This window comes from Microcebus murinus, chromosome 16, assembly GCF_040939455.1.
Source record: "Microcebus murinus isolate Inina chromosome 16, M.murinus_Inina_mat1.0, whole genome shotgun sequence".
In the NCBI taxonomy this organism is placed as follows: domain Eukaryota; kingdom Metazoa; phylum Chordata; class Mammalia; order Primates; family Cheirogaleidae; genus Microcebus; species Microcebus murinus.
In genome coordinates, this window is record NC_134119.1 from 3,789,988 (window position 1) to 3,934,166 (window position 144,179).

At 46.7% G+C, this 144,179-nt stretch overlaps 1 protein-coding gene across 1 annotated transcript; it reads right to left on the bottom strand.

The window, feature by feature from the left end:
- Positions 1-15,108: 15,108 nt before the first annotated feature.
- ZNF831 (zinc finger protein 831) lies at positions 15,109-121,584 on the bottom strand. Its single transcript, XM_075993391.1, has 6 exons — positions 121,461-121,584; positions 78,789-82,313; positions 77,595-77,734; positions 64,951-65,078; positions 21,663-21,823; positions 15,109-20,939 (listed from the first exon to the last, which is right to left on the bottom strand). The coding sequence occupies exons 2-6, from the start codon at positions 82,275-82,277 to the stop codon at positions 20,103-20,105; spliced, it is 4,755 nt and encodes a 1,584-aa protein (XP_075849506.1). The 5' UTR covers positions 82,278-82,313; positions 121,461-121,584; the 3' UTR covers positions 15,109-20,102.
- Positions 121,585-144,179: the final 22,595 nt, after the last annotated feature.

Genomic DNA, 144,179 nt, shown 5'->3' on the forward strand with positions numbered 1-144,179 from the left:
GCAGGAGAATCTTTAGGTAGCAAGAGACAAAACTCCACTCAAATAAGCTCAGACAGAATGGGGAATCCATTGCTGTAGTATTAAAACTAATAGCATGGCAGGAACTTTGAATGAGGTAAGTATACCTGGGCCTCAGGTGAACTTTGCTCACATGGGCCAACGTGTCTGCCGATGGAAACTCGAGTGTGCGTAATGTTAGTGTCTTATGCTTCCGGGGCATCCACCTTAACCAGCAGGACTTGTGTTTCTCATCAATGGAGGGGAGGACAAAAGAGCTTGGAGCCCTTGAGTTTTCTATTGTCTTGTGGATTTGCTCTAGGACTGGTTACTATTCCTCTGGGATTTGAACTTTTGTTTGGAAAACAGTGGCTGCAATAAATGCAATTTATACATGGCATAAATTTAAAACTCCCAGAGCTTAAGCACATACACTGTGCAATATGGTGCCACTTGTAGCTCTGTTGGCCAGCACATGCTGAGAAGGTGTCTGCTAAGCTTTGGAGTTTCCAGAAGTCCTAAGAGACTGGGCTGAGTGTAGTGCTAAGCTAGCATCTTCCTCTGTCCTGAAAAATAAAAAAATAAGTGGTTTTCCCCCGTGTCTGTTTCTCAGTTGTGATCCTAAATATGCTGTGAGGTTTTTACCGGTTTAGAAGGTTGTGACTAAAAATGTTCCAATAATTGCAAAGAGCACAAGGCAGATCGGCACACACACACATGACTGCTTCTTCCTCAGCCAAAAAATTAAAAACTCATTTGCGTTCAAGCGGATGTTCTCTGGAACGAAAGAACCCAGGAAAACAAATACCAGAAACTTTTTAGATGCCCCTTTTAAAACCGTAAGGGTTCGCTGAATTGAAACAAGTTGCTGAGCTGTTTCTTAAGAGATTTCATCAGGGACCAGTGAGGATGGGTTGCTTCTTGGGTGGGAGCCTGTCATTTAAAATTCACCTGTTTCTTACAAAAAAAATGAAGGCGATTTTGCCTCATTCTGCATAGCCAGCCACTCAGAGGCAGTGAAACTTCCGCGGTGGTGTTTTGTGCCTTTTGAGCCTTTCCATATTCTAAGACTGTGAGCTTCTTGAGGCCTAGGTCTTTGTCACTGTGCCCAGGTCCAGACCCTCAAAATAACCCTATACGATCAAGGCCAAACTCATCATTGACAGCACGATGACCTTCACTAGGCTGCTGCCGTGAGACGGGCTCTTCACCTCTGCCGTCTTCCTCTCCAAAGCCCATGACCCCAGTCTAATACCAGGAAAACATCAGACAAACCCACATGGAGGGACATTCCTCAAAATACCTGACTATACCCTTCAAAACTGTCAAGGTCATCAAAACCAAGGAAAACACGAAACTGTCACAGACCAGAGAAGCCTAAGGAGATGGGACAACTGAGTGCAATGTGGTGTCATGGATGGGATCCCGGGCCAGAAAAGGGATGTCTGGAGAAAACCAGTGAAATTGGAATAAGCTATGGAGTTTAATTCATAGTAACGTACCAGAGTTAGCCCTGCAGCTGTGACAAATGTACTACAGAAATGCAAGATGTTGATGACACAGGACACTGGGTACAAGGTTTATGGGAACACTCTGCACTGTCTTTGCAACTTTTCTGTATACCTGACATTATTTTAAAATTAAAAAATATATATATTTAAGTAAAAACACTTTCTGAAAACCATTACCTTCTAAGGTTGGTACTACTGTTTTTCTAACTTGAAGGGTGAGGGACATGCCCGCAGTCATCCCAAATCATTGTCTCCTAACCCAATTACCGTTCTAGCAATTTCTGAGGCACACATACACATCCCTGCTCGAAGGCTCCTGTTTATAGCAGGGCTCCTGAGAATTAGATCACGAAAGATCTCAAAGGGATAATTTCTCCGCTGGGAAGCATGAGTGGCCTGACTTGCTCTGAGGGGAAGAGAGTCTGCAAGGCCTTCACGCTGTGAGTCTCACGCAATAATTGAATCGTTCAAGCACTTCCAGGGGAAAAACATCTCGGGATTGATTTAGAGGGATGATCAGAGACCTCTTCCGAACCCCTGTGAGTCCTGGATGTCTGGGTGGGTTGAAAAATGGTTCCAATTCAGTGGGGCCCGGGTGGCAGGAAATCGTCTGGAGTAACCTCTAACACCATAAAGACACCAAATTTTCTGCTCCTCTAAAGAGCCAAAGGCCCACAGCTGCTTCCAATCAGGGAGAGCAAACTTTCCATGCAGAGCACCACATTCTCACTCGTTCCCGTCCCGGCTCTTCAAACACAACCCGCTTGCCCGGTGCAAGGAAGAGAACACAAACCCTTCCACCGTCCCGACCCCATTGCGCTGGGGCGCGTTCCAGCCATACATGCGTCCTCCTCTTCGCCAGCGCCCGCCCGTGCTTTTCTGAAGGGGGTGGGGGCTCGAGCATCATTCACAGGGCTCTCGCTAAAGGTACCCTTTGTCCTGCCATTGCATCCGCCAACTAGACTTCCCCCATAACGCTCAGCCTCATAAACCATCAGGGCCGCCGGGCCCGTGGGACTGTGTGGCACCTGTCACGTCTGCCTTTCCCGCACCCAGCCTCTCTTCCTCCCGGAGTAGCGTGGGCAGCACTCCGTCCCCGAGACCCGCTCTCATGCCCCCATCCAGCCTTGGCTGAATCACAGTCCCAGGGAACGAAGGACTCAGGGAAAGGAGATGTGACTTGGATTTGTCACCAGCAGAGTCCTGAGTGCTCTGCGACAAAAGGGTAAGTCTCCTGGGACGCGTCCTAGCTCGCTTGCGCGGCCCCTGCTCGACGCTGTGGTACGGGTTTCGGAAAGTATCCTGCCTCATTCGTTCTCAAAAGGGTCCCACCCGGCCAGTTAGATGACCATCTTTCCCGTGATACCACCTTCCCCTAAAAAATCACTGTCAGGGGAACTGTTTGATAAACATTCTTCTCACTGTTTTCTTCTATACTCAACTCGAACACACTATTGCTTCTTCTTTATTTCTACAAAAAGGCAAGCATCTGACAAATACCGCTCTATTCTTCCAGGACTCAGTCGCCTTTCCCTGCCGTACTTGTGAATCTACTCACGCTTTTGAACACGGCAGAATGCCCCACTGAATGGATGTACTGTGGTTTATTTGACATTGACCTCTGGGTGGACGTTTAGGTTGCTTCCGCTCTGTCGCTGTTACAGACAGTGCTGCATGCTCCTAAAAATGCCCGAGCATGCTCGTTTCTGTAGGAACAATGTCTAGAAGTAGACGTGTTATTGGAAAGAGAAAATGTGCAACAAACTCGCCATGGAAAGACCTCAATGGCTCCAATATTGTCCACCTTGGCCCAGGGCCTCCTTGGCCATTGCCCGGTGGAAGCTTGCAGCTTGTTCCGTGAAAACATAGCAAAGAGCTCACATGCAGTGAGCACCTTGGTGTGCTAGGTTCCTCTGTGCCTCTTAGCATCTGGAACTTGCTGGGGGGTTAACTCTGTGAGGCAGGTGCCATTATGCCCCCCATTTTACAGATGAGAAAACTGAATACCAAGGAAGGGAAGTAATTTTCCCCAAATCATGTAACTGATACATGGAAAAATATAGATTTGGCTCCAAGCCTGTGGGACGCTGGAGCCTGGGCCTGTCCCCGCCACTCTCCCTCCCAGCAGCTGTGTGCCTGGGCACTGGGGACACCGTCACAGCCCACTCTGCCTCCATGAACTCTGCTAATGCCACTTCCACAATAATTGATTAGACATCAGAGGAATTGGTGCGGGAGGCTGGGTATGAAGCTCTCTTCATCTGGTTTGAATTATTATGAAATCAGGGTTATGTTGATATTTTTCATGCTGTACTCAGAGGACAGTGATTATTTTCTTTTATTCATTTATTTTCTTTTTCTATCAACTTCGGCTACTAAATCCTCCTCCGTATAACCTTCCTGATCTTCCTAAAATTGCACAGGATGAGGAGGATTTGCTGTTTCCTAAGCAAGCTGGCTCTGTAAGGGTGGGGTCTTTGGGCCTCCCAGACAGAGAGACACTTCCTCGATCTTTGTCTTTTTGGCCTATTTTGTCCATAAACTTTTGGCTCCTCGGGGAAATCAAATTTTATGACACCCGTGAATCTTTCACAAACTAGATGCATCTGAGGCCAAATAGCAAGCCGAGCCCTCCGGGGCCGCAGCCACCGTGTTCCCTAGCCGCTGGTTCTGACAGTAACACTTAGTGGGAAAAAAATAAGAGACTTTATAACCAAACTTGGCTTTCTTCTCCTTTTTGTTTCCTTCCTGTGGCTTCCTGTAAAGACTTTCCTTAGAGTTTCTGGGCAAGTGGGAAGTGGGATAGACAGCCCCTCGTGGGAATGACGGACACACACCCCTGAGGCGTCCCTGCTTTCCCCAAAGGGCTCGTTGCAACCACCTAGAGCGCGTCTAAAAGCAAGTGGGAGGAAGGGTCTACCTCCAGAAAGCACGGCCACACCACCAGTCCTTTGCCCAGGAGGGACTGACAGATCTAGCAAAGGTATCAAGGACATAGTACACACAAAAGGCTCACCTGGTGACACCCTCCCTCCCTCTGCCCCTCACAGGTTTAAACCTTGATCTTCTAAACGATCAGAAAACTGAGAGATCCAGCAGATGACTGTGAGGGAGCGCTCTGGAGACATTCTGAGGCCATCGTCAGCAGGCAAGGCAGCCTGGGGGTAGACAGGTGTGGGCAGGTAGGGAAAGAACAAAGCTCACAGAACCTCTGACAGTATTATTCCCCCACACTGGGCCCAGACCTTTTCATTCTCCAAGGCGAGTTCTGAAAAAGTTTGATTGAGTTTGGGAATGCAATAAAAAAAATGTTAAATATTAATAACTTCTTTTCCCAGGCGATTCTGATTGAATCTGGAGTGTTTATCCAGATTCGGGGCATAGCGGTAATGAAGTCAAATTCCCGCACTTTCCAGCTGGTTCCACCCGGGGCACAAACTCCATTCCACGCGGTTATCAGAGTCCAATCCCCCAGGATATGACAAGGCCTTGCATGCTGCCAAGCGCTATGCAAATGTAAGTAAGATATTAGCATCATCCTGGTTTGCAAAGGTCTCTTGAGGTATTGATGATTTTTTATATGACAAAGATCTATTTTCTTTGTGCTGAATTAATAATTCGCTTATGCTAATAAAACAAAGAAATCCAGTTGCCGTGTCTGAAAAACAATCTCATTTCTTCCTATGCATTCTAATTTGGCTCTCTTCTCCTCCTTTTTTTTCCTTTTTAATTGGCAAATGGAGGAGGTCTGTCGCCAAGTCTGTGTAGTATTTTGAGCTGCAAAGAGTCACTGGCCTATGGATTAAAAAAAACAGTGTGAGAGTGACAAGTGTGCCTCTACTTTGCGTGGCCTCATTGTGCACCCCCAGGTGCAAGTCATTTGAATCAACCACCCACTTTTCTGGTCACACGGGGAGAAGTGGGAGAGATCTGACCCGAAGCCACATTCTCCGGGCTCTCCCTCTGCTCTCCGCACACGCGCGGGGGTCGGCCCGCCGCAGGCCGCGCCCAGGAGGGGCAACTGCAGAGACGGCCGCGAGATTCCAAACCTTCCCAGCGCTCGCACAGGCCCTTCCTCTGCGCCGGCGTCTAGCCCTGGAGAAGTCCAGGGTGAGCATTCAGGTGACTAAACAGAAGTTCAGCATCTGAATGATTTTCCAAAGCCCCCGAGTGGGCTCCTAAGGGCGCGTCAGAGCGCTGGGTGGAAATGAGCCGCCCCGGGAGGGCGCGGAGGGACGTCTCATGATAGAAGGCTCTCACACTGGCCCAGCGCCGCCTCCTTTGCACACCGCTCTGGGTTCTCTGCCTGAACCAGACGCGGGCCGCACAGACCCTGACTGAGGGTGGACGGCTGGGTTGCCTCGCCAGCTCTGCTACTTTCATTGTATGGCTTCAGGCAAGTCCCTTAAACTGTTGTGCCTCAATTTCCTCATCTGTCAAACGAGAGTGAAAATAGTACTTACCCTGGAGGGTTGCAGTGAAGATCAAGGACTTAGCACAGTGGTTTTCAAAGTGTGATCTGGGGCCCCCAGGCCCTTTCGTGGAGTTCGACACACCATTGTCACAGCAATACCAGATGTAATTGGCCTTTTGTACTCAGCTTCTCTTAGGAGCACACAGTGGAGTCTTCCAGAGACTGCACGGTGTGTGACTTTACAACAGACATTAAAAGAGATGTGCAAACAACAGAAAACAATGCCCCCTTTTCTCTAAATTCTTGTTTTAAAAATGTTGTTTTCTATTTAAAAATGTGAAATGAGCTTGTTATTGTTATTTTAAAATGAATTAATGCCAGGCATGCTGGTTCATCATGCCTGTAATCCTAGCACTCTGGGAGTCCAAGGTGAGAGGATCACAGGGGTCAGGGGTATAAGACCAGCCTGAGCAAGAACAAGAACCTGTCTCTACCAAAAATAGAAAAAATCAGCCGGGCAAGGTGGTGCTCACCTGCAGTCCCAGCCTGCAGTCCCAGGCTGAGGCAGAAGGATCACTTGAGCCCAGGAGTTTGCAGTTGCAGTGAGCTATGGTGACACAACCCCACTCTACTCAGGGTAACAGAGTGAGACTCTGTGTCAAAATAAAAAAAAGAAAGAAATTAAGAAATAATTTAAATGTTTCAGTTTTAATTTATAATACAGTATATATGGGTAATTATTTTATAATAGGGATTTTGTAATAAGAGCTGTTTGGGGTTCTCAATCATTTTTAAGGTACCCAGGGCCATATGCAAAGCATTCTAGAACAATACTAAATGCTGGCTGTCAGTATTTCACTTAAGCAATAAATCCAGAAGGTGGTCCTTATTGTCCCCGATTTACAGAAGGAGAAACTGAGGCATAAGAAGATGCAAAGCTAGACAGATTCAGAGCAGAGCCAGACTCGGGTCCAGGTCTGTCTGGGTCAAAGCCTGGGTGCTTTGTCACACACTGAATTTATTCTCACTCAAGCCCTTGTTTTATCTAGTGGCCAGTCGATTATTAGTCTGCATATGTTAGGCACTCTGAAAAGGCTTGCCGAATGACTCAGTGGATGAACGAGAGTTTCAGCTCATGCAGCATAATTCAGCAGGCCGTATTTTGCGCTGCCATGAAGCAGGCCCCATTGTGCTGGGCTGAAATACACTTGCTGAGAGCAGGGACTCGTGCGGACTGACTTCTGAGTCTCCGGCGGCCAGCACGGGCTAGACTCACAGTAGCCACTCAGTGTGCAAATAAGCAAGCCCAGGCCAGTTCCGGGGTTCCTTTTTGGTGGGGGAGTTCTTCTCCATGAAAACAAAAGTATTTCTTATTAAAGAAGACCCTCAGTTCTTATAATCAACCTCATCCCCAAAATCTTGTCTTTTGTCTGAACACTAGGGGCAAACTCTGGAAGTTTATCACAGGGGGATCTCCAAACACTGGATGCTAAGGAATTTTTGTTAATTAGGAAAAGCCTTCCTATGTGACCTGTAATCTTATCTTGACATTTAGTAAACCCCTGAAATATCATTAAAGGCCAGAAACAATCCACCTTTTGTCCCTCCGACTTTCAGGGTAGAAAATGGCTGAATGCGTCCAGAGGTATTTCATATTCAAGGCATATCTGAATTCTGTTCGGGCCAGAGCTATGGCGAGGGCTTTGCAGGAAGGAAAATAACAAGAGCTGCAACAGAGAGCGGACCGAGTGGGGCCCTGCCAGACCGGGGCTTCACACCCCCACGGCGCCCACGCCCACGCTCTCTGATTGCGTCTTTTCCAGGGCGGTGTGGCTCTGCCCAGGCGCCTGCACACGTGGGCTGCACCTCCTGGCCTGCCCGCTTTCTCCTCTCTGGTACACCAGGTAGTCATTTGAAATTCATATGTATGTAATTGAAAGCTACATTCCTCTCGCCGCACGTGAAACCACCAAGCAGTGACCACAGTGGTGATTAATAATATAGCTCCCCTCACCCCCAGCTTCTAAAGTCAATTAAATTTCCACCTTTAAGTTCCCTGCTGCTCCAAAGTATATTATTTTATTCAATCTGTCAGTAATTTCCAACAATCTGATTATAAAATCAGAGTACAATCTGTGTTTTTTTTTTTTTTTTTCTGCTCCATCCTCCTATAGGCTCTTTCTCCCCCAGATGAAATGGTGATGAAATCTGCACAATGAGGTTCTGATCCTTTAGCGTTCCTTGCATGTCCCGCGTCTAAGGGTCTCTCCGGGCAGAGGACGGCTTCTTCTCCAGCTCTGTTAATGCACTGTGGCAGATGGTCCCACGGGAGGGGACTGCAGCTTGACTTTCTTTGCAGCTTGTGAAAATTGAGTTGTCACAGCACAGGGAGTCAAAGATCATTTATAATCCCCCTGTTGGGGAGCATTTAGCTATGAGTCAGCCCCATAGGCCAAGGCAGGTACCAGGACAGCTGTGACAACAGGCCCATCTTTGTTACCCACGGGCTCACGCTGCCTTCAAGCTGCTGGTGGTTTAAGATGTTAGATGTTCCTCTTTTGCAACAGTTTCCTTAATTAAAGACCAGTGTGCATCTTCTGTTCCCAGGCTCCGAGCCCTGAAGACACTTTGAAGACAGCACATGTCGAAGTACCAAATAAAAGACGACTCAGGACACTGACACTGACCCGGGAATTGGGGTTTTAATTGGATGATCTCGGTAGGGGAGAGCTCCGCTGGTAATTGAAAAGGTTAAGCTTTTCAAACTTTAAACCTCTGTTAAACAGGGACCGGGACTGCAGAACAAAATGAAGATGCCCCAGCAGGTGAGGGTCTGGGCTCTGAGTGAATCGGGGCAAGACCCCAAATCCATGAACCATCACGGCCTGTTCTTCCTCAAGACAAAACTTAGTGTTTTTCCAATGCTCCTCCACCAGTCTCTGCAAACGGCGTGGCATTGTGCAGGGCTGACGTCCAATAGGAAGAGAAGCTTCTGGAATTTTGTCAGACCCTAATTCATTTAAATTCTGTTCTTGAACAAGTCAGGGGAGAAACTTCTCATACCACAAGTCCGCTAAGACACAGCAGTGGACGCAGACACTTGGAACCCTCTAGGTGTTACGGCAACTCTTTCATCTCCTTATCCAGACGAAGGCAAAAGTTACAAGGCGATTCCATTATCAGGGGGGTTATGGACTGCAGTGCTCAAACCTCGTGGTCGTCTGGCCTGCAAGCGTTTCATTTCACAGCTTGCATTAGTCCACGGAGACGGGCTGTGTGAAGAGCGCAGGAGCAAAGGGGTCTGTGGAACTGTGTGCAGCTCCGAACCGCCGCCCCGGAGCCACACTGAACGGGGCTGTTTCAATCTTAGTAATCTCCGATTTTCTGAAAGAATACAAACCTTGTAGGCAAGTGTGTACATTTAAATTTTCAGCCAATTTCTACCTTTCTAGTCCCAAAAGAGCTCGTTCCTAGATCCCCGGACAAGATGCGAGTTTCTTGGCCATAGTGTTCAGGGTGAAACTCACAAAGCTCCCAGGCCTGGCCCTGGCCCCGAAGCCCACCCACTCGCCCGCCAGCTCCCCCAGCTCCCAGCGCCCTCCCTGGAAGCCCCCCCCCCTGCATCCCGCGTGCTCCAGGGTTCAGCCTGAAGGTCCCCACTCCTTGGGTGGCCCCCGTTGTTTTCGCTCAAATCCCCTAATGTGGTCCCTTCATAGCATTTATCAGGTTGTAAATAAATAACAGGTAATATCTTGTTTACTGCTATTTTCTCTCTCAGGTTGTGCCTGGCGGATGGCAGATGCATAGTAAATATTTTTTGAATAGATGGAAGGAGGGAAGGAAAGAAGGAAAGAAAGAAGACTAAAAGGAAGGAAGGAGGAAATGAAGGAAGGAAGAGAAAAATGAAAGAAAAAAGAGGGAAGGAGAGAAGGAAAGATGAAAAGAAGAAAGGAGGGAAGGAAAGAAGAAAAGAAGAGTAAAGGAAGGAAGGAAGAGAAAGAATGAAAGAAAAAAGAGGGAAGGAGAGAAGGAAGGAAGAGAGGGAGGAAGGTAGGAAGGAAGGAAAGAGGAAGGGAGGGAGGGAAGGAGGGAGGGAGGAAGAGAGGGAGGGAGGGAGGGAGGAAGGAAGGAAGGAAGGAAGGAAGGAAGGAAGGAAGGAAGGAAGGAAGAAAGGAAGGAAGGAAGGAAAGAGGAAGGGAGGGAGGGAAGGAGGAAGGAAGGAAGGGAGGGAGGGAGGAAGGGAGGGAGGGAGGGAGGGAGGGAGGGAGGAAGGAAGGAAGGAAGGAAGGAAGGAAGGAAGGAAGGAAGAAAAGAAAGAAGACTAAAAGGAAGGAAGAGAAAGAATGAAAGAAAAAAAGAGGGAAGGAGAGAAGGAAGGAAGGAAGGAAAGAAGAATGAAAAGAAAGAGGGAGGGAAGGAAAGAAGAAAAGTAAGAAGACTAAAAGGAAGGAAGGAGGAAACGAAGGAAGGAAGAGAAAGAATGAAAGAAAAAAGAGGGAAGGAGAGAAGGAAGGAAGGAAGGAAGGAAGGAAGGAAGGAAGGAAGGAAGGAAGGAAGGAAGGAAGGAAGGAAGGAAAGAGAGAAGGGAGGGAGGGAGGAAAGGAAAGGAAAGGAAAGGAAAGGAAAGGAAAGGAAAGGAAAGGAAAGGAAAGAGGAAGGAAGGAAGGAAGGAAGGAAGGAAGGAAGGAAGGAAGGAAGGAAGGAAGGAAGGAAGGAAGGAAGGAAGGAAGGAAGGAAGGAGAGAAGGGAGGGAGGGAGGGAGGGAGGGAGGGAGGGAGGGAGGGAGGGAGGGAGGGAGGGAGAGAGAAAGGGACTCAGTGGAGTTTCGCTGTAGCGGATGCCATGATGTGCCACCCAGACCCCCTCAGTGGAGGGCTGCAGCTGGGGTGCTGCCAGCAAGCAGCTTCAGCCCTCTGTCTCTTTGGGGATTGTTTTGGCTCTAAGGAGGGGGCTCCCCCAAGGTCACTCCCTTCGTAGGTAGCCCTGGGCAGCCCACACTAAATGCTGACGGATGCAGGCGTCTGGAGTCTGGGCGAGAGCCATCCTAGCTCCAGAGCAGCGGTGTGCTGGCCGAGGCTGCCGTAGCCCGTATCAGCTCCCTCCTTGCACCCTGTTTTCCTCCTTTGCCCGGGTGAGGGTGCCAGTGGTGACTCCCGGATAAACCTCTGGCATACCGAGCTCCACCTCATAGTCTGCTTCCTGGAGAACTCAACCTGAACAGTTATAAACCCTACTAATCCAAGGCCCTCTCCTTGCAAATGGTTGCCCAGCAAAGCAAGGATAGACCCATTCCCCCAAACCCGGGTTCCCAGGAGAGAAAACACCAAGTGATACTCGCAGCTGTACTCCTAATGGAACCATAACAGTTTTGGCAAAAACCTTAGAGGAAATGGCCTTTCTGGAACCACTTTTGAAATCAGTGATGAGGCATCTAGAAGTTTCTTTCATGTGACTGAAAATAATTTTAAAAGTAGAAAATGTCACAGGAAGTATAGCCTGGTGCCTGGCAACCTACTCAATATCCAATAAATGTTTGTTGAAACAATGAAAGCTTCTTTTTTCTTGTTCTCTGCTTCTCCCCTAAGAATTTAAAACCAGAAAAAAGATAATAAGACTAACACATTCAGCCCCATGCAGTTATTTTCTCCAAATCACTTGTTTTTAGCACAAAAGGGATAACTACTTGTGATGTACTTTTCCATTATTTTCTTTGTGCTGGAGGTTTTTAAATTAATTTATTCTCTTTCTGCATCAGGTTGTCTTATAATTGAGGATGTGAAGTGTTTGTCTTCCAAAGGCTTTCTGGTGATGTCTTTTTTGCTGTTAACATCTTCTTTGTCTATGCCTGTAATCCCTGCCAAATTGCCCACGGAACAGCAACTCAAGTGCATAAATTATGAGACCACATAGGCACTGGGCACATCTTAGGAGAGAAGTTTTCTCTTTGCAAATCAAACACAATCAAACCTTGATTAACTAGAACATTCGGGGGATGGGCAGTTCAGATAATTTGATTTTCTGGATAATTTCTAAGTTAACCAGAAATCCATTGATATTTTCAAACCCTGATGCAGAAAATCTTTATGAAATGTGTTTTTCTTCCATCTACTCCCAGTAGAGAAAGTAGTACATAATGGAAAATTTTAGAGGCAGAATGCGGTCTTGTCATGGCAAAAATGTTGGGCTTCAGGGTTGATGCCCTGGTGGTAGTCACCGCTCCGCCTCTGATTCAAGCCGAGGCAAAACCCTGCAGTCCTCGGCTTTGCCTAAGAGGAAAGACATGAAAGCCAACACACTGGGTTGTCCTGACCGGGTGCCCAGCACCAGTGTTCGTTCTTTCGCATCCCATTTGGCTATAGAGATTTGTAGGAAGTTTGGGTTGCATTTGCCCTCACAGCAAAATGCCTTCCTTCCCTCCATAAATATTTCCCAAATGCCCCTCCGTGTCCACGTGTGCATGGTGGTGGTAAAGCGATGAGCCACGGCTGTTCCAGGGACTCGCCTTCCTTTCTCCTGGTTCTTTCTCCTCAAGGTGGAATGGAGAGTGCGGAAAAATGAGATTGGGGGATTAACTGAAATATCGCCAGCAGATGCTCTGCCGCGAGTCGGCTCTAGAAGCAAGTCCTGATGCAACTGTGAAAGGTCCGTGAGGGCATGATAGGAAAACTATGGACCCTGGGCTTGGCTTCTGGTCCTGCCAAGGGCAGCCCTTCTCCCCACTCTGGTCTCACTGTCCATCTGTCGGATCCGAGAGACATTCCTTCCCTACGTACCTGGAAATGAACATGTTGGCAAAGGTAGCCCCAAGTTACCGTGCTCAGGTGGAGGAAATGCTTATGGACACTAACCGAAGCTACGAGGAGGGTAAGAAGAATTATAAGCACGAGACCAGTGAGACATGATCCTGCAACCTTCTCTGCTTCACGAAAGAAGAAATGAGGTTGTTGGCATGAAGCAGAGGAGAAGATAGATCTTCATGCACAGTATGATTTCTTCTTCTCCACCGTGGAAAAGAAAACTGAAAATGCTTATTTGCATTAAATGTTTTGAATTAGGATAAAGATACACTTGCTAACATCCCCTTCACTTTCTTCACCCGCAGTGCCATCTGGTATGATGTCGTCTGCGTACTTGTTTGCCTGGTTCATGAACCAACACTCCCTCCCCCCACATAAGAGCTCAGGAGCTTGTATGTATTTTTCACCCCTATATCCTCATGTGCCTGCTACAGACTCAAGCACTCAACAAACACTGGCCGAATGGACAAATGAAGTAATGGAAAATAGTTGCTAAATTCTGAAATTGGCGAATAGACACTTCTCTAGATAGCTTTGTTGATCTCTGATAATGCAATGACTCTTCACAAAGAAAGGAATCGGGCCATAGTATTTATCTTAGAATCGTTTTTCCTCCCCCTGACTCCCAGTGAGCCATCTCCATTTGGTTATCTAGCAAACGTGCATGAATGCCTGCCAGGAGCCAGCCCGGTCACAGAAGCAAAGAACAGTGAAGGTGATTTCTTTGGGACCGTATATGTACCCGTCCCATTTCCTAGCTCATTGGCCCTACTCCACCCAGTTCTTTATTTTAACACGAGGAGGACTTTTTGAGTAGTTCTTCCACGTATCCTTGGCGTGTGTGAGCGCGTGCGCACACAAGGAGGCTTCCTTAGAGCAAATAAGTCTAACTACAGTACTAGCGTTTGTGGTTTGCCCATCATACGTACAGAACAAGCCTATCTGGCCTTCCACTTATGACGGAGGCTGGAGGCCTCGATCCTACTGAGTTATACCTTGTTGCACACAATGTACACCTAGAAGGTGCCAGATCTCTGTGGCCAGAGACAGGCTGGGTCACTCTGTCCCAGATGCTGCAGGCACAAAACTGCTGGTTTTCTGCAGGAATCCATTCACTCACACACTTCCACGGAAAAATAGTTCACCTACTTCTGGGCTGAAAAAGCCATGGACTAAGCCCAGGCTGCTCAGTCATAAAGGCCATTGAATTTGGCCCTGGCAGAAACTGAGGAAAACTGCAAACAGACGTCCGTCACAGCTGGAGACAAAGTCCCAGACACCAGCAAGGGAGTCTTTCTGCATTCGCAGCCCAAAGTTCAACATGCTGTCACCAAGCAGGGGACTTGGAAGGTGCTCTCCACGGTTGTTAGGGCAGCCAAATCCACTTGCTTCACACTTAGAAGTGTGGAAGCAGGTCTCTCAGCAGAACCGGCGGCAATGCTAGGGCTTTGGCCTGAATCCCTAACTGTGCTGTCCTGTACATCATTTCACACTCGTCAGCCAACCAACAAAAACACATGTTTACGCAAGACATTATATGATTATTCCTTTGAGACTAGAGGATGCAATCATCTTTTGATCTGAAACGCTAATTATTCAACTATAAAGTTGGACTGAAGTAACTTATCTGATGAACCTACAGCTCAGCTTGTGGTCACCAGTTCTAGTGTCTTGGAGAAAAAATGCGGACAGAGCTATGCTTAACAGGGACTAGAACAACTAGGGAACCCAACAACACATGACCTTTTAGCTAAGTTCAATGTTTCCCCAAGTGCAGTGGGTTTACCACCAGTGGTAAGAAGATGATATTTAAGTGGTACATGGATGAACAATTTTTAATAATCTTACCGTATTTTAATGCATATTAGAATATATACTTAACTAGAAAATTCAACTTGACATTTCACAGATAATATTGCGTAGGGCAATAAGCACTTCTCTAACATAGAGATGATTTAAAGTATTAAGTAAGTAATATACTCACATGTGGCATGTTGATGCATACAGCAAAAAGCATTAAAATGGTTCTCAAATGACTGAAGTTTGAAAGTAATGGATTAATTTATTACTACAGAGTTTCATAGGAAATAAGCTACTAAGAGCCATCAATTAGTGTATGTGTTCCTTCTGTGTTCTATTCCTGCTTTTTCTCCCAATGCATTGGGTTCCCGTTGGCTTCAAATGTCTTCAAGAGGTATATACATAGAAGAATAATATTGTGTTGGGCTATAAAATAAGTCTACTTATTCTTGCAAGCTTCGTAAGGAGGTGTCATTTTCTTTTCTTTTTTCTTTTTTTTTTTTTTTTGAGACAGAGTCTCGCTTTGTTGCCCAGGCTAGAGTGAGTGCCGTGGCATCAGCCTAGCTCACAGCAACCTCAAACTCCTGGACTCAAGCAATCCTCCTGCCTTAGCCTCCCGAGTAGCTGGGACTACAGGCATGCACCACCATGCCTGGCTAATTTTTTCTATATATATTAGTTGGCCAATTAATTTTTTTCTATTTATAGTAGAGACGGGGTCTCGCTCTTGCTCAGGCTGGTTTTGAACTCCTGACCTCAAGCAATCCACCCGCCTCGGCCTCCCACAGTGCTAGGATTACAGGCGTGAGCCACCGCGCCCGGCCAGGAGGTATCATTTTGATTGAAGGAGGTTTTCTCTGTTAATGAATATTAAATATGCAAGAAATGTCAATTCCCAGGTAGAAAGTTCTGGAATATTGCCCTGTGGATGGTGTTCTCCTGTGGCTTCAAAGTTCAGCTACATTTAAGAATTTAAAAACACATTCTTAAGTTTTGAACTATAAAACATGGCAGATTATGACACACAAGACATGTGGGGAAAGGACACAGCACAAGAAAATGTGACAATCTGCTGTTCCCTAATCCTTTTGTTGAGTAGACAGGGATACCAATATGGCGGACAGTGAGTCTAGTCAACTGGTTGGAAATTATCCCATGTTCAATTCATACAGGATATTGTTTGTGGTGGTTTGGGTTAAAATGTTGACAAGTCACACAAGACATTTTCATCTAGTTTTATTTTTATCAAAACCAAATAATTTAAGTATATAAAGAAGGAAATAAATTTCAACAAACAACCAAGAAGCCAATCGCTTCCCTGATTATGAACAATCATTAAGTCCTGAACAGTTGACTGCATATATAAGATTTTTGAGTCTGCCTCTAGGGCTCCAAGGGGCAGTGTGGCTGATGATTGTCCCTGGCTCCTATTCTTCCAGTAGCGAAGTAATGTGCTCAAATGCCCCTGTACTTCTTCCCTGTACCAAATTATGTATATTACCACGTAAGTACCAAGCATGGGTGAGAAGAATCATACAGGGTAGAAATCTAGCACACAAGATTTTCTAGGTCCTGACACCTGTATTTAACGAGTCTTGAAAGATAAGGACAAGAAATTGTGCTTAAGTATAGAGAAATGTAGTGTTTCAAAAGCCAAAGAGTCTTCCACACACAAACTATGGGAATAACAACTGAAGTGAAGAAAAACACACAGGCCCTGCTTGCTGCAGTCGTAGAAATATGATCACCCATAGAGCCAGCCAGCCAGGCCATTTTCTCCTCGCCATATTAAATTATGTCTGGGGAGTTGAGCAGCAGCACATTCCGATAATGATGACAGTTTCCATAACTATAAAAATCTGCTGCACCAGGCAAATTTTGTGCAAAATGCAAATTTCTATGCTGGGGAAAAAAAATGAATAATGTGATCATTCTAAGTAATGAATGGAAATGCAAGGAAATACTTCTTGGCATGAAACTGCAAATCCTTTATCTTTCATGCCAGGGACTGTGGTCACAATGCACATCTGCCAGGCTACTCTCCCAATCTCAGCTTTAGAAGAGAGATTTTTCAGAAGGGAAAGTCTAATTTGACCTAGGTCACCCCTCGGGCTATTGGCAGTGTTGTGATTAGAATTCAGAGATACCCCTCCACCTTTTTTTTATCTCTTGGCAAATGAACTATATATTCTTCTGGTTACTGTAAGGTGTGAAGCAAAGGGGTAATAGCTTTGTCTAGAATCCCAAAGGTCACACCTAATAGAGGGACGAGCCTTTCTCCATCACTGAGCCTTACCACGAGGCGGAGTCAGGCTATCCGCCAAACACCACGGACTTTAAGAATTATTTAACAGTATAGGCTGCCAAGGAGGGAGGTAAAATCTCTTCCCCCCCCCTCAATACATTTTTCCGCAGCGAGATCTGGCTGGGAGTAGGTACCCCTGGAGAGAGGATTTTGCAGGTGAGCCTTGAGCATCATGGGCCGTGGCATTTGTCTGCCTTGCCCTGGGAGAATGGCAGAGAATTCAAGGTGGCCTTTTGCCTTAGTCCAGGCCAGCATCGCTGGAGCTCTCCTTAGAAGCTGAGGTACCAGTTGGTTCACTTACCTAAAGATACGATAAAATTAACAGCACTGGGGAAAGAGGGATGTCTCTGATCTTTAAACTCTGGTTTACCTTGTTCTAAAATAAATTTGTTTTCCCTTAACCATTATGCAGTATGTACCCATAGAGTAAAAAACTGCAGCAATCACCAACTGATAACACTGAAATTTTATTTTCAATAACCCAAACTAAGTTCTAGTTGCTGATGCTATCCTTAAAATGTTTTCCTATAACTGCATTTCACTTTAAGAAAACCCATGGGAAAATTAAGATTTATGAGATCAGAGGTTGTTCCTTGCTTTATAAAAGGATTCTTCATTAAAAAAAAAAAAGCTTTACTTTAGGTTGCATTTCAATAGGCAGCTCTCTAACAGTCATGCAAATTACATTTTCAATTTTAAAAAAATCCATCACAGTATAATTTTTCACAAATTCATGTTGCTATAAAGGTGCACTTGTAAACACTGCCACCTGCTAGCTAAATGACCAGCTGAGGGAGGTCAGGTTGGCAACCTGCTCACCTTTGCAAGAGACACAATGAGTTAAAGAGATAGAAGCAACATTTCGCCATATTGGCCCTATGTTGGGATATGGCAACCAGCAACGGTGGCTCATAGAATGACACAGCCTCCATCACGATCCCAAGGTGGGTGCTCCTTGGAACTATGACTTACTGATTTAGGACCAGTGGTCCCATTGACACCTGAGCAGCCACCCAGAAAGCAAGGATCTGGAATAAGGTTTTTCCCTTTGGCCAGTACCTCCCAAGACAAAGGAACCAATTAAGCCTTGACAGATGTTATTTTCCACTCATGCAGTAGTGCTCTGTTTTTGCTTTTAATCTTTGAATTATTAGCCAACAGTTATAAACTGAATGATTGTACCCCCAAATCTGGAACTCTAGGAAAAAACTTAGATGGAGCTTCCCTGAGCTCGTATTGTTCATAGCAAGGACTGGCTGCTTGTGTTTCAGCTCCTCATTATCCCACCCACACTCCTTGCCCGTGGGGCCCGGGACGTCTCCAGAGAGGAGCCTCTCCAAGCCACCGACTCCACGTGTGAAGGAGGGGGCAGCTTCTTCATCATTCCCTCTCACCAGAATTGGAACTCATCTTGCCCAACTCTCTCATTCTCATTTGGGGAAACTGAGGTGCAGACAGGGTCTCAACCAAGACTTCGCAGCTAAAGATCAAGTCGGGACTTCACTCTCTCACTCCAGCCAGCCGTAGGCCACCTTCCCGCACTGCCGCTCTTGTTACAGTGGCGTGGGTAACTCGAAAGCCCAGATAGATAATCACCACATCACTTTTGTTTGGTTTAGAAAGTACACGGAGTGAATGTCTAACACCCGTTTGACTTCCCTTCCTATGTTTTTCTTGGCTGGGCTTGAAATCACTTGGAGAGCGATGAGTGCACAGGACATGACCACAGACATACACTACGGAACCAGGGGGAGTGGTCTCACGCTGAAGTTTACTATGAATAACACCAAAATGGGAAAATTCACATGAAGATACTCGATATTTGACCATACTTAGTCACAGGCAAGGACTTTCTGAAGCGTGTTCATGTGTGTGAGCTGTCTTGCTTGGCTGCCTTGCCTTTGAAGTACAGGTTGTCATGTGAACGTCATTACGTCAAAGTTAAGCCAAAAGAGCTCGCCTACAAATTTCAAGTTGTACAAAATCATACCAAAAGCAAGTATAAAATTTTATTGAAATGCAGCAGTGTAAACCTCTTTAAGTTTGTCCTCTCCCATTTAAGGAGAAGGAGAGGAAGGCAGTGAATCCGAGGCTTTGCTCGCTGGGTTGGCTGACGTACATCTGCTATTTTCTTCTGCACAGGGGCGCACTGGCTTGGAATACTGGAGAATTTTATCTGTGCTGTTCTGACTTGCACAATACAGAGGCTGATTTAATTTGACAGGAAAGTAACACCAAGCCCCCAAAATAAAATTACTGAGATGTAAAACAGCGTCAAAACTCCAATTAGTTTTGTATCCTTGAAGCTTCTGGAGGAAATCTAAAAGGCTCCCGTCACGATGAGCAGGCATCAATTTAAGCTGTACAGATTACTAAAATGTAACCCTCTAATTGAAATTGCTCAGAGCACAATATGACAAAAAGAATCAGAGGAAAATAAGTGAATTTTTCCCCCTCAAAAAATGACTCATTACTGAGAGACTGTTCTATTAACTTTTAACACAATGTACCTTTGCATAAGCTAGAAAAACCAACGGTCTCAAAGGTCTCAACAGAAAAGACCCCAAGCACAAGAACAGTAGGTGCTTGTGTCACCTGACTATAAATGAGCATTGACCATTTGTGCAACATTTAAAAATAATCAGCATTTCACCAGATCATAGGCAGAGGAGAAAGTATATTTACAATCTCCATGGAGGAGAATTACTCCAACCAAACTTCAGTTTTTCAATGTATCTGAATTTTGTTTCCCAAATGAACACAAGTATCTGGATGCCCAATTCTCAGCCCATCTCCTTTTCAAGCTACCCCAATTATCCCAAGCAATGTTGCCACCCTCAAAGCAAACCCTCAGCTTACTAATGGGGAAAGTCAGTTGCCTTGACTTTGTGGGGTCCACGAGTAAACATGCCAATGGTGGCTCTCTGGTTCTTGCCATTTTACTGGAGGGAGGCAGTGAGGGACTGACACAGAGGATTAAGACTGGGTGTCAAGGCCTCGTCACTGCCCACGTTGAGCATTCTTAGACTTTGGTTCATTGCCACTTCTGCCTGGCTAGACGCAGGAGACCATGAGTGGTATGTGCCCAAGGGGAGCTGGGAAGGGTGTGGCTGGTGGGGCTTTGGAGTTGGTTGGAGTTGGCTTGGAAGGAACTCATAACGGTTTTCCTGATCTGTAGGCATTTCATAAACAGAGTTTAGTTCTTCTGCCAGCCTGATGACATTTATTTGTGAAGCATCAACAGTCTTTGACCACAGATACCATCCTTCTCGGAAGCTTCATATTTCTATAACCAATCGGTCTTCGTCGTCACTGCTGGTGTCACTGAACTCCACTCGAGTTTGCTTTCTCATTCCTTCCAAACTCCTCTTCCTGATGGATTTAGAAGGGGCTTCAGGGATTTCTGGGGGCTGCCCTGGGTGAGAAGGATCCACAGAACTCTTCAGAGCGATTAATCCAGATACTTGACACTTCCCACCATCACTTCCTAAAGGGGAGCAGGGAATGGCTATTTCCCCACATCCAGATTGGCCCCTGGAAGGAAGAAATGCCTTGTGTCTCCCTTCCTCTTGGTGTGAACTCATTGAACTTGGTCCTGAAGCTGGTATTTCAAGACGAGTCTTTCCAGTTGGCCCCAGTGGAACCACACCTGAAATTCTTTGTCCAGATGAAGGATTCCCCGGCAGGAGTGTCTGTGACGTGCTCTCTGCCATAGCTTTGTTGTCTGGGAAGCTTTGTGCCCGAGTGTCCCCTACAGCCCAGCTGTGGTCTGAGCTGTGAATTCCTAGGGCTGTGTGACCTTCCCTGGCACCCAGAGATGTGCTAATGGCAATCGCAGAGGTAGCAATGTCATGGTGGGGAAAACTTCCTTTGGACCCAAAGGAAGAAGGCTCTCGAGCCTCTGAGAAAATGCATGGTTTAGGATCTGTTGAGACTTGATCGTAGGGGGGCCGTGGCGGAGTCTCCAGCAATCCAACTTCAAGGCCTTTGCCATGGGATGGGGTGTTGTCACTAGCCACCACCAAGCCCGAGTTGGCTGGCAGAGGTGACCCTGACACGGTGGCAGTGTTGTGGGGAGAACAGCCACCATGCTCGCCCGCAGATGGAGAAATACCCTGCAACAAAGTGCAAAGGAAAAGAAATGAGGGGGAAAAGGTTAATTGGTACAAAGAAAAATGTGGTCGGAAACGTGGTCCTCAATGAAACAAGGTCTGAGGCCTTAATGATTCTTTACCAAGCGTGACCTTCAATAGGATGACCTCAATAAGTTTCCATTAATAACTAATTGGTGCATTTACTTGAATAAAGCTCCTTATTGATACAAAATAAGTTACTGAGATTCTATGTGTTTTTTATCTGACTTTGTTAAAAACAAAACAGCTCAATTATCTAACTAGTTCTGAGCTTCCTGTTTGAAGTAACTGCTGCTCAGGAAGCATATGTCCTATTTTATAGTACCGTGCATTGCAGTTTTTTCCAGATTGGCATTTCTCAAAGTGTGGTCTGGATTAGTATTTTAGTGGTCTCAACACCAGGTCCCACAGTCCGCCTCGGGGTGGTTTCACGTTGCAGCAACTCTGTGCTATTCAGGTGTGAACTAATAACATACGTAGGATTTTTACTAAACCATCAGAAATAATGCCAGTGGTTTCACAACCACAGTTGCCTGTTCCTTCAGTGCAGATTGTGTGCAGGTATTTATATGCTTCATGGGCTTTTTGTGTAATCTTCATGGGTAATCCGAGCAAGTTTTGCCCCACTAAACAACAACAAGAAAAAGGTGAGCTATAAATCTAGGCAACGAATAGGTAGAGACAGGTCGAAATCGCAATTCCCACCTTCACAGCCAATTTCTCGACGTGCCCAACAGTCCTTGAACTCGCCCTGGGAGAGAAGGGTCCTGAAATTCGTCCACAGTCATCTTCCTTCTCCTCTTTGTTGCCCCCACAAAGAGACGGTTCCAAGGTGGCACAAGATGGCCCCTCCTGCGGATTTGGACCTGTAGGGGGGAGGCACATCTGTACGCATCTGGAATTGTTAAGATTAGCAGAACAATTTCCCAGGAGGTTGTTCATGTCTTCATGACCACCTCTGAGCTCACTAACCCACATCCCACACGGTGTGTGCAAGGACTCAACCTATCTCCCAGTGATTCACACCTGGTCAAAGTAGAAAAATCCCTAGATTACATACACTGTTGACATACATATATATATATATATATATATATATATATATATATATATATATATAGTTCATGTGGCTTTTGTTTTCCATCAGAGTCATCTTCTTGGTCATGTTTGTTTAGGTTGATTTAATTTAATTTTTTTAACTTTTTAACTTACCTGTATTTGTTATAAGTTTCAAGTGGATTGTGACTCGGGCACTACATTTCTATTCACAAGCCTCACTTTTCAAAACAGTTTTACAACACATATGGGTAGGGCTTATGATTTTGCTCCTCCAAACAATACTTCTTCAGAAAACAAGCCCTGTGTAGGGTTTCAAGTTGCTTTACTTTAAACATACTTATTTCTAGAGGACTAGTAGTACATGCAAAGTTTAGGTTAATTTTAGATTAAACATGAATTCTCTGGCCATACTACCAGGTGGCCAGAGTAGAAGTTTCACTCCACGTGTCACGGAAACCGGAGAGATACTCATGTCTCCACCCCCGTTAGTGCGCCGAGCAGCAGGGGAAGAGGCCGGCTTGTGTGGTGCTGTCGTCGTGCTGTGTTGGTGGCTGTTGTGGCTGTGGGGACGGAGGGCCTTGGCAACATACCCACAAAACAGCCTCTCTGGCGACTGCCTTCCCCAGGCCCCTCACGCTGACTCTCTCCTCTGTTTCCACGTGGTGACCTGGCACACATGTCAGAAGGACACGAATTCCAGAGAAGGTAGATTTCATCATGGTATGAGATCAGAAACACATTCTAGAAGGACTGAGAAGACACACTGGACCCACTTTCAAATGTGCTTTTACTTGGATTGCAGTTAAACATGCACAGAGTTTGAAAAAGTCAAACCTTTTTACTTATTAAGAAAAACAGCAACTCCTGCCAACCCACCCATTTCTTCCCCATCTTGGATTCTTTTCAGATTTATCTCCTTCACTTCTAGTAACATGCCTATGGCACTATTTCTTGATTTTTTTTGTTTTAGTTTGGAGTATAACCTATGCCTTCTTGGGGGGTGGGGTGGGGGAGATTTATCTTCTCTTCTATCAACCCTTCCTCTCACAATCTTCACGACCCTACACATAAACACACTTCTCAGCCCTCTATCCTCTCAACAGCTACAGAACTCATTGATGTCCTACTTTGATTAGAGGAAAATTCCACGTTTACATTATTATAAGAACATGCCTTTCACCACTGAGCCATGTAGTATACTATGATCATGTTACCTTTCTTGCCAAAATTGTTTTCCCTAGAGTTAATAATTATTTTGTTTTTTAAAACGTTTTGCTTAGTTTTTTATGGACTGATTATTAAAATCCTTTCCCAACCTCTTCTCCAATCATCCAAATGAAACCTCTCCAAGGTTTCATTTCATTTCCCTAGAAATATCTCTCTTGAAACTTTCTGACTTGCTCCAAATGCTCTCCAGGCTGTGCTCCTGGGTCTCTCTTCCCCACCACTGTGGGAGGGAATAAATAGCATAAATAAAAGTTCATGATCTGGAATATAAAGTTGAGGGGATTCCTCCAAAAGTTAAAAAGGAAGACATGGAAACAGAAAATAGGAGATAAAAGATTAAAAAAAGAGAGGGAGAGAAGATTATATCATGAAGTCCAGTAACCTAATAAAAGCACCTCTTTCTTCACTCTTAGGCCTCCACAACTTCTTTTTCCTTGGATTACTTCTTTGTCTCTTGGATTCTTCTCTTGCTTTCCCAACACAAAACTTCTGGTAGCCTCATGAGAAAGGGTGTGAAGCAAAATTGTTTAAATGGATTTGGCAGCTTGTCTGGGTACAACATTCTAAATTGGAAATCATTTCCCTTCAGAATTAAAGATGTTGCTCTTCTGAGTTCTAGCTGTTGAGAAGTCTGTAGACAATATGATTTATGATTCATGATTCTTTGTATGAATTCTTTTTTTGTTTTTTCCTCCCAGGAAGCTCCAAGGCTTTTCTTTATTTTCAGTATTACCACAGTCCTGGGTCTATTTTCATTCAATGTCTGGGCATTTAATGGATCCTTTAGCTCTGAATCATGGCCTTCAGTTTTAGAAAAGCATGGTTCTGTTTTTCTTTTTTTTTTTCTTCACATACAATACATTGTTTTAAAATATGAAGACATTGTGGAATTGCTAAATTAAGCTAATTAATGTATGCACTACCTTACATACTTATCTTTTTTGTGTGTGCAGTAAGAATACTTAAAATCTACTTTCAGCAATTTTCAAGAATATATTTAATAATACATTGTTATTAATATTAATTATAGTCATCATGATGTACAATAGATCCTTTGAAATTATGTTATTTTTCAATTTTTTCCCCCTTCTGTTTTGTCTTTTTTCTCTTTCTAGAACTGTTCTTATTAGGTTTTTGGACCTCCTGGTATGATCTTCTTTTTTTCATATCTTACTGGACCTCATGGTATAATCTTCTCTCTCTCTCTTTTTTTTTTTTTATCTTTTATCTCCTATTTTCTATTTCTTTGTCTTCTTTTTTCACTTCTGGAGGAATTCCCTCAACTTTATATTCCAGATCATGAATTTTCATTTATGTTACCATGTTTTTAATTCCTAAGAGCCCTTTCCTATGTTCCTTTTTGATAGCACCCTGATCTTATTTCATGGCTCCAACATTTTCTCTTTTATCTCTGGCAATATTAATAATAATTTGTCGTTGTTGTTGTCGAAATCTGCCTCTCCCTCCATAGTCCCCCTTCCAAGTTTGTTTGTTTTTATCTCGCTCTATGTTAGAGGCTTTCCTAAGATATACAGCAATCTTAAATATCTGTTTAGGACATAGGCACTTAAAAGCTGATTGAGTGCTGTTTGCAAGTACAGTCTGTCAACTATGGGCTTCACTGCAGGGTCATTGGTTTGCCCTGTTTAAGTGGGAACCCTGCAGTGATGATCTCTAGGACTTCCACCATGCACTGCTCAGCTGCTACAAGAACAGTCCTCACTTCCTGCCTGGAAAGCACAGCCAGGCTGCCAGCATGCTAGAGTGGAACTTGGGAAGAGATTTGGGGGCTCAATATGCAGCATTTGGTTAAACCCTCTTTTCAACGTAGCCCCCTCACTTGCTCCCCTGCTGAGTGACTTGTCTGGGTGTCCCCACCACGCTGTGTGCTCTCCAGAGACAGAACACCTGATCTTCTGTGGAGGGAGGGACGGTACCACACTCTGCAAAGTGGGGTGGGCTGGGGATCCCAGCTCTGATTGCTACTTAGAAGTGGGGGGCAGGGAGTAATACAATCATGGTAGATGCGGGTATTGCAAAAAGTGAGGATAAGAGAGGGTATTATTTTGGAGAGTAATAGGGGGTAACTTTTATATAGTTGAAGGTCTCTCTGGAAAGGCAACATCAGATATGAGACCTTCAGGATGAGAAAGAACCAGTCCACAAAGGATGTTCCAGACAAAGGAAGGACAAACACGAAGACACTCAGGAGGACAGGAGCTTGGGGGGTTGCAGGACCTGTGAGAGGCGAGCATGGGAGGAGGGTGGGAGTGAGGTGCAGAGGCACAATGAAGGTAGGAAAGTCAGCAAGGACTCAGACTGTAGTGGGTAAAAGTGGCTGTGGTAAGAAGTTTACATTTTATTCCACATTAATTGTGAAGAGGCCAATGTTTGCTGTAAGGGGCTTTTTCAGAGATGCATGTTGCTACTATGTGGAGACTAAGTTGGAGGAAGAGGGGAGCAGAGGTGGGAAAACCAGTTGCAAGGGTGGTCTTAGGGGGCAGGTGACAAGGCTTGACCAGGGCAACGGAGAAAATAGATAGCTTCAAGATGAGTTTTCATTCTCACCCATGAAAAATTTTACCAGAAATTAATAATAAGGATATACATTTCTTTAGCCCCATAGTTTACCAAGCACAAGCACTCACTCTAAGTGGATTAAGCTCTGTCCTCACAGTGACAAAACAACCAGACAATTCATTCAATTCAATGAAGAAGTAAAATCAATTAGTACAGAGAAAATAATCAGATTGGCCAAATGTCTTCCCAACAGGTTGTTTGGGTTTTCAAGCTGAAGCAGAAAGGTCATGTGCACATTTGACCAATAACTTCTGACTCATATGAGAAAGTGAAGGAAGAAAATCCATTGATTTAATTTTCTTTTGACCCTACAGCCTAGAGAGAAAAGTGAGTTATCTTTAATAATTGTGAAAAATGCCCAAATAATGTCACTGAAGTGTGTTAAACTAATTTGGATTATTGAAGAAGGAGGCTAACTTGCTTTTAAATGAATGGCCCTTTTCAAAAAGTAAGTAGTGCCCTGGTCAAATTTTAAGGCACAGAATATGATCCTGTTTAGGTTTCAGCATCACACTCACTCTATGAATCACTTCCTACATCTTCAGAAATTACAAATTCCACCGTCTTAATGCAATCTTCAGAAGCTCGATTGCTCTTACACAATTATGTGAATCTTATTAGAGAAACCATCTCTCAGCACAGCTCTCTGTGGCATTCTGTTCTCCCCCTGATTAAGGGCTGCATTTTTAATAATTTCCCTCAGAAATAATTGCCAAACCACGTTTAGAGGAAGAGACTGCTTAAAGTGTTATAGCAATGTTAAATTTAGCCATCTTGAAAAGGCTATAGGAAACTGTAAAATAATTAGAAAGAAAATGAAGTGAAAAAACAACATGATGAAACTTAACTGGAGACATCTCTAATGCCAAACCTTCTTCTGGCTGTCTAATTTCTAGGCCTTATTAAAATGCTAATGAACATATTATTTAAATATCATTACATAAAAATGTAAGTAATTTGACACATTTTTGTTTGTCCCAATACACTGAAAACTCCATTAATTTGGATTCCACGACTCTAAATTATAAGGGATAAAAACAAGAGTCTACAACACTGGCCTTTGAAGCGAGCTGCAAGTATAAATGAGAGTGTAGGCGTAATCTCCTAGACTTAATTGATCTGAGATTAAATTGTTTCGAAGCATCCCTGCCATGAAAGGATGCACAATTTGCCAGCAATTAAAATATGCAATTACTTAAAGAATGCTAGGCAGATCTCTAAAAGTAATCACTTTGTATACAGTTATTTGTTCATTTATTCAAATATTTTAAGCCCATTTTTAGAGCCTGTATTTTTGAGTCCATTTCTGAGCCCACATTATTGAGCCTGAGTATCTATTGAGCATTGAACACGACGAGCATTCTTTGCCGAGAACTGTGTTAACCACAGGGAATTTGTTCACTGGAAAATGAGGCAGACAAGCCTTCCTGGAAATTATAGTCTAATGGGGGAGAAAGCCATTAAGCAAATAATTACACAAAAAATTCACCAAGCAAATATAGTAAATACTATGAAAGAAAAAGCAAAAAGGTGCTATGAGATGGTGATGGGAACTTGACCCAACCTATATCTATAGAAAAGAGTAAGGTCACATATACATCTGATGTCGCCTGTCCTAGGCAATTTTCTAAGGCTGAATCATTCATTCATGTAATTATTCAACCACATTTCTTTAAATCTCTATTGCATACCTGACATTATACTAAAGGTTTTTTGACAGTAAATGTATTTGTTTTTGCAATCCTATTACAATTTTTGTTTATAAAGCCTATTTAGAAAAAATATATATAGGGCTGAAAATGAAGGAAAGAAAAAGGCTTTATTCCTCTTAGGCAAAGAGAATGGGAGACGTCACATGTCGATGCCAATCAGAAAATAATCAGAAGTCGGTGGGTGGTGAGCAGTGAGTAGCAGCCTCAGACTTTACTTCCGCAGGCAGAAAGGACCAGAAAAATATATTTATCAAGTGTAGCCTCGGGTATTTCTGTGCTATCCTAATGCAATCTTTTGAAAGTTTGCCTCTGAGTAATCATAAACGAATCTTTTATTTCAGCAGCCACTTTTCGTAGTGATTCTCATCTCTTTTCTATTTCTTTGATGGAAAGAAATTAGGAGAACACCCACCCCTCACAGAAATCCTTTTCCTAAACGATGTTCAGTGCAAACTGATGTCTAAAATCTTGCTTTACATTAGAAATTTTATCATGTCCAGGCAACAAGAGTGTGCCCTTAATATGTAGAGTCAAAATAGGATTATGAAATCGTGGAAGGAAAAAAGAAGATGATAAAAGAAATGTCATTTGAAAGATTGAATGCCAAGACGGAACCTGGCCAATCTACTTTATGTATCATTATTTTAAAAGTTTCTGGTTGCTAAATGAAAATTGTCTGTGTCTCTTCCCTGGGACGTAATCAATACACCTGAAACAGCTTCTCATCGTTCCTCAAGATTTATGCCCTGGAATGAAGGAGAAATCATTCTGTTTCAGCAATTTCGGAGCACTATGAGTTAACTAATAGCTTTGGGGGAAGAATTAATACTTCTCCATTAATTCTAATGAGAAAAGATGTAGGAAGGTCATTAGAAAAGATGGAAGAAGTCCTGTCAGAGGAGGAAAGGGAAGGTAATGAGGGAAAGGCAGCCATGGAGAGACCCTCCCGGACCTCTGTTTGCTCCATACACCTTAGAAATCCCTTCTGAGGAGAATTCTCCCGGAGGCAGAGGTGAGACCAAAGAAACCACTTAAAGAAAACCGGAGTGAACCAAGGCAATGTCTACCTTTCTGCCAGGGATTTATCCAACCTTCTTGGTACAGCATTTAGAAATTTTATCTGTTACGTGTGTGCAATTAGGTAAAGTAATTAGGTAAAACCTCAGAAACCACCTGTAATCACCGCCGTCTCTGCACTTCCATTTCCGAGATGAAAGGAAAGTGTTTTGGTCACTTTCTCCTCTCAGATATCTTCTCCAAACTTGGTGAACGGGGATGGTGTGGAAAATTTTAGGGACTTTAAAGCTTGGTTGTGTACAGCATTCAACAATGTTCCTTCAGAAAGTGAAATAATAAAACTGCCCAGGAATGGTCTTTGAAACGTTTACCTCAGAATTTACTGAGGAAAATGTGTTTGGTGAGTTTATTTTGACGAGTAGTTCTCAACCGGAGCTGATGTCTGGGGACGTTTTTTGGTGGTCCCAACTTGGAGCGGGAGAGGGAGATGCTCCCAGCCCCTCATGAACAAAGATCAGGGATGCAGCTGAACATCCCAAATGCAACAAAGACTTATTCGGCTCCAAATGTCAGCAGTGCCATGGTTGAGAAACCCTGGTTTAAATGAAAGATCGCAAACTCAAATGGTACAAGAGCCAGACAAGTCACATAACTGAGGGAGGCTGCCAGGGATGACTGAGACCCTGGTGAACAAGCGCATGCCCAGCCTCAAGGAGCAGCTGCCCTCGGCTCCAGCCGACCAAGACAGTGAAAGACTGACAGTCCAACTCACCAGATCTAGCCAATTTTCAAGAGACACATGTATTTCATGTGTTTTTAAACATTGATAACTAATTAATTTTCAAAACAACATTATGCTGATGAGAGGTCAGTTGGGTGACCCCTTGTTGTTTAAGAAACTCCCATACACCAACTATAACACCAAAGCTTCATCCTGGGTTTGTTCTTCGGCTGAAGCAAACTTTGTTTTTAAAAATATTGTTAAAGAATATTTCTGTGACAGTAAACCTGTTTTTGAAAGGTAATTTGGTAGTATCTTATACAATGAAATAAATAATTATGAAACCATTGATTCAGTAATTGCTCTTTGGGAAACTGAGCAAGAATGTTAACTGCAGCAATAGTTGAAGGAAAAATCATGAACATCCATCAACAGAGGAAGGGTTGAATAAATAAATGACAGTACATTCATACTAAAGGATTTTATGCCACTATTAAACATATATATATATATATATATATATATATTTTTTTTTTTTTCCTAGAATTATGTACAGGATATATTAAGAAGAAAAGAATTGCTAATTACTACATACGGTATTAGACTTTTGTCTAAAAAAATATGTCTGTCATATTTGTATGTACATAGAGAAAGGTGTAGAAGGATGTGCACCAACATAACTCTGGTGGCCTCAGGGAGCAATGAGACTGGGAATTGTCAGGCTTTCCTTAGATATGTCAATGTTGCTTTATTGTAACAAGCATGGTATTGCTTTATTAGCTAGAAAGAAAAACAAAGAGACAAATAATGATAGTGGCTCTAAAATTCAGAGTGAAAATAATGAGAAAAATCCACAGAATGTTCTTGAATATGCTCAGGCAAAGCTAAAAGTCAAGTGAGTCCTCTTAACCAGATTCTGCTGGTAGAGAGAGATAAATCCTTGCACACTAATAACTAAAGTTTAGTTTCTCAGGCAGAAAAAAGCTGAGAGACTAATGGAAGAAATAGAAAAATGTATTTTTCCATCTCTAACCAAACCTAGAGTATTTCTGTACTATCCTATTTTTTTTTGAAACTTTACCTCTTCTAAGTAATCATTTTGAATTTTTTTTTTCCAGAAACCACTTTTCTCTATGGTTCTCATTTGTCTTCTCTTTCTTTGATGAAAGGCAATGGGTTTAAAAACACTTCACTTACCATTTTCTCCAAAAAACCATTTTTCGTGGAAAAGTATTCTTAAAATCCTTTGGTAAGTCAAAACTTTAATCATGCCCACACAAAAAGGGAATGCTCTAAAATAAAGAGAAGACAAATTGCAAGAAAGAAGAAAAACTAAATGAAGGGAAAAAATTACTAATATTATTTGAATTCTTTAGTGTCAATTAAATCAAGAGAATCTACTTTATGGATCATTAATTTCAAACTTTTTTAACTCTAAATGAAAACTGTAGAGAAAAAATTTCAGGCTTTGGAACATAATTGATGTGTTTAAGCAATTGCCTCATCCTTTCTTAAGATTTACACCCTGGAGAAGGTGTTATCCTGTTTCAGCAATTCTGTAAGCAATATTACTTAACTAATGGCTTTAGGAAAAGAATATCTCCCTATTAATTCTGACAGGAAAAATAATGGTACAGGGCCATTAGTTCTAGTCAGAGAAACAGGGAGGCACTGGATGAGGAAGCCCTAGAGTTCAGGCCGCCATTTTGTTTCTTCTCCTTGGGAAAACATTTTGAGGTGATTTGTGACAGATAGATCAGGGCACAAGAAACACTGAGGGAGCCTCTCCCGACTGCCTCCCCCAGTCTACTCAGGGCAGATTAACACAAGCACAAAGGCTTAAAAAGAAGAAATAATTCTTATCTACTTGATTTCAGAGAATTACATTACCATCCTCATATAATACTTAGCTATTCCACCTCTTAAACATGATCAGGTAAACATTTTACCTCAAAAAGTACCTATCAGAACAGTTCTCTTTGCTTTTCCATGTTTTCAATGAAAGACAGCTGTTTTGATACCTTTCAGCCTCAGAAGAATTTTCCCTAAACTATGTCAGTGAAAAAAATAATACAGTTAAAATATTTTGGTCACTTAAAAGCGTAGTTATGTGCAGAATTCAAAAGAAGAGATTCCAGTGAGAAGGAAAGTAAATGAGACAAGGAAAAAGAATAGAAGTTTCCCCATCCCCACCCTGCCCTTCCTTGTGCTAGAATGAAATACAGGTTTATTGCTAATAATTTAAGGAGCTCAATTCTACATAGTTGATGTAGTGTACACGTAGCTGAAGAGAAGAAAATTAGGACATAATTATACAATGATTAGTATTGTGGTAAATGCCACAGAGAAGATGGGTTATGAATCATATACTGCAAGGACACCTAATTTGGTTTGACAGTCAGAAGTGGCCAGCCCCAGGAATCGCTGAAAGGACTCGCAGAGCTGTCTGAGAAGGGCCACTGTAGCAATTAAGCCTCAGCCCAGGTTTCTTGGAGAGATGTGGCTGAAGGACCCATCCTTGGAGCAGAAAAATGCATTTATCAAAATCTAGCTATATGCCAGGGTATTTTTTTGTCCTAATGCAATTTTCTGAAAGTTTGCCTCTTCTAAGTAATCATACATTTTATTTCAGAAACTAGTTTTCTTAGTGGTACTCATTTCTTTTATATTTCTTTGATGAAGGCAATCAATTTAAGATTTCCCTCTCAGAGACTTCTTTTTTCATTTCCTGAAAGATGTTTAGTAGAAAGTCGTATCTAAAACTAATCCTTAAGTTAAAGTTTATGCCCAGACCACAAGCAAGTACCTAAAATTTAGAGAGCAAAGGAAGACATGAGTTGAAGAGAAAAATATATATAATTATCGAAAATATCATTTGAAATATATAATGCCAAGATTTAAATCAAGAGTACCTACTCTTTGAATGATTATTTTTAATGTTTCTCAATACTAAATGAGTTCGTAAACGACAGCCCATTTCTCCAAATATAATTGAGGTATTTGAGAGAGCTCATTTTTCCTCAAGATTTGCATCTTTAAAAAGGAGAAATTGATCCATTTCAATGATAATAGCAGGGAAGAAAGATCTTTCCTTCTATACCTCATTAATCCTGGGGTGGGGGGGATGGGCTCCTGTCAAATGAGGAATGGAGACAAGAAAGAAAATACTGGAGTTGGCCTCATCAATTTTGGTTTTCCAATCACCTTAAGAAAGAAAATACTCTAAGTCCAGTCTCTTTTTAAAAAGATGAATGTTGAGGGAGAATTTAGGTTTTTGTTCAAACCAAAATTTCAGTCTAGTAAAACTTAATTTGACAAGAAAAAAGCCGGGAAAAGATGATGGAATAGTGTTCTGTTTTCAGAACACGTTTAGATATTCTGTCTCAGGTAGTACTTGGGGTGATTTTATTTTTCTTTCTTCAGAACTCCTGCCATCGCAATACTTTTTAGTTTTTTGTGTGTGTGTCCTAGAGGAAAAGCAAGTGTTTGGAAAGCATAAAACTTTCCTTGACCCAAATATTTCTTCTAAACAACATGAGTGGAAGAGCCAGTTTGAAATATTTCGGTAATGTGAAATCTCATACAGCTACAGAATTCCATACGCATTTCTTAAATACTATTGAAGAGCAAAAGGACTGAGATAAAGGGAAAAGAAGAAAAGTTGCCCAAAATCCTCTTTAAAAACTTTCATACAAAAACAATTTGCTCAAGAATGTGCACTTTCTGACTTATTTTTATAAGTGTGGTTTTCTTAATAATAAGCGAAACTTAACTGAGCGGACTATAGGGTAATTGAAATACTCTCATTTTGGTTTCATATTTTCTCAAGATTTTCACCACAAAAGAAAGAGTACTACAGTCCTGTAGCAATGCAACTCAAGTAGTGTTTTTCCAGCAAAAGTGTCTACGTGATTTCTACGGATTCCAATAAAAAATAAAGAGGGACTGTCATGAGTTCTTTCAGACCAAATCAGGGACCAAAATATCAAGAGTGAGCTCTGCTCTGCTATGAAGAGATCACGGAGACTTGAACTCCAAAGTCACAGGTAAGTTGGGAGCTGAGATGTAACAAAGGGGAGAGAAGGAATGACAGGAAACAAGTTCTGACAGAATTCTATGAAGCCCGACATCGAGGTGGCTCACGCCTGTAACCCTAGCACTCTGGGAGGCCGAGGCCGAGGCGGCGCTATTGCTCAAGGTAAGGAGTTCAAAACCAGCCTGAGCAAGAGCAAGACCCCATCTCTACTATAAATAGAAATTAATTGGCCAACTAATATATGTAGAAAAAATTAGCCAGACATTGTGGTACATGCCTGTAGTCCCAGCTACTCAGGAGGCTGAGGCAGTAGGATCGCTTGAGCCCAGGAGATTGAGGTTGCTGTGAGCTAGGCTGACGCCATGGCACTCATGCTAGCCTGGGCAATAAAGTGAGACTCTGTCTCAAAAAAAAAAAAAAGGAATTCTACGAAGCCGCCCTTTTGTCCTCACACCAACTTTAGAAATCCTATCTTTTATGACAGAAACTTGAATTATAGGACTTTTTTTTACTTCAGAAAGTTATCTCCTACGCTCCTTATCTTCTCCAAATTTCATCAATCTCGTTAAAATGTACTAAAAATGTAAAAGCTCAGTTAAACACAAACCCAGAAGCTTCCCTGAAAATCCAGGAAGGACTACAGAAGCAATATTAAGGAAAAAGAAAGAATGCTACCTTAGAAATAATTTTTAACCCTACCAAACTAATCAGGATATCTGATTTCTAATTTTTTTTTTTTTTTTTAAGGAACAGCAATTAACATATTAGAACCACCCAGAAAGCCCACCCTTTGGGGCATGTGAAAAAATCTTTATGCTTTTCCTAAAGATTTCTACTCGACCATTCACAAAAGGACTCTGTTTTGCAATTCTAAAGCAACATAGGGGAGTCCACTTGCTCAAGGCTCCTTGGGCGTGGCTCCAGGTAAAAAAAGAAATTAAAAAACAAATACAGCAATATAGGAAAGGAAACCCATGATCTGACGACGTCAGGGTGTTCCACCAAAACCTGCCTGTTTCACTTATCCCGCTCCTAAATTGAGCAGTTACTAATACTCACAGCTGATGAGGTGATTTGGGGTCATACTTCTGATTGGCTGACTACCATGTAAATGAAGTAACTTTTGGGACATACTTCTGATTGCTGACTACTGTGTAAATGAGGTGACTTTTGTGAAAACTTGCCATTGGCTAACTGTAACCCTCAAAAAAGTATAAAACTAAAAGAAAAATAAGAGTTTGGTGGCAGATAAGCCTCTCTGAGCCTGCCGGCGAAATAAAGCTGACTCTCCAACTCTGCGTGTGCTGCTGGGGTTTTTCTTCGGCCAAGAGCTGTTCACACAACAGAGAATAGAACAACAGATAATGGGAGGCAGGCTTTAACTCTTATCTGAAGAAGAGTATAAACAACATCAGGCACCCCGAAAATTCCAAAAATTACACCTGGAGCAGGTGTAGAGGACGGTGAGGGAGATGAACCTTGTGGAGGACACACAAGTCCTCACAGATGACTTACGGAAGCTCAGGTGGGTGTGGAAAGAACAGAATAAAAAAATATGTAGACCTTCCTTGAGGGCAGAGAAGATCACCTTTAGAAACTCTTCCACACCTTTATGCAATGTCTTGAATGCCCTCCGGGTGGTGGTCTGGGGCAACGGCTCACCTGAAACACCTGCGTAGATAAGGTCACCTTCCCAGTGTCTCAGGGTCTACTTAAAATACTTACAGAAAGAAATGAAACTAAATCAATTATGTAAAACTTAGGTTCAACAGGAAGCTATCGAAGGGGAAATCTTAACCATAAGCAGCTGTCATCAAAAATTTATTCAAGAAATCTTCTTGACTTATCTTTAAAAATATGTTATTACTAAACTCAAATCAGAAAAGGAATACACAGCTTAAATGATCATGGAGTAAACTAACATAATAGTTTTGAAATAAAGTAGTTTACACTGTTACTATGAACGCTGACAGAAAAATAATGAGAAAATTGCATGAACATCCATCAAAGGAGGGCTGAGAGCTCCCAGAGTGGGTTCTGTGTGGTTTTCTCACTTGGGTCCCTCACGAAAATCTAAAAAAAAAAAAAAAGTCAGTCTGTAGAAAGGGGGAGAAAAATGGAAAGTGGGCTCAAACCCCAAAGGGTGCTGGTTTATCGGGGAGAGAAAACCGACCGCCTGGCAGGGAACAAAAGAATCATAATTATAATATCCACATGCTTTTCATCACTTCAGGGAGTTTTCAACTTCTCTATGCAAAAGCAACCTTTAAAACTTCTGTGTTGAGAAATTATAAGCCTATTTTACCTCAAATATTTCTCTCCTACAGAGGAAAACAAGGTTATTTTCCTTGTCGAACATTTCCCACCCTGCGTTCACTCTGAGCCACTATCAACTATACCTCATTCTTATGAACGTTTTCTCAGGGAAGGAAACCTGTACCCGGGCTCTAATAAATACAAGGGGAGAGAATGACAGAAGATGAAATAGCAGGAACGAGATAATAAAATTTAAAACAGGTGTTAGTGTAGCAATGTGCCCTGTATGTAAAAGGTCAGGCTTGTTGTTGGTTACGGCTTCTGAGCGTATTTTCTAAGGCAGAAGGGTATAGCTTCGATGCACTCTCACTCACGAATTTCAAAGAGAAAAGAAAAGTAACCCTTTTTCTTCTGCCATTTAGCTTTGAAAACAAAAAGAGTGAAGTTGGCCAGTTCATTATTGGCGGAGTTGAGGTTGAAGACCCTGGACAACTCTCCCCCCTCCTCTGGCCATTGCCTGGCGGAGATGCCTCAGGCCCTGAAAAGGCAATGCCTTATCTAGACCCAGCAGCCCAGTTGGACTGGCAGAGACACCAAGAGAAATTGAGAGAAAGAGAGAGAGAAGTCAACATGGACTGATTCCAGGGAAAATTGGGGGGTCTGGATGCTTGGTGCATGGGAACCAGCTTCCTCCATATTAAGAGGTAATCATTTAAGTGTTTGAAACCCAGCTGTACAAAGGGCCCCAGGCAGACTGGGCAAGGATGGGCAGGAACCTCCAAACTGATCAGGATTAAGAAGGAAAATCAGACTTGAAATTTTCAGGCATATGAAGTCCTCCTAAGAGGACCCTGCTTGAAAGGACAGCCATCAGAGGCCTCTACTGTTTTGCCTTGGGGAAGGGTTGCCAGATAAAATATGGATACCTAGTTAAATTTGAGTTCCAGGTAAACAACAAAGCATTTTTAGCATGTCTTATGAAATATTGGGGGTATACTTATGCTTAAAAGAAAATGTGTTCTGGGTATCCTGTATTTTTATTTGCAAAACCTTGCCACCTTCCCTTACGGTAGAGAGAAGGGGAAGCTGGTTTGGGACTCGCTGTGCTTGGAAAAGTCTGTCTGAAGATGTCAAGCTGGCCAGTCGCTCCCCACCGCCCCCAATCTCCAGGCACCATGTCACGGAAGGCTGCCGATCCAGGCCATGGGATGCTGGGTTGACTTGGGCTGAATAATTATTATCAATAAAGACATCTTCATGGGGGATGGCACCTCACAAATATCACAAGCTTGGTGATGGCCCTGACAGCCTTAGGAGAGCAAGTTATGGGGTTCCAAAAGACCCAGGAGACAGAGCTCGCAGGCAGGGGGCAAGGCAGGGACAGGTACGGGGACAGAACGCACCACCTGGGGCCCTTTCTATCCTTTTAACAATTTTTTAGGACAACCATGAAAAACAACCTTTGCAAAGTCTATTTTGAAAAATTACTAGTCTATCTGATCTCAAAAATACTTCTCCCATTCTATCCATTTTTGAGAACCCAAGGCCATTTTCTACCCCGAATGGTTCCCTAACCACTAGAAAAGACTATTATGTTTGGTTCATTATGATGAAGGTTCTTTCTGGGTGAGAAACCTCAGCCAGCCTCTCACAAATGGGAGCGGGAAAAGCTGAGAGGAGCAGAGATGGCATGATGTCGATAATAACCTTTAAAAGGGGCATTATGTGGAAATGCGTCCTAGAGCTTCCAGCCAGGCAGCCATACTCCAGTAATTGCAGGTTCGGGGACATTTTCTAGATGAGAGTTTTGTTATGCTCATAACTTCTCCCTCAAGAATTTTAAAATGTAAAGGGGGAAAAAGAACCCTTTTCTTCTCTTTTCAAGCTGGGAGGGGGAAGAAAGAACTCAAACTTTGGCCTTTATTGTTCGACTGGTCGATAGCATGTACTCCAGAGAAGGACAAGAGTTACTTTTTCTTTTTTTCCACCAGGAACATCTCTACCACTCACTTGAGGGCAAAGGGCTCCTACAGAAATTGTCCCCCACGCAAGGAAGAGAAAGCTCCTTGAAGGGAGGAATCAAGCAACCCAGGAAGACCCTTCCACGCCCATTTCTCCTACCTGGTGGGGCAGAGGGAAGAACCAAGAGGGCAGAATGGAGCATGGGGCCCAAGTGGCTCCTGGGTTGGGCCGGGGACAGACTGCCTGACACACTTGACTCTACGTCCCTCACGTGGCTGCACGTGGGCAGAAAGAGGTACAGCCACGTGGTGGAAGCCGCTCGACTTCACAGGGGTCCTGGACAGGCCCAGGAGGAGGAATGACTTCACAAGGTCGCCAGACGGACTCAGAAGGTCACACCACACAGATGAAGGCAAGGGACTGACGGATGGCCAGGGTGGAAAAAAATCTCTATCTTTCATCCTTCACGTCAGTTCGAGACACTTTTAACCTCCCTATGCAAAAACAACCTTCAAAAACACTATCTTAAAAAATTATTAGTCTGTTTACCTCAGAAATATGTCTCCTCTATATACGAGGACCCAGGGCTATCCATCTTTCTGCGCAGCTGGCCTCGTGACTGCAGGAGGAGAACATGTCTCGCGCCCCCCCTCCATGACGGTTCTCCGGCGGGGAGAAAGCTGTGCCCACCCACTAATAAACACCAGGAGAGGAGATGGGGTGGATGAAAGAGTGCAGAGTAAATGGTAAGATTTAAAATAGGTTTCAGTGCAGAAATGCATCTGATGGTTTTTTGTTTTTTTTATAGGTAACATCTCTGATTATGGGTTCAGGGTATATTTTCTCAGTGAGGATTCTAATGCAGTTCATGTCAAATACTTTCAAGGAAAATAAAAGTAATTTACTTTTCCAATAACGTTTGGTTCCAGTAAAGACGGTAGTGAACTTGGTCTCGAAGAGCAGCTCTGATAAAGGCCCGGGTTAACGTCGTTCTGGAAATACTAATTGCGCCATGCATCACAGGGGACGTGGATGGGGCAGAGGGCAGAGCTACGGCCGAGGGAACCTGTGGAACAGCAGAGGCATGAGGCAGGCCCTGGGCACTTCCAGGAGAGAAAAGCAGGATCCCTGTGGGCCAAGAGTCAGGTCGTAGGAGCAGAACACGACCTGGCCAGGTGCTCATGGCCAACAGCATGGACCCTGGATATGATAGGATGAAAACAGTTCTTCACCTCTGTGGTCTTCCTCCTCCACACGCACACCCCCTGCCTCATGACAAAGAAAGCCTCAGACCAACACCTCAGAGGGGTCCCGAGCAGGGCTCCTCCCAGCTGTCAACTGTCTGAGAAAAACAGTCGGGGCCAAGGAGCCCAGGGAGACGTGATGATTAAATGCCACATGGGATCCCAAATGGCATCCTGGGACAAGAAAAGGACATTAGGACAAACTGGGTGAAATCTGGATAAACTGACATTTAGTGAACAACAATGTGTCAATAGTTAACGGATCATTAATTATAAAAAAGCGCCCCGCTAACGTAAGCTGTCACTAACAGGGGAGACTGGGTACGGAGTCCCTGGGAACTCTCTGTTCTACCTTTACAAATTTTCTCTAAATTTGAAACTGTTATAACATAAAAAATTCATTTTAAAAAAAAGAAAAAAACAACTAAAGTCCTGGGTGCTCTTTGAAAGACTGTGAAACTCCTTTTTCCTGGGGGAAAGGTTTATGCATCTTCAGGGCTGGGTGTCTTTCACATCTGTTGCTTCCAGTGCCTCAAAACTTCAACTGCATCTAAAAACCTTCCAGAAGTCCACACTCTCTCCCTTAGTCTCTAGGATGTGAACATGAGGGTATTGTTTCTTCCCTTGAAATAAACATTTTTTTTTTCAATTCTCACGTTTCAAACCACTTTCTTTGACAGTATTTGGGGCGTTGTACTCTCAGGACAAACTGTCCAGTTGGCAGGGTCTAGTGCACATGAAAACACAGGGCTGTTACTGAAAAATTAAGAATTTCATGTCAGGAACAGCCAAGTATCAAAGCGAGCGTGGGGCCACCCACCCAGGAGGACAGCCCCGGGTACTCTTCTGAATTCCAGCTTAGGAGACATTTAGTGCTTATTATAAAACAGCTCTTCATACCAACAACAACCAGCCAAACAATTGGAAAGGGCAGAAAGAGCAGAGGAACGAAGCTCTTGAGAAAGTGCATGGAATGCAGTGAGTCCTTGGAGATGGGCATGGCCCCTGACAGGACAGGAGCTGCACACCTCTGTGTCCTGTGGCTCCCTGGGGCCCCCTCTTTTCTCAGAAAGGAACCCAAAAGCTCGGGGTAGAAAAAGCTGCTTGCAACCAGAGGCAGAGTAAGCAGTCAGGAAGGGGAGGCAGCTGAGGTTGTTTTCTCTTATTCCTTTTCAGAACGTGGGGTGAGGGACACGTGTGTGTGCGCGGGCACACGCGCACACACACACACACACACACCCTGGGATTAACTCGTCAGCGATGGACACGCAATGAGCACAGTTGTCAGTTCTGATCCTCAAGAAAATTGGAAAGGGCTTGAGAGGATTCTTTAAAGTTCTCTCTCTGATCCCTGTCATCTGTTGGAGCCAGGCAGAGACACTCAGGCCTGATAAATAAAACTCCCCTCTGCCTGCAGCCCCCTCAGGGGCACATGATGCTTCCTGCGATGCTTTGGTGCTTATTGAAATCAAGGTACTTTGGATGGGGAGGAAGTTGGAGGGCTTGTTTCCTCTTCTGCCACTGAAATCAGCATTTATTAAAGCTTTGGCTTTGGTACTGGTAGAATTAAAATTCTTGGCTATTTCCTGATCAGCTTGAGGTTTTGCATTTGTGTGTTTGTTTGTTTGCTGTTTGTTTTGTGCTTGGGCTCTCCTATTGTGGGGGAAGCGACCAGCTAAGTGCTCTGTAATTCTCAGGAGGCCACCTGTATCCTTGCCACTCAAGTGCCCACCCCCTACCAGGCGGGGCTGAAAGACAAATGATGGGAGAGGAACTTGGCCAGAATGGTGGCTTTGTGAGGCTTGAAGCCAATCATCTGGGTGAGCTTGCTTGAAAGCAAGTCCTGTACCTCAGGGTTGTAGAGACAATGGTCGAATCTCACCTTCCTACAGAGGCAGAATGATGGGACAGTTCCAAAGTTGGCCTTTAGAGCCAAATCACTGGGTTTAAATCCTGCCTCTGCCACCAGCAAGCCCTGTGACCTGTGGCAGGTCACTCCCTCTCTAGGCCTCAACATCCTTATCTATAAAAGGGAAGGAATCTCAGCAGTTCCTGCAAGGGAGGTTGAGAAAATTAAATGAATTGATATCCCAAGTACCCAGCTTAGGATCTGGGTCCTAGTCCTCCAAAACTGTGGGACTACCTATATCCTTATGCTGTTAAATAATGCACTTGTGGCTGGTGGCCCCTTTCCCTTCAGTGGGATCCATGAGTGGTCTATCTGGATCACTACAGTTCTTCCAACACCTAAAACACTATGTGTGGTATGCAATATGTGCTCATTAAACATCTGTGAAATGAACGTAATGAATGACAACTACTCTGACTCCAACACTGACACCATAGGACACTTTTCCACTTCGTGCCTCAAAATCCCAAATACAGCCCCTGCACAGAGACGCACCCTCCTCCCACACGATCGCAGATCTTGGGGAGGGGGGAACCAAAGGGATCAACTAAGTGCCCAGCATCTCAGGGGTCCCAGGGCTGAAATCACAGAGAAACAGGCTTCCCAGAAAATCTCCTTTCTTCATTATTTCACAGCAGCTCTTCCCTCCCGCCCCAGGAGTGAGATCCGTAATGATTCCACTCTGCTCCACTCTTCTCACTGATTATAATCATATTTAAAAACCCTGATCGTTTTTTTAAACTCCATTTAATGTCAATTTGCATTCATCAAGGATTTTTTTTCTTCTTTAAAGGGGTAGCTCTCTTTAAAGGCTAAATATGAATTTTGAAGCTATTTCCATGAAGAAAAGAATTAAAGGTGTTTGCAGCTGTCAGCAGGGAGCCTCACCACAGTCAGAAGTGAGCGCCCCACCCGGTGGTGTGTGCATGCCCCCTGTGCCGGGGTCTCTCCTCTCTGCGTTACACACGGCAGTACTTTTCTTGAGGGGGTAGTACAGGCATTTCCATGCGCTCTCCCTGAGCAGCTAGTGAGGTGCACTGGGAAGGAACAGCAAAATGCACACAAAAAATGGGAAACTCTCATGGCGTTGTGAGGGAGTCCCAGCCTTGTTCTGTGTACACAATAGCAAGGTGTTCTCACTACTGTTGTTACTGTAGCTCACCGGAAAACTTGAGAATTCTTTGGTGGGCAACAATGGAAAAGCGGCAATGACTGAACGAAAGTGACAAGGATGAAAACCAGCTGCCACAGGTGCAAAGCCTGGGACCACGAGGACAAAGCAGACTCTTGTCCCTTGTTTTACAATGGGGAGGGGCCACACGCAGACAGGTTTAAAATAAAAGCCTTGGAAAGTGGAAGAACTTAGGAGAGAAATGTGCATCTCCAGTCTTGTAAACAGGAACATGGGGGCTGAGTAATAAGACTCTTGAAGTGGTATCATTTGCTTTTTTCAGATAAACAACAACAAAAAAAATCCCCATGTTTTTCGCTAACTAGAATTTCAAAATTCCATCATGCTTTTAACTTGGTTTTTTACACTGTGCACAAGGATGAATATGATCTCACTGCTGCCTGGAGAGACTCATGGTCAGGGCACAAAGGGAAATCTTAGCATGTAAACAGTACCTGGAAAATAGCATTACTAGCATGAAAGTAACTGAAATTATTCACTATGAAGAAAACAATTTTAGAACTTTAACCTTGTCTATATCTCTAGCTCATGTGGCAGAGCATGTGAGTTGCCTATATTTGATCCTTTTTCTTAGTAATAAGAACCTACTCTCTAGATGGGGTACCTTGCTGCTCTGCGAAGAACTACATCTCCCAGTTTTCCTTGCAGCCAATTATGACCAGGTAACGAGAGGAAGTGATACAGGCAATATCCAAGGCATGGCCTAAAAGGAAAAGTGGATACCCTCTACTTCCTCTTTTCTTCTTTTTTTTTGGCTAGAATGCAGATCTAATGGCAAGAGCTAGGGCAGCCACCCTTAACCATAAAAAAAGGAGAAACCTATGGTGAAGACAGCAGAGCAATAAGATGGAAGGAACCTGGGTCCCCAGTAATTTGCTTGGTGAATTTGCTGTGTCTGCTGAAAACTAAGTATTAAGCTTTCACCATTATGTCAAAACCGCAAACTTATAGTCTGCAGGCCAAATCTCCCCCTCCTTCTATTCTTGTAAATAGAGTTATACTGAAGAACAGTCATGGTCTGTTTGTTTGCACATTTTTCTGTGGCTGTTTTCTCCCTATGATGGTAAAGTAGTTGCAACAGAAACTGTATGGCTACCAAAGACAAAAAAATTTAACTATCTGACCTTTTGCAGGAAAAGTTTACTGACCACCCCTGATTTAGACTATTCATTACATTAAAGTGTTTAATTAATTTTTCACTTAAATACGAAGATTTTTAAAAACAAATTAATTATATTACTGCCTCAAATGGGAAACTGGTATTACTTGCTGGGGCAGACACTGTGAGAAGTTTACACACTCTCATTCTCCCCCTTCTTTCTTACAGATGGAGCCCAGTGCTGTTTAGCGTGCCTCTAAGATACTTTTCTCCAGGGTCCCCTGCAGCAGGGTAGCCTTGTGACCCAGTTCCAGACAATAAGATAGGAGAGGGGACAGCTGGAAGCCCTCCAGAAAGCTCTGTAAAGGCAGGTCCCTTGGGGCCTTGGGCTCTTCTCCTTTTCCCTGCCTGAAACCCAAGCATAATTTCTCATGTTTATAATTATAGTTATAGATGCCTTGTGGTGCCCAAAGAATTAATGGCACAGAGTAGAGGCAGGGGCAGGAAAGTAGAAGAATGGTGGGTCACTGAGATCCTGGACCAACTGTACTATCCCAGACTACCTACCCCAAGATTCCTTGTTGTATGGTAAAATGAACCACTTGTTTATTAAAAGCTCCTAGCAAATTTGTTCTAAATTGCAACACATGGCCCAAATAGAAGGTGTGGTTGACTGACTGCAAAAACAAAAAACTCCACTGTCCACCGCTTTTTGTATCCGTGCCCAGTTATGTGATTTTCAGGCTCTCCAATCAGGAGTGAAGTCACTTTCCCCACTCCCCAAATCAGACTGGTCTTCTGACTCTCCTTGGCCGGCGGAATGCAGCAGCAGTGATGCCATGCCCATTTCAAACCTAGGTCTCAAAAGGCCTGTATTGCTGGGTATACATCCACAACAAAGGGGTCTTTATGTCAAAGAGAAGTCTGCACCCCCATGCTGGCTGCAGCACTATCACAGTAGCCAAGCTACGGAATCAGCCTGAGTGCCCACCACTAGATGGATGGATAAAGAAAATGTGGCATATATACACAATGAAATATCATTCAGCCATGAAAAAGAATGAAATCCTGCCATTTGGAATACGGATGGAACTGGAGGCCATTATGCTAAGTAAATAAGCCAAGCATGGAAAGACAAATATGGCATGTTCTCATGCATGTGGGAGCTGAAAAAGTGGATCCCATGTAGGAAGAGAACAGAATGGAGGAGGAGTGGGAAGGCAGAAGAGAAATTGATTAACGGGTACAGAAATACAGTTAAGTAGAAGGAATAAGATCTAGTATTTGATAGCACAGTAGGAAATTATAGTTAACAATAATTTATTGTCCATCTCTCCTGCATTTCCCCAGAGCACCCATCTGATTGGAAGATTCGTGAGTAATAACGAACACTCACTGTGATGCAACACTGAGTGGGGGTTGTTTTGTTGCACAGCAGTAGCTCACTTATATGACATGTAAGCATAAAAGTTACACAGAAAGTAGTTACTGCAGTGTAACAAATTTATATATATGTGTATATATATATATATATATACACAGTACCTCTGATATATATGCATATATATGTATATATTTAATTAAAATTCTTTCAGAATATTTATTTACAAATTATTAGTGGTAAGCATACTATACTTTGGGGCTTCCAACTCTAGCCTATGTGGTTTGAAATGGAAAGCACGGCATTTATTCACAAGGGTCTGGGTGCAGTCTGCCTGCACTCCATAGCTTTTACCTGTTCTGTCACCCCCAGTAAGTCACATAACTTCTTTATGCATATTTCCTCATTTTCAGACTGACTATCATTATGGCACAAGAATTTTTATCAAAAAGTTTAAAAGACATGACAAAAGGGCTCAGAATAGTGATTGATCCACAGTAAACACCCCATTGATGTTAGCTAAAATTATTCTTACTATTATTTTATTAGACAATATAAGACAATAGAAACCAATTATAATATAGTCAAGCAATTAATATAACTGAAGTTGGAGAATACAGATGTTCATAATAAAGTTAAAATGAATGACTATTGAAAATAGTGCATGGGAAAATATAGCTGCTCCCAAATACCCCTGCATGATTGGATCATTGTTTAGATATCAGGGCTTTTTCTACTTCTCTTTGTATTAAAATAAAGAAAGCATTCCTTCTCCACGTCCAGCCAAATTTCGTTTTATTTTCAGAATGTTGCATCTGCGTCAAGCAGGAGCAGTTGCTCCCATTTTAGCCCCTCTGCTGAGTGCTCAGAGCATACATCATACTGAGGGGTAGATATGTCTGAGGGTAAGAGAAGTTTTTTCCTCCAAAATTTATCCCTCTGAAAAAGAGAGAGTTACTTTGTAATCAAAGTCTCCCATTTTGTGGGTACCTTTCTCAATTACTTCACTTTGAATTACAATATACCATTTAGGAAGACACATTAGCCTGAAATGATGCCAATCTGCCTGCTTTGTGTCCCTCATAGACATCAACTAAAAAAAATTGGTTCAGAAAAAGGTGATGGGAGGGCGAATGTTCTACCACAAATTTCATCATTATTCCTGAACATTGAGGATACAATTATAAGCACCGGATATTGCTGTAAACAAATCTCTTAAAGACTTCTTTGAAAAGCAAAATAAAAAGCAAAATAGAACATGCTTTAGTGGAACTTGCAGATAGGCACCTACTGACGAGAAGAAAGGGCTGGCCTAATGCTATGTGGATGGTGCTTATGGCTGCGGATGCGTCTGCACCACGGTATTGTGCTCAGATTCTGAAAGTACTTAATCTCAAAGAGCTGGGATGAAAGCGAAATGCTATGCTCTGAAAACCCCATTAGATGACTCAAACAAGTGGCTCTAGGGATGACAAAGACATTATCAAAGATGCAAGCTACAAGTACAGCTAGAATTGCTTCATGAAATGTGAGCAGAAAACATAATATTGCCAAATTCATATTTTATGTAATGTACGATTTAAAGGGACATAGGCAACTAGATTAAAAAATTAAATCTTACAGATAGAAATCTGCCTATTCCATCTACATCTTTATATTTCCGGTTGGCCCCAAAACTCCTTTCAATCTTCGTGTTGAGAAAAGAGAGGGTAGCCTTATATTGGGGTCTAAGTAGGAACAGTGGGCAGGAGGTAAGAACAGTGGGGCACAGCGTGCCTAGGGATGAAGGCAACTCACAGGAAAGCTGGTACACAGACCCTGGTGACATTGTTGACGTCCCTGCATTCAGCCAAGGCTACCCTGGGCTTCCTCATCACATGCACCAACAAATTTCCTTTTGTGCTTAAACCTCTTTGAGTTGGATTTTCATCCCTTGCTACCAAGAATTATGATTCTCCTAACTCTTACAGACATTGCACAGTTGCCTTTTGTCCCAGAGAATGAGACAGGTGGGCCCCAGGGATGCCTGCCGAGCCCCACCGCCTTCCTAAACGTATTAAATGAGGGATTAAAGATTTACCTAATGTCATCTAATGACAGACTTAAAATTCAAAGCTTGATTGTGTGCTCCTCTCCCTGGAAAACCACATAATGCGTCTGCACAGGAGACACAAATCATGACTTTGATGAAAAAAGCCAGTCTTTTCTATAAAGAGGCATCTCCAACAGACATTGATGAATCTAGTTCCCCATTCTTCTAAGCAAAATAATAGAGAAATTATCATTTTCTTCCTTATCTAACTACACAGATGACTGCTCTGTGACTCCTCAAATTTATTGAGTGGTAAAACTGGAAGCAGAGAGGAAAAATGCCCTGTGTCCTCAGAAGCATTAGAAGACTCCAGCTGCCCGGCCCAAGCAAGTCTTGCTAAACCAGCTGTGGAAAATCCAAGGAGATACTGGGAAAGGGCCAACACAAAACCAAACAAAGTAAAAAGGAACCTCTTCCTCTTCAAGGAAACTTTCAGAGCAAACCAGGTTGAATGAATTTTCTTAGCTTTAATGCAGAGTTACTTAAAATTGACTAAAAATGTTGCCCATTTCTTAATTAAAAAAAAAAAACAATATTTAAGCATTGAGTCTTTAATGGAATATTACTTAAGTGAACCAAAATTAATTGAAATTAAACACAAGAGATAGAGACAAATAAGTGAAATAAAGAACTTCTCCCCCCTCCACTTAGCAGAGCTCAGTATTCTCCCCTACAGGGTGAAAAAGAAAACTAAACAAAACAACGAAACACACAAAAATAAAAAGCCCTGTAAATCCAAGAAGGAATGTTAAGAGAAAAAAATTGTTTTCATATTAAAACATACAAAACCAATTTCTTTTGAACCATTAATGTGTGGATTCAAAAAAAATCAATAGCATTCTATTTAATCCATTTGAACAAGGATAAATGGGAATACATGTCTTGGTTCTCAGTAGCCTTCACTGTAATGGTTTTTGGAATCATTGTAGCAAGTAATTTCTGTTGTTTTCTCTATTAAACTTGGAGACGCTTTAAAGTTTCAATGTTTTAGGAGACAATGGGAATTCAGAGAAATGTCCTTGATCTGCCCTTCAAGAAACAACGTCTAAGGCCCAGTAGATGCCCAGCAAATAGCCATTGAATGCATGGATGCCTGAATGAGGGAAGCCATTTTGCCAGGCTGGGCCACATGAAAAGAGCAATCAGGTTTGTCAAAGCAATGGGGAAATGAGTAGATAAGAAGTCACATTATCATGACATCACGGCAAGCCACCAGGAAGGGTCAAAGGAAGCTCAGGATGGGAGTAGGCAGAAGAGGCAGTCCCCCAATACTCTCCTGCTTCTGGGTGCAGTAGAATGCTGGCCTCTAGGAAGAGGATGCTACCAAACCACAGATGAGAAGCCCTTGGGCACCTGGAGACACAGAGCTGGCAAGCCCTGTACCTGGGCTGGTAAGCTGAACAGTCAGAGCACATGCTTGTCATGCAACAAGAGGAAGTTCTGCCCCACTGCCCCAACACACACACACACACACACACACACACACACACACACGCCATCACATTTCCAATGTGACTTCTGAAGACCTCCTGGTTGAGAGGACTAAAGTGAGTACCCTCCTATATTCTCCCAGGAGAGGAAAATAAGGACTTGTTTTCCCAAAATCCATCCACCCCCCCAAAAAGGTATGGCCAAACTGGTTTCAGCATTTGGCTCAAGTGGCCTGAACATGGAGGTGGCAGATGACAGGAAGAGATAGCAGTCACTCCCTCTTTCCTTCTCTCTCCTTCCCCATGGCCTCCCGGCAGCCTGCTAAGTAAAGGTCTCAAACTCACCGACTGTGTTGGGGATCAGATGGGGGGGGCGTAGGGGGGAGTACGCGCGCGCGCCCGTGTGTGTGTGTGTGTGTGTGTGTGTGTGTGTGTGTTTGAATTACCATCACGTAAAAATTGAGAGATTTTGCTTAATGTAAAATCCTGGGTTTCTGGCTTCCTTACAGAGGTAGATTAACAACAATGACTTGGCATTTTCACCGTACTAAAGCTAAGACTTATGGGAGGCTAAGCATTGTTTAAAATTTATGTATTTTGGGGGTTCTGTTGTTATCACCCACCTTTTACAGATGGGGAAACTGAGGCATAGGAGAGCTGAGACCCTTCCCCGAGGCAACTGCAGGTGCTAGATGCTCAGACTTGAACCTGAGCATCTTCAGACCCGACCACAGCTGCCTCTGCCCGGCAGGCTGTCTCCTCTCCTGCAGCTCTGTTCTAGAACATTTGCTTGTTAATATTTCCCCATGTACTTTTTAAAACATGGCTGGTTCTGAAAGAGCATCAGTGGGTTTCCCAGTTGGGGAGGATGGAAGCATCTCACATACTGGACAACAGAAAGGCTCCGAAGTCCTGCTCCTCGTGCTGGAACTGGGAGCCCCCACTTCGGAACAGAATCCCAGTTCGGCCACACATCCCTTGGTCAGGGGCCCCCCGAGGTCCCTCAATGCCCCGTTCTGTCCTTTCCTTTCCTCTCATCTCTCACCCTGGTGCTCGGAAAGCCAAACAGTCCCCCTCCCGCGGCCCCCAAGCAGCCCCCTTCCCGCCTGCCTGTCCTCGGAGGGGGCTCCTGCTCCCCTCTGCCGGGAGTCGCTCGCACTCTCGCCTATGCGGGTGGCGTTTATGTGACAGCAACGAAAATGTTGTTACAGATGGGCCGGGGTCGTGACAAGAACAGCATGTTCGGCAGGGGTCCGAGACTCGGAGAGCGCCACGGCTCTCAGACCCAAAGCCACTGACTGTCCCCTTCTGCAGCCGCAGCCCGCGCTAGAGCGCGGCCACCTGGGCCCCAGAGCACGAACCACGGGGGGGGGGGGGGGGGGGGGGGGGGGGGCGAATGCACGGTGAGGGGGGCCGGTGGACCCCCGGGCAGACCCCCGGGCAAGACCCCGCAGCCGGACAGGACCCCGGTGCGGACTCCCAGGCAGAATCCCCCAGCTGGGCAGCCCTCTCCCCCGCGGGAACCCAGGGCAAGACACCGCATCCAGGCAGGACCCCCCCCCCCCCGGGCGGACCCCCAGGGAGGACCCCCAGGCAGAACCCCGCAGCTGCACAGGCAGCCGGGCAGGACCTTGCAGCCGGGGAAGACCCCCGGGCGAATCCTCGGGCAGATCCCCACGCAGGACCCCCGGGCAGGACCCTGCAGCTGGGCAGGACCCTCAGGCAGGACCCCTGGGCAGACCCCAGGGGAAGGACCCCAGACAGGACCCCCGGACGGACCCGCGGGCAGGACCCCGCAGCCGGGCAGGACCCCTGGGCAGACCCCCGTGCAGGACCCCCACGCAGGACCCCCGGGCGGACCCCCAGGCGACCCCCGGGCAGGACCCTGCAGCCGGGCAGGCAGCCGGGCTGGCGGCGCAGCCCTTCCGCGCGCGGCGCTAGGGGGAGCTCTTGACGTTCGCAAGAGCCTTTCGCATCAATTCAGAGTCGTGCTTCGCTTTTTTCCGGGTAATAAATTCACAGGACTTGTTTTTTAACCCCCACCAGAGGTTAAAATAGTTTCATAAAAAGTTTTGGTAAATTCATGGGCAACTTTTGAGGTTATGTGAGGCTGTTTTCAAAAAAATAAAAAGGAAAGAAGAAGGAAAAAAACAAGCCTTTTTCTCCGCTCATGCAAGACCCGGAGCCCGCAAGGGCGGGGGTGTGGGGGGGCGCTTCTAGAACAGTCTGCGGGGACGCGGAGGCTCGCGTTTGAGCCCCAGGCCCTCGGTTGCCGAGCCAGGAGGGGTCGGGGGGCGTCCGGGGACCCCCGGCAAGGGGTTTGAGCCTAGGCTTCAGCACCGCCTGCGTAGACGCTGCGGGTGCAGGCTGCCTGGTGCCTTCCCGAATGTTCCATGTCCGCAGCCCGCAGCCCGGGGCGAGTGCGGGCCGGGGGGCTTCTGCACCCATCTCTCCCGGGCACGCAGGCGACAATAAAGCAAAGGTTTTGGGTTTCCAAGTTGGTGTTAAACAGATCGGGAACTTTATGGGGTCGATAAGACATGGAAGGGGCGAGTGCGGGCGGGGGGCTTCTGCACCCATCTCCCCCATCTGCCCCGGGCACGCAGGCGACAATAAAGCAAAGGTTTTGGGTTTTCAAGCAGGGGTTAAACAGATCGGGAACTTTATGGGGTGGATAGGACACGGAGGGGGCGAGTGCGGGCGGGGGCTTCTGCACCCATCTCCCCCCGGCACGTAGGCGACAATAAAGCAGAGGTTTTGGGTTTCCAAGCAGGGGTTAAACAGATCGGGAACTTTATGGGGTGGATAGGACACGGAGGGGGCGAGTGCGGGCCGGGGGCTTCTGCACCCATCTCCCCCCCGGGCACGTAGGCGACAATAATGCAAAGGTTTTGGGTTTCCAAGCAGGGGTTAAACAGATCGGGAACTTTATCGGGTCGGTAAGACACGGAAGGGGCGAGTGCGGGCCGGGGGCTTCTGCACCCATCTCCCCCATCTGCCCCGGGCACGCAGGCGACAATAAAGCAAAGGTTTTGGGTTTCCAAGCAGGGGTTAAACAGATCGGGAACTTTATGGGGTGGATAGGACACGGAGGGGGCGAGTGCGGGCCGGGGGCTTCTGCACCCATCTCCCCCCCCCCCCCGGGCACGCAGGCGACAATAAAGCAAAGGTTTTGGGTTTCCAGGCAGGGGTTAAACAGATCGGGAACTTTATGGGGTGGATAGGACACGGAGGGGGCGAGTGCGGGCCGGGGGGCTTCTGCACCCATCTCCCCCATCTCCCCCGGGCACGCAGGCGACAATAAAGCAAAGGTTTTGGGTTTCCAAGCAGGGGTTAAACAGATCGGGAACTTTATGGGGTCGAAAAGACGCGGAGGGGGCGAGTGCGGGCGGGGGGCTTCTGCACCCATCTCCCCTATCTGCCCCGGGCACGCAGGCGACAATAAAGCAAAGGTTTTGGGTTTCCAAGCAGGGGTTAAACAGATCGGGAACTTCGCCGGGTCGACAGGACTCGGAGGGGGCGAGTGCGGGCGGGGGGCTTCTGCACCCATCTCCCCCATCTCCCCCGGGCACGCAGGCGACAATAAAGCAAAGGTTTGGGTTTCCAGGCAGGGGTTAAACAGATCGGGAACTTGATCCGGTCGGTAAGACTCAGAGGGGGCGAGTGCGGGCTGGGGGCTTCTGCACCCATCTCCCCCGGGCACGTAGGCGACAATAAAGCAAAAGTTTTGAGTTTCCAGGCAGGGGTTAAACAAAAACGAGAACTTTATCGGGTTGATAAGACACGGAGGAGGCAGAAAGAAAACAGCGCAGTTAAGGGAGGGGGCGTCGCGCATTAACTATGATTCAGACTCAAATGTACCGAGTTCATTTTTCAATCTGCCTTTAGCTAGGGGAAAAAAACAAGGAAATTATGGAAAATTGGGAAACAAACATCTCTGAGAGTGCTTTGCACCCGGGGGTGCTTAATGAACACTTAATAATTTCGAACGCTGGTATTTAGAAAAATGGCTTTTGTCCATTCCCGGCACACCAGGTGCCTCGTGGCAAAACCGGAAAGCTGAAAATGACTGAAAATGATCGCTAATGTCTGTGCGGAGGGTGGAACAAAAAAAAAAAAATCGCTTTTTCTTGTTTCTGAAAGTTTAAAAGAAATAATCAAGCCAAATTTAAAAAAAAAAAAAAGTTCTAGCAAAGAAAAAACCTTGGAACTGAGGTTTTTTTCTTTTCTTTTCCTCCGCGCAGAACTTTGGGCAAGACTCCTAATGAGAGTGGGGAACGGTCACGACGCCCACTCCCTGACCCCGCGGGCCGGGCTGAAAATTAGATGAGGAAACGGCTCGAAATGCTCGGGCAGGAAGCAGCGCTTGTTTTTGAGCAGATCCTCCAGGCTCCCTGCCGGCATCCGACGTCGGGGTGCGGGCTGGGGCTGCATTTCCTGGAGGAGGGTGGGGTCGCCGGGCAGAGCACGGCGTTGCCGGGGGCGGGGGGCGGCGGCGCCGGGGCGGGGGGCTGAGTCCGGCTGGATCACGGGGTGTCGGGGGATCACTCGGGTTCCACCGACTTCTCTGCCTTTGGGGCCAGGCTCACCTACACGGGGACAGCTGCATTCGCATCCGTGGGGCCCAAACCCAAGGGCCCCCATTAGCCTCCCAAATACCAACCAACTGCCCCTCTCTCTGAGCAGTATGAAACTACCTCCTTGCTCTGGTTTGAAGAGGTCTCCTCTAGACCCGGGGTGAACTTTAGCGCACTCAGCTCTTCCCCCCACCTCGTGCTCCCCCACTGTCAGCCCTGAAGACCACCCACTGCAAAGACCTTTATGGTTCCCAGGGCACTTTCACTTTCTTTGTCTCATGTAACTTGAGCCCCTCAGCAATCCCAGGGGGTGGGCGAATGAGGCAGGTATTGCTAGGCAGGCTTCATGGAGTTTTCAGGGTCCAGATTAAATGAACTATGGACTCACAAACCTCAGCCCCATTTTACAGATGAGGACCTGAGTCAAAGAGAAGGAACGTCCCTTGCTCAAGGAAGTCAGGTCTCAAACGAATTCTTCTCAATCGAAAAAGCAAAAGAATTCTGCTGAATCCAGAAAGTAAAGTTCCTTGCTCTCTACTCTACCACTCTTCCAAGGAGGCTGAGAGAGAAAGGGAATATTTGGCTTTCCTAGCTCGGCTGGGAAAAATAGATGGTTGAGAAGGCTTTGAGATGTCTGGCATCAGAAGGAGCAGATTCTTCTGCAGAAATAACTACATTCAAAGCAGAATTATGCCCTCAGATTCTAGCTAGATGTTGAGACCTAACCTCTCTCTATTTAAAAGGGAGATTAGGAAAGGGTTAAACAGGTGATAATGACATAGCATGCAAACAAGACTTTCTCCATACATAATCAAGGAAGTTAAAAGGGAATTGAGAAGAAAATTACTTTCTCATCATGAGTCAATGTCACTCAAGGTTGGTCTCTGTATCACCTGAAGTTACTTCTCCTCTAGGCTAACCATTGATGAGACCATTCTGCCTTACCTGGCCACTAACACCTCAGTTAGAATTAACCCTAAAGGCTCACCTGCCTCCAAAACCAAAAGGGTCTTGAAGACCAGGGATCAGGTAGAGGTTGGGGGGAGAGACGCAACAAGGGGAGCCCTGCACCCCATCTGTAGGCTTGTTGGACTCCATACTTGAGATCCTCCATTTTCAACCTGCCTCAACCTCTGATTCCATTTGGCTACTGGTTTCAGCACTTCAAATAGAAAAATTCTAGAACAAAACTCAGGCTTCATTTGTGGGGCTCTGCTGAAAAGGGGCTCTCCCAACTCAAAGGTGAGAACAGTTTTCAGAAAGTCTTTCAAAAGTAGAACTGTCCCCTTTTCAGGTTTGGGATTGAAAGTATGGGGGTCTCTCTCTCTCTCTCTTTTCCCTCTCTCTGTCAGCATAAATACACATTTACCTTTAAAATAGCCTATTTCAACCTTTCTTTTAATGACTGTAAGGTCCTGCCCTCCCACCTCCCCAGATGAAAAACTCATTAGCGCACTACCCATTTTCGCCTTCCCACCTCTGTTGGCGCAGAAATCAGAATTCTGAACATGTCGCTCTGTTCTACAGGAATCTATTAGCGATTGCCAAGGGGAACACTTAGCATTTTAGATAAATAAGTAAATAGTAGTTAAGTGCTGTGCGCTCCGTTTCCAGCAGTTTAGTGTATATAACAAAAACTCCAAGGAGGGAAGAAGGGATGATAAAGAATGACAGCCTGAGTCTCCTGAACGCCCTGAGACACCCCCCCTTCTGCAGCGGGGGCCGGGATGGAGGGGCCTGGGGGGATGAGCAACGGAAGTGCGGCGGCCCCCCCCTGGCTGCGTCCCTGTTTATGCTAGCCCACTCTCCCCTCTCCGCTCCAGCCGGCTTGTCAGGAGCCCTCGTTTGGAAGCTTAATCATATCAGGGAGCTTACCGCATTGCATTTGTAATGACTTGTTTACCAGTCTGAGCCGGCTCTCCGTGCCAGACTGGGCTCTCCCTAAGGACAGGGGCCATGTCATGTTCTTATTTGCCTCTCTTCCTGCTCCCACACACTGCCTGGCACAGAGCAGGCCCCAGTAATTAAGTGTGAACCTCAGGCTGTGTGACTCTAATCTATTTCACAAAGGTGTCTCGGTCCACCAGCCAGTCCCTAAGCTCCTTGAGAAGAGGGATCGTGCTATCTCCTCACTCCTCCCAGGAGGCTTAAGGGGGCTCAACTGCTCATAAACGCACACTTAATTGCATCAAACCATGAGTAAGAGATGATGTGTCATGTTTGTATAGAGAATGAGTGGACAGCTGTTAAGTCTACCTGCCTGGCCCCCTCTTCTTTTGGGGAAAACTCTCTCCTTTACTCTTTATAGCTGTAACCTCAACCCATGTGCATGGCCTAGGCCTGGCCACTCAGCATCCCCAGTACCTGGTTCAAGTAGAGCCATATGAGCAGACCAGCCCAGTGAGGTTTAGTTTGGGGACTGGGGGCTATGAAAGTGGTCAAGCTGACATAAACACAGGCAGAACCAGAGTTGCCAGGAGATGGAGAGAAACTGAGCTCCGGTGATCTCCATGGAGCCTCGGCATCCAGCTGAGCTGGAAGCATGTCTCTCTGCCACATGAGATAATGAATTGGGGGGTTTTTTGCTTGTTTGTTTTTTGGTTTGTTTGTTTTTTGTCTAGGCCAATTTGAATTGAGTTTCTTTTCCTCACAACCCAGAGAATGCTTCCTCATACAGACAAACAGTTTAAATTTCTGCCTCCAGTGGCAACATTTCAAAGTAAGATAACCGGCGTATCTGTTTGGGAATAATAAAAGCTTGAGAACAGAACACTGCTATCATATTGGCAGTCATAGCCTTGTGAGCTGTCTCATTTCATCCTGGGAGTCTGGACTGTGGCCCCAAATCCCACCCTAAACCAGAGAAGGCTGAGAAACTCATCTCCCTGGCTGCTGTCTGTAATGAGGAATGAGGGCTCTGCTCAGCCTCTGACTAAAGCCTCACATATTACTGTTTGCTCTCTCCAGTTCCCGGGAGGCCTGAGCTTCTCTGAGCTTTCTGGAGGGGGCTGAGTAACACTGAGGGCCCAGCAGCCTGAAAATCAATTAATCTCTTTTTGTAAATTGCCAACCGGGTCTAATGAATTGGCGAGGCTCAGAGGAAGTCCTGCGTGGCTTTGTGTCCTCTGCAGTGACAGAACTCTCCCGGAGCAGGCTGAGACATCGTGCCTCTGCTGAGGAACAAATCTATTAATATTTGGTGAGAACATCAAATTGTACCCAGTGGACATAAAGTTTGGTCAAGAGAAACTCACTTCTCTGTAATTTAAAAAAAAAGTCTTATCATTGCTCCATGTTCTTTTCTCTACTGGCTGGTGCCAGCCTTCAGCAGACAGAATGGATTACAGGCCCCGAGTAGCAAGTTGGGCTGGAAAGGCCCTCCCGTGCTCGGCATTAAGGGTAGCATTGTTTACCCATCTAAGGGGTAAAAGAAAAAAGTTTGATAAGATCAAGGAAAGGAAAGATGTTCCAGTATGCTACTGGAAGGAGTATAAATTAGGAAGCAATTTGGAAATATCTATTTTAAATGTGCAACACAATGCTCAAAGACCCAGCAATTCCTCCTTTTGAGTCCTCCCTAGAGAAATCCTCTGCTTGGGCCAAGGAGATATGAACAATGTTCCCAAGGAGCATCATGCAATAGTGAAATACTGGAGATGCCCAAACTCTCCATTACCTGAAGAGCATTCCCACCCAGAGGGGCTCTGTCCCTGCTCAGAATGTTGAGAGAGATCTCTATGCATTAATGACATGGAAGGACAAAATATGGTTGAGTAGAAAGATCAAGTTACACAATGAGAAGTACAGTGTGATGCCACAGGTGTTGCACACGCACACGCCCACACGCACGTATGCATGCCCAGAGATAAAGATCTGTCAGATTCCCTCTAGACGGGGACTAGTTTTATCTGAGGATGGTACCAGAATGGGAGCAGTGGTCACACTGAACGTTAGCCGTAGCTGCTGTATTTGAATATGTTCAAAGAAGTATTATCCATGATTATACATATAATTAAAAACCAATAATTAACTTTTTTGTTCCTCTAGGTGGAACATCACTTTTTCTAAGTTTTCTTTAAGTGTACATGTGCCTGGCCTGTGTCAGTGGTCTTCGCTCAGTCCCTTCATACTTACTCTGTCCACCCACATCCTTGTTTCACCATGTCTGGAGGGATCTCTTTAAAACATAAATGGAATGCTCTGCACCCTGCCCTCTTCCCCTGCCCTAAATCCTTCAATGGCTCCCTATTGTCCTCAGGAGAAAGATCAACCCTCTCCCACCAATACCACCAGGGCCCGCAAAGCCCTGCAGGTGTGCCCAGTCCCTCTTGGCCCTACAGAGCCTGTGCCTTTCTCTCCACACACCCTGGGGACACTGGTTATCCCACTGTTCGGTATGTACCATCTCCTCCCTCAGATGCCATGCCTACAGTGGGCTCCCAGTCCATGTCTCAGCATCTTAGAAATTCAGTTTGAAGCTGCCTGGAACCAATCCCTACCCCCTCCCTGCCCTGCCTCGCCCCATGAGGCAGAGATCGTAGGGCTATTCAAAAAGGGTCTGTGAGGAATGTCGCCTGTGGCCTCTGCAGCCAATTCTGTTGAACTTAGGTTTAAATCTGTTCAGCTCAAGGCCTTGCAAGAGTTGAGGCAATACTAGATTGGAGATACAAGCCCACGAGGCTCCTACTGGCCGAGGAGAAGGTCCGTGGCACAGCTGGCGGCCTGAGGGGGGAGTCTGCACCGCAGGGAAGGGGCATGATTTGAGAGGATTCACATGCATAGTGTTAAATAAAACTGAACTGCACCATGAGAAAGCTATTCTCTTTTCTAGTCCCTTTTAATCCTCTGATTAAAGAATAAAGATAGTCCAGGCTAGGTGCTAATGTATCTGCAATGCCTCCCTACCACTTCCAGGTCTCTTTTTTAGCAGAGGCAGTACCCCTAGAGCTTCATGGACTTCAGCTCACAACAGTCTGGCTAGAATTTGTTTACCAAAAACACATTGTAGTGCTCTTATTTTTGTAATGTCCCCTTAATGGCACATGCTATTGGCTCTTTATTTTCACTAGCAATAAAGAATTTCTCTTTAAAATAAATGTATTTAAGGTTTTTGTAAGTGAGCCTAAAGGAAAACGTAAGTAAAGAATCCCATAGGTGACACGCAGATATGGAATTTCTGAAGATGGATCATGATTTGAATTTAGGAACCACTGTTGACCACCAGATTAATCATCTGGGTGGCTCCAGCAAGTCATCTCTTGGACATCTCTCTAAGCCTCAGTTTCTCCATCCGCAAAAGGAGGATAAGAGCCACTCATCAAAAGTTTGTTCAGGGAATTAAATGTGGATGAGCTTCCTAAACTGAAAGTGCCTCCTGAGTTTAGTTATTGAGAGAGTTTTCTAAAATCTCCCTTGGAAATGCAGCTCCGAACCTCTCCGTGTTTACTGTTATAAGCTGTGCCAGCCGCAGGAAATTGCAAAACCATAAACTCAATGTAGTTCTTATCGTTCAATAAAACATCTCCCTCAATCAATATGACTTCAGATGTGTCATCCGGGCACAGGGCCACGCTCCGTTCCTATTCAGTGTTCCAATTTTAGTCTGTGTACCAGGAGAAGCGGCATAACTTCCAATGTACCCAGCAAAAGCCCAAATAATTAACCTCAACCACATCAATGTTCTCTATTCAGTTCCAAAAAATGCGTTTCTAAGGAAATATATAAGAGCACTCTTTCTACCACAGACTGTTTTAATGTATCCAAGCATTGGAGTAAATAGAACAGGTCTCTGCTAATGGATCAGGTCCTTTTAGCACAAGGGATTTCAATAATAATAATACTAATAAAAAGTGGATATGTCGTCAGCTGGAAAGAGATGTGCACATAAACACAAAAACAGGGCAAACCTAATTATGAGATTCTTTTTGCAGCCCAGGGTCAATCACTGTGATATTAGTAGAATGATAATAAGGCTGTACATTGATGGGTTTTAAGCTCACGGAGAATAGAATGTCCCACTTGAAATATAAACAACATTCTATGATGTTGCGTTCAACCCCGCAGCTCCCCGAGTTCTGAAAAGAAAAGTATTCATTTCAGCAGTGACCTCATCAGGAAAAATGTATCGGAAATTGTGTGACCAGAACAAAAGAGAATCCTTAGCAGCTTTTTCTCAGGGGGTGGCACCTTTGCATGGATGTGTAGGTTCTTCAATTGCTTTTTCTAATGGAAAAACAACACAAGAGTGTTAGAGTGCACGCACTTGTCAGTCTACACATGCACACACACATGCTAAGCTTCTCTTCTTAAGTGAGACCCTCACTTGACAATAAACAGTAGAAAGAGCATCTTCATGGCAAAATTTGCTGGTGAACTTCCCCTCGGGCTGGAAGTGATCATCTTTGGCTGACTAGCACCAGCTGGCTCAAGCTGGCATGGAGTAACTGGCCAGTATAAAATGTCCCCTTGTTCCTGAGCTGGTGCGAGAAAGACTTAGGTGTTCCAGGTGAGATGAGAACTCAACAGAGTCCCATCACATGGGCATCTAACCTGCACTGTGACGCTTGAAGCTCACCCTCCCCTGACCTAGGAAGACACAGCTCCGTGATCTCATTTAATCCCCACTGCAACAAACAGATCCATGGAGATGTCATAGCAGTTCTAGAGGCTTAATGCTAACGCCAAACGGCGCACCCCGCACAGTGAGGCAGGGACACTTGAGGATCCTCACACCCCTCTTCAGTGGGAGGATTTGCTGTTTATCTGCAAAGCAGCCTGCATGGATGGATGGTCTTTTTTCTTTCCTTCTTTCATCTCAGCAGTCTTCAAACATATTGTGCGTGAGAATTTCTGTTCGGAGTTGTATACACAAATTGTACCCTTATGATGGATTTGCAGAATTTTCCAAGATAATTTTGACTACAGGCAATTCTGCCTTAGGTGCTGGCTTTGGCAATGAGCCTCACCTTTAAAACGCCGTCTGATTATAGTGTAGGAGAGGACTTCAGGTTAAAAGACATCAAAGTGGCATCCTCAGGTTCTCAGTCACCACCTTTCTCTCCCCCGGGCTTTCCTCTGTAACACTGAGGTGACGTTAGACGATCCTTAAGGTTGAAGATGGCAATTCCATAAACTGAATTATGCTGGTTACAGTCCACTGCCATCCAATCTGGACACCCACTGGAGTCTCCCACTGTTGACACAACTTGAAAGTACAATCAGAAACCTAACCTCCAGGTTGCATGCTCTTCCTTGTTCATTCTCAAAGAGGATCTGGAAGCTGGCTTTTGACTGCCCTTTTAGCTGAGACTGAGCTTCAAGAAAGCTCAAGGTAAAGAAATGTGTGCTAGGCACCTGATGCAAAGATAGAGGAAGACCTATCAGCTTGGTAAACAGTGTCTTAATTAACTGAGACCACTGCTACTGAGGAAAGCCCACCTAAGATGAATTCATTCACAATGGGGACCAAAATTTCACAGTAAATAGTCAAGTATTAAGGACTTTGAGAATTTATCTTGAAAAATGATGAAAATAAAAGTTGTGAAAATAAGGTGATAAACCTATAAAGATGAATCTTCTTAGAGTGGCAAACCATGAGATAATTGTTAAAATCAATGGAAGTTAATCAAGTACTGATGAAGACAAAACATTTTTACCCAAAATTGATGAGCAGATCAACAGGTATTCTTCACTTTTGCATTCAGTTTCATAGCAAGATCACCAAGGGGCATTCTCCCCCTAGCAAAGATTATAGGGATTTATCCATGTTTCCAAAGGCTTCTCTTAAGCCTCTGATATTCAAGTCACTCAGAGTTATCATCCTTGTCAGTTTCTCTTGTTCATCCATCACCTCGTCTGACTTTGCCCATGGAAGTGAACAAAGCAGGTCTCTCTAATGGTCATTTTCATCAACTTCAGGAAATGCAACATTTTGAGCATGATTTCACCTGGCAATCAATTTACATTGTGTTGTGAAAATTAACCTGAATGGCATGGATGAATGCTACAGTAAGCTGAGAGAGAGAGAGAGAGAGTGAGTTGCAGGGTCTAAATTCATCAGCTGTCAGTTTTGTAGAAAAGGTTCTCATGCTCCCAGCCAACAAGCCAACTTTAGGACTGGAGTGTCCCAGAAAGGACATTTGGATTATAAGGTAGATGCTTGCTTTACATGGGATAGTCTATGACCTGGTATCTAAAAACTCTCTTTTTACCAATCCCTTCAATGAGGCAGCTCAAGTCTAGGAAGTTCAATTCACCTAACCACCCTTCAGCCCTGACCCTAAAGTGAGTGTGGATGAAGGAGGGTGTTCTTTGAAAGAGTGACACTCCTGCACATGCCTAGTCATGTCTAGCCTGGGGTGCCTGGTACATCCACCCCATTTAGCATCTAAATAGAAACTTCTAGTTTCCCCCTTGCCCTAGCCAGAAACTTCAATAGGAGGGACTACTGGATTTAGGTTTCAGAAAAAAACACTCAGTTGTCAGGAGAGTCTCACAGATTCTAATCAATGTAAAATCTTATAAATTAGGTCTTTATCCTTCATAACTCCTCTGGCCTTCTGTTTGCAGATGACTTCACTGCCAAGCCATCTGGTAATTCGAATGATTAGTACCGAGTTATTAGAATAGTTTAGAAGAGAGGGAAATTAAACATCTTTTAAAAAAATTGTTTTTAAAAAACATCCTTTCTCTCTCATCCCCCTAAGTAATTGACAGGAAGTATCTCCAAAACATAAAGACAAAAAATTATTATAACATCTTATTTCAGCTCCCGGACAAATAAGTACTCTCAACTACTTATTTTTAAATGTTTTACTAACTCTAGTTGGCCTACAAGGATTAGGACCGAAGGTTTTCCCTACCTTAACATTGAGAAATCCCCCCCAACACACACACACACACAAACGTCATTCTCAATTTCCTTGTTATATTCCAGCAAGTTCCCTCAAATTATGGTCCCCCAGGTGACTCAAAACAGCAGATCACCTCTTCGTTGTCTTGCCAGGAAAACAACCCTCCCCCAAAATATAACACACAGGCACACTCATACTCATGTGCACACACACAGGCACACTCATACTCATGTGCACACACACAGGCACACTCATACTCATGTGCACACACACAGGCACACTCATACTCATGTGCACACACACAGGCACACTCATACTCATGTGCACACACACAGGCACACTCATACTCATGTGCACACACACAGGCACACTCATACTTATGTGCACACACACACAGGTACACTCATACTTACGTGCACACACACATGCAGGCACACTCATACTCATGTGCACACACACACAGGCACACTCATACTCATGCACACACACAGGCACACTCATACTCATGCACACACACAGGCACACTCATACTCATGCACACACACAGGCACACTCATACTCATGCACACACACAGGCACACCCATACTCATGTGCACACACACACACAGGCACACCCATACTCATGTGCACATACACAGGTACACTCATACTCATGTGCAGACACACAGGCACACTCATACTCATGTGCAGACACACAGGCACACTCATACTCATGTGCAGACACACAGGCACACTCATACTCATGTGCACATACACAGGTACACTCATACTCATGTGCAGACACACACACAGGCACACCCATACTCATGTGCACATACACAGGTACACTCATACTCATGTGCAGACACACAGGCACACTCATACTCATGTGCACACACACAGGCACACTCATACTCATGTGCAGACACACAGGCACACTCATACTCATGTGCACACACACAGGCACACCCATACTCATGTGCACATACACAGGTACACTCATACTCATGTGCAGACACACAGGCACACCCATACTCATGTGCACATACACAGGTACACTCATACTCATGTGCACATACACAGGTACACTCATACTCATGTGCAGACACACAGGCACACTCATACTCATGTGCACACACACAGGCACACTCATACTCATGTGCACACACACAGGCACACTCATACTCATGTGCACACACACAGGCACACTCATACTCATGTGCACACACACAGGCACACTCATACTCATGTGCACACACACAGGCACACTCATACTCATGTGCACATACACAGGTACACCCATACTCATGTGCACACACACAGGCACACCCATACTCATGTGCACATACACAGGCACACCCATACTCATGTGCACACACACAGGCACACCCATACTCATGTGCACATACACAGCTACACTCATACTCATGTGCAGACACACAGGCACACTCATACTCATGTGCACACACACAGGCACACTCATACTCATGTGCACACACACAGGCACACTCATACTCATGTGCACACACACAGGCACACTCGTACTCATGTGCACACACACAGGCACACTCATACTCATGTGCACACACACAGGCACACTCATACTCATGTACACACACAGGCACATTCATACTCATGTGCGTACACACACAGACAAGGGCAGCTCTCTCACTGAGTACCCGGCTCTGATCTCTCTGCCCAGGACCTTCCAGGTCAAAGGAGATTCAAAAAAGTAGTTTGTAAATGGTAGATGGTCAAGCTCTGCTGTAGGTTCCTTTGAAGTCACAGCACTTTGTCTTCAAACACCTAATGCCCTCAGAGTGCCTGTCACTGCATGGTGAAATATTGATATTGGCAAGTGTGGTGATAAAATCCCATACCCCTTTGATTTCCAGGTGGCATTTATTACAATGCACTCTCTCCCCCTCCACCTGGATGGTGTCCATCATGACCTGTCAAGCCCAGCTTGTTCGTCTGCCCTACCACCCTTCCCTGTTCCCTCTCTGACACTTCAATAAGCAACAGGCAGTGATTGATATTCACTGGGCCAGTGCTTCTCCTGCATCCTGCAGGCTCACACCTGCCCCACAGTGGACACCCTCCATGGTCCCCCTAATTGCTGGAGAGGGAGGCCTTTGAAAATGGACCCCAGGGACCCAGGCTTCTGGCCCAACTTGCTGCTCCAATAATAAACATGAAAGCACAGACATCTGTCACCACCGCGGGCTGTTGCTGGGCATCATTACCTACATGGGGGCAGCTATGTTCCCTGCAAGAATTCTAATGAGGGATGGCCTCTTGATTCTTAGCTCTATATTCAGGTTTTGTTTCTGGGTTTTTTTTTTCCTCTGGGGTCTGGTTTTATTGACCATCCACTGGTGCCCCCAGTTTTCTCTTGGGATTTGGGTGTGAACAAAGCTATGAAATGCTGATGTGGAGATAAGACTCCACATCTAGGAGTAGGTTTCTCCTACATGGAAGGAAGCCTTGTGATCTCCAGGGCTCCTCCACTAGTCCGCAGCGTGGGTGCAGGACCCTTCCCTGAGGCTGAGAGAAGCTTTCAAAGGGAAGAAGGGTGCAAAGAACAGTGAAAAGGCACAGGCTTTTCCGTCAGTCTCTCTGCTGGGGCCGGGGCCGGGGCCCAGGGTGGACGTGAGCACCCTGGGAAGAGGCACCTTTGCCTCCCCACCTCTCCCACGGGGAGCTTGGCCCTTGACGTTTCGGGGGTGGCCTGGAAACAATCTCTTCTCTACACTGGCCACACAGTTGCAAGTGCAGCCACCTACCTTGACTTGCATCCTCTCTGAGGGACCAGGCTACTCCTGCACTGCCTACTGACCCTAGAGGGCTCTGGGGGGTGGGGAGGGCATGGGGAAGCTGTCACACACAGCTGGAGTAGGCGGTGCCTAGCACATGTCCTATGAAAGACCTCTTGCATCAGACAGAGCCCAAGCTCAGCCCATGAGCCAAATAGCCAACAATCATCCACAAAAGGATGGTAATTCAGTCCCCGCTGGATGGGGCCCCACAGTCTCTCACCGAAGGCTCTATTTTCCCCAGCCAATGCTCTGCAAGCAAGGCTAGGGCTGGGGAGGGGTAGAAAGGCAGGGGAAACTGAGGTCCAGATAAGGTCAGCAATTTGCCCTGGCTGCCCAGTGATCGCAGCTTAAAATAGGCATTTTCCCAGGAAGGAGCCCCCACGAGTTCATCCTTTACCTATTTCTGAGCGTGGCAAGGAGTACGCCTCTCACTGCTTCCCAGGGAAGCAGTGTACTCTGCTGCGTCACGTGCCTGCCATGCTTCCATTCCACATTGGCTCTCAAGCCTGTCCCTCGACCCCTTTAGCCTCACAACGACCCTGCGAAGGAACCAAGTGAACTTCCTCTTTAGAGAGAGGTCAAGGTGGAGGCACCAGGAATTCTGAGTCATGTTTCCCCAGGTCCTGGAGGGAATCCACACCCAGGACAGGGCTGGCACACGTGGCCAGTACCCAAGGATGTCTGTTGACTTCCCAAGGCTGAATTCTTGATCTTCTCACCCCATGCCCTCCCCGCTGGTTTAGGGTCACTTTGATTGTCTCTCAGATGTCACACGTTAGTCATTATCCCTCATGTTGGCGCCTGCTCACCGTACAGCCTGGGGCCTTCACCTCCAAGGAGAGCATTACCTGTCATTACTGAAGAGGCCTGCCCCTCAAGCGGGGGACGGGGGCAGCTTCTCCTCGGCACCCACGTTGGCTTGCGCAGTCTGCCGGCTCTCAGCTGAACATGGCTCTGCAAGAAATTCCCTTTGTACCTGTGGGACAGAGAAGCACACTTGCAGCAACCACCCTCGAGAGCACATGCCCAGAAAAATCTGAAAAGTCCCGCTGGGGCACCTGGTAGAACACAGGGCTGGACCTCTAACTAGCTGGTCAGCTCTGAGTGATTCCTGATCCTCTAACCCTCACCCCCAACCCCCACCCCCATGACTTGGCAACAATAATAGCACCTCACTCAGGGGTGGCTGGAGGGACTAAATGAGACCATGCTTATAAAATGTTTCTCATGATGCTGAACACATAGCAGGTGCTTAGTTAGTAAAGGTTCATTGCAATTAAATATTGAATTATATGGTCTTGACTACTTGCTAAACAGATTGTCCAATAGAACTCTCTGCAATGATGGAAATGTCTTACAATTTGCATTGACCTATACAGCCACTAACCCCATGTGGCTATTGAGCATTTGAAATGCAGTTAGTGTGTTTGAGAAACTGAGTTTTAAATTTTATTTCATTTTAATGAATTTAAGTAGCCACATGGGGCTAGGGACCACCACACTAGACAGTGTTCTTTGCCAACTTTCCATCCTGAGAAGCCCTACTGGGTCATCTGCTCTGCTGTTTTCCAAATTAAGTATTCACCTCCTAGAGAGAAGGCATGACAGAGGTTGAAAATAAAAAAACTAGAGCTTCTGCTTATATGTATTTTCGTTTAGGCTTCCTTATTTCTGTTGTTGCATGTCCTTTGCAAAGTGCATAATACATTAGTAGAGTCTAACATATGCATAATTGGTAAATGAACAAATACACAGGTATAAGAGTGCAGGCTCAACATATTTTACTGATAGGAATATGCAACCAACAGAAGACCATGGATCTAGTCTAGCACCACCATTATGCAGGGGAAAGAACTGAAATGAAAAGCCCTGCAAAATGCCTTAAGCCCTTTTAAAAGATCTTTCCACTGCTTCTAGCTGCCTGTTTGAGCCACAAGTAATCCCCTCCGTCTACAAAGCTCAGTTTACAATAAATCTCCTGCAAGATGCTCCTCAGAACCAGCAAGGGAGGAAGGTGAGGCGACCTGCCTGGCCATTTTCCTTTCTCATTTGTCTGAGCCGCCGCCAAGATCCAGCCGCAGTCCCCTAATCACCAGGGCTGCTTGCAGAATTTTAAATAAGATCTGCAGAATGCAGTATCCTCTTGGGCGCTGGTTTTTCCTGGCAGCAACAATGAGAAAGTGACTTTTTGTTCATCTTTCCTGCCCTCTGTGTTTGGGGGCAGCTCCCTTCAGCCAGGCACTATAGCCTCCCATGCCTGAGGCAGGAGCTGTCACTCCCCAGGGGGCCTGGCTGGCTCTTTGAAGCAATCTTCCCTTCTTGTCAAGACCACAGGTTCCTGAAAGAGCTGTCTGAGCCAGGGTGGGGAGCGACAGGCTGCTGTTTCCTAATCACAACCCCCTGAACCAGTGGGGCTCCTGCAGGGCCTGGGTGGAGAATGATTTCAAAGTGCAGAGACAAGTGGAGGAAGGGAGGCAGGGGCAGGAGAAGAGAACCATTCTACATGCTGCAGGTCACCTTTGCCCCCAAGTCAGTGGGTGACTGCCACACACTTGCAGGTGTTAAGACTGGCACACTGTGAACTGCCAGGAGGCTTCACTTTTGGAAAATGGACAAGCAAAGGACTCTGCTCAATCACAACACCTGGGAGACCCCAGCCCCTGAATTCAGAGCCCATTGAAGTGGCATTTGAACACTTTCACCCTTCGCAAGAGCCCAGGTGGACCTCGGCAATGTCTGCAAAGCAATATTGTGCTTTGTCATGGGCAAGGTTGTTTCTTTCCCTCCTGGGTCCCCGAGATGTTCTGTATGAAGCCCTCCTAGAGCAGCAGCATCCTGGAAACACAGCAGCTGGGCAGACTCTGCAAGCCTGTCCCTGTCACCTGTCACACAGGGCCCCTCCAGGTTGGCAGATACCGTGGGGCCCTGTCCAGAGCCCTTCACCAGCAGCACATCTGTGCACCCACTGTGAGGGGGCCGCACTTACTCCCCCACTGCCCTGTTTTCAGCCAGCATATAGGAGGGCAGACAGCGCCGAGGAGAGGGTCTTACAGGTTTGTACAGCCTGCTTCACACATACTCATGCTGGGGAGGGACTATGGGGACTGTTCCCCTCACTGCCTCTTGACCCCAAAGGGAAGAACAGAGCAAAAAGCCATGCAGTAGAGCTGGGGGATGCAGAGCCTCCGTAACCCTCTAAGCAAGACTCAGGACTGCAGTCCCAGCTCCTATGCTGGGGCCAACGTGACAAAGGGTCTCAGCCACGTGTAGCCAAGGCCACGTGAACTCAGGGCCACATCTGTAGGTCTGTGTCTCTGCCTCAAAGAGTGTGCTCTCATTAACCGAGAGTGCCATCCCATTGAATAAGTAAATTGTGTCGTGACTAAAGTGAGCAGACACACAGCTCAGACAGATAAACATCGGCTCCCGAAGGAAAACAGCTATCTACTAATACAATTACCTTTTCAGGGCCCAGGCTCTTTCTCTTCTGCTCCCCCTTCAATGACTAATGTATATTTTAGGGTTTACAGAGTGCCCCTCTCCCCTGCACCCTCCAATCTCCATCCACTGGGGGCTTCACAATTCATTGTTCCGTTTGTTGGAAGCTTCCTGGAACAAGTCTCTGAGTGTTTCATGCTTCATACGGCTCTGTACACAGTTACAAATTAATCAATAAAATCCAATTCCATGGTCCAGCGCTTGCTTTGGGCAAGGCAGAGACGTATTTTATGAGCACTCTGAGTCTCTGTGCCTCTAGTTAACGTCAGGGCAATTAGGCTTCTGAGTACGAATTTTCTCTATTTTTCCATTTCCCCTCTGAAAATGGATCCTGCATTTCCTAATCCCTCTCCTTTAACTCGTGTAGTTTTGTTAATGAAAACAGCCGTTTTCATTACAATGTGGTATTTGGAGTTGGCAAAAAAAATAAAGAGATGAATGAAACAGAATGAAAGGCCCTGAAATAAACTTCAGGTATAAATGGGAGGCTGAAATATGGCAAATAAGTGGGGGAAAGTAGATTAATACCAGCTTTTTATATAAGACCCAGACAACAAAATTTTAGGCTTTGCAGGCCACATATAATCTCTGTCACATCTTCTTCTGATATATACATACACATAGAACCTGTTAAAAAAATATAAAAACCAAGCCAGCCATGGTGGCACATGCTTGTAGTCCCAGGTGCTTGGGAAGCTAAGGCAGGATGATTGCTTGAGTCCCGGAGCTGGAGGCTGCAGGGCACTATGATCACACCTGTGAATAGCCACTGTACTCCAGCCTGGACAACATAGCGAGACCCTGTGTCTAAAAAAACAAAAAGCAAATACACACACACACACACACACACACACACACACACACACTCCATGCCTTGCTCATAAGGGCATATTAAAACAGGTCAAAATCTATATATTATCCATGATCCATTGTTGTCTATATAAACAAAAATAAAAAATGAATCCTTCTATATATATGAATATATACTCACATAAGAAGAAAACATAAAAGAAAATATGTGTGTATTTATGACATAGGGAGATTGAGAGTAAGGAAAGATTTCTTAGAAAAGGCCAAAAAGCACTAATTATAAAGGAAAAGATAGCTCCATTTGACTACATCAAAATATACAGATATATAATACGTCTTCTTAATGACAAAAGAATCAGTTTTTCAGGTTGAAAAACAAGAATTCCATTTCCAATGGTACAGTGAACTAAATTCTCTGATTATCTCCATACTCACACTAAAAACAGCTACAAATGCATATTAAAACATAAATATTTTTAAAACTTAACATGTAAATGAATGGATGGTCTAATTAAAAGGTAAGAAATAGTTAAAAGTCAAGAACCAAGTGAAAACTGAAACCTGGCAAGGTGAGACTACTTTCACTTTGAAGGCATTTGCTAAACCAGAGGAGCTCGACCTTCCATGTTCATGCTCTGGTGGGCTGCGGGGTGCAAGACTCAAAGTCCAGAATGTATCTCGTTGAGAGTCAAATGGAAGATGCGACCTCCATATCTGCGTAAAATTCAGACCTCAGAAGGTCATGCCTCAGGACGTGGGAGAATTAGAAATAAATACTCCCCACCCCCACCACCTGCCCAGAGGACATTAAAAAAAAAAAAAAAAAAACTAAAAACTAACTCCCAAATCAAATTTTATCACTAAGGAGGAAAATGTCTCTCCTGTTAATGTCATAACACTAAGACAGCTTTCTCATGGGTTTACAACCTGAATTCACACTACGTGGGTACCCAGAAAGAACCCCAAAGCCAAGAATTTCATTTAATGTGGTGTCCAGCAGGCGCCCCCAGGCACCTAGCAGAAGCAAAACAAATATTTACTGAAGAAATCCACCATCAAGCCAAGTCTCAAAGTTCCAAAAATATCAACTCGCAGTCAAAAATTTCAACACAAACAAGGAAATGAGTTGCCATAAGTTAGAGCTAACACATAAAACAGAGTCAAATGTGCCGGAACTTCATGTGTTGGCGTTATCAGATGCAAAATATTAAGTGTGTTTTGTAAAAAAAAAAAAAAAAGATTGAAAATAAGAGTAAAGTGGCAAGAGACTATAAACATTATCAAGCAGATTTGAAAGATAATTCAACGGAGCTTTTTGGAAATAAAACATGATACACATTACCAATTAAATTTAAAACTTATTAGACCAATGAAAGTGGTAGGTGGGGGTCACTTGAGAAGCCACTGCAATAGGCCAAGGGTTTCTTCTGGACAAGATAGTATAATAAATAATAACCAGATTTGCCATCCCAAATCGAACACTGGACAGATGTACAAAACAATGGTTTTTAGGACATTGGATATCAAGCAATGACCACAGTGGTGGCTAAGAGAAGAGGCACAGATGAGGTGAGTCTGATGATGTCTCAGCTCGTGGATGGAGAAGTTTTCTACCTCTGGCACCTTTTGTTGGAAAGGCTATACTTTCTCTGATGGATTTCCTTTGAACCTTCATCAGAAGTCAATTGACCACATATGTGTGGTCATTTCTGTACCCTCTATTCTGTTCCATTGACCTTTTTGTCTATTTCAGTGCAAATACCACACTGTCCGGAATACTTTAGCTTTATAGTAAGTCTTAAAGTCATGTGTGTCATCAAGTTAGTGTGATATTTGCACTGAAATAGACAAATAGATCAATAAATGGTGCTGGAAAAACCAGATATCCACATGCATGCATTTGGATATTTATAGTCATTTATCCATACATCATGCCAAACATCATGCCATACATAAAAATTAAGTGAAAATAGACTATGGACCTAAATATAAAACCTAAAAGTAGAAAATTTTAGAGAAAAACTTAGGAGAAAATCTTTGCAGCTGTGGTGAGGCACAGATTTTTTTAGTTATGACACTAAAAACATAATCAACAAAAGAAAAAAAAAACGATAAATTGAATTTCATCAAAATTAAAGACATCTGCTCTTTAAAAGATGCTGCTAGGAGAATAAAAAGGCAAGCCACAAACTGAAAGAAAATATTTGCAAATCACATACCCAAGAAAGGGGTTATAACCAGAATATATAAAGAATTCTCAAAATTCAATAATAAGAAAACAAACAACCCAATTTTTTTTAACAGGCAAAAAATCTAAACAGACACTTCACCAAAGGTGACGTAGAAATCGTGAATAAGCAGATAAAAAGATGCTCAATATCATCAGTTATTAGGGAAAAGCAAATCCAAATTATAATGAGATGCCAGTACATACCTACTAAAATGACTAAAATGAAAAAGAATGACCATACCAAGTGTCAGCAAGGATGTAGTGAAACTGAAACTCTCATATACTGCTAGTGGAGATGTAAAATGCTATAACCACTCAGGACAACAGTTCGGCAGCTTCTTACAAAGTTAATACATCTCCCATATGATCTAGCCGTTCCACTCCTAAGTATTTAAAGCATATGTCCATACAAAGACTTGCATATGGATATTTATAGTCATTTTATTTGTAATAGCCCAAAACCAAAACAAAACAAATGTCTACCAACAAATGAACACAAACAAATTGTGACATATCCACTCAATGACATCCTATTTAGCAATAAAAAAGAATGAATTCTGGATACACACAAAAACCATGAATGAACCTCAAAACAGTAATGCTTCCAGAAAAAAAAAAGCCAAATTCAAAGGGGAAAAAAAGCATATATACTTCTATAGTGCAAGCACATCAGTGGTTACCTGAGGATACAAAGGAGTCAGAATGGGCAGGATAGAGGAAATGAGGAAACTTTGGGGGGTGATGGGTATGTTCATGGTCTTGATTATACTGCTGCTTTTCACAGGTATATATATATATATAATAAGTCAAAACTTATTAAATTGTATACTTTAAATATGTGCAGTTTATTAAAATTCAATTATACTTCAATAAAGCTTTACAAAACACCTCAGTGGATTAAAAAAAAACTAGTAAAATTTTAAAGATAGATCTGAACAAGGTATCCAGATTATAGCATGGATAAACAAAGTTATTAAAAGTAGGAGTTAGAAATGAAAGATAGAGATGGTCTAGCATACATTATTTCAGCGTTTCAGAAAGACAGGAGAGAGAACAAGATAGAGGCAATGTTTGAAGAACAATGGCTGTCAATTTTCTAGGGAGACGTCAGTCCACAAATCATGAAAGCCAGATGGATTCCTAGTAGAATAAATAAAAAGTAACATATGCCTATATACATTAAAGTAAAACTATAGAACACCAAAGAAAAACAGAAGATCTTAAAGGTAGCCAGAGATAAAAGACTTTCAAAAGATAGATGAGCAGCCAAATGGCTGACCTCACCACAATATGAGGCAACAGGATGGTGCAATGATAGCTCTGATGCACTGAGAGAAAAATCACTGTCAACCTAGAATTGTGTACCTAGCAAAAACAATTTTCAACAACCAGGATGAAATAAATATATTTTCAGGGTAATAAAATATGAGAGAGTTCTCATCCCTAAAGGGAATTCTAAAGACTATGCTTTAGGCAGAAGAAAATAATCCCAGAAAGAAGATATAATAACACGCAGAAAAGAACGAAAAGACAAGATATGGGTGATTATGTGGGTACATATAAATAAATGGGCTTAAAAAAGACATAATACACTTTGAAAGATATTTTTAGTATATGTAACAAGCAAAGAATATATACAAATCTAGGATATATATAGAATCCTATAAATTATATTTGTCATTAAATAATCTGATAACAACAAACATTAGTAAGTGTATGGGGAAAAGGTAAACTCTCGCTCATGGGATGAAACAGTCTACAGCAATTAACAGGAATAAATTTGACCAATATGTACTGACATGATGAGATCTCCAAAAACATAATGTTGACCTTAAAAATCAAACTGCAGAATGATAAATTCAGTATGATATTTATATACCTAACTTTAAAGACACAACACAATATTATATATTATCAATGGAGACATTGATTTGCAATCAAGGTAGGAGCATAAATTGAAATGATTTGTGCCAAAAGCATAAAACTATGTAATTACTGTTTTAATTTTTATTTTCTATATAATATAAATATGACATATAAGGTAATATTGTATTAAGACAACTGAAGCAAAAATGGGAAAATGAATCAAGAAGTAGGCTTCTTTTTTGAGGAAAGGACACAAGAGTTAGATGATACATAGATACATAGGTGGGTGGGTGTATGAATGGATAAATATCTACATACATAACATATGAGGGTGGGTGGGTGGATGGATAGTGTGGAAGGCAGAATAAAGACCTCCCCCCGAAAGATGTCCATGTCCAAATCCCCAGAACCTTTGAATATATTACTTTATATGGCAAAAGGGCGTTTGAAGATGTGATTAGGGCTGCTGACCTCCAGATGGTGAGATTACCCCAGACTCACCAGGTGAGCCCAATCTAATCACATCAGTCCTTAAAAATGAAAGAAGAGGCAGAAGATTGGGTCAGAGAGATGAGAATGAAGAGGAAGGAGAGAAGGTCTTAGACAAGGTAGCATGAAGAAAAGAAAATACATAAATAAAGAAAGAAAGTGTGAGAGCTCTCAACCTAACCTCAGTGGTTTGGGATACGGAGGGAGGGGAGCTACGAGCTAAGGAACTGAATTCTGCCCATGGCCCGAATGTGCAGGAACCTGAGTCTCCCCTGGACCCTCCAGAAAGGAATGCAGCCCTTGGCACTTTGATTTTAGTCCAGTGAGACCCATGATGGACTTTTAACCTACAGAACTGTAAAGTGATAAATGTGTGCCATTTAAAACAGCACACAAAGTTTGGTGATTTGCTACAGCAGCAACAGAAAACTAATACAGACAGGCAGGCAGGCAGGCAAACGATCTCTTACTTCAACATATAGAAGTTTTTCTGTCTGGTTATCTGCAAAGTAAATATTTGTAAAATATTTGATCATAAATTGCCATGTGAAAAATAAGATGGATTTCAATATGTGTAGTCCTTTTGAAGAGAAAAAAACAAGTTCTATGTATAGCCTCCTGAACAGTGAATTGGAAGCACTTTTAGAATTAGGGGTCACCTCCCAGTATTTTCCCAACACCAGCACTCAGAACTGGACACGGACTCCACGTCTCTGAAGATTAGCCAGACGTGAAGGAGAATGGGAGGGGATATTTCTTCAAGAAGCTCTATCATCTAACCATGTGACTTCATCACCAGAAAATTAATTAAATTTGAGACTTTATGTGGATCAAACAAACTGGTAGTCTCCTTTATTAAATCTTTGCAGGCCAAATGCTGTCCAACCAATGGCTTATTAAGAAATTTCTCTTTAAAGAGAACCCTTTCCCTGTACGTCCGGTAGCATACTCTCTTATAAAACACCTCCCCAGTCAAAGATGTGCCCCACACATTAAAAGCGCAAGTCTTAGCAACTGCTAAAAACTTTCTTGTATGATGATGGGAGCTGATGATGGAAAATACTGAATCTGAAACTCAGAATCCTAATTCTACTAGCCAGGTTAGCCTAGGAAAGCCCTTTGTTGCAGACACACCCTGGGGTGACCCCCATGAGTCACACCCTTCCTTCGGTATGCATAGAACCTGTAACTTCCTTCTAACAGAATATGGCAACAGTAAGGGTACTTTGCTGATGCAATTAAAGTCCCTAATCAGAAGGTAGATTGTCCTGGGTGGGCCTTACCTAATCAGGTGAACCCTTTAGAAATGGGTTCTGAGGTCAGAGACACTGTCTCCATTGTTAGCTTTTAAGAAGTAAGCTGCCATGAATTCCATGCCTCAGAAACGAATCCTGCCAACAGTCTGAGGGGTCTTGAGGGCAGATCCTTCCCTGGTCGAGCCTCCAGAGGAGAGTGCAGCCCAGCTGACACCTTGAAATCAGCCTTGTGAGGCCTTAGCAGAGGTTGCACCTGAACTATGCCCAGACTTCTGACCTGCAGAACCTCTGAGATAAGAAATGGGTGTCGTTTCATCCCATGATATGGTAATTTGTTACATTTCATAGAAAATGGATACACATTTAAGTTCTTTAAACCACTGTTCCCTTATCTATAAGATGGATAATAAAAACCTGCACCTCGGAGAATCCTTTTAAGGATCTGATGAGATCACAGACAAGAAATCATTCTTAAAATCTTGTCCAAATGGTAAAAGGTGTTGAAAGAAAGACATTGGAATTGGACCCACTTCAAGATAAGCAAAGTGGGGCCTCCGTTCCCTTGAGGAGGCCCCACTCCCATCCTGATGGGCATGGCCTGGACAGACCAGCGTTCCTGCAAATTCAGGCCTTCGCTGGCATGCCCACGTGATTCTGTGCCTGTGTGAGGGCTCTGACCTTGCCTGGGAGCCAGCTGGCAGCCTGTGTGTCAATGGAAGTCGCTCTTACCCAGCTGAACTGAGAGGACACTGCTGCTGCCCCCAAGGCCTCACCTCCCTGCTGGTGTCGGGGCTGCAAAGGCACCTGCTTCAGAAACAGCAGTTCTGCAGTGAGGCCCAGTGCCTCAGGCTCAGGGTCACTGCATGACCTCAGGCAAGCCCATCCTAAGCCCATCCGTTTTCCCATCTGGACAACAAGTGCATTGGCCTGGATCTATGATTCCATCTTCTAAGCACAAGAATAATAAGCAGCATTTATGGGGAGCCCTTACCATTTGCCAAGCACGTGCTTAGGACTTCTCATGCCTGACCTCATGGAAGCCTCAGGATAATCCTCTGAGTGCCAGCTCAGCTCTGCCCTAAATAGCTATGTGGCCTTAGCTGATTTACTTCCATGTTTTGGGTCTTCATTTCCCAATCTTTAAAATGGGTACTCTGGTGGTATACATCTGTATTGGTTCCTGTGCTGCACAGCACATCGCCACTAATTCAGCAGCTTAACCACGACAGAGGTCAGACACCCAGGTGTGGCCTGACTGGCTGATCTGCCCAGCATCTCACAGGCTAAAATCAACAGCTGGCCAGGCTGGCTGTTGGAGGAACTCCTTTCCCTGTGGGTGAAGGAATGGAGTCCCTAATGCTGGCCTCATGAGCGAGGTTCTTGAACAGACTATGTTGGCCCAAGAACTGCGGGTGGGTTCGCAAGGGATCCCAGAGAGACATCTCAAGGCATGCTGGAGACCCTCCGGGAGCCCCGGCCTTGCTTGAGAAATTGTCCCCAATAGCCTCCATGTGTGGGCGCCTGGCACACAGCAGGTACACAGGAATGTTTGTCAAAGTCTTGGGAAGGCGAGAGCTGTTAATGAGGCACCCCGCCCTTCCTCTCCCCAAGTCCTCAGGCTCCACAGTTGTCATTTGGAGTAATTTGGTGTTTCCTCGTTAGTCAGATGCTCAGGGAGTAACAATCAAGTGCCAACATCCCTGTGCTCAAAGAGCCCCAGGCAGCTACTCTTTGGTCTGGATGGCATGCATCCCCCTTCCTCTGAAGTTTCCCTTGGGGGACTGTCCCTCCCCACTCCACCAGGTCTGTCGGGGTTAGGGCTGATGGCTTAGGCCTAGAAGTCCCTGTTATACAGGCAGTGTTCCTTCTTTTGTTCAGGCTACTTTGAGTTGGGCTTCTGTCCCAAGGGTCCAGAATGACCCATGAAATAAAGCATGTGTCAAAAAAATGATGGGCATTGGGAAAGACAAGTGGTTTGAGCAGCATGAACCTTCACCTCTGCAAGCGTGCTCACGGGCCGGTGCCAGCAGCTCACCGGCGCGTGCTGGAAACGCAGAGTCCCAGGCCCCACCCCAGACCTGCTGAATCCGACTGCAGGAAACTCCAGGCCACTAGAATGCCTAGTCTCAGCTGGGGAATGACACTTGTTGGTTCAAATCTGGGTCCTTGGGGAGGTGGTCTGATCTCTCCATGTCAGTACCCTCATGAGAACAACGGGGCTAATAACGCCATCGGCGTCATGCAGTCCCTGTAGGATCTAACGAGGCAATGCACACAACACCACAATGAGTACTGTGCCTGGCACATAGCAAGCGCTCAGATCGGCAATGTCACTTCTGGATGTGTAGTCCCAGCAGAGAGGGGGACTTAAGAGGAGAGGTCATCTCCAGCCACCAGGTTCTGAGCAGCTGCAGGGGAGGGCTAGGAATGTGTGTTGCCCCTTGAAGGATATCTGGGCTTTGGATAAAATATCGACAGCAGGGAGGGAAGGCTACACCCATCCCAGGAAGGGCAGAATGTTGACAGCCTGAATGTGGGGGACGGATCGCATTGCCAGAGATCTAGGTTCAGAGTATGGCGTAGGGACTGGGGTGAGGGCAAAGGCGGCACCAAATCACACTGAGTGGGAGGGAGGAGATTGTGGGCAAATGAGACCAAAAACTTTCTGGGGGACAGAAAGCGGGTAGGGGCTAGTTAAAGAATCTATTTTTTAATTTATACGTAATGGGCAGCCTAAAGGGTTTTGGGCAAAGGAGCAAGATAATCCAACAGTGACGTCATGAAAGAATGGTATTAAAATCCACGTGTCCCTCCATTTGTTGTTGGTAGATACGTGCATGTGCATGTTGCAAAGAAAAGTCTGGAAAGGTGTACCCTTAAATGTTAACGGTCCTTATCTCTGAGTGGCCAGGTGACTACGATGTTTTATTGTCTTCTCTTTGCTCATCTGTATTGTCTATTTTTCTGCAAAGGACATACATTGCTTGCATAATTTAAAAAGCGATGAAAGCTGTAAATAATTAACATGTTCTCTCTTCAGGACTTAAATTGGACGGATGTGTTTTCGACCCAGTTATTTCAAATATTTGCTAGATCCCTAGCCTCAGAAAGGCACCACTGAGAAAGGTACCGGCGGGAGGGCTCTGCAGGCGGACTGATGGGAAACAGACTCAGTCCTTTTCTCTGAAACTCCAGACCCTGCAAAACAGGAACTCTTCCTCTAGAGCACAGAGGTGTCTTTCAAATCCCATGCTAAGTTCATCTGGGGGGTTTAGCCAAATTGTGACTCGCAGTTCCTAACACTGGCCCGTGTGGAAATGACAGAGGTAGCCTCACACCCTACCTTTTGGGGTTGATCTTTAGTTTTCTCTGCTTGCCGCTCTGATGAGGCGTCTTGGCCCTCTGAGGAGGTGGTCCTTTCTTCCGCTCTGGCTCAGACACGGGGTCCTGGGACATCACCCCTGAGACTGTGGGGTGGGAGAGCTGAAAATACCAGGCACATTGGCATCATGTTGCTCAAGGCCCTCACCAAGGGAAGGGCTCTCTGTCCGCAGACAGGAAGCATCTACAGAAATCAGGGCATGGCCGTGCTGCGTGGACAGACAGCCTGGGCCCCTAAGAGGTGCCCAGCAGGCACCTGCAGAGCATCCTGAACAAAACCTTCTAAAACTTCTCCTGGGCGGGGTCTGCAGAGGGAGGCCTGGGAAACACCAGAGCCAGCTGCCTTTCCCTCCCACCAGGAGGACTGCACTGGACCTGGGGCCCCCATCTTAGACTCAACCTGCTCTGGACTAACCTGCCACTCTGGGCATGACGAAAGCACTGCCTCCACCTTCAGGCTCCGCCCAGAGAAAGCAGACCAGGATTCTGGACCCCAGGCCTGGGTCGTCCGATAGGGTTAAATTAGAGCTGGGGGCCCGGGACCCCTCTCAGCAGCCCTGGCCCAGGCCACCCCAGAGCAGGACTAAGCCCTGTTACTAAATCCAATGTGCAGACTCACTCTGGGATGGAACTACACACACTGACCACCTAATCACCCAGTGAAAACACCCTTGGGCATCGCTGTTCCCAGGAACCTCCAAGGTAGGTTTGGGTCCACTCATAGGGATTATTTCTCCAGAGCCTCTGGTATAATGACTCTCTCCTTCTAGGAGTTTGTTGTTTTGTTTTGTTTCTTTTTGCCTAGAGTCTATCTCTCAATAAAAGTTTCTGTTTTATGCTCTTGGATTACCCAGAGAGCTCTCCTCCGTGGTGCAGTGCTTCCTTTTACTTTTTTGCCTCTGTTCCCAGGAAGCTCAGTTAAATGTTATGTCTAGTTATGAACAATATCTCACCTAGAGTCTCGGGTATAATAATTCTTTCCTTGGAAAGTTATTTCTTTCCAAGACTTTGTTTTGCTTGGTTTGCACTTTTGCCCTTTATCCTTTCCCCATCCTTCCTTGGGAACCAGCACGTGCTGCAGGGGACGGCTTCACACTCCTTTCCTGCCCACCAAGCATCTGTCAGCCCCTGGGGCCTGGGCAAAGCTGGGCGTTACCTTGGGTATCTGAGCTGGCCTTCCTTCTCCAGGCCTCGTCCGGGTCCCTCCTCCATCGCTCACGGGCAGGGCGGCAGGACCCTCATCCCGGAGGCCGCCACCGGGGAAGTGCAGGGCCGAGTACACCGATACCGTCTTCCCCTTCTGCTCCGAGGGCAGAGGGAGGCTGCGTCTCAAGCAACACCACGTGAGCTGGGGCTCGGCCTTCAGCGAGGGGAATGGGCTCTGGTCCCTGCAGGTCCTGGGGGTCCCTGAGTGGGAAGACAAGGCCAGCTCGGGCCAGCTGGGGGGCACGGCCTGGGGCTGAGGGAGGGCGGTGAGGAAGGAGCTGGGCTGGAGGAAACAGCAGGGATTGAGCCCTGATGGAGGGTCTTCCAGGGCCTTCCCAGGAGGCACCCCCGGCTCCCAGCTGGGTGCCCAGGGACTCAGGGCAGCCCCAGAGGGCCTGGCCCTTGGGAAAGTGCTGCCCACGCAGAAGTGATGAATGGCTCGAGTCTCACCCTCTCTGTCCTGAGCCGTGGGGGCCTCACACATGGGGGTAGATGGAGAGGAGGTAGTCTCCCTGGGGGCCCCTAGGGCTGGGCTGCAAGACAGGGGGGTCCCCAGGCCTGGTCCAACAAAGGATACCTCTTCCTTGGTCCACCCAGTCCTACAGAGAGAGTCCTGGCCTTGCCCAGGGCCCTGGGGAATGGGCAGTGGAGAGGGGGCCTCTGCCCGAGGTAACCTGAGCAGGTACTTGGGGAAAAAGGCATTGTCTGCTGCAGTAGCATGGACCCTGGGAGCCTGAGGCTGGGCAGCGGGCAGGGTGTGATGCCCGGGGACCAGGGCTGCAGGATGCCACGGGGGCACCTGGTCCCTCAGCCCCGCTTGCTTCAGAGCAACAGAAGCAGCAGCAGAGGAGGCTCTAGAAGACTCCAGGGGCTCGCCTGCCTGCCCGGCACTCCCGTGCTCCCTGCCTGGAGCCTCCCTGGGGTCACTGTCCTGCTCCTGCGAGGCAGCCTGTGCAGGTACCCCTGGGGTCTGTGCCCCCACAGGCTCCAGTCGCTCCCAGCTGCCCAGTGCCTCCACTTTTAGCTTCTTCCTCTCCAAGTGGAGCCGGTCCTCCCCAGGGCCACTGCTGGGCCGTATCAGGATGGTTTGGGCCCAGGGGCAGGTCTCCGTCATGCCCCCAGCACCTCGGGCGCCTTCTTCCAGCTTGGAGTCTGGCAAAACCAGTTTGGGAGCCTCTAGGTCACCTCCTTTAAGGGAGTCAGGTGCTGGGGGCAGCTGCTGCCCCAGTTCCCACCTCCCATTTGGAGAAAACAGAGGGCTCTTGCTGCCCAAACAGGGGGTGTCTCTGTCACCAAGTGTAAGGGAGGACACAGCCCTGTCCACCCTGGGCTGGTCACTGTCATCTGCTCTGGCCACCGTCTCCCTGTGCTTAGGGGGCTCAGTCACCAGGGAGGCGTCTGGGGCTCCAGGGCTTCCCCAAGGCTCTGGCCTAGCCCCTCCGGAGATGTCCCCAGGGATATTGCCCCCTGCTGCCTCTTCTCTGGGAGGAAGGTCCGGCTCTGTCCTACTGCCTGCTCTCACCTCCCTGGCTTTCTTGCCCCTGTGGGGGCTGGCTTTCATTTTCTGGTAGAGTCTCTTGAACGTCTCATTCCCATATACTTGCCACTTCTCCTGGGAGAACAGCTTCAGCCTCCTCTGGCCGCATTTCTTGCTGTCTGCTCTGCCCTTGCAGGCTGCCCCCTCCGCTGTGGTAGTTCTCTTTCCCTCCTGGTCCTCTGCAGGGCCCGGGGCGTCTCCAGGGGGCGTCCATGGCAGGTCTTCCACAGCAGCCTGTCTGACCAGGGCCCGAGGGTGCCCGCTGGGGACAGCAGCCCAGGTCAGCCCCGAGCGGCAGCCCGGCCGGGCTGGGGTGAGCCTGGGGCTCAGGGGCTTCTGTGTCCTGGGGCAGGCATCCTGAGGGCCCAGTGGCTCCCGCCACATCCTGGAGCCCTCCACGAAGGGCAGCGAGTTGCTCCTGGTGACGGGGACGCACTCCACGGTGGACTGCTGGGTGGGGACGGAGTGGAAGAAGAGGGGCCGAGAGGCGTCCGGAGGCGTCAAGGTGGAGCGCGCGGGGCCGAGCGCCGCCCTCCTGCGGCCTGGCTCGGGCGCGCGGATGTCGAAGTGGAAGGAGTCCTTGTAGGTGTAGGGCATGGGCAGGTCGATGCTGCCCTGCTTGGACAGGCCGGTCTTGCGGGGCCGCACGGTGTCCAGCTGCGCGTCGTCCACCACCGCCTGGTTGTGCGAGATGAGCTGGGCGATGCGCTCCTCCAGCCGCCTCTTCTCCAGCTCCAGGCCGGCCGCCCGCGCGCCCCCGGGCCCCGAGCCCGGGCCCGCCTCGCCCTCGGACTCGGCGCTGCGCTCCGACAGGCTGTGCAGGGGGCTGGGGGGCGCCGGCGGCTGCTCCGCGCTGTCTGAGCGGGACAGGTAGCCCGAGTCGGTGCTCTCGCACTTCCGCAGCCGGGCCTCGGAGGCCTTGACGTCCCAGGGCCTCTCCGACGTGGCCTGCTGCCGCTGCAGCGAACTCGGCTTGCCGGCCGGTGGGGACCTCTGCTCCAGCAGCTTCCGCCAGGGCTGCGAGCCAGCTGGCGGGGGCCCGGGGGACGTGGTGTGGGCAGGGTCCCCAGGCCCTTCTCTGTCGGCAGGTGTGGACCCTTGGCAGGGAACAGCCTCCGTCTTCGTACCTAGGTTCTTGGCAACAAACGACATGTGCGCGTCTGGAGAAAGAGGTCCCTGCGACGCGCCCTCACTCAGCCTCTGGCTTTGGCTTTCCCCACTGCTGTCCGCTCTGGAGGGCTCTCCGGTCCTGTCCCCCTCCTCCAGAAGGCTGCCCCCACCAGCCTCGGACTCTGAGGACAGCCGGGAGTTGTTGAGGTGGGTCTGGGTTCGCCTGTGCTTGTACAGGTTGCTCTGGGTCTTAAAGGCTATGCCGCAGGTGGCGCACGGGAACGGCCTCTCGCCCGTGTGCGACCGGATGTGCTTCTCCAAGACGCTGGGCTTTAGGCAGTCCCGGCCACAGTGCGGGCACAGGTGCTTGCCAGCATTCCGCACCTTGCCTGGGCTGCCCAGCGTGGGACCCAGGCCCGGCGACAGGACAGGTAGAGTGCCCACGATGTTCACAGTCAGCGTTGGGGCCGCTGGCTTCCCCACCTGGGTAGGGCCAGGCCCTTCAGGCTGCAGCAGGGGGCTAAGGATGAAGGGCATGCTGCCTCCATCCAGGCTGCGGGTTACGAGGGGGGCCCGTGGCTGGAGGCCCCCAGGAGGCACGGTGTGGTACAGCGGGATGGGCAGGGCCTTCAGGAACACGGTGGGGGCCAAGCCCTGCTCTGGAGGCAGGATGACAGGGCCCAGGGCCAGGTGAGGTGAGGCTTGGCCACCTGGGGCCCCTGGGGGGCCAGGAGTGGGAGCTGGCTGGTCCCTGGCAGGAGGGGCAGGACAGGTGGGTTCTGGAACCTCCATTCCACACCATCTGGGCAGTCCAAGATGCTGGGCAACCTGTGGGCAACAACCAAACTTTACCATGGGTACCACTCTTCTCTCGTCATACATAAAGTCTTCCCTACCCACAACAGGCATTTCACCACCCTGCTGAAGCCTGACTACAATCCTCCAGGAAAAGTACTTTTATCACATGTTACAGAAGGGGAAACTGAGACTCAGAGAGCAAAAGTGATTTGTCACATGGCTGATAAGTGGCAAAATGGGATTTGGACCAAGGTCTGTCTGAATCCTATCTGTCATTTAACATGACCACAGGGGATGCCTGATTCCTGTTCTCTACATAGGTCCACAGCAGGTCTGTTACCCTTATGCCCTAGCATTGGCACAGCACCCTCTGCAAAGAAGTCACTCAGAAAATGTGCTGACTTCATGAAAAAAAAAAGTCATGTAGCTTGCTGGAGTCCTCAAAGTCTACAGTGATTCCATGCAAGTCCCTTTCCTCATCTGAGACCCAGTTTCCAGATCCGTGAGACTGACAGGAGTCGGGCCCAACCCACTTTGGGGCTCTGAGTCTCAGCTACAGGACGAAACTGACCCATAGGGGGGCTTGCCAGATTTAGCGAACAAAAATCCAGAACTCCCAAGTGAATCTGAATTTCAGATAAACAATGAAGAATTCTTTAGTATAAGTATGTCCCAAATCACCCATGAGTCATGCTTATACTAAAACACTGTGCATTGTTTATTTAAAATTCAAATGTAATTGGTCACCCTGTATTTGATCTGATGATACCACTAGCAAAAGGAACAATTCCTTGGTCTCTGGTCAAGGCTTAGGTCTATACTCAAAGGTGGGGCCTCCAAAGCTCCTCTAGATCCAACTGAAACCAAATTGGTTCCCTCTAAGCCAAAAAGAATTACAGGGTAAATGCTAGGGAAAGGAGCAGGAGAGGCCTGGCCACATTCTTCAAATCACAAAGGAAAGGCCAGGTGCAATGAGGAAATTTTGGACAGCCCCATGGCTAGAGGATCAGGGGTTCCCAGGTCCTATTTCCCATCTCCCAGCCACCTACCCCCCAGGAACTCCATAAGCACACTTCACCCATCCCCAGCTCAGGTCCCAGAGGAAAAATATCTACATGCCTGTCTATACCAGTAAGGTTGTCTAAGTAGGGTGTGGTAAAAGTCACAGCATGCCAGAGCCAGCTCAGACCACTCCCACTTCATCTCAAGAGTGCTGATTGTTAAATATTCAGGAATTTTGCAAGCCAGTTGTTAAACACAGCCATAATTAAAAGTTAAACTATATAAACTTACAACTAAATAAATTATATTAAAAACAAAGATACTATACCCAGGTATCTACACACAAAAGAATGAAGTTGGATCCCTATCTCACACCATATACAAAAATTAATTCAAAATTGACCACAAACCTAAATGTGAAAGCTAAAACTATAAAACTCTTAGAAGAGGACATAGGATTAAATCTTCATAACTTTGGAGTTAGTAAAAGATTTTAAAGATATGATGCCAAAAGCACAAGCAGCAAAAGAAAAAATAGAGAAATTTGACTTTCTCTTTCTCTTGACTTTCTCTTTCTCAAAATTAAAAACTTTGATGCATCAAAGAGCACAATCCACAGAATGGGAGGAAATATTTGCAGATCATATATCTGATATATCCAGAATATATAAAGAATTCTTACAACACAACAACAAAAAGACAAATAACCCAATTTAAAAATGAGCAAAGGACTTGAATAGACATTTCTCTACAGAAGATATACAAGTGCAGGTAAAAAGACACTCCATATCATTAGTCATTGGTAAAATGTAAAGCAAAACCACAGTGAGATATGACCAAGTAGCATGGCTATAGCAATCATAAAAATAAACTGAAAATAACAAGTGTTGGTGAGGATGTGGAGAATTTAGAACCCCTAAACACTGCATGTGGGAATATAAAATGCAGCCACTTTGGAAAACAGTTCGGCAGTACCTCAAAAAGTTAAACATATAGAATTACCATATGACCCAGTAATTTTCCCAAAAGAATTCAAAACAGGTATTAAAAAGAAAACATATACATGAATGTTCATAGTAGCTCTATTCCCAATAGCCACATGGTCAAAATGACACAAATGTTCATCAACTGATGAGTGGATAAACAAAAGGCGGTGTAACAATACAATCAACTATTATTCAGCCATAGAAAGGAACGGAGTATTGACACATGCTACAGCAGAGATGAGCTTTGAAAAGGTTATGCTGAGTGGAAGCAGGTACAAAAGGTCACAAATTGTATGATTCCATTTGTATGAAAAACCTGAAATAAGAAAATTCCTAGAAACAGAAAACAAATTATAGTGGTGGCCAGAGAGTGAGGGAGAATGAGGAGTGACTCTTTGGGCACAGCGTTTCCTCTTGTGGTGTGAAAATGTTTTGGAACCAGATATAGGGGGTGGTTGCACAAAACTATGAATGTACTAAATGCCACTGAATTGTATACTTTAGTTATATTGGTGAATTTAATGTTATGTGAAATTTTACCTCAATTTAAAATGGGCACTGTCTCAATTAAAAAAAAAAAGGTACTGTCTTTATTGAGTAAAGTTACTCAATTTCTTTTAAAGGGTACTTTGGGCTGCTACGACAAAAATATCCTAGACTAGGTGGCTAAACAACCAACATTTATTTCTCACAGTTCTGGAAACCGGCAGAGTCGGGGCCTGGTGAGGACCCACTTCCTGGCTCAGAGGCGGGGTCTTCTCTTATCAGGGCACTAATCCCATTCATGAGGCTCCACCTCATGACCTAATCACCTCCCACCTCTACTCCCATCACACTGGGAGTGAGGACATCAACATATGAATTTCGGGGGGACACAAACATCCAGTTCATAACAGCTACTAGATAAGGCCTGGCACTTAAGGATTATTCTATGACACCGTCCCGTCCTCAAGGCTCTTGAGACTGTTTATGTTGCTTCCATCGGTGCTACACAGTGCAGAACTTCACATCCCCATCTCGTCCCAACCTCGGGGTCAGGAATGTCCTGTTCACAGCTTGAACTGGCCACGGTGGGAGCACAGACACCACAGGAATTGGTGAATGCTACAAGTCGGTCCTTTATTTTTTAATCCTGAAAGCCGGTTTCAACATCTGCTGGCACAACACCACTGCACAGAAGGGAGGGCAGAGACCACCTCATCCACCCTCTGTCCCTCTGATATCATTACGGACCTCCCAGCAGCGTGCCACCAGCAAGAACCCTTCGCTTCAAAAATATCCGAGACCTTATAATCTGTTAAGGAAAGATTTAAAGGCAGAAGTCTTTAGAGATTTGTAGGTGGCTACTATCATTCTTAAGAGCTGGTAGGAACAGAACGTAAAGGCTTATTCCAAAACACCGCATCCTTTCCACTAGCTGAGGAATTTCCAGAACCTTCCCAAGGGGACAGAAAGCCCTGAGTTCCCGTCCCTGCTTGCCCATCTCCCCAGTGAGCAGACCTGAAACTCGATTTCCTGGGCTCGGAGAACAGAGTCATTAGGGCAGAGCTACCAAGAAGATCAGACGAAATAATTTATGCGAAACGCCAAGTGCCGTGCCAGGCACAGAAGGAGTGCTCGATTTATTTGAGTTCTCAATGCTACGCCATAATATTTTGAACTTTTAACTAATGGTTCCTCCCCCACCCTATTTCCTCCTACCCCTTGTCTCCTCCCCGCTCACTCAGCCTGGCGTCTAGCTCATCACCTCTAGTGAGAGGATGCCGCCTCGGGCTGGCTTCCCGATGGAGAAGAGGGATTTTCCTTGGGAGATCCCAGGAAACACCCAAGGGGCAGCAGGAGAGCCAGAGTGATGGAAGTTACCCAGTGTGTTCCGTCCAGGGAGTCCCCACCGTGGCGACTGGAGTGTACTGCCGCTGGGGAACGTCAAGAGATGGCGGCGAACACGCGCCGGGGGCCATCCCACCTGAGGGCCTCCGGGGCTGCCGTGCTTTGGGGGCTGCCTCTGGGGAGCCCTGATACCCCGGCATTTCCAGCCGGGTGTGGCTTAGACGGTGCAGGCTCCGGTGGCCGCAGGAAGCCACCAGGCACAGAAACGCTGCCCTTGGTTGGCCCTGGAGGCTGAGTGAAGGACGCGGACGGGCAGGGCGCCCGTGGGAGCTCCTGCGGCAGAAAGAGTGAAGACTTTTGAATCCCAAAAGCCTGAACCCTAAGGAAATAGATGAGTATGAGCCAGTTTTCCTAATCCTCAGGTCATAATGGTCTCCGGTGGGGAGGGAGTGGGAGGGAAAAGAATCGGAGGAAGGGGAGACCGAGTCCCTCCAGCTCCGTGCCAGGGGGGAGTCGCGTGCAGAGGAGACCTGGGACTCCATTCCCCAGGGGCATCTGGAAGGAGGGGTGCCGGGACACAGAGCATCACAGCCCAAAGCCTGTGTCCGGCAGGAGGGACAGAGGCAGCTTGCAGAGATCTCGTGCCCTGAGATGAATTTCAGAGATGCTGCATGAGAGGTGTCTCGGTGGGACGTGCTCGGAGAGCTGAGGGCCCAGCGCCCCGTGCCCCTCGCCCTGCGAGCCCAGCCTCACGGGAAAACAAGAGGAGCCCAGAGGTGACCGCCACCCGGTACGCGAATGGGGCTTCACAGTAGAAATTACAGAAAAGAGCACTATGTTTCGGGCACACCTGCCAGGGTTATGAGTTTGCTCTCTCAGCAGCCTGTTCTGTGATCACAGCAAAACTGACGCCTTTTAGTAACAGCTGATCCCTGCCGGCAAGATAACGAGCTAACACCTTCCTCCAGGGAGATGGCACTTTTCTCAGGAAAACCTCAAAGGGCCGCAGCTAATTCTGCTTACTCTGAATCAAGGAGGGGGCAAGTCTAGTGTTCCCATCGTATGGAAGGAGAAGTGGGGGGCAGGGGGTTGGAAGGCAGCTTGTTGGAAGGCCCTCCCCTCCATATGTGTCCGGGAAGGGTCTGGGGTGACCACTTCGTCACCCCGACTCACACCAAGTGTTCGCCCTGTTGCCGGCCGAGACACCCCATGTTGAAAACTTGGTGGGTTCTTTGTTTCCTTCATTCTGCAGCGAGTGCAGCTCCCTCACCCCACAACTTCCCCCAAACCAGCAGCATTCTTTGGCAAAAATGTGCAGCTTTTTGGAAGACTAGTGAGCAGAGAAGTGGGAGAAACTTGGAGGAAAGAAGTGACTGCATCCCAAGCCCACTTTCTCAAAAACAACCCAGAAAGAGCCTGGGCGCAAGTAGGTTTTAAAAATTCGCATTTAGGGGCCTGAAAGAGAAGGCCATGGGGAAATGCACTAAGCGCTTTAAACAGATTAAAATTTTCAAAACGAACTTGGGTGCTGAGACAGCTTTTGAGTTACAAGTTTCCAACTTCAGTCCACCCCCTGCACCGCACGAGGGGACCACGTAGGCCACCCCTCCCTCCCACCCCTGCACACACGGAGCCTGTTGCTGGAATACCATTACTTTAAAAGGGATGCACAACAAAATGAACGCACTTAATGCCACGGAACTGTACACTTAAAATGGTTTAAAATGGTAAGTTTAATGTGTATTTTACCACAATTTTTAAAAAGTAAAAAAAGGGGGTTAGGGGAACTCTATCATTACCCAGTGAGTTGAAAACTTACAATCACACAAAAACCCACATGTGGATGTGTATAGCAGCTGTGTCCATAACTGTGAAAACTTGGACACAATCAAGATGTCCTTCAGTAAACAAACTCTGGTACATCCAGACAATGGAGTATTATTCAGCAATAAAAAGAAATGAGCTATCAAGCCACAAAAGGACACGAGGGAGCCTTAAATGCATGCTGCTAAGTGAAAGAAGCCAGTCTGGAAAGGCTGCGTGTTGTGCGATCGTGGCTGTATGGCGTTCTGGAAAAGGCAAAAGCGTGGAGTGGTTGCCAGGGGTCGGGGAGGGAGGGATGGGCAGGCCGAGCACGGGGGATTTTTATGATACTGTCACGGTGGGAACTTGTCACTATATACTTGTCAGGTCCCATAGAATGTACAATACGAAGAGTGAACCCTCACACAAACTATGACTTTAGTTGTTAATGATGTTGCAGTATCGGCCCGTTAAGTGTCACGAATGCACCACACTGATAATGCAGGATGTCGATAATTAGGGAGACAGCAGGGTTAGGGGGATTAAGTTAAGGGGGAAACCCTCTCTACTTTCTCCTCATTTTCCCACAAACCTAAAACTGCTCTAAAAAAAACTTGTACACTTCAAAAAAATTTTTTGAATCCAAACAATTTTTAAAAAGAGAGAGACGTGCGAAAAGCTGTTTATCCTCACCGGCAAAGAAATGCAAGGTATGTACCACGATGTCATACTTTGCCTGTGGGGGACGGGGAAGCCAAAAAGAAATAAATGCTTGTAATAACTGGGAAAAGAGGGAGAGGTTCTAAAACATCACCGAAAAGGGGAGATCATTTTACCCTAAGAACCATTAACATAAAAATATAACTATTAAATTTTTTAAATGTATATCTGTGGCCCACTGTACATTATCCTGCACATCTGAGCAGTTTGGTCCCATTCTTTGGGAAACATCCCCCTAATTTAAGATCTTAACCTGACATATCCTTAGCCTAGACCCTGCACCCCCTAGGCTGGTCCTGGGCATCCAGCTGGGCTTGTCCAAGGGGAGCAACTGGTCAGCGGAAGCAGGAGGAGAAGGGTAGCTGGAGGTAGCCTCCATCCCTCTACTAAAGGCCACGCTTTTGCCAGGTGGCCCTCTCTAATCCTAATCATGGTTCCTGCCCCAGCCCCTCAGGCCAGCCCTGGGGTGCCTTGACACCCTGTAACCAGGCCACACTTTGTAAATAGCCCCTCCCTTAAACTCCCCTCAATACCCCCTCAAGTGTGCATACAAGCCTGCCAGGACTCAAGGTGAAATGATAATTCACATTGTACACACGAGTGAATTGCTCCCTGACTTTTTTCAGATCCTAAAAGGATCTAGAAGGACCTACGAGAGTGGGAATGCCTGGTTAGGAGCATCACCTCCCTTAAATCAGGGGCCCAGCCCCAAGGCAGCCCCAGAATCTGTCAGGACCAATGACGTGTCAATTCCCACTACAACTTCACCCAAATTAATTCCATTTGGTGACAAAATATATTTTGCTTAAGAAAATTAAGATAACTAGCAGGCCAGAAGAGAGTTTACAAACAAAGACACGACGTGCGGAAAGCTTAGGCAAGTTAAAGCAGAAGCGTGTCTCCTGCAATTGCCTAATTTTCATACACAAATTACGTGGTTTCCCTGTGGTTGGTCAACACTTTGCAGATGTTTGGAGGGAAAAGCCCGGTGCCAGGTTGGCTGTGGCCAGACAGTTGACCTGCCGGCTCTGGTCGGCCACCAGGAGCCTCTGTTTAAGAAGGAAAAGCCCTGGTTCGAATTCGCATTTTGCCACTTACCCACTGTGTGGCTCAGCAAGTTTTTTTAACTTCAGGATTTTCGCTTCCGGGATGGACATAAACGAGTTTTAAACAGATACTGTCTATAAGCACTTATCACAGCAAAACTGCAAGATGGGAGCAATCTGCTGAAAATTATTGATATAATTTTCTCTTTTTCTTTCTCCCCAGCCAACCAACGTCACCCTGTGAGCCTGAAGCATTCATCTGCGTAAGCCTTGCAGGTTAGCGGCCCAGGTAGCTGACCTTGATGCTCAGTTTCCTTGTTTGTAAAACAGAAAAATAGTATCATGTCCCCCATTGGGTCATGTGAGACTAAAATGAATTGTGAACATGCCTGGCCCAAAGGAAAAGCCTAGTAGAATCAATAAATCCATGTTTGCTTCTTCTCTCCCCCTCCCACTAAACATGATCTTGGAGAAGATCTGATCCGCTGCAGGCAAAGTCCAGGAATGTTTTCTTTCAGTACATCCAAGTCCTAGAGTGAATTAAGTTGTTTCAAGCCATGAGACTCTTTCTGAATCATTCCACTGAATGATTGTATAACACCAGTCACTGACCCAGGGTGGCCCAATGTCCCGCACATGGCCTGGCACACCGTAGGTGCTAAATAAATGTTTGTTGAATAAATGAAGTGCAGCCTTGGATGAGACTATGAAGAAATGGCCTGTCTTAGCCCCATGGCAGGGTCAGGGAGATCTCATGAGTCTGGAGCTCAGTCCAGGACCTGTCCAGTGAGCCCCTGCCCTTCCCCCTACAAAGAAAATAAGAGAAGAAGAAATCAGCCACAAGCAGCACCCAGGTAAAAGCAGTGGAGCATGTTCCCAGTTCCTGCTTCCCAAGCTGTCATATATGAGAGGCAGGGAAGACTTTCTGAGACTCCAGTCTGAAAAAGTTCCTCACTTAAATTGAGCCAAGCTATGTTGTTCTAGTGTGTGATTTCTCCAAAACTCCCAAAGGTTTATAAGGTGGAGTCCCTTGACATGCAAATTTAATTCACTGGAATTCAAGCTCCTAGGTTGGACAAAAAAGAAATAACAATTTCTGTCACTTGGCAATATGCCTCCAGTGTCAACCCAATAAGGAACTGCCCACGTAGAAGGAGGGGGCTTGGAACCCCAGCTCCCTGCAGGGGGCTCAGCCACACGTGGCCCTCAGGCCTCCAGCTCCTCACTGTTGAGCACGATGTATTTTTGGTACAGTGTGTACCACGAGTACAAGCTCCTGACTGCCTCTGTTGATTAAACAAGGAGACAAGACAAATTTCAACACCAAAGGAAAAACTGGCTGAATTAGAGGTGATGAGAAGTACCATGAGTAGACTGCAAACAGCCTCAGTCCCGCAAACCTCCTGATTCCACGGCCCTTACAAGGGGACTTTGCTGTTCCCTGCATCAGGGTCTGGAGACTTTCTTCCCACTTCTCAACTCTGGGCAACGTAGTGCAGCATTAGTGTTGGTGTACCTAGGTCTCAAGACACATGCGTGCTTCTGCTCTGCCTCAGCCATGAGAATAGGCCAGGCTAGCCTGCCAGGGGACGGGAACCCAAAGGGCTGAGCTGAGCATCCCAGGGAGGCCCTCCTAACAGCCAGTGCCCAACACACCTGGCAGGTGACCACAGATGCTTGAGAAGCCCAGCCAAGACCAGAAGAACCAGCCAACTGAGCCCGGCCTAACAATGCTGACCTGTGGAATTGTGAGCTACATAAGCAGTTGTCATTCTAAGCCACTATCTTTCAGGGGTGTTTGCTGGACAGCAAGAGCCAGCCTAACAGGATGACTTCAGCATGTTGCCCTCCTGAAGAATCTTAAGGGCAATTCTGAGCAGTTATGATGTTTGCCTGACCTGTACCCCTTAGGACTATGACTCCAATGACACCCTGTTTTCCCAGGATGCAAAGCTGGAACAGAGGATTACATCAGCATGGAAAAGAGTCATGACCAATTCATCCCTCTAGACATGGTGTTGTGAACTAAAATTTTAAGGCTCACCCCTCCAGCAGCTGACTGAAAGGACCTCCTGGTGGCCAAAGGAATATCCTAAAACTAAATTATCTGCCAGGAGGAGGGAGGTTAGACAGGCCTCATCATGCCCCCCTCCCTTCTTGGAGACATCCTTTGTAACCCATTAACAGGCCTAAAGGAATGCAAAACAATCCTGCAGGTCCTCAATTTACACAACAAATCTATGTCCTGGTGGCTTATCTCCTTATGTTAAAACATTCCAAACCTTTAGACAAAGCTTCATGTCTTTAAACAATTACAATCCAAAGAATCTTTAAACCCACCTATAACCTGTAACCCGCCCCCTTTGAGATGTCCCACCTTTTGGGGCCAAACCAATGTATACCTCCCACGTATTGATTTATGACTTTACCTATAACCCTGTCTCTCTGAAATGTATAAAAACCAAACTGTAACCCAGTCACATCAAGTCCACTTGCCCAAGGCCTCTTGGCAGTGGCTCTGGGTCATGGTCCTCAAATTTGGCTCAGAATAAATCTCTTTAAAATTATTTTACAGAGTTTGGCTTTTTCCGTTGACAGTGTTATACCACCTGTGGTCTGCAGATATCCAAGAGTCCTTGGCACCTTGCAGACCAGTGTCTTCTGCTTCCCTTCTTGAACCACTGCTCACCATTCCAGCCTACTGGTTGTCCACAATGGCCTCTGTGTCCACTGGTCTTTACCCTCTGTTTTGTCACTCCTTTCTTTAAAGACCATGGACAAGCCACAGATTTACACTTTAACATACAGCAAAATTATCTTCCTTTGTTTCCTGGGTCAATCCAGCTCAAGCACTTGCAAACTTTTCAACACTCATTTTAGGTCAAAACTGTTTGCTGGACTGAAAATAAAGAGAAAGAGAGGCCGTGTGATGCTGGGTGGCACAGCAGAGCTCTTGCTGGCCGTGTTCTCTAAGTTTCTGGCGTAGAGCACACCGCGTGGTCTGCCACACTCGGTCTCAGTAGCCGAGAGCTGTGCAGTAGTGCTCAGGGCATTCACGTTAACAAAGCAGCAGGTTTAATTTAATAAAATGTTTCAAACAAAAGTGGTAGAATGAACTAGCACTCTTCAGGATGACATTACATGGAGTACAGGGCTATCACAAAACCAAGACAACTATTTCAGTTTCCATCTATTAAAAATTTATTTATTCATCCATTTGTTGAACACCTACTATGTGCCAGGTGCTGTTTTATGTGTTGAAGGTAATAGGGTCCCATTTTGTCTGGGACCAAGGTTCCCAGAATGTAGGACTTTCAGTTTTAAATCCAGGCAAGTCCAGGGCAAACTAGGGGCTACAGTGTGACAGAGGAGTCACCCCTCCTCCCATAGATACAGAAGCATAAAATTGAGAGTGGGGAATATGTAACAGGGAATGGCCTGGGGGGGGGGGGAGGAAAACCTCCCCCACTCTTTTTGGGAACTGCAGCCTGGCCTGCATCCCTGAAGCAGGTTAAGTCTTCTGTTAAAATTCCCAGATGGCGCCAGCCCCCTAGGTGGGCGGCTGGCGGAGTTCACAGGCTTTGTCTTTGGCAGAGATGGAACCAATTAGAATACTTAACCACAATAATTACCTGAAGCTGAGAACCCTCCTTTTCAAAGCTCTGAACTTCTGCCTATGTTCAGGAAATCTGGATTTTGAGACAAGCAGGTCTACCATTTTTCCTCCTTTGCAAAGGAAACTCTCTTTCTGCATCCCCCAAACACCTGTCCTCGTTCTTCCAATTTAGCCTCCTGGACAAGTGCCGAGTTTAACAACAGCACACCAGTAAATAAAAGAGCTGATATTACGGAACTTACATTCTAGTTAGGGAGACAGACAAGAAATAGTTTTTAAAAAATAAATTGTAAAATGTATTGAAAAATAAGTATTATGGAAACATATAGCAGAGTAAGGGAGCAGAAGGAGTATGGCAGAGGAATACGTGGAGGGGCCAGGAAGGGAGGGGGGGAAGGTTGCAAGTTTAAGTAGCACGGGCAGGTGAGCTCCACCGAGAAGGTGATGTTTGAACAAACACAGGGACTGAGTAACAGACTGCTATTCCATATCTTCAGGGAGAGCATTTCAGGTAATGCAAAGGCCCTGAGGTGGGGGTGTGCCTGACATGTTTGAGGCAGGATACACTAAATCTAGAAGCACAGTGCTTACAGGTATTAACCTGCTCAACAATGTTTTGCGATTGTTTCCAGGCAAGTATTTTATTTCCCTGGGCCTTTGTTTCCTCATCTGCAAAATGGAAAGAATCAGGTCTGGATGCAAAATGACCTGCAATTATAGATCCTGGAGGCACCATGCTCAATGAAATGACAAGTAAGAGGCCTTCTTTACTGCTGTTGTGACTATTACCGTCCTCTATGGCAAATGGAGAAAGAAAAGCTTAATGCTCTTTTGCTGGGTGGAAGATAGAACCAACACAAAGGTGAGATCAGTCACCCAGCTCCGCCCTCCTTCCTTCACCCGGAAGGTGACCTTTGCCAGCTACCATGTATCCCAAGGCCTACCGGCGTGGGAGGTTTATCATGATTCCTTGCAGCTTAGAACATAAAATAAAATGCTACATAGCAGCACAATTCATAATTGCCTGGAAGGCTATAAACAGATTTGTTTATGATGTGAAATAATGTAATTCAGAATATTGTACTGGTGATGGTTATTGTTTTATATAATTACAATAATTAGCCAGGAAAATAGCAAACAGATGCAATGCTGAATTCAAAGAAAGAGTAGGAAAAAGAATCTCAGATACTGATGTGATTCAGAGTCTCAGGAGTTAACCCCTACACATTAAACTGTCCACTTCGAAACTACAACGTATGGACAAGCACTCTTTGTAAATACACACAGTGTGCATGCTAAACGCAATGTTCAAACACATGTTACAGGTGGCCTGCAGGTTTTACTCATAAAAGGTGTACCAGTTGGTACCCAAGATGATGTTATGGCTGTAGACTGAGGGGAGATCATGCTTCTCAAATTTCTCCATCTCTCAGCAGTGCCATCCTGCTGAGAGATTTTTTTTTTAAATTAAAGTACAATTGGCATGCAGTAACATTCACCCAAGACAGGGAAGAAGACCATCACCCCAAGGTCATCCCACCCCCTCTATGGCAGCCCCTGCCTCCACCTCTAGCTCTTGGCAAACACAGATCTGACTCCAATCCCTATGGGTCTGCCTTTTCCAGATGTCATGTGAATGACATATACTGTGTAGTTTATACTGTGTAGTTATATACTGTGTTATATACTGTGTAGTTTTTCTGTCTAGCTTCTTTTGCTTGGACAATGCCCCCGAGAGCCGTCCGAGCTGCCATGCGCCGCACCGGTCCACCCCTCTGTATACCCAGTCGTGCTCCACGTCGTGGGTGTGCTGCAGTTGGTTCATCTGCCCCCCCCTTCTAGGTTGGTGTCAGAGGGGTCACATGGGAAGCAACAAGGCGTCCTCGTCTAAGTGCCTAATGCGGAGCCCAAACTACCATCCGCCCCCAGCGGTAACGAGGACCTGTCCCTTCCTTCGGTGTCAACAGAGGCTGAGTAAGGGACCCGGACCTCTACCCACCCCTGCCTCCCCTAGAGCAGTATGGAAGGAAGCCGGCCCAAACAGAAGGCTTGATAAATCCAAACTCTCATAACATCATACCTAAAATGTCCCAGTTTCAATAAAAAAATACCTTGTCATACCAAGAACCAAGAAGCCCTCCCTCTGAATAAAAAATGACAGTCCATAGGGCTGTTGGAATGACCTGGTGAATATAAAGCTGCCGTCATAAAGATGTTTCCAGCAACATTTATAAATATGCTTAAAACAAATGAAAAACAGAAAGTCTCAGCAAAGAGATAAAAGAGAAAAAAAGAACCAAATGGAAATTTTAGAAACGAAAAATACTATTATATAACCAACATTTTAAAAACTCCGTGGATACACTCAACAGAAAAACAGAGGTGACAGGAGAAAGAATCAGTGCCCTTGAAGACGGGACAATAGAAATTACTCACTCTGAACAACGAGAGAAGCAGGCTGGAAAAAAATGAACAGAGCCTCAGGTACGTACCTATGGGCCTAACCAAAGCTCTAGCACTCATGTCTTCGAGTCCTGGGAGGAGGGAGAAAGAGGATGGGCTGGAGACATGCTCAAAGAAATCACAGCTGGAAGCTTCACTTTGGCAAAAGACATAAACCTACAGATTCAGGAAGCTGAGCAATCCCTAACCAGGATAAACTCACAGAAATCCACAAAAACACATCCCAGTCAAACCTCTGAGCTCTAAAGATAAAAAGAATATTGAAGGTTTTTATCTATTGGATAGATTTTTATCTATTGAAGATACCTTTTTATCTAAAGATAAAAAGCATATTGAAAGCAGTGAGAGAAAAACACACAACACCTTAAGTATAGGGGGGAAACGACTGTTGTGACAGCAAGTTTCTCACCAGGAACGCAGAGGCCAGCAGAAAAGAGCACGATATCTCCCAAGCGCTGAAATAAAAGAAACGTCAACCCAAAATTCTATATCCAGCGAAACTTTCCTTCTGGAACGAAGGGGAAGCCAAGATATCCTCAAATCCATGAAACCAAAGAGAATTGGTCACCAGCAGGCTTACTCTCAAGGAATGGCCAAGGAAGCTCTCCAAACAGAAAGGAAATAATAAAAAAGGGAAACTTGGAACATCAGGAAGGAAAAAGAACAATGGAAAGAGTAAAAATATGAGTAAAAACAATGTTTCCTTTTGAGTTTTCTTAATAATGTTTGGGTGGTTGAAACAAAAATTATAACACTGACGTGGTTCAAAATGTATATAGAAGAAATATTTATGACAATTACAAACGTAGGGTTCTAAAGGGAGGTAAGTTTTCTGCTCTCCACTCCAACGGGTAAAATAACAACACAGTAGACTGCAATAGGTTACCTGTATACAGCGTGATGCCCAGATCGAGCACGCGAGTGGCCTGAGCACATTCGATGGAGCCTGCCTGAACCACGGCCTGCAAGTGTGATCTCTCCGCAGCCTACAGCCTCGCACTGGCGATCATCTGTCTGCATCCTTGTGCACAGCGGCCCGAGGCCGCGCGCAGGAGCACATAGCCTCCCATGGCCCCACACAGAGCAGCGCTCCCTCCGCAAACCCCACTTCCTCCACGCACTCCATGAGCTCTGGAGCCCTCTGCTCCCACTGGGGCCCAGACCCCCAGCACGCACCCACATCGCTACTTGTTGATGCTCTGCCTTCCAGCTGCACACAGAAGGTTGCCAATTATTTGCCTAGCAACTCTGGACAAGCTCAAGTCTAGCTACATCAGCCATGTTCTCTGCCATCCGGTGGTCAAAATCACAGCTTCTCCAACGAGATCTGAACGCCTTCCGGGTTCTTCCTTCCTTGAGCACTCTCCCACAATCTTAGGGTGCCATATAGAGTTCTTTATACCTTATAGTTACTCTTTTTATTTATTTATTTATTTTTTACAGTTAATCACACTTATGCTAAACTTCCCCAGTATAGCCCGCTGGGTGGTTTCCATCTCCTGATCTGATACAGACAACTAAAGAATTGGTCTTGTGAGTACCAAGAGACAGACCCCTAATGATGGGGTGTGGTGATTGCTTTGGTCATGCCCTGCGACTTGAGCACAACGCTGAGCCCCTTGTTCATGAGAAATGCAACTCTTGTAACCCAGGACGTGCAGCAGCATCATAATTAATCAAGCCATCACCTGTGGCTGATGGTGATGAAGTGCCCATTAGAGCCCACACCTGGGGAGCTCAAGTGACTTCTGCTCCTGCCGGGTGGCACTAATGATGGCTGTAAGGGCTGTGGGGCAACGTGCATCCTTTTGTTAGTGTCCTTGAGCAGTTACTTGAGAGTGTCACTTGAGAGAAAGTGACAAGCTCAGGTCTGTTAACTCCCACCTCGAATCACAGTCTGAGAATCAGACAGCTTCCATGACAGCCCGAAAAGAATCTCTCATTTTTTGTAGCTTCAGGGCTGACGTTGCTGAAAATCAAACATCAAATTTAATGGTGCAAGTTGCTGGATTAAAATGGCAGTTGCATTCACAGTCTTGCCAAGTTTCTCAGGTGAAAATTTGGGCATTAATCAGGAAAGAATGGGATCTTGCAGCTCGGGATGAGGACATCTTATGGGACCAAGAGAAACTGACAATACTGACCTCTAAGTCACTCTGAACCTCCCTGACAAGTAGCAGCAGCTTACCCTGCACTGTCCAAGAAGACAAGTCTTCCTCTGCTGGAAAACCCTATGATCCCCTCACTGGGGGTAGCTGCCTTCAAAGAGGACGCTGGTCCTTCTCAGAACCCACCATGACCAAACCCCTATTGCCACTAGACTTAACTAGACTTAAATCTCAGCCAGATGCGAGAGGACAAGAACTCACTGAGACCCAGGAGGAAACAGCTCACACACCGGAGGAACGGGAGGCCCTTGCTCACCTATATCAGCAGACACCTGGGAAGCACATGTGTGGAAAGGGATTCCAAGGGTTTATACCAAGGAAGCAGAAAACAACACCAGCAATTGAGCCGGATTCATTCACGAGTGCTCTTACCAGAGATTCTCAACTTAAGGTGTTAGTTGTGCAGCTGCAAGTGGCTTTAACAGCTCCCCAGGTTGCTTGACTAAAGTCCAGATGTAATGGTGACCTACACTTAAGGAGGCTGGAATGCCGGCCCTTCCCTGGCGGAAATGGAGGAGGGAACCTAATGGCTTAGGTAACAGGAAAGCTGGGCTGGATGGATCATGTGCAACCTTCGACCCCTCTGTCCCAGCTTGTCCACCACAGAGCCATAGGGCCATGCTGGTAGTCAGAGCTCTGGCACGCAGAGAGTTTGGCAGTCGCCGACGGATCACAGAGCCTCGGAGAGAAGCAGAGGGTCAGACTACTAGGATGCGGCTTGGTCTGTGTAACAGGGAAAACACCAGTGTGGCAGCAAGTACCTGTCCTGAGTCACCAAATGGAGAATCACAGCCTGTCGCCCCGTTTTCAGAAGCCAGCGGGTTTGCGGACCTACAGGCCCTTGATTGAAAGGAAACCCAGGACTCCTCGAAGAGGTCACTGCAATGTCTCCACAAAGACATGCTGTAAATCTCTCTCTAAGTCTTCCCCAAAGGGACCTGTGGCCACGTACTAGAATGACTGTGATTTGGGAGCAAAGTAGATGCTCAAACTTTTCAGATATTCCAAAAAGTAGAGGAGCCTGAGCCACGGAGGGCAAGGAAAGTTTGGAATGGAAGTCAAAGAAGAAAGTCAGACATATGAACCACAACCTCATGATCGATTACACAAACCAGGACCACGGTGGATTTGTATATGTTCTCCATGTGTGCTGCATGGATGCATTTGTTCATCTATACTCATCATTCTCTACTTCTTTCTCCTACTTCATGTCTCTTAATTATATACATGAGTTATTGGAGGTTAACCTTACAATTTAGTTTTTAGGGACCAGAATATTCAGTGAGGCCTTGACTGAATTTAAGGAGTAATCAATGTAGCCTATGCTGGGCACAGTGACTGTGTCTGCTCGTTTTGGAGACAGGTGAGAACTTCTCCATTTGAGAGAGGGATGGATGTGTGTGTCTTGCTGGGTAGCAACATGGAGCTGTTTTGTTGTGAGGAACTTCAGATGTGTGCAAAAGGAGAACATGGGGCTGAGTAGGCAGCACGGTAGACTGAGTCAAGTATGAATTTACTGCCTCTATGCTCCAAAAAACCCTTCAACACAAGCTCCATGATAAACAATACAATTCTTATAAGCTTTCTCCTCTAAAGTGGGCACAGTGCTAAGTTTTCCCAATATAGGATTTTGGAGGGACAGTACACAAGGAAGAGGCTTCCTGCAATTTCTGTCAGGGGCCAAGGAGAGGGCCAGCAGTACCAGCACAAGGACATGCCAGGAAGCTCACCCTAGCCGCAGGCACCACCATGCACCCCTCTGTAGCCTTGCAGCCTCGGCCTGGCAACCACCTGTCTGCAGCCCTCACAACACAGAAACCAAAGCCCCTGCTCAGCCTGCTGTGGCCCGGAGGATCCACACGGACCTGCCACTTCTGTTGCCCCACACACCTGCGCCCAGTCTGCCTATGAGTGCCAGACCCCAGTGTACACCCACGTCTCCAGTTGTAGACTGCCTGCCCCCTGCCACCTGCACTACAGAATGTTGTCCACTGAGTACCCAGTGACTCCAGGAAAGCTAAGCCAGCAACTCCTCTGCTGCCCAAATCACATCTTCTCCACTGAGGTCTGGACTCCCACATGTGCCTTCCTGGGCACTCTCTCTCAACCCCGGGTGCCACGTGGGATTTCTCTTGGTCTCACAGTCGTTCTGTATTATAGTTACTAATTCTTACATTAAACTTCCCTTGTTTAGCCTGTCGTGTGGTTTCCACTTGCTGATTGGACCCAGACTGCCACACCAAGATAGACCATATTCCAGGCCATAAAATAAACCTCAACAAATTTAAAGAATTAAAATCATACAGTGTGTGTTCTCAGACCACAATGGAATCAAACCAGAAAATCAATAACAGAAAGATAACAGGAAAACGCCAAATCCTCGAAAACTAAACAACACACTCCGAAATAATCTGTGGGTCAAAGAAGTCTCCAGGGCAATCAAAAAATACACCGATGCATGAAAACAAAAATAAAACATCTCAAAATCTGTGCTACCCTGCTAACACAACGCTGCTAGGGAAATGTATGGCACAAGATGCTTACATTAGATGAGAGAGAGAATTTCAAATCAAGACTCTAAATTCCTATCTCAATCCAGTAAAAGAAAAGCATAATACACTCAAAGCAAGCAGAAGGAAGGAAATAATAAAGATAAGGGAAGAAATCAATAAAATTGAAATGAAAATATTAGAGAAAATCAACAAAAGAAAAAGCTTGTTCTTAGACAAGATTAATAAATTGGTCTTTAGGATTTCTACAAAGACTGGCACGCAAATGGGGCTATCACTGTAGACCCTGCAGGTATTCAAAGACTCACAAGAAGACACTGAATACCTCTCCTCACATGAACTTGAAAACTTAGATGCAGTGGACCAATTCCTGAAAAAGCACAAACTACCACACTCTACCTAATGTGAAATAGATAATTTTACTTGCACTACAACTATTTATCAGGTTGAATTTGTAATTTTGAAACTTCCAAATAAGAAGTCTCCGGGGCCTGATGCGAAGAATCCTATCTAAATAGATAGGATAGAAGAATCCTATCTAAATCCTATCTAAACTTTTAAATAAAAGTTAACACCAATTCTACACAGCCTCTTCCAGAAAACAGAAGAGGAGGGAAGGCCAGCACGGTCATGCATGCCTGTAATCCCAGCGCTTTGGGAGGCCAAAGTGGGAGGCTCACTTGAGGCAGGAGTTCAAAACCAGCCTGGGCAACCCAGTGAGACCCTGTCTCTTCAAAATTTTTTTTTAAAAAATTAGCCAGGCATGGTGGCATCTATGACACCTATAGTCCCAGCTACTTGGGAGGTTGAGGCAGGAGGACCACGTGAGCCCAGGAGTTTGAGGCTGCAGTGAGCCATGACTGTACCACCACCTCCCAGCCTGGGCAACAGAGACAGAGAGAGAGAGACTCTGTCTCAAAATAAATAAATAAAATAAAATGAGAAGAAGAAGAAGATGGAGGAGGAGAGGGACACTTTCCAATTAATTGTAAGAACCTAGTATTACCCTGACACCACACCACACAAAAACAGTGTTCACAACTACAGACCAATATCTGTCATGAATACAGACACAAAACCTTTCACAAAATATCAGCAAATAGACTTCTGTGATAAGAAAAGGGTTAGACACCATGACCAAGGGATCCAAAGGTGCATGTAATGTAACTCACTGTATTAAAAGGCTAAAGCCGAAAAATCACATACCATTTAATGTAGCAAAAGCTTTTGGTAAAATTCAACACCCATTCCCAATAAAATCTCTTAGAAAAACAGAAATAGAAATCTTCTGAATGTGATGAAAAACAACTATAAAACACTAAAGTTTACATTTTACTTAATGGTGAAAAACACAATGCTTTTTCCCTCAAATCAGGAACAAGACAAAGATGTCCACTCTCATCACTCTTATTCAACAGATTACTGAAAGTTCTAGCTGGTGTAATAAAGTAAGGAAGAAAGACAATATACACACCAGGAAAGGAAAGACATACAAACAGGAAAAGAAAAAACAAAACTGTCCCTATTTGCAGATGACATAATTGTCTACATAGAAAATCCTAAGGAATCTAACTTTTAAAACCTCCAAAACTAATAAGTGAGTTCAGCAAGGACACAGGGTACAAGACCAACACACAAAAAAACAGATTATATTTCTATATACTAGCTTTGAATAATTGGAAAACAAAATTAAATGAAAAATGAAATAACTCTATACTTCCTCAAAAAAATGAAATAGGTATAAATCTAACAAAACACATGCAAGATTTATATACTGAAAACTACAGAACACTGATGAAAAAACTCATCAAAAAGAAAAGCTAAATAAAAAAGAGACATATTGTGTTCATGGATTGGAAGATTCAATGTAGTAAAAATGTCAGTTCTCCCCAAATTGATATACAGGTTTAATGCAATTCCTATCAAAATCCAAGTAAGATTTTTTTGTGGGCATAGACAAGACTATCCTAAAATTTATATAGAAAGGCAAAAGAACTAGAATAACTCAAACAACTTTGAAGAAGGATAATAAAGTGGAAAGAATCCATCTACCTAATTTGAAAACTTATTAGGTAGCTGCAGTAATCAAGATTGTATTATCAGAGGAATAAACACATAGATCAGTAGAACAGCATAATTTTTGTAAAAATAAAATAGACCTGCACAAATATGCCCAGCTGATTTTTGACAAAGATTCAAAGCATTTTAGTAGAGACAGTGTAGCTTTTTCAACAAATGGTACTGGACTAATTGGGTTTCATAAGCCAAAAAAAAGAAGAAGAAAAAAAATAACCGAAACCTCTCATCGTACTTATAAAAAAATTAACTCAAAATGTTTAAAACAGTCCTGTGAAATGTACAACTACAAAGCTTTTGGGGGAAAAAAAAGAGAGAGAGAGAAAATTTTCAGGGCCTAAGGGCATGGGAAAGCATTTCCAGATTTGACACAAAAAGTGTGAGCCTTCAAAAGAAAAAAATGATAAATTGGACCTCATCAAAATTAAAAAGCATGCTCTGTGAAAACCCCTGCATATAAGAGGATAAAAGCACTACCAGCTACAGACCTGGAGGAAGTATTTGCAAATCATATATCTAACAAAGTATTCACATCTAGAACATATAAAGAACTATGAAAACTTAACTTAAAAAAAAATCCAACAACAACCCAGTTAGAAAATGATCAAAATCCATGAAACATATCACCAAAGAAGAGATATGGGTGGCAAATAAGCACATGGAAAGATGTCCACCATCTTTAGCCACCAATGAAATACAAATTAAAACCCCTGTGCACCTATCAGAATGGCTAGAATAAAAAACAGTGCACACCAAATGCTGGGGATGTGGCAATACTGGGTGCATTGCTGGCATGACTACAAAGTGGTCCAGCCATTCTGGAAAAGAGTTCAGCAGTTTCTTTAAAAAGTAAACATGCAACTACTGTTCAAACCCAGCAATTGCACTCCTGGGCATTTATCCCACAGAAATGAAAACTTATGTTCATACAAATAAATGCCTGTACACAAATGTCCACAGAAGCTTTATTTGTAATAGTCAAAAACTAGAATCAGCCTAGATGTCCTTCAGCGGATGAATGTTTAAACCAATTGTGGTATATCCATATCACAGAATAATATTCAGTAATAAATAAGAAGGTACTGTTGACACATGAAACAATTTGGGTGAATCTTTAGAGAATTACCCTGAATGAAAAATGTCAATCCCCGCGCCGGGTATAGGGGCTGAGAAAAGGCTTGCTACCTATGTCCCAAAGTAGCTCTGCAGAAATTCCTGAGTGCGACCTTCCAGCATAGCTCAGCCTTCTCTGCCACGCCACACCCACAAGGGAAGCATGGTGGGTGTCTCCAGACCTTGGAGATAAGACCTGTCTTTGAGCCTTTGCTCTGCCACCTACAAAACTCCATGACCTTGAATAAGCCACTTAACCTCTCCATGCTGTGTTTTCCTTATCTGAAGAGTGGGGCTCATGTTTGCTCAAAGGATAGGATAAGAACAGCAGATGTGATTTGTCTGGACGTGGCAGGTTCTCCCTGTGCCTGTTTCAAACACAATCACACAGAGACCGCCCCACCTCGCCTTTACAATGGTGGCTCCCGTGGGGTCTCTAACCAGGAGAAAGGTCTTTCTGGCTGGTAACCTCTTGGCCCCTCCCGGTGAGCTCATTTCCCCTAAGCAGCTATGCTGTGATGATCCTGTAGGTCTTTTGGGGTAACCCTCCCGCAGGAGCCCCTCCTTCACCCTCCCCTACTTCCCAGCGGAAGTGTCACTAAGGAAGCAAACCTTCCTGCCTCGGTGCCTGAGAATCAGTCGCAGACCCCAAGATCGCCAGAGAACCTAAACATGTGCTCTGATGAATATCAGCCCGTGGTCCTAAATAGTTACTCTCAGCAGGGGCAATAAAGTCAGGGTGCTTAAAAGGCACATTATTTTAAACCGGACCTGACATTTATTCTGTTTTTCCCAGTCAGCTAATGCTATCATTTCTCTAAGTTGCATCCTGTCCCTCGTTACATTTTGGTAGATAACATCTCTGGTTTCATTCTTACAGAAAGATTTGCTACGGGAAAGGAGACATACGTTAGCTCTCAGAGCATGGCTTCCACGGCTGATCCAAGATACCCTCCAGCTCTTGGCTATTTCGGATACCAGGAAGCCAAATATGTGCATAAATACATGGTCTGTTGGCCCTTGTAAATCTCATTGAAAAATGCTACCCTTGGGTGGGTGATCAGTACAACTGCTATAAATAGTATCTCTACCAAATACTTTGATATTTAGATTATATTGTGTGTGTGTGTGTGTGTGTGTGTGTGTGTGTGTGTGTGTGTGTGTGTATTTAAACTTGGGCGAATATAACATGTTTTTAACCAACTCACACCTTCAGTTTAATTAGGTCCATCATTGGGGGAAAAATAGTTTATAAAGCAATAAATATTCTCATAAATGTTTTTATGTTTAGTGTAACAGAGATTGTGGACCTGGTAGCTGATAGCCATTGTACACTGCAGTAATATTTTGACAAAAGCAACAGTAGTGTTGAGCACACAAGATAATTACTGAACTGGGTCAGACTGAGTTTTACATGGCATTCTCTTTTTAACTGCATTCTTGAAAACAAATATATCATTAAGAACACTGGGTAAAAGAGTTTCTTGTTTTTGTTTTTTTTTTTTAAAAAAAAAACAACAACCAACATTTCATATATACTTATGTCATGGAGCATGTTACATACCTTTATGAAGAGTGGAGTATTTTCAGCCAATGATGCTCCAATTCAAGCACAATGACCTGGCTGCCCTGAGCAGACACCCACAGATCGAGAAGGGACCCCTGGGCCGGCCACCTAAGGGTGGATGAGCTCAGTGGCCCTCCCCACAGTCTCTGGAGGGAGCCTGCCACTCTTGGCTAAGAAGGCGTTCTAGTGTCCTCCACCAGTTTCTACTCGGCAGGCAGCATCTCAGAGGACAGAGAGATGCTCCATGAGCCTTAGAAAAAAGAATAAAAGAGTTGAGCCTCCCACGGCTTGGCCTTTGAATCAACTCCATGTTTAACTGAGAAAAGCACCATTTCAAGAAACCTGGAGGAGCTCCAGCAGAGATGACACTTGGTCTGTTCAGAAATAGGATGTAAGTTATTTCCTATACATTACTTAATGTCACAGTAGCAACCCTTAGAAAACAGGAAGAGAGAGAGAAGCAGAGAGAAATAAAAAAAAAAAAAAAAAAAACAGAGCCACAGCACAGTCTTTAGTGACTGTGACTATGGGTCTAACAACCCATAAACAGAGGCTGCTGCCCAGAAACGTAGGTGTGCAGGAACACTGTGTCAGAGCGCAGGTCGCTCTGCGCAGGCGAGCGAGAGTGGGAGCCAGGTGGCCGCTCCCCTGGAGATGTGGTTGGGACGAGTGTTGGCTGAGCCTGCAGCAGTAGCTCCAGAGGTTCCTGAGGGCCCAGGATGAGCATATATTCATGGCTGCTGGCGATGGCAGGAGGCCCCAGCCAAGCATCTCTGTGATACTGTCTTTATTTGAAAATTTGATATTTTGCTCAATATGGATTTGTTTGCATTAATTTTTATTTTTAAGATATTGCACTAAGATATTATCTTGACAACTCGGTTTTTGATTCCCCTGAAATGTTACCCTCAAGGCAAAAGCCTCATTCTTCTCCCCCCTCCCCGTCCCTGCTCTTTCCGCCTCTGGAAGGAGCAAATTTGAGAATGATGGAGGGTGATTACTGTCAAACTCTCTTTGAAAAATACAATTATTCTAAATTGTGGCAGCTGAGAGGCCAAATGGATCTCTAAACTAGAATATGAGCTCGTAGGAACGAACGCCCCTGGGAGGGAGACAGGGCAGACCAGATGCAAAACTGACTGCACAGGGAGTGGTAGCATGTTAACTACTTCACACTGATTTTCTATCGCTTTGAAACCTGTCATTTTTTCCACTGGAGGGGGGATGCTTCTTTGCTCCATTTTGACATCAGTCATATCCAGCTGCTCCTGAATCAAAGCCCTATGTTTAGCTAGATTGGATTGGGGGAAAATTTCATCTGGATAGATGAGTTGGGCTTCAGAAGAACCAAGTTCTGCAGGTTCATGTGGCTTCTACTCCCTGTGCACCCCAGCAGCACAAAGCTGCACACAGGGCTATGCAAGCTACCACGGGTGCATGGGGCCACGGGGCATGTGCAGTGGAGATGGGAAAGAGACAGACAGAAAGCCAGCTCCAATGCAACTCATCCATGCAAGGGGCTCATCTCAGCCGGCATGTGCAACACAGCTATGCCCCCAAGTAAGTGTCTTCCCTATAAGCCAGCAATGGAGGAGCAAAGGCCCAGCTCAGAAGCCGGCCCTGGCACTGATGCTAGTGTCTGTTCTGATTTATTGGTACTTACACCTCTCCCACTGTTTAATACTTTAAGCACCACCCTTGGCCACAACAGATATATAAACAAAGCATCATGGGAACCCAGAAAAAGAGGGTTTGAGGAAGCCTTCCTGGAGGAAGTGACAGCTGAGCTGGGCATTGCAGGATGCATAACAGTTTGATGAACAGAAGCAGCAGCAAGAGGCATGCTAGGGAGGCCTGGAAATGCAGAAGAAGATTCAAGGCTTAGGTGTGCTCTGCTGCTGCCCAAGGGGAGAGGGCGACAGGGCAGCAGGGGATGTGAAGAGGAGAAGACACTGGAAGTCTGCACTGGCACCAGCCAACAGAGCACCCAGAATCTCATACAGAAGAGACGGGACTTTCTCCTGGGGTGGAGGAGAACCCCTGAAAGCTCAGGAGCAGAGAGTTATGAAAGAAGAGAGACTAGAGCAGAAAGGGATGAACCAGGGTCCCCTAGGCCATCATCCTGCCCACTCCTCCCAGGGCATCTGGGCCAGGTGCTCCCCAGATGCAACTAAAGAAGTCCTTGGGAAGGAATCTGTCTCCAGACCCTAAAGATACTTCGATTTGCCTCTTTTCTCCAAAGTTATAGTCTGAAGGCACTTTATTAACATAAATTGATGAAAATATTTCCTGCATAAAAACTACTTAAAAAAAAAACCTTTGGAGTTGATTTCATTAAAAATAAAAATATCAACTAATGAATAGATAAGCAAAATGTGGTATCTCCATACTATGGTACATCATTAGGCTGTAAAAGGGAATGAAATCGGAGCCGTGCTACAATGCAGATGAACCTTGAAAACGTTCACAAAGTGGAGAAGCCAGACACAAAGGACACATATCGTATGGTTCCACTTATGTGAAATGTCCAGAATAGGTAAATCTATAGACAAAAAGCAGACTGTGGGCTGCCAGGGGCTGGAGGAAGAAGGGGAGTGGGAAGGGACTGCTATGAGTACAAGGTTTCCTTTGGGGGTACTGAAAAAGTTCTGGGGTTAGATCCTAGTCGTGGTTGCACAACTTTGTGAGTACACTAAACACCACTGAATCACACCCTTTAAAAGGGTGAATAGCATGGTATGTGAGTTATATCTCAATATAATAAATAAATACATCATTCCCCTTCTAATTTATCTAAGCACCATGATATCGCTTGACACTCCAGAGCACATAACAGATAACCAACAAGCTAAGCATGTGGCAATAGTCGCCAAAGAAAAAGAAGTTCCAAAGAATTATTAACTTGCTTTCTCAGGCCTTTTTTTTTCTTTCCCAAGGAAACAAACAAAAAAGATATACCACTCACTTGCCAAGAGCAAGATTCATTTGGCAAATCGCAGTCTGCATTGACTGTTCTTTAAAACGAAACTGTCTCGTGCAGCTAAAAGCAAAAGCAGCAAAACCATGAGAGGCCATCAGATTCCCGTGTGTCTGAGCGAGACCCAGAAGTGGGGAGAGTAACGCACTCGGGGCAGTGCCACTCTGGCCTCTCTCTAGTGACACACATCCCTAGCAAGAAGCTGTGGTCAGGAGAAGCAGAATGAACCCCAGTCTTTGGGGTTCGGCTCCCAGCCCTTCCCTGTCCCCTAATGTGCAGTCCCATGGCAGGAAGCCCCATTGTGAGGCTGGCAGCTCGCCCAGGGCTGAGTGTGGTTAGGTCTGAGCAGGAGCCTGGGGCCCTGGGGCACCGGCACAGCCTCACCAGCACACAGGGCACCAAGGTTCACCACTCGGCACCTTGGAGGAGTCAAAGGAAGAGCGGCTGGAAGACAATCTCCCCAGGGTCCTGCCAGGAGCTCAGTGACACCCCCACACACACGCACCCTGCTGCCTGCCATCTCTCCCTATTCTCCCCATCCTCCCCCCAGGACTGCACTCACGGCCCCAGAAGTATGTGTTGAATCAATGAACAGGAATGGGTGAGTATTTTTGTGTGTCTGTTTCAACACTCTTGTATTACCAAAGAGCACAATTTGTGAAGAACCAAGACCTCCCAAGCCCAGTTATGACAGATGTCATCTCTTCTCCTCTGGGGACACCTCTGAGCTGCGCCTTAGCAGCGTGTCTCTTGTTCCTGTGCACCTGCCCTTCTCTGGCCCATTGGCCCCTTGTGTCATGAGCGATTGTTGGAACGTCTGTCTCTGCCCTGCCTCACCATGGAACCCCCGTTTCCCGCATGGTGCCTAGCACAAAGCCAGTCCTTGGGCAGTATCTGCTGAGCGACAAAGAATGGTGAACCCCTCACTTCACTGAACTTGCTCTGAGAGACTTAACAAACTTACACGCCAGGTGGGACCTGCCTGCTGTTGAAGCCTCCAAACCATGTCTACGTTCCGGCGCACGGTGCCATCACACCAGCTCCCTGCAGGGGAGACAGTGCGACCCAGCGCTCCGCTCTCGAGCTCAGCAATGCCCTGCCCTGGGAACACGTGCCCACCAGTTTCCATGTGAGCCGGTTCCCTTCACATGCTCCGCTCGGCCCTCTCCATTGTCAAAAGAGCTTCATAATCAACATCCTTGTGTGATGAAAACTGAGGTGGTACCTGTTGTGTCCCTGCAGAAAGGAGCACAGATGTGTGACATTGTGCTAAGGGCTGCTGTTCTCATCTCTGTGCATAGAGAAAAGGGGCCCCCCACCCCGAGGTGGAATTGGATGAGCGCCCCATGCAATTATCTGTCTGCACATCCTCGGGGCCACTTAAATGATGTTTTTATTTAAAGCATGATGCATCCAGCCAGTTTCTGATTATCCACAGTAATGGAGGTCAAGGATCCGCTGAATAATTGAAATGGAAACTTCATTCCCACTGAGAGTTTCTCTCCTCTCCAACTCCTTCCTCCCTTCCTTTGGAAGCATCCAAACAAGGAGAGGGGCGCTGTTGGATGGCAGAGGGGGTGTCCGCCTAGCCTGGTCCGGACTCTATTGCTGACTTGCTCATGTGAAGCAAGACTCAACCTCCCGTGGGTCTGTGCGGGACAGGGCTGGGCCGCGGCCCACCTTCCTTCTCACAGCCACGCTGCGTGTTGTCTCCATTTGTCTCACGTTGACTTGCTTTTATCATCTAATTTGTCCCAAGCTGTAATAATCGTTGATGTGATAATATGTGGGGGTAATATCCATTAAAATAGTATTGCAGTTTTTTAAAGGTATGTCAAAAGGTGCCACCAACCCTGGCTTGGATCCCAGAACAGAACAGGGGGACGTTAAGTGCACAGACCGGGAAAACGCGCATGAAGTCTGGAGTTTAGCTGAGAGGACCGTACCCATATGCGTGTCTCAGCCGAGACAAACATACCCCGGGCTCAGAAGATGCTGCAGTGGGGAATCAACGGATGAAGGGATGGAGAATTCTTGTGCTAACTTTGCAACTTTTCTGTAAACTTAAAATGATTCCAAAATTAAAAAAAAAAAAATTATTAAAAAGAAAAAAAAAACCAGTCCCTCCTAAAGCTAAAGAAAGAAAGTAAAAAGTTAAAAAGAAACAAAAGCACCCCCAGGGGTTTGCATACCAGTCTTTAGGAAAGGTTGATGGGATCCCGTGTCTGAATTTCCTGATACATTGAGCAACAGGTCGGGCTGGGCTGGAGCTGCTTTCTCCGGCCTTGCCTCCTCTGGGGAGGCTGCTCGGAGAGAGAAAGATGGATGGGCCACGCTGCCGTCACCAGGGGCTCAGCGGGCACAGGGCGGGCAGAACTTTGCCAAGATACTGTCCTTCTGACCCACAAGATAGTTTCCCCCAAACTGACCTTCCCTCACCTCCTCTGACCTGTTGCCTCGTCCCCTGTCCCCGAGCAACAAAGGCCGTTTGGAAAATCGGTGTCCTCGGACCCTTTCTGGAAGAGTCCCCCGCCAAGCTAGCGGCCACGCCCTGTCCTCGTCACGGGCCAGACTGTGACTGTGGCGCGTTGGGGGAAAGGCGCCCATTACACGCAATGTTCTCCCTGAGGTAATTGCCTTCTGCAGCTCCTGTCCCCAAGCCCTTGCCGCAGGCTGCGCGCTCTCAGCGTCACACGTAACCAGAGCGCCCGAGGAGCAGAAGAAAAGCCAGGGAGAGCGAGCGGGGCACGTTGTTTCCTTTAAATTGTACCCTAGTTAGGAAGGCGCGCTGTGGCTCCCGTGCGCTGCTATCAGGCGTCTAATCACAGAGTGTAAAAATGAAATTGTTTTCAGCACCTGAAGTGATTTTGTTGGTGTCACCCACTGTTTTTGTAGATTAATTTTGTTAGATCAAAAAGAAAACGACTTATACTTCAGCTGTAACAAGAAGAGCTTGTTCTCCCTCCTCTCACCACCAAAAGTTTCTTATGTAAGGAGTTGGTTTTCTTATTTATCATTTCTTTAAAGGGAAGAATTCACTCATCCAGATGGGGAACAAAATGGCAGAGCTGAGACCCCACCACACCCATCACTTGGGGGGCTGGCTAATCAGTGTCGGTTGGATATATTTACAAAAACAATATGTTTAAACATTTCAATAAACAGATTAAAACACAGATTTGTATATTAGCCTCTGCCAGCTGCTTTTCCAGGCCAAGAATACTTTTGTCCTTATGAAACCGAATGAGGACTGTTCCTCGAATCCAAGTCCTGGCCTGAGAGACCCTGGCCCTTCCCAAGGATTTGGTATTCTCTTCCTCTTGGTGGCCTCTGCTCTCTCATGCTGGCTCTACGTCCCACTCTCTGTCCTCTGAGTATGTTCTTACTGTAAGTCCCCTCAAATCCTTTTTGGAAGGAGGCAGAGCTCAAATTATAAGCCCCTTAATTAGCCTCCAAAGCCAGAGTTCAGAATCACACCCACACCCGAAAGAGCCAGCATGACCTCAATTCGCTCTTCTCTTAGCACAGCGATCACCGTCCCCAGCTTTCCACAGAACTTGTTTTTATCTTGTTTTTTAAATTTTTCTTTAGAAAAAGAAAAAAAAAAACACTTTATCAAGGTATGTGTTTTGTCTTAAAAAACAAAAATCCTGCCTTTGCAACATGGGTGAGCCTTGAGGACATCACACTAAGTGAAATAAGCTGGGCACAGAAAAGACAAATACTGTATGATCTCATTTATACACGGAATGTGAAACAGTCAAGCTCACAGAAGCGCCGAGTAGAACGGTGACTACCAGGGGCTGCGGGAGCGGCAGGTGGGGAGTGAAGGTTGACGTGGACATGGTTTCAGTTATGCAGGATGAGCAAGCTCTGAAGGTGCAGACTAGCATTTGTGGCTAACAATACTGTGTCACACACTTAAAATATCCTAAGAGAGTAGATCAGATCTTAAGGTATCTTACCACAAACGATAATAATAACATGAATGGGGGCAGGAAGAAACATTGGGAGGTGATGAAGACATCTATGGTGGTGATGGTTTCACAGGGGTAAACTTATCCCCAAAACTGTAGAGTTGTATACACCGAATATGTGCAACTTTTTTTCAGAACTTGCTTTTAAGTGCTTGGAATTCCAGTCTTTGGTTGAGCACCAGAAAAAGCACACCAACTCACTTCTATATCCTCCAGGCTGAGCTTCACCTCACACCTGCGGGTTTTCTAGCACATCTCTCAAGGCCAGACTCTGAAGACGAAATCTTTCCAGCAGAGGAGAATTTCCCCTTTCACTCAGCGACCCAACTCATCTCTCACCATTCCCAAAGGACAGGGACTCCTGGAACTTAGAGCCAATGGTGTTTTGGGGGTTACCTGGTCCAGCGATATCAAATCCAGTTCCGTGCCCTCCCTCCGGCCACACCCAGGGCAGACGCTACAGCTCGGCCATGGCGCGCTTCGCCACTGGGCTGGGCGGCAGAGCCTGCTCGACCCGGGCCTCTAAGGCAATCATTCCCAGTAAGATTTAGCACCGAAGCTAAAAGCAATTTGCCACATCCTCAATTTAAAGATCACTGAGCAAGGAAGTTGACCAGCTAATGAACGAAATGGGAACCCGAGCCCATGGCATCACCCAACACCAAATTCCAGCTGCTCCTGCTCCCAGCAGCATGTTCTACGCACATACATGTAAAATGCAAATGCATACACAGGTGCACATGAGCAAGAACACTAATGCATCTGTGTGCCCATCCCTGCCTGCTTCCCTATCTGCTCAAAAGGGTTCTGCCTTTGTCTAATCTCTTCCTTCCCTTCCTCCTTCCTCTGAAAGGATTTTGTCTTTACTAGATTGTTCTATGGTCTTTTGTGTGCTGCATAATCAAGATAATTGGGGAGAAAACAATGACAAAAGCCAAATAGGAGGGTTCTAAAGAAAAAAAGCAATGAAAGAAGAAGACATTATTCCTCCAGGTGTCTAGAAAATTACTTTCGACAATTACTCACTGTTCCAACAAATATGTATTGAGTACCAACCATGTTCCAAGCTTTGTTCAAGAACACAGGACCAGAGAAGAATAGGACAGATAAAGCCCTGGCCCTCAGGGGGCCGATGTTCCAGGCTGAGAGACGGCCATCGGTAAGAAAACACATAAATGAGTGAAGTCATTTTAGGCAGAGTTAAGTACGATGAAGGAAGAAAACTAGAATGGTACAGGCAATGAAGGGGAGCGGAGAGGGGCATCCCAGAAGAGGTCCAAGGGCAAGGGCACCAGAGAGAGGGGTGATGGACGCAGAGGTCCCCAGGTGGACACTCACTTGGCACATTACAAAAGCCAGCAGAAGGCTAAGACTTACGTAGGGTACAGCAAAGAGGACAATGCTGGGGAGAAGCCAGAGGGCGTGCAGCAGAGGACAGAGCTCTGTAGGCCACTGGAGGAATTTTATCCTGAGTAGCATAGGACTTAGCAAAGAGGTGAGGAAAACAATTGAGAAAGACTAGCAGGATTGGAGCAGAGGGAGGAACTTTTAACAGAGCTTGAAGGAGAGGGACATTGGCGCTGCCGCGGGGTGAGAGAAAAGTGGATGGGAGAAGAAAGAAGAAATGCTAGAGTGGGGATGTGGCCCACGCTTCTGCTCCACACTGCTCAGGAAATACAATCGAGGGACCTGAGTTCTGCAACGGGTTTCTGTCTGCTGCCTGAGACCGGGCCCCACTAGGGTGACGTGGGCCTCGTGTGGGATTTGCCAACACGTGCGTATGTGCACGGGCGCATCCTGGGAGCCGTGCCCCTTTCTGGACGCGTATGTTTCCCTCACCCTCGGTGGGAAACACAGATCCAGCCTCTGCTCAAATGTCCCATCCTCTGTAAAGTATGACCCACTGCAGGCAGAGGAGTCTCCCCCACCTCTGGGGTGTGGAGGCACCATGCACACTCTTCACCCTCGAGACCTGAGGACCGGGCATTGTCAGGGCTGCCTCACACTGCGGTGTTTCTCACCAGACCATGCGCCCCATGCAGATGCAGACAAAAGTGTCACTTTCTTAGCCTAGCTCCAAGAAGGTACTCGGTAAGAAATTGTCACATGAAACCTCTCAGCTGTGCTGGGAGAGCAAAGATTGCTTGTGGATGTTTCAAAGAGAGAGTCTGCTTCGGCAGGAAGCAGCAGGGTAGCAATTCTCCCCCTGAGACCACACTGGCCAAAGCCTCTTCCCGCCCTGTCCTTGACCTCCTGGAGTTCAATTTGATGCCCCCGCCTCACTCGCCCTTCACGGGGTGTGCTAGTGAGGCCCTCGGGACAGTCAGACATGCTTGTCCAGCCTTGCAATCACGTCTTGGCAGCGGGGCCGGGGCAGTGCCCAGCACAATTACGCGCTTGGCCTGTGTGCCTTGGCGCTGGCTGCCCCGACGGAGCAGCTCCCCACTCCCACAGCCTTCCGTCCCCCGGGACAGTCTGCCCCTCGAAGATGTGCCCAGCCCAGTGAGGAGGGCCAAACAGAAACCAGGCCCTGACCTTCTCAAAAGTCAGGCGGTGGGTCTTAAGTATGCTTAATATTGTATCTTGTTGACTCCTTCCTGTTCCCCTTGGGTCCCGTCCCGCTGGCTCGGACGGGAGGAAGCTGGAGCCTGCGGGCTGTGAGCCAGCGCACGTGTTCTCCAGGCACGGGTGGTGGGGAGATCCAGGGGCGCTGGGCTCAGGCCGAGGGTCTGCAGAAGACGCCGTTCAGGCGCTAACTAGTAAGCCACTGGGTGTGTTGGGCTGAGCACGGCAGTAGCCAAGTGGGACTTTGGCCAAATGGTACAGGCCACAGCTGGCGAAAGTCCAGCTACCTGCCTTCACCCTTGCCCCGTGCAAAACCCTTCTCCACCACCACCAGAGGGATCTCATCCACACGTCCCCACTCCAGCCGACACCCTGAGGTGGCCCCACTGCTCTTGGGATAAAGCGATGTCCTCTGGCCTACAAGGCCCACGTGCGTGGCCTCTGTACACCTCCCAGCCCCTTCTCCGGCCCCACTCCTCGTGGCCTGCAGCCCAACCACACACTGGCCTTTCGGCTCCTTGAACTCCAGCCCATGTCAGGGGCCCCAGAGGAGCCACCGTGTGGCCTGAAACGCACTTTCCACTCCCCAACTGCCTCCTCCTGAAACTTCGGTCACCTCGTCCTCAGGGAACCTCTCAGAGGCTGCTCCCTGGCCAGGGCAAATGCCCCTGCTCACCACAAATGGAACAGATAGTTAGATGGGGCACACTGGCTTACAACGTAACCCTATAGGGCTGGGAATTTCTACCTTATTCACCAGTTTGTAGCTCATGGCTAGGCATGCGTGGATGGAGGGACGGAGGGATGGAGGGATGGAAGGATGCAGGGACAGAGGGATGGAGAGATGGAAAGATGGAGGGATGCATCCTGCAATCAAACCAAATGGCCCACAGATTCCCCTACACTTTGCTTTCGCTATTTCCCTAGCCTGGAATTCTACTCCCTCCCCTAATCCACATGCCCACGTCTACGTGGCCATCACTCACGGCCTCCTCCAAGGCCTCTGAGACTGTACCACTCCCCCCCAGCTAGAAGTGATCTCCCCCCATCTTGAACCTCAGCAGCATGGTCCCTGTGACACTTTTAGGAGAATCTTTACCTGCTTCACATTGCAGTGGATTTAGCTTGGCTCCCGGAACTCTAAGATCTCCAAAGACCAGACCTGCACCTTGTTGATCACAAGCTCTTGCTAGCACTAAGGTGAGTCTGGCACATAGCAATGACCATCACTATTATGACGGATCAGGCAATATGCCAGTGGGACCACCAAGCCACGCTGTGAGGGGAGCACTGTCATCACATACACCATCTTACACATGAGGAAGGGTGGCTGGCAGAGGGGAAGAAACTTGCCCCAGACCACTCAGCCAGGGATCGACAACATTTGGGCCCAGGCTATCTGGCCCCATGTTAGCATATTAGACCATTAAACCAAGTCCCCATGTCAGTGGACACCTTCCTTCATACTGCCAGACAGAGGGGCGAGGGCAGTCCACCACCCATTGGTTTCCCTTGGGCTCTGAGCCTCCTCCCCTGGAGAACATCTCCCAACACATGGGGTCATGGATGGAGGGACGCTGGCACCAACACTGGAGGCCAATTAACCATGCTAACCCTAAGAGCACAAATCCCAAACGGTTGTAGTTAAAACTACTACAAATCTCCACAAAGGACTTTTCAAAATGGTGTTTCCTCTTCAAAAATGCCAGGCCCTGGGATTTAATGCTATCTACCTTTTATTCACCTGTTAGCCATTCACCTGCCCAAACTGCAGAGCGTGGCAGTCAGTTACAGCTGAGACTGAATCTTGGCTCGGTGTCTCGCCAGCTGTGGGCAAGTCCCCTTCTCAGCTCCAGCATGTCCATCTGTTGAGTCAGGGCAACAAGAACCGCAGGCACGTGGGAGAATCCAGCACAAGATGCTCACCACAGGCTCTGTGTGTCATGAGCACGCAGCAAATGCTGACAGTAGTGTCACTGTGGTTAGAGTTATTCTCCTGACAGGTGGCAATCCTGGGGCATCCCAGCAGGAGGATGCCCAGAGGGATGCAGAGCCCCAAAGAGGTTATCCCAGGAGACAGGAGCCATGTGGCTTGCTGGGAATACACAGATCACGGTGGCAGGTCACGCACACATCAACACGCCCTCCTAGCCTCACGCATCCACCTCCACACCAGCCCCCTCGCATCCTCATTCACACGGAGCGAACACGTGTGTGCGTGTGCCCCAGCCCACATGCACAGGGAACGTGGGCCTCTCTGGGGCCCAGTAGCTTTCAGCCTGCTGCCCCTGCCGCTGCCGGGAGCCCAGGGACGGTGGGGTGCTGAGCTCGTGGGCCTCCCATCCAGGCAGGTGAGCCTGCCAGGCGGCCAAGCGTATTTGCATATAATTTGCATGTGTTGCCACAGCCGTTCCCATCTCAGTACAGAGCACTTCCAAGCTAACCTGTCATTACTGCTCCTCCGGAGCTGGCTGCCTACCCGCCCACCACCAGCGAGTACTACTCGGGGAGACAGGCCAGGAGCTGACTGAGCGCTCGGGTGAGTCACACAGCCTCCCTGGGCCTCAGTTTCTCCCCTGGACAATAAGGAAAGACAAGCCCTCCTTGGGCAGACCCAAGCAGGGGGCCTTGCACACAAATGTGGGCTTCTGACCAGAGCAAGGGCTCGCCGGAGCACAGTGGGCTGTTTCCCCATTGCCAGAGGGGCAGGGATCAAGTCTGGAAGGGGAAGTTTGCTGCAATGCTCTTCACAGATGGCGTTTCTGAGTCCCAGACAGTATGTGGGCCCTGTGCTATGGTTACTAGTTGTAGCAAATTTATAAAAATATAGGATGCCTGGTTACACTTGAATTTCAAAGAAACAATGGGTACTATTTAGTATAAGTATATCCTGTGCAATCTTTGGGACATGCTTATACTAAAAAAAGAATTCATTGTTTACCTGAAATTCAAATTTTAACTGGGCATCCTGTATTTTATCTGACAGCCCTACCTGTGACCTGAGGCCCACTGGCTTCTATTATTATTAAGAATATCCTGTTTTCTCACAGTTTTTACCTAAACTCAGAGGAATATGGTCTCTATTTCCTAAATGTGCAGCTTCCCAATCTAGGATGGGGGGGCAGAGGTCACATGTGAGGTAAATCGAGATTGTTGAGGGAAGGGAGGGCGGGAGAGAGGGTTGGTGGGGGGAGAACATGTGTTTCCTAATTTAGTTAGAAATCTCAAATCTGTCCCTCTTTGGTTTCTGTGAGGAGCCCGGTGGTTATCATTTCGAACGTGAGGCCACATTTCCTGTGGCAAAGGGTTTGTGTGTTTTCATCAACACAGCCCGTTTCTAGGGCTCCTCTCAGGATGTGAGGCCCGTGGGTGGTCACCGAGGACGAGGGGAGTCAGGGCAGGGTGGAGGGGCCTGCGGGTGGGGCTGTGGGGCCCTGGGGCTGGGGTGAGGGGCTGGCCGGGATCCCTGGAGGGCCTTTGCCCTGCGTGGGCCGACAGCCCTTCCTCCAGCGCCCAGCTCAGCAGCCGCTGACGCACACCAGCCAACAGGGCCCTTTGCAGAGCACATCGGGGGCACCGGGGCCTCACTGCATCCCTTACTTGTGCTGGGGGGGCCGCAGCGGGGGAGGCAGAGGGCTCAGGCACCTGAGTTCGAGCCCCGGCTCCACCACTCACTCAGACTCACGGTTAGCAAAGGTGTGAGCTTGGGCATGGAGCGTGTGCAGGGCGATTCTGTGAGAGGGATTCTGTGAGAGACAGCGTGTGCAGGGTGATTCTGTGAGATGGCTCTGCAGTCTCAGTTGAACCCAGGCTTTTCACGCCGGGGTGCACAAGACTCTAGAATGGACACTAGAGCTAAACATGTGCCTCACCCAGGACGGACAATTTTCCTTCAAGATTTTTTCTGGGGGGAAGTCTTATTTATAGTAAGATCAATGGATATGTTACAGAGTGTAATGCAAAATTCATGTCTTTTTAAGAAAAAGTGCAAAAAGTAAAATATATAAGGCTCTATTCCCCCTCCATAACATGGCAATGGAGGGGCCCAACCTCACAGGACAAAGATTAAATAAAGAAATGTGAGTAGGCCCGTCCACAGCCCAGCAACAGGCCACAGTTACAGCTTCTTTCATTGGAACTCCACCACTGAGACTGCACCCAGGGATTAAGATCCCTTCATCTGGTCTCACTTGTCAGACCTCCACATGCTCAAAGAAATCACAACGCAGCAAAGGGAATCTCAGTTTGGGCCCCAGAGGAAACTGGTTGGTTTTCAGTTGATTTTCTAGTGGCATCCTCTGGTCAGAACTCAGACAGATGGCAGGGGTCTGGAAGCCACTCGCGTTGTCTGACCTGTCAAGATGGGCACCCACCCTGTACATGTGGCCAAAGATGCAGCCAAAATGGATGAGGCCAGAGACCCCCGCTACCAATGGAGACACCATCTGCTGGCTCTACCCCTCATGGCCCCTGGCGAGGGCTGAACACAAGTGTTCCCTGCCCAGGGTGCCCCACCTGCACCTGCTCCCCCAGGGCGGACATACTCTGGGGAAGGATACGGTAACAGTGTCTAAGATACAGGGGTGTGGTCAGGAGGGCAGGACTTGTCCCAGACCCGTGAGTCTGAGATGGGTGGGCGTAGGACACCTGAACACCTGTCTGAGTGGGAGGATGGAACTGGGCCTCATGACACGAGGTCCAAGGCCAGCCTCCAGCTTGCACACACCCTCTGTTCTGACCCTTCTTCAGAACTTCAGAAATGCAGTAGGAGCCATTCTTACTTTGCTAGTAGCCATCCGAGCTCATCTGCACCCTTTGTGTCTCTCCCCTCAGCACAGGCCAGTCTCATGCCACAAGGCATGGGGGAAACCCTCCCAAACTACTCTGGAGAGATCTCCCGCGTCTCTGCCTTAGATGGGCCAACCACAATGACTTGCAAACTAAACAAAGACCACACATGGGTCTTGACAAATGGCGCTGCTCAACTAGTAGTCTATGGCTCAGCCTGACTCTAGGATAGTCGGAGAATATACTGAATAATTTAAGAGAGTACAAGGGATGTCTCTTCTAATTAGGGGCCATGATGCATTCGCGCTTTCTCGTTGACTTAATAACTGTTGCAAATGTACAAAAACAGTTGTCCTAACAGTGCGATGACCACTTGGCCTGCAGTTGCTCCTTCTTGCCTGTTATCCCCAGCCGTCACCTCCAGAAGCGAGGTGTAGCACTCCTGATAACGCATGTTTTAAATCGCCCTTTGGCTCCACGGCCTCACCTCTGCAATACAAACGGGCTTTGGCGGGGTAATTAGCCTCTCCCACAGTTTCAGCCAACACATGCTCAACCGCAGTCACATAATTAGTTCCTGCTAAAATACTACACTTTGTCTAAACTATAATGGAAGATGTTCTCTGGTTATGAAATCTACTTTGTCAAAATCAGTGTTGTTTGGAGATTAGGGGGCCTTGTTCTTCTTGCTTGTGGTGGGAGAGCTGTCCCCAAAGCTTTTTTTTTAATTCCAACCCATGATCCAACATCTTTTTTTTTTCTTTTTTTTTTTTTTTTTCCAATTTCAGCTTGTACAGCCTTTCCTTTTTGAAAAACAAAGCATAACAATTGCAATTCTCCCTTGGCCAGTGGCCAGACATCCAAAGGCTGGAGCCAGGAGGTTAACGGATACACCCGGAGAGGACAAGGTCAGAGAGCAGAACATTCTGGACACATGTTTGTGTTGGAGACCAGACCCCAAAGGACTGGGAAGTGCCCGTACGTGAGGGTCGGCACCTCCGGTTTGAATGACACGAGAAGGCCCTTCAGAACCTGTGTATGAAACATGCCTGTGACATTAATTAATGCCAGGCAAAATGTAACAGCAGATCTTGGAAACTAAAAATAGATCTTTGCCAACTGATTCATCCCTGACTGCACAGAATTTGGAGCTTTTTAATCTGCTTCTCTTCTACATGTACGTTACATTATGGCCTTTTTTTGTCTTTCTCTCCATCTTTGTTGTTCTTCATTTATTTCTCTCCTTCTTATTGAGAGGTTTAAACCTTCCAGAAGTGATGTCCCCACTGGGCTACCCTCCGCCCCACAGGCATGCTCGGCAAGCCAGGAGATCCCTTCTCTTCCTGGCCCCCATGTCTGCAAGCCATGTAACATGTACTTAACATTCTCCATGCCGGGGTCTCTGCCTGTTGCACCACACACAGAACTCTATCGCTTCGTTTCCGAACACTGTCCCTTCTATTTTAAACTTTGTTGATTTCTACTAGGAAGGAAGCCTATTTCATACAGATTAGCTGGACAGCTGGGTCTGATTGCTTCTGATTAGCAGGCTTGGGGCTACTAGGGAAGCAGGTCTCCCAAAGCCCCTTGGATGGACAGCCATTCCACATGGCCCCAAAGCGCGGGTCACTGCTCACGTTAGGCAGGAAGGGCCAGCAGCAGCCTTAGTCGGAAATCAACAGGTCAAGCCAAAGGCAGGGTCACACCTTCGTCCACATCTCAGGGTAGGAGGCTGTGCTGAAAGGTGGAGGAGGGGGACTAGGAGGCCCCTGGGTCCAAAGCTCTCTCAGGGACCGGAGTGGGGCTTGTGTCAGAGATAACTGCGTGTGCTTGGGAGGAAGCATCCATCATGCTTGCCTGATAGAATCACTCGGGAGGCAGCAGACCAGGCTCAGTGACTAAGATCCCTTCACCTGGCCTTGCCTCCCAGACCTCCAGGTGCATAAAGAAATCACAAAGTCCTCTCTCACCTTTCAGTGGTCAGTCCACAGGCAGGTGGGGCTGCCGCGCTCTCCCGAAAGCCGGTGGCTCCGTTGAGGCAGGAGCTTTCTCCCTGCTCGTCCCATCTCTGCCTCTGCTTCTCTTTATGCTTCTCTAGAGAAAACCGAGTGCTGGGAATTTAAAAAAAGAAAAATTGTGTGTGGGGGGGTGGTGGGTGTCGGGGGTGCGGGCGGTGGGTGTCGGGGGGGCAGGGGGCACGGGGGTAGGTGTGCAGCCTGCCCTGGTGTGGGTTCGGGGGTAATGGCCGACGCTGGGGATATGGTTCGCCTGCTGGAGCTCAGTGCCACGGCAGCTCCGTGTGTGGGTGGCAGCAGCTACACGGCTGGGTTTCAAACCATTACACTGAACATTTGCAAACAGATAAAAAAACAAAACCATCCGGTACAAATGGAAACTTCTGTTTTCCTTTCTCCCTCTGCACTCTTTCCCCCTTTACCTCTCCTCTCGGGTGGAGGAGGCAGAGGGTAAGGGTGGGCATTCCTCCCCCTGGGCACCCCTGGCCCCGCCTTTCCCGGCCGTACCAGCCCCATGGCCACCGACGCAGATGTGGACAGGGAGGTGGGCTCCTCCGAGATGGTTCCCCACGGCTTTGGGAGCGTCCCATCATGTGAGGACGATTGCCCCTCCTTCAGGGTCTTGCTCAAAATCCAGCCACAGAGAGTCGTTAAGCCACGAGATGGTGTGGGCTTCCATATTTGACAATTTCTCATCCTTATTAGTTTCAAAGTGATCTTAGAACTGGCCAACACGAGGTGGGGTGAGATGTACTTTCATATCTGGGTGACACTTTTCCCAGAAAACATCCTTGGACAGTGAAATGAGATATTCCAGGAAAAGAAAAGGGGTCCTGTGGTCAAATCACTTTGGAAAATGTTGCACCCTATGTTCCTGTGGAATAATTGTTAGCACATAAAGGCTCTGAGAAGTCCTGCAATAAAGAATCTTGTTTCACTTTGTTTAATACAACATTTCCAAAATGTGTTCGACCTTAGATTAAAGGATCCCTTTCCCCTTGGTGTTATAAAAACACCACCACCACACACACACACACACACACACACACACACACACACACAATCTCCCACCCCCCACTCCCATGGTAACATGACTCAAGTTAATTCTTTTAGCTGGAAAGCAAAAAAGGATAGGAAAAGACAGAGAGCAGTCAAAGTTTGTCATCTCAGGACACTCTCAAAGGCCAGCTCCAAAAAATTATTCCTGAAAGGATGGTGAATGGGAGTACCTTTCTTGAAGTAACGGTGATGGATAGGGAGATAATTCTTTAAAGAATGATTATTTTAAAAGGCTCTAGGACCAACTTCTGGGGAAAATCCCCTTCACTAGGCCTCCGCATAGAAATCTCTGTGAGAATCACCTGAGGCTGTAAGCTCAGGAAGCCACGCCTCTAAAATGCCGGTGAAATCCCCGGTGTCCTCAAGGAAGGTGAAATAATGGTGAAATAACACTTAAAATAATGATTTTCTCCACACTGCTGCTAGCTACTGCTTGAAAAACAGTTAATAGTGGGGGGCCACAAATAACTGTCAGTGAACTTGAGTCTGTGGCTCCGGTTCCTGAACTGAGTTTGAGCAGACAAGATGTGGACAACTGCTCCAAGCTGGGGGCAGATGCCAGTGCGTCTGTCTTCTCCGCTGCCCCAGTGGGTCTCCTTCTCGCTTCTCCAGCCCAGGCACGGGGCAGCCTTGACCCGGGAGCAGGAGCAAGCTCACCAGGCCCCCTGCCCACGGACCTCCAGAGAGTCTGCCGGACATGGTGAGAAACAGACGAAGTGTCAAACCTGTCCCCTAGGATATGAAACTTAGGAGGGAGAAGAGCAGAAGCGTGAGACACATTAGCTCCTAGAGGTAAATTTGCGGAATAGAGGTGTTTGTGCTGGGAGCGACGGTCACAGGAGGAGAGGCAGGGCGGCTGGCACAGGGAAGAAGAGGGGAGAGCCTGGTGCCCGTGCCGGGCCAGGGCTTTCCACGAGTGTCACTGCTGCAGGCACAGACACCGCCAAGCCCGCTCAGCACGCCGCCTGCAGGGCCTCGAGCAAGCCCTCCATCACGGGGCCTGGTCTCCTTATCTGAAATCGGGCTAAGTCAGCTGTTCTCAACCAGCAGTGATTTTCCCCCTCGGGGGACACTGGGCAATGTCTCTGGACAGTCTTGGTTGTCACAGATAGGGGAGGGTCTAGGCATCTAGTGAGTGGAGGCCATGCATGCTGTTGAACATCCCCCAGTGTACAGGATGGCCACAGAGAACGACCCGGCCTTATATGTCACTTGTGCAGAAGCTGAGGGACCCTAGTCCACCCGGGTCCCCAGGTCTCCCCTGGGGAGGCTCAAATGAAACAACGCAGGTGAGAACTCTGTGCACCCTGGAAGGTGATTATATGATACTGTGTTTGGTGAGAAAGATACTTCTATGTCATTTAAATGGCATTTCATTTCTTCTCGGGTGACAAGATGGAAACAGATGGAAAGTAGAGTAAAAACTCTCTGCAGCAGACCAACAAGAAAGCAAGCTGGCGTGCGTCATAAACACTCCAAATTACATGGTTTTTAAATAAAAAAAGAAAAGAAAAGAAAAAAGAAACAGAAAAGAAATGCTGCCTCTTGCTCAAGGACATCAGACAACTTGAACTGTGTGAACAGAGTGAAAAGGCACCGAAAAGCCCTAAAAAGCTTGCAAGCACTTCTGCGGACAATCATGCGTAATTAAAGCGTTTCATAGAATCCATTAAAGAGGCTTTAAACAAAGCTGGGAATTATCTGTTGACCTTCCCTCCAAAGGAGGCTGACGGTTCTGCTGACAACACGAGCGCGTCCCGCCTGAGTGGCAGTTTCCTGTGGAAGAAATCTCCAGCCAGACGTGCGATGTGATCCACGGCACGCGGCAGATTGTCCGAGGGTGAGAAAGAGAGAAAATGAAGTTCAAGTTCAGGCTGATATTCCACTGACTTGTTCCAGCTGATGTTCCGGCCTTAGAGGAGAAACTCTGGTCACGCTTCGCTCTGGCCTCCCCCCGACCTCAGTGGGACCCCCAAGGCCCGATCCCAAGTCTGTGCCCGGAAAATGGCTTTCTTCCAGATGGAGGGGGATCCGGGCGGACGTGTGCTCTGCGGAGCCAGGTCTGCCCGTGGCTGGAGCGAGAGCAAGGCCCGGCCTGGGAGGGAGGGAGAGAGGACACCTGTGGGGACACAAGTACACAGGTCATCGTCCTCTCAACCAGGCTGTCGAGGAAGGGGCAGCCAGCCGGGTTTCTGACGGGCACTCTGAACGGGGACGGGGCTCACACTGGCGGTCCCGTCAGCTTCCGGCAGGGACAGCAGCCCAGCCTGCTGGACTCACTTTCCCGCACCTTCGCTGCCCGCCCACTGCTCTTGCCTTGGAGCATTTTCTAGGCCCTCAGAACAAAACGGCAAAGAAAAATACGAAGGTACAGTCCCTACCCTCATGAAATTCATAAAGAGATAAAAAAAAATCAAAGTAATGAAAAAAATCCAAATCTTTCAGGGGCTGAGAATTTGAACCTCTGTGATTTACTAGGCGCCATTCTAGAAAGGAAAATATAGGTGGGCCAATTACTGTCAAAACCCGCAATGAAGACAGAACAGTACTATTAAATTCTAGCTGGAGGGTATTACTCATCAAACGCTCTAAACCCGAGGCTTCTCCTTTTTGTTCAAGGCGGTTAGGAAGGGCCAGGTGTTAACAACCTACTGGTCTTGGCTGAGATCCTTGGAAAGAGGGTGGCTGGCCCATTCTGCAATGTGTGGTTTGCAAGGCCAGCTTCTCTGCACCCTGAGGTCATTTTGTGCTCCACCGTGGCTATGAATCCCAAAAGTCCCAGGCTTGGAAACGCTACCTAAAATATGGGGGGCAGACGGGCTGCTGAAGAGGAAGAGGACACCAGCCACAGCCAGCTCAACCACGGACTCCAGGCCCTTTGCAGAGGGAAGAAGGCTGTTCAGAACCTAGGATAGCTCCAATGCCCATTGTCCAGTTCCCCGTCCTTCTGGGGCTCCTGCCAGGCAAGACTGGGTGCAGCTGCCTGCTCAAGCATTCCCCACCATGAGGAATCAGGTGCTCTTTTCCATCGGCGCCCACCGTTGCTGCAGGCTGTGCTGCTTCCCAGCTTCCACCCTGTTTCCCTACCAGCTACCGACTCTCTCTCCACTTGTCACTTGACTGTGCTCAGGGAGGTTTTGCTGGGTTCACTTAATCCTTATGGGGCCTCACAGGCAGAAAATGCCCTCTGGGCCAAGTCGTTACCTGCAAGCTGTCCCATAGGTGACTGCTGTGGGGCCAGACAGCCACCATTGAGCCAGCACTGGACAAGGGGACAGAGCCACATGAGTGTCCCCAAGGGGCACAGCCAGCAGTCTATGGTAGCATGTTCCTCCCAATACAGGGGTGCTGGGAGATGAGGCCCTGGGCTGATCCAGTGATTCATGAGATTATTTTACATGGTTCACAGATGCATTTTTTAAATTGTAATAGTTACATTTTTATTTTAACGTGACTTTGACAATACAGCTCTAGCTGGCATATATCAAATCCATGTGTTTCTCTTCTAAATAAAGTTGTAACCATCGATTTAAAGAAAAATATTAATTTGATTCTAAAACGTACATGGAAAGGCAAAGGAACTAAAAGAGCCCAAATAACTTTGAAAACGAAGAATAAAGTTGGAGGAACCATACTACCTAATTTTAAAACTTACTATCTGGCAACAGTAATCCAGACAGCACAGTATTGATGGAGATAAACACCTAGATCAATAGAACAGAATAAAGAACCCAGAAATAGACCCACGCAAATACGCTTGGCTGGTTTCGACAAAGGTGCCAAAGCAATTTAATGGAGGAAGGATAATCTTTTCAACAAATGACGCTGGAGCAGTTGGACTCTGTAGGCAAAAATAAAAAGAAAGAAAAGGAAAATCTACTCCAAACATCACACCTTAGACAAAAAGTAACTCAAAAGGGATCACAGATTTTAGTGTAAAATGTAAAACTATAAAAGTTTTAGAGACAAAATAGGAAGAACGCTTTGAGACCTGAAGGTGAGGCACAAAGCTCTTGGACACCACACCGAAAAGGCAACCAATAAATTAGAGTCATTGATAATTAAAAACTTTTGCTCTGCAAGAAACCCTGTTAAGAGAATGAACAACAAGCTTTAAATGGAAATAAAATATATACAAACCACGTATCTGACAAAGGGCTAATACCCAGATCGCTAAAGAACTTTCCAAACTCGACAGTGACAACCAAACAACACACACACTTGGGTTTGAAACTGAGTGGCAGATATAAACCGACATGGCCCCTAAGAGGACAGACAGAAGGCCAATAAGCACATGAGAAGATGTTGAACATTATTAGCCCTCAGGAAAATGCAAATTAAAACCACAATGAGATGTCACTGCACACCTAGCAGAATGGCTAAAATTCAAACTGCCAGCCATACCAAATGCTGGCAAAGACATGGATAAACTAGATCACCCACACATTGCTGGTGTGAATGTAAAATGGGACAGTCATTCTGAAAAGCAGTTTGGCAGTTTCTTATAAAATTAAACATGCACTTACCAGACAACCCAGAAATTGCATATAAATGTTGATGGGTGCTTTATTTGCAGTAGTCAAAAACTGGAAACCACCCAAATGTCCTTCAACAGGTGAGTAATAAAACAAACGATAGTGTGTCCCTACCGTGGACTATTATTCACCAATAAAAAAGAACAAGCTATTTATTGACCTAACAACTTGGGTGAATCCCAAGGACTTTACAATGAGAAGAAAAAACAGTCCTGCACACTGTGTGATTCAATACACAAAACATTCTCAGAAAGACTAAAGTATAGAGACAGAGAGACAAGTAGTGGTTGCTAGGGTTAGGGATGAGGAGTCAGGCAGGACCATGGAGGCAGGAGCTGCACAGGCAGCAACTTCACAGGCTGGATAGTTCTGTCTCTTGGCAGCATTGGGGTTATGTGCATGATACAGGTGGTAAAACTGCATAGAACTATACACACGCACGTGCAGTTTTTGTAGATAATGACTGCAAACACTGGTGAACTTGGAATAATGTCTGTAGCATAGCTGATTGTACTGCACTGATGTCAATTTTCTGCTTTTGATATTGCACTGTCATTGCAGAAGATGTTACTATGGGGGCAACAGGGTAAAGGGTCCATGGACCTCTCTGTTCTGTTTTTTTTTTTAACTTCCTGTGGGTCTACAGTTGTTGAAAAAAAGGGGGGGGGGTTCAAAAAAGAAGAATATTAACTAAATAATAGTAGAGATGATTCATGAATACAGCAAAATAAAATTGTGATGTGAAGCAGACAGGCCTAAGTTCTGGGGATGGTATAGTCCCACCAGAAGCAGAATCCGGGCAGGGGAGCCTCAGGCACCTGGTGGGTTTGCTAGAAGCAAAACTCTATATCTTCTCCAGCCCAGATCTGGTCAAACTTAAAATCACAGTAGCCTCTGAGTCCAAATGAGCCAACTTTCTATGTGGCCAGAGGCCTTGTTTAAACTCAACCGAAACTGAACTGAATGACACAGCAGATGCTTTTGTGATAAGGGCAGCCTCAGACAGAAATACCACATTTCATCAACTCTAAGACACACAGTTGCAAGAAGCACCATTATTTTTTGTTCCACTATGAAAGAAAAATATGCTGCCAATTAAACCATGACACAATGCTTTCTTATCACTTAGAATTTTTAATTTTACTTATTGAAAGAGTTCTTTGAGGCTTAATTAGAGAGATTTTTATCACATATTACTATTGTGCATACATAAAAATGAAAATACAAGTGAAATAAATTGGCTGTTATTCCTCAAACTGCATCACACTGAGTCCAACTCCTCTGAATCACTGTTCAACTCAGACTCATCAACGTCTGGGTTTTTTCCACCCCACAGCATCCTCTTTGCATTCATCCACAGCACTGATGATGAGGCACTTCTTAAAAGAATCCATAAAAGGATTAAAAGTCATGAGTGCCAGGCTCTTGAGAAGACTTTAAAATTATGTATCGTTTTTCTGCTTTGGGTCCCACTTCTACAACATTACCAAACATGTATAATCTGCTAAATTCTCCAGCCTGTCCCTGCAACCATGACATTCATAGGGGCTTAAAAAAGGGCTCCATTGTCCAAACCTGGGTGCTCTTTCTTCCCCTGCACTGACGCTGGCCAGCTGCATGTAAGTTACACGTGGGAGCTGCAGAATGGAACTTCAGGTTTAGATGCTGGTCACTTGAACATTCACGTGTGCTCAAGCAATTCACCTGTGTCCTGGCCTTCATAGCACACTGTGGACTTCCAGAGCCATCGTGACTTTAGAAATACAAACATGTAGGCCGGGCGCAGTGGCTCACGCCTGTAATCCTACCACTCTAGAAGGCCGAGGCAGGCAGATCGCTCGAGGTCAGGAGTTCGAAACCAGCCTGAGCAAGAGCGAGACCCTATCTCTACTATAAATAGAAGGAAATTAATTGGCCAACTAATATATATGTAGAAAAAATAAGCCAGGCATGGTGGCATATGCCTGTAGTCCCAGCTACTTGGGAGGCTGAGGCAGGAGGATTGCTTGAGCCCAGGAGTTTGAGGTTGCTGTGAGCTAGGCTGACGCCATGGCACTCACTCTAGCCTGGGCAACACAGTGAGACTCTGTCTCAAAAATAAATAAATAAAAATAAAAATAATAAAAAAAAGAAATACAAATGTGTAAAAGCGTTTATCTTAGAGATAATGAAATGCACTAAGTGGACAAATAAAATAACTGTCAGATGCCAATAGGTGCTATAAAGAAAATAAAGCAAGAAATACAATCAAAGGTGGCTTGAGGGAAGTGGATAGAGAGGACCTTTCTGAGGAAGGGGTTCTAGAATAGTCTGGAAAATAAGAAGGCATCAACCAGAGGAAAACCTAAGACAATGTCCCTGACCGTGTCCATCAGGGTCAGCTAGAACCTGCTGCAGAACAAAACAACTCCCAATCCTCAGTGGCTTGAAACAATAAAGGTTTGTTTCTAATTTTTACATCATGCCCATAGCAGGTAGGCTGAAGTGTCTTCCTCACTTCAAGACCCCAGACTGATAGAGAAGTCCCTGTCTGGAAAATCTCCAGTTGCCATGGTAAAGGGAAAGAAAAGGGGCAGATTCCATAGGGTTCTAAAAGCTTCTGCCCAGAAATGGCACGTGTCCCTCTGCCCACGCTGCCTGAGTTACTAGGGAGACCTAACTTCGAGGGGTGGGGAGTGGAGTGCGATGTACTGTGTGCTTGTGAGAAGAGCCCAGAATGCTGGCAAACAGCAGCAGCACTGACCACATGGGCAGAGAGAAGGGCAAGCACAAGTTCAGGGAGGTGCCAGGGAGAAGAACAGCAGGATTAAAGAACAGTGGAAGAGAGACCAGAGGCCAGAGAAGATTGCACCTGGAAACTGGGGAGCCCATCACACCCTGAAAAGTGGGGGGCTGCCACACCCTGAAAATTGGGGAGCCTGTCACACCCTGAAAAGTAGGGTGTCTGTCACACCCTGGAGAATGGAAACCCATCACACCCTGAAAAGTGGGGAATCTGTCAGCACCCCGGAAATCAGGGAGCCCTATGGCCCAGTCATTCCTCAAAAGCCATAACTTCATTGTAACTATGCCATGACCTCAAATGCCTGCAGACAAAATTAAACAATTGTATAATGAGGTGGTTGAATTACACCTAATTTCCACAAATGCCTTTGTTGAGCAAACACTGCAATGCCAGAATGTGGTTTTCAATCATTTAATTAGTCTTCTAAAATGCTCCAAAATGGGTGTTAATCACAGTTTTAAAATAATACATTCTATGTGTCCCTACATACGTTGCTATGTCTCAGCATTGATCCTGCAATTAAATATGTTGAGTAATTGATATACATATAATACCTGGTGCTTGAGATTTTGAAAATAATGCATTTTTGAAAGCAGGTAACCAATGGGTGAAGTCCAAAGGGCCTTAGCAATTTTCTTTGGGCTAGCTAGAAAGGAAGCGACCATGATCTTGGAATTGGAGTAGGTGCAGAGATGACACAAGCATTAAAGCGAAGGGCCTGGGATGTGATGCGGGTCAGTGGGCCTATCTTAAGATAACACAACTGTGCCCAGGGAAACACATGGGCACTGCCAGGTCACTCCACTCCATGCCAGTTGCTGTCAATGCTCTGTGGTGCTGCTCCCGCCTTCCTGGAGGCTCTGCCAGGCTGTGGCCATGTTGGTGACACAGCTGAAAACCAAAGGTTAAAAACTGCAGGTTGACTGTGCCTTCGCAATTCCCATTCTGCACAAGAATCCCTGCTCCTGTGTCAGCTTAAATGCTAGGGAACTAAAGGAAACTTTTCCAGGGCATGCAGAGCTGATGGGGACCCTGGCTTTGATATCCCTACAAAGTTTGAGCCACCAAGAGAACCTAAAAAGGCCACAGTTTGAGGTTGACCACCTCTTTGCACCTAGAAGTGTCGCATAACATCTTGGCACTCCCAGTTCTCCATCCCGACTTCACTGGCGAACAGAAATAAAGAGAGGTTGATCACATACAGTATAATGAACAAGGGAAGGTATTTTTCATCTTGTGTACAATGCTTTGTTGATGCACTTCAAAAAAAGAGGCATTGGGAGCATATTAAAGGCACATTAGAGTATATAACATGTCAACAATCTGGACATTGCCTGTCAAAGTTTTGGCTTTTGCAATGGAGACCCAGAATAACAGTGGCTTCAGTGAGATGATGTTTACATTTCTTCTGTATGACAATTACAACACAGGAAGCCCAGGGACGAGCGGTGGAACCAGAGAGTCAAAGACTCAGGCTGCTGCTTCTAACTGGTTGCTCTCTTTCCCTGAAAAATGCCCCAGCCCATGTGGTTCAAGATGGTGCATCACCTCATTCCAGGATGGACAATCGGGTGGAAGGTGAGCATGCCTCTTCCCTTTAAGGGCCACACATGAAAATTGCATTGTCATTTCTGATCACAGCTCTTTGGCCAGAATTTAGTCATTGGGCCACAAGAGTAGTTGAAAAGTTTTATTTCTATTCTAGGTGACCATATTTCCAGCTAAATCCTGGGGGGCTGGTTATTATGAGACAGACAGGAGAAGAGATATTGGGGAACAATTTGTAGCCCCTGCCATGTTGCCACCCAGGAGTTCAGAGTTTGGTGGGTAAGAAAAGAATATGGCCAAATATCAACATTTCAGCCTAGAATGAGCCAAACACCTGTTAGCATGGAAGCTCAGAGGAGGGGGTGAGTTTTTGATTGAAATCAAGAGGGAGCTACAGTATCTACCACAAAGCGTTATGGCAGGCTTAAATGTGAACTTGGGAGCAGTCAATGTCAGAGGGCACCCTGGGCTCCAGGGTCTCAGGACAGAGCTGGTGCCCTGCCCCGCCATTGACTTTCTGGGTAACTGTGAAAAGTGGAGCTCTAAAAATGCCCCCCTCCAATTCTACAACCAAACTTTAATCTAGGTACTAGACCCTTTACTAGTCATAAAGGGACTTTGTAGCTGGAATTAAGGTTACTAATTAGCAGACTTTAAGATATGGAAAATAATCTCAATTATCCAGGTGAGGCCAAAGTCATCACATGATCCCTTAAAAGCCAAAGGGGATGATGGCAGAGCAGTGTACAGCCACCACTCTCTTTCCACGGTTCAGCGAGATTCTGGGTGGTGTAGCCCATAGAAGAGGGATACAGGGTGGTCCTCGGTGCCACTGAGAAGCTGACAGGGAGCTGACTCGGAAACATGCCCCAGATGTCCTCTGGGTGCCAAGGAGGAGGGTCTGGGCTGTGATTTATCCTCACATCAGGGCGCCAGTCTTCCCTACTGGTGACCCATGCCCCATGGCAATGACATTGGTCCCTGGGTACCCAACAGTAAGCAGAATGGAAGGTGAGCAGACCTGAAGGAGCACAGGAGTTGGGCACCATGGTCCTTGCTGTGACTCTGCCTCCACTCCCTGAGCCTGTTTTCCCAGCTGGAAAATGAGAGAATGAAGGGAGACGAGCTCTCAGGTCTCCTCCAACCCCTGGCCTCTGACACGTGTTTGTTCTGATTGATTCAACAGGCCTTTGTTGACCACTTGGCATGTGCCCAACCCTGCATTCGCCTCCATAGATCGATGCTTTCTATTGCCTGTTCCTTCCAGCCAACTGTCAAATCAAGACTCATATGGAGCCCCTGGTCTGCCCCTGGGCAGGGCTGTCTGGTTCTGCAAGGAGCTGCCTGTGTACAGATGTGCGCTAGCACACATTGCCTTAAATCATCTCAAAAACCGAGCTTGGGTGAGAGTTTGACAGGTGAGGTGTGTTTTCCTACTGGAAAAACAAGCACAGCAACCGCCCAGGGTGACCCTGCGGAAGTCACACAGGACCAGAAGTTGAATAGGCCCTAACAGATCAGTTGAGAGCCGTCCAGCTGTGGTCGGCAGCATAAGGGGCCCCTGTCAGGCCTTGGGGGCCTCGGCAGGGCAGAGCCACAGCCCAGCTGTCCGTGGCCCGGCTCCCCCAGGCCAGCGAGGCTGGAGAAGTCACCCTGAGCAGCTGCTTTTCTTCCAATCAAAGGATAACCAACATAAACTTGAGGGTTTGCAGAGGATTTGAGATAATTCACCAGTTTAGCAATCCAGTGATTAGAAATAAGTAGGCAAGAGATAAGGAGACCAATGTCACAATAAAACAGGAAAAGCCATTTCCAGAATGCCAAATTCCAGGAGTATATGAAAAGATATTTCACCTCTCTGACCACCACAAAAAAAAAAATCAGAGGAAAGTGGGACGGCACCCTTTACCCATCAGACTGACGATGAGGCAAAATGCCGCCAGCGCTGGGGTTGGCAAGCGGGCAGGCAGGCCTGCTCCTCCCTGGTGACATGTGAAATGATAAACTTTCTGGAGACCACCTTGGCAATACTGTCACAGCGATTAATCACCTACGAATTTTTTCTGACAGCATAATCAGACAAATTCACATCATGTACACATAAGGTGGTTTATTAAAGTCAGACAATGACCCGGAAAAATGAGCTAAATCTCGCACAAAAGAAGCTTGGGCAGCTAAATTACAGGACATCCACACAGTGAGATGCAAAGCAGTCATTTAAAATGCTGATGGAATATTACCTTTTTTCACTTACAAAGATGTCTCTATCATATTACTGGGCGGCAAAACAGCAAGTTACAGAACAGCGCAGGACGATGTTCCCATTTATGTGAAATTGCAGGTACAATGGGGTGTGCGTGTGCCCGAGCGCAGCGAGACGCCGGAGCAGCGGCGACCAGAATGGTACCCCTACGTGGAGAGAACTGGAGGGAGTTTAATTTCCATCTTTATGCTTTCCCATGTGGTTTGAATTCTTTACAGTGATGATGTATCATTTTTATAATCGGAAAAAGTACAATAAAAACGGTTTCCATTTTAAGAAGAAGAGAGCAATTTAATGAGGCACAAAGAATACTGGTGTTCTAGTGCCTGCACGGGAGATGACTCTGTCTCTCCCCTGGGGAAAAGGGCTCTGCCGGTGCACAGGTGCTGCCTAACACATCCCTGCATGGCACCATTGCCCACTCGACCCCTCACTTCTGTGCCAAGAAGCAGGCCGCCTTGCTCTAGTCCCAGGCCCCAAGGATCCCAGTGTTCACAGGGACACGTGCACAGCACTGGCGCCTGTGGAGTGGAGGTGAACAGGTGAGGACCCCCCTGCGTGGGGGGCAGAGGAGCAGCAAGGAGCCCCTCGAGGCTGGGGCTTCTGGAGCTGGACGAACTGGCCACGTCCCAGTGAGCAAGGGACCCTACCTCCTCTCCTGTCGAGTGACATGTGGTGGTACCTGCCTTTTGGGGCTCTCCCAGGGACCCCTGAGCTGACGCATGTGAAGGCTGCATGCAGGACCAGAACTGGCTTTCCAGGGGAGGCAGACTTGGGAGGAATCCCACTGCCACTGGGAGAGTAGTCCCTGTCCTTGAAGACGGCAGAACTCTGGCCGGAGGAGACTTTTGAGTATAGAATCGGTGACTGTGGGTGATGCTATACTCAGGGGTGAGAGAGGGAAGGGCGTGAGCCAGGGGAGAAGCTGGAGGGGCAGAGAGGACACCTCTTCTGAGCCCAGACAAGGACGCTGCCCCGCAATGCTGGTGGGTCGGCGCTGGAGTCCACGCTTCTTGCGGCTCGCCCGCAGGAGAGGGTTTCACACGAAGGCGCTTCAGGCAGCGCACGCTCACTGGCGCACACCGCGCAGCGCACATGTCCACACCCGCTGTGCTAGGGCCTCACCACAGCGCATGATGAGAGCATCCTCAGCCCTCATTCCAGATGAGGAAACAAGTTTTACAGAACTGAGCAACTGCCCACGTCCCAAAGCCAGCAAATGTCAGAGCCAGGAGCTCAACCCCAACGCTGGGTTCCCCAGTCTGAAAAGCAGAGATTAGAAACCGCTCCCAAACTCCCTGGACCGTCCACCTAAGAATCATTCCGAATATTCATTAAACCCCCAAAGCACAAATGTGTCCATACCCATGGTGAATTTGGGGCACTTCTCATTTCTAGGACTCAAATTAATCCCGTTACCAGCAGCTTCCAACATCACCATCAGGCTCCGCAAGAGAGAGCATCTCGCATCTCAAAGGTGCCCTTGTGCATTCAGAAGACCCGAAGTGCATCGACACCCTCAGGGCACATGCATAAAGCCTGTCTTATTCATCAGGAGGGGAAGGCGCCAAAGGCCCCAAACATACTTTTCTGGCCCCTGCCCCGCCAATGTGTAGGATGAAAGGAGGCGCATCAGGTGACTGTTTGCTCGGGGTGCCAGGGCCGGACACCGGCAGTTCAGTGCGCCCTGGAAACTGAAGGGCCTTTCCCTGGAAACTGAAGGGCCTTTCACACTTCAAAAACCCACACATCTTCCAACAGCTACGGCGGCTCACGTCCTGTTGGAAAAACACAGGGAGGGAAGGGGAGCCACGGCAAAGCCAGGAATGTGCTCCAGGCACAGCCCAAGTGCCGCCTCCCACAAACCCCCAACAAGGACCTTCTCCTCCCCCAGTGTCCTAGCAGCAGCTGTTGGTCAGGTTCCGCTCACCCACAGAATCTCACCTCCAAGCCTGAGTGCAAAGTACTTGACAAACGAGGAAACCAAGCCTAGGAGGTTCTTTTTCTCTCCAAACACACCCAACCCAAGCGCCGTTGGCTCTAGTTCAACAGGTGTCAGGAATCTTGACATCTGCCCAAGGTCTGAGTCTAGTTAACAGTATAAATTGAATAAATGTCCTTTCAACAGGTGGGTGGTTAACTGTGATACACCCCTGCCATGGGCTACCAGCCAGCAAGGAAGAGGAACGAGCTTCGGATACACCTGCAGCACGAACTAACCCCAAGGGCTTTGTGTTGAGTGAGAAACCCAATCATGTGCACTGTGTGATCCGATGCACAAAACATTCTTGGAACGACACAACTGTAGAGCTGGAGAAACAAGTAGTGGTTGCCGGCTGTTAGGGATGGGGAGTCTGGTGCGACCACGGAGGTGCCACACAGGCAGTTCTGTATCTTGGGGGGTTACGTGCATCAACACGAGTGGTAAAGTTGCATGGGACTACACACATGCACACACAACTGATGAACGCCTGCAAAAACTGGTGCCATCTGAGTAAGGAAAAGACGAGATGATGAGACCTGGGAAGCCACGAGGTGTGGCTGTCACACAGGATGCACCAGGATGGTGACCTGGACTCAGGAGACAGTGAGGAAGATGAGAGGTTACTAGATCCAAGCCATACTTCAAAGGTAGAACCAGCGGGATTTGCTGGCGGATTAGATATGAGGAGTGAGACAAAGAAGGGAGAGAGTGTCGCCTGGAGCAGCCAGAAGAACTGAGTTGACATCTGCCTAAGAGGCAGCCCACCTGGGGAGGAGCCCCTCAGCTGGGCGGGTAGGGCAGTGGGCAGGGGAGGGACAGGCAGGTTGGGCAAAGCCCAAGCAGGAATATAACTCAGGACCCACTGGCACACAGCTGGCGCCCGAAGCCTCACTCTCAATACGTCACCTGAGAAAGGCAGTGAGACTGGCCCTTACGCACGCCAGCACGCAGAAGCTCAGGAGAGAAGCCAGCCAGGAGGGCTAAGGCAGAGTGACAAGAAGGTTGGCAGAGAATGGAGAGAGCTGGTCCTAGAGGACAAACTGGAGAAAAACTCCAGAAAAAGAGGCAGGTGCTAGACCCTGTCCACACTGCTGACAGTAGTGACAGGAAGACCGTGGGCTGAGTGTGGAAGGGGGCAGCCTTGGGCCTTTCATGAGCATGAATAGAGCGGCCGCACGGGGTGCTGGGTGTGGAGGCTGAAACTCAGGGGATTTAGAGATGGGGAGCTGGTGACTCTTGCAGGAGACAAAGAGGAGAAGAGAAGGGGGTGCGGCTGGAGGAGGGTGTGGGACCACGATTAGAGAAGAGATAATAGCAGGGTATGAACACCTTGCAGGGGAGGGGGGAGCTGTCTTTGGGGGGCAGGGAGGGTACATGTGCCAGGCTGGCCAAAGACAAGAACACAGACTGCTTAAGAAATGGCATTTCCTAAAGAAACCTGTTACTTTCCAGCGTGGGTAATGACTAAAAGTAACTTCTAACAAAGTGTGTTCTGCCAGCTGGGACGTGTGCATAAGGGACATTCAATAAATATTTGTTGGTGGATTGATTTTCAAGTGTGGTTCGTTTATAATTGGAAGCATCTGGTGGCGTCCACCTGGGGAGCCAAGGTCCTTCAAAAGGGTTTGCTCTCCATCCTGCCTCACCCAGCTGGCCACAGCCCGGCCCCTGTTTAAATTATCACCTCAAAATTGGTGAGGCCTGAATTAGCGAGATTGTACTGCACTCACGACTTTAGATTAAAATCAATTCAGTACCCAAATGTGAGTCGATGAAAAACAGTTGGGCAAAGCAGAAACTAATAAACAACTCTCTCATAATTTCCTCCGAGGGGCCGGCTGGGCCCTCCGCCTTCCTGGGCTTTTCCCCAACTCCTTAGCACAGCTGAGACTTCAGAGCCTGAGTAGACAATGCCTACTACTCTGTCTTGGGGGAAAATTGAGCCCATTGCTGTCAAAACCCAAGTCCCCCTCAGCAGGGCTTGTGGAACAAAAAACAGACCTGTGCACATAGGTTGCTCAAACTTAGCATGCACACGGACTGCCAGGGTCCATGACAGAACGGAGCCTGATAATGGCTGTCCAGGGCAATGTCTCCAGCAAGATCCCGTGGTCCTGATGCTGGGTTCTGGACACTTGGAGGAGCAGGCATTTAGGGTGCACTGGCCTGCAAGCAGCAGCTGGAACTTCAGCAGTGATGAAGCAATGAGGACTTGGTGTCATCTCACATACCAAGAGGTCCTGCAGCAGGGCAGGGCCAGGGATGGCCAGTGCAGGGACCACTACGGCTCCCAGCAGGGGCCCAGGGTCTTTCTATCTCTATGACTTTGCATCCTGAGCATGCAGACTCCGTCCCCCAAGCTGTCACCATCACAAGATGGCTGATGTAGTCACAAGAATCCCATCTAGTCCTAACAATGTCCAGCCAAAGAAAAGAGCCATCTCTTCCATGAGCCTCTTTCTAAGGTACGATTTTTTTTTTTTCAGAAGCCCCCAGCAAATATCTCCTTGTGCCTCACGGGCCAAGCCCAAGATGCTTGCTTGCCCCAAACCCACACCTGGTCCAAGGATCGTGACTGCCAGAGCTGATGCCTGGAGTCAGAACTGACTCCCTGTATGGGGTGGGGACCATCATCCCAAACACATTCCCAGCTTGGAAGAGGGTGGGAACCCAAACCAACTACAGGTTCCAGCAGCAGGGACAAAGCAGGCCATGCCTGCGAGGCTAAGAGCCATCACTCCCCACACTGAGCCTCTCAGAGGGGCCAGCCCTTCACGTGGGAGGCAGCTGAGGTTTGCAGAGAAGGGACTGGACCAGCATCCTGTTTTCTGACTCTATGCTCAGTGTCCCCTTGCGTGACCTCCCCTTGTTCAGATGGTGAGCCAAGTGGCAGGAGGGGACGATCCTAGACATGCTGTACCCAAGGAGGCATCTGTCCCACTGCAGAGCCCACTTAGGTGCGTCTGTAATTCCCAGCCGAGGGCTTAGGGTCAAGAAAAGGCAGATCTGCCGCGTATCATGGTCTGAAGCCTGAATTGTCGCAGAACTTGGAGGCTAACCCAAGACAGATGGCGAGGCGGGTACACAAAAACAAACCCTACGTGGCTTTCGGGGATGTTGCCAAGGGACAAAGGAGACGACAATTTTATTCAAAATCAGAATCTGTACCCAGCTGTGCTTCCAGCCAGCCCAGGGTAACCCGAGGCCAGGCAAGGCCACCAGCACAGCAGCCATTTCTCCCTGGCGGTGCAGCCTGAGGAATGACCCTGGAGGCCCAAGTGAGGGAACACAAACAGACAGCCCAGTGTCCTCCTCCCCTCGGAACCTTATGAAAAGAAACGGCCATAGGAGGAAAGTTTATTTTTCCTGAGCTGCTGCAGGATCACCTGACATTGCCACCAACACAGATTATTTTGCATCGGATGCCCCCTCCCTGGCTCCCCACACCTAAACCAACAGCGCTGACCTTCACGGGGAATGGCAAGCGCTCTCCTGGCAGGAGCAAGGCCTGTGTTGCCTGCCCTGCGAGCCCTGGCTAAGCTAGTTTGAAGTCGAAACTTCAATATCCTTTCAACTGGCACTCGCTTCAAATATGCTCTGCAGACCTTCTTAATCTAGTTTCTGTTCCATGAACGAGAAGTCTGATCAGAACCCAGAAACACTGCTGAGCAAATGCCGCGATCAGAGACAGTCATCAGAGAGCAAGCAGGGTCCTCGGCTGCTGTGTGGGCGGCCGTGGCCCCAGGAGTGAGTGGGTGGCCCCCTCTCCTCACCTGCACCTGTCGTTGTATCGCTTCCACACCCCTCCCTTCCGGCCTGAGTCCTCTCTGCTGGGCCTGTCACATATAGGGGCTGCTGATTCCACCTACAACCACACCCTTCCCCAAACAACGTCCCCCAGGCCATGTTTTGCTGCTGGCTCCACTTAGACCTCTGGGGGCCCTTCCTCTATGTCTCATACCAGGCTGTGCACAGAGACGGCACCAAAACAAAGGCTTGGAAAAAGTCCTCCACCCCCTACACAACTTCTTGGCTGGAGCTGTTTTGGTGAGACAGGATGTTCACATCTGAAATGTGCCTCTGAATAAGCAAGTGGATATTTGCCCATCATTTATTTGCTATGCATAAGATGTCCACACATGGCTGGTGATTTTCTCTCATAAACAGATGCCCCAAACTTCCTTCCTCCCTCTCTCTCCCTCAAACCCAACATCTGGGCCGTCCATGTAGATGCGACATTCTGTGGGGGCAGCCACGTGCGGGGCATGTGGAGGGGGAAGGAGAAGGCTTTGAGGGAGCTGAGCCTTACCCCCGGAGCAGCCAGAAACTTCCTGGGGACCTTGGGCCAATCGTCAAACCTCCCTGAGGCTCAGTTTCCTCCTTGACAAAGTGGGAAAAAAATGAAGCCAGTGTCGTCCCTCCCGCCTGCCTGGCTGGGCTGCTGGGAAGAGAAAATGGAAGGTGCAACAACTGCTTTGAAAGTTAGAAATGGCAACATCCAATTGTAAGATACAGAGGATGACAGGGGCATCTTAAAACATACCATCAAGCCTCTCTAAGAAGCTTCTGGGTCCAGCTGGGCCTCCCTGGTATGGCTTCAGTGACTCTGAAGAGTAGAGGCAGAGTGACATGATCATAATAAAAGTAATAACAAGCCACTTATCGCAAACTCGCTGCACATTGGACACTGTGCTAAAAGCTTCTCGTGTGGTAGCTCGCTGAGCTCCTACCACCCTCAGGGCCGACAGCAGTAGGGTCCCGCCTCACAGAAGCGCCTGAGGGCCGGCAGGCTCACGTAACACCACAGCCAGCAAATGGTGTCACGGGGGCCATGCCCATGTCTGGCTGACTCCGGGCGCTAAAGGCTAACCCACTAGACTAGACCAAAATCCTAATGTCATGTCTTCCCTCCCCGGGCCTCAGTTTCCCTCCCTGCAGAAGGAGAGAACGAGCAAGGGACTGGATGCTCCGACCTCTTCCAGCTTGGGCAGGCTCTAATCCTCAGAATGAAACTTGGTTGGGAGCAAATTGCAAACTCTTAAAGGAAGCACTCAGAGACTGTGCTTCATGCTGCTCCTTGGCCATGAGATCGTCCTCCTGCTGTGGAGATGGCCATGACGAGCAGAGCCGCCTGACGCTCACTTTATAGCTCCCAGTTCCGCAATGCTTGCTTCTAGCAGACTATCAGCTACATGGAGGCAAGTTGTTGTTTGGGGAAGAGGAGCTCTTTTAGGCTAATTCCCCCCTCCTTCTGATTCTTCCTATCTTTTATAGTCGTTTGCCTTACCAGACTCGGATTTGCAAACCTGTTGTCAAGGCAACACTGGGTTTCTCTCTTTGCACTCTAATGTCTCAATGGCAGTATCCATAGCAACAAAAATACCTTGCACTTTCAAAGTCAGTGACCTCCCAAAGCTTCGTGGGACTTGGTAGAGTTAAATTATGTTTAGACAACTTTTTACCACTCAACTGATTTAGTACCTAATAAGCCTGACTGATGACCTCTGCAACAGTTAGCTTTTGCTGTGTAACAAATAACCTCAAAACTCAGTGGCTCAAAAGGATAAGCATTTGTCATTGTTTCTAAAGGTTGGCAGGGTGATTCTTCTAGTCTCAGCTGGGCTCACATACACATCTGCCAGAAGCCACTTGTCTTGGATGGGCTGTTCCTGTGTTTGGGGGTCATCTGACTGCAGATTGGATCAGGATGGCCTCACCCAGGACAGCCAAGCTGTCCTGCACAGGGTCCCCATCCTTCAGCAAGCTAGCCCAGCTTTTTCACATGGAGGCAGCAGGCTCCTGGGGCAGAGGCCAGGGGAAGGGGGGTGTGAGCAAACAGAAGCCCATAGGGCACTTGAGGCCTAGACTTGGAACGTATGGTGACATTCCTCCCGAACCCATCAGTCAGAGCAAGAACCAACCCAGGCCAGATTCAAAGGGTAATGAAACAGACTTCACCTCTTGATGGGGGCAGCTTTTAAAGTCACTGGAAAAGAGTATGGGAGGGGAGGGTGGAGAATTGTGGTCCTCTGAACAAGCAATCTACCACATCATCCCTCCACGTTTGTGGTGGAAAGATTTAGGCACCTCTTACATGTGAACTGAGCTTTGATAGCCAAGAAGCAACCTTGGCAGAGACGGAAAGGAACCCTCAGAGTTCTCCAATCTCCCCTTGCTTCCCTAGAAAGTGCCCTGGGCTACTTCATCCTCGTGACCACCAGATACTAGCCACAGCCTCGCTTTCATCTGTGCGTGTTGATCAGTCCACTTGAACCACAGGGACTGAGAATACCGCGGATCCCAGGGGAAAACAAAGATGCTGTCACCAGAAGAAGGGACATTGAGTGCCAGACAGCCAAAAACAACAGATGACTAGGCAGTCCTCCCCCACCAGCCCCCACCAGGAAGCAGGAATCTGTGCTGGGTCGAGAGCTCTTTAGCAAGAGGAACGGAGTGATTTCTTATCAGGTAAAACCTCTTCCAACTTCAAATCTCCGACAAAACTACTTTAAAAAAAAAAAACTCTAGAAATCTCAGCTGTCCTAATCCTAGACCAGGAAAGCAGGAGCTATCTGTCCCTTTGCTGCAGGAACTGCTTCCTTCTGATGCTGGTGAAGGGCACTGTGCTTGGTGACGGTCCAGGGTGGAGGACTAGGACCACAGGCCACAGGAATGACCACAGTTGTGGCAAAAACCACGACAGCTACCCTCTGAGGAGGCTTCACCCATGCCAGAAGCTGCCCACACTTAACGAACGTTAGCTTCCTGTTACTCAAGATTATTTTGGTGGTAAGTGACAGAAACCCAACCCAGACTGGCATATTTCCAAAAGCAATGTATAAACTTGGGGAAGTGAGGCTGGGTTCCAGCAGGCCAGTTCAGACGTGGCCAGATCAGGGTTTCAGATGACATCAGCACCTGCATCTCCCTCTGTCCCTCTGACCAGGGACAAGATTATTCCAAATACCAGTTCATGAGTAGGATGTCCCAGCCCCACCGCAGAGCTCCATGGAGACCCTGACATCTACAACAGTGCCTGGGACCTCGTAGGTGCTTGGGAACAAAAGACTACGAAAAAGACATTTCTTGGGCATCAGAGCTTCTTGGACAACACAACATTTCCATGTAGGAACTTGAAAACCATCCTAAATGCACTTGGCTCCAGCAAGGAAAGACCCCAGAAGGACTGAGCCAGAGGCCCAGCTCTCCTCTCTCCCGTGTGTCCCAGGAGGCCAGGTGGTTCCCCCACTTCTCAGCAGATGCACCTGCTTCTTATCCCTCTGCACCTGACACCTGCTGCCCTACTCCCTGCCAGCTGTGAGCTGTGTCAGCTAGAGTAAGTGATCCTCTACCCTTTTGCCTTGAAAAAGTAGAGGCTCAAGCACTGCATTTTGGAACAAGTCATGCGACCCCACCCTCTGGAAGCGCTTCTGTCCCCAGCGGCTGTAGCCCCCTCTCTAACATCCCCCCCCCATGACTCAGTGACTTGTCCACTTTAAAATCCTCACTTTCCTCCCACGTCTGGAAATGTCAGGAGCACCGTGTCACCACATAATCAATTCCCTAATCCTCAGTTTGAAACTCTACTTTTTAAAAGGTAGTGCTTTTCAACAGAAGCAAGAAAAAGAACATCACAGTGTGAGGTCATGACAGCCTGTGGAGAGAAAAAGCCAAAGGCAAGGATGATTGATGAGACTTCCTGCACATTTTTGTTTCATTAGTTTTTGAAGTAACTTGCAAAACGCGTCCAGGGGCAGTGACGATTCATTTACGTTGCCTCACTCATGTGTGAAAAACAGTGATTAGAAATTGCCCAAAATAACCCCTGAACGGCTTTGCTTCTTATCCAAGACGTAATAAGAGAAATCCATGTCTGATCTTTATTAATAAAGCAACTTTTTATGAAATATACTTCAGATCAGCAGCAAGTTCCACGGCTACAAAGTCAACAAAAAAGCAATATGTCAAAATTGATTTATCTCCTGTGTTTTCAACATTTTCTTATCATTTTCAAATTCACAAACATGCTGATTTTTTATGATACTTTTATCCACATTTAATATGAGGAAATTGAACCGTTAAAAGAAAGTAGGAGGCTCAGTCACATCATGGGTCAGGGAGAATGTTATTGGTTATTTCGGTAAATAATTGCTTTTAACCTGCTTTAAGGCCTTTTGTCTCCAGGGGCTTCATTTGCTCCTTCTGGTTTGTTTTGTGATACAAGCACATTGCTCGTGGTATAACACATTCGGGAAGTTTCCACATTTGTGAATCCCATCACTTGTAGCACAGCTGGGATATTCACCTTACAGGTTAGAACTCCCCGAGGGCAGGGACCCGCTTGGGCCTCAACCACATCCCCAGTAAGGTGTTTCCAACAGAGCAGGTTGTTGTCAACAGCTGCCGCATAGGACAGACCTTCTTTAAAACACTTCTTTGGTAGCATAGCAAGTAGTCCTGGAATTGATAACTCTGGGTAATCTGGAACTCTCCATGCTGA

Excerpts from the sequence above, each read along its gene's own strand:
- ZNF831 (XM_075993391.1), bottom strand. The coding sequence starts at position 82,277 with ATGGAGGTTCCAGAACCCACCTGTCCTGCCCCTCCTGCCAGGGACCAG. Across the intron at positions 77,735-78,788 it reads GGCCAGCTCAGATACCCAAG|CTCTCCCACCCCACAGTCTC; the intron begins GTAACGCCCAGC and ends TGGTATTTTCAG. Across the intron at positions 20,940-21,662 it reads TCGAGAAATTGGCTGTGAAG|GGTATTTCTCCATCTGCGGG; the intron begins GTGGGAATTGCG and ends ACTTTGTTGCAG.